The sequence below is a fragment of the Lepidochelys kempii genome, chromosome 6 (assembly GCF_965140265.1).
Source record: "Lepidochelys kempii isolate rLepKem1 chromosome 6, rLepKem1.hap2, whole genome shotgun sequence".
NCBI lineage: Eukaryota > Metazoa > Chordata > Testudines > Cheloniidae > Lepidochelys > Lepidochelys kempii.
The window spans coordinates 13,442,130-13,552,737 of record NC_133261.1 but is presented as its reverse complement, the minus strand read 5'-3'; the positions used below and the strand labels follow the sequence as shown (position 1 = coordinate 13,552,737).

Genomic DNA, 110,608 nt, shown 5'->3' with positions numbered 1-110,608 from the left:
TCAGTCCCTGGAAAAATCATGGAGCAGGTCCTCAAAGAATCAATCCTGAAGCACTTGCATGAGAGGAAAGTGATCAGGAACAGCCAGCATGGATTCACCAAGGGAAGGTCATGCCTGACTAATCTAGTCACCTTTTATGATGAGATTACTGGTTCTGTGGATGAAGGGAAAGCAGTGGATGTATTGTTTCTTGACTTTAGCAAAGCTTTTGACACGGTCTCCCACAGTATTCTTGTCAGCAAGTTAAAGAAGTATGGGCTGGATGAATGCACTATAAGGTGGGTAGAAAGCTGGCTAGATTGTCGGGCTCAACGGGTAGTGATCAATGGCTCCATGTCTAGTTGGCAGCCGGTGTCAAGTGGAGTGCCCCAGGGGTCGGTCCTGGGGCCGGTTTTGTTCAATATCTTCATAAATGATCTGGAGGATGGTGTAGATTGCACTCTCAGCAAATTTGCGGATGATACTAAACTGGGAGGAGTGGTAGATACGCTGGAGGGGAAGGATAGGATACAGAAGGACCTAGACAAATTGGAGGATTGGGCCAAAAGAAATCTTATGAGGTTCAATAAGGATAAGTGCAGGGTCCTGCACTTAGGACAGAAGAATCCAATGCACCGCTACAGACTAGGGGCCGAATGGCTAGGCAGCAGTTCTGCGGAAAAGGACCTAGGGGTGACAGTGGACGAGAAGCTGGATATGAGTCAGCAGTGTGCCCTTGTTGCCAAGAAGGCCAATGGCATTTTGGGATGTATAAGTAGGGGCATAGTGAGCAGATTGAGGGACGTGATCGTTCCCCTCTATTCGACATTGGTGAGGCCTCCACCAATCTGGAGTACTGTGTCCAGTTTTGGGCCCCACACTACAAGAAGGATGTGGATAAATTGGAGAGAGTCCAGCGAAGGGCAACAAAAATGATTAGGGGTCTAGAACACATGACTTATGAGGAGAGGCTGAGGGAGCTGGGATTGTTTAGCCTGTAGAAGAGAAGAATGAGGGGGGATTTGATAGCTGCTTTCAACTACCTGAAAGGGGTTCTAAAGAGGATGGCTCTAGACTGTTCTCAATGGTAGCAGATGACAGAACGAGGAGTAATGATCTCAAGTTGCAGTGGGGGAGGTTTAGATTGGATATTAGGAAAAACTTTTTCACTACAAGGGTGGTGAAACACTGGAATGTGTTACCTGGGGTGGTGGTAGAATCTCCTTCCTTAGAGGTTTTTAAGGTCAGGCTTGACAAAGCCCTGGCTGGGATGATTTAACTGGGAATTGGTCCTGCTTCGAGCAGGGGGTTGGACTAGATGACCTTCTGGGGTCCCTTCCAACCCTGATATTCTATGATTCTATGATTCTATGTAATGCTGGAGGCTGCATAGCAGGAGAGAGGGGTCCTACTGGAAAGGATTGTGGGAGGAAAAGATTGTGAATTTTGGGTTGAGGAATTTGGGTTGTCCTGACATCTCTAGCCCGGAGGTGGCATTGTTGATTAAACCCATATAGTGACTTCCTGTCAAGCAATAATGCTCCACTGATTATATGATTCAGTTATCAAAGAGGGTGAATTAGTGGGGAAGGGACAGACCTAAATTTCCCAGTTTAATTAGCACGCTGTGGTCTGAGTTAATGGCACACACACACTCAAGCTTTCACTTGTTCTATGGATCAAAAGTTCCTTCACAAGTCCCAGGTCAGGACCAGTTGCTTAGACAGATGCACATCCCAGTTGCCAGAGATGTGAAAACCTCCTATGTCCTGGGATTTCATCAGAACTACTGCCTCAGAGGTTCAAATTCTGCATCTCCCCTCCTCTGATCACCAGCCTCTTTAGCTTTCTGAAAGTGCTTTGGGCCTGGGGGTCAGCAGGGGGAGAAATAAAACAGGACATGCTATGCAAGTGTTACAAGAGGACCTCGTGGCAGGGATATGCATGATGCTGTGAAGACAAACCAAAGCTAAGAAGTGCATTTTGTGTCCCATAAGCCTGTGGGGTGGAACGTCAGTCAATCAGGTGTTTTCCTTGTTCCTGCCCCTTGCATGATGATTGGAGCTCACCCAGCTCAGGTGGTAGAACACCAGCATTAGAAAGGGAGGCTGGCCTTACCTGTGCTATGACTCGGGACATAGAATCATAGAATCATAGAATATCAGGGTTGGAAGGGACCCCAGAAGGTCATCTAGTCCAACCCCTGCTCAAAGCAGGACCAATTCCCAGTTAAATCATCCCAGCCAGGGCTTTGTCAAGCCTGACCTTAAAAACCTCTAAGGAAGGAGATTCTACCACCTCCCTAGGTAACGCATTCCAGTGTTTCACCACCCTCTTAGTGAAAAAGTTTTTCCTAATATCCAATCTAAACCTCCCCCACTGCAACTTGAGACCATTACTCCTCGTTCTGTCATCTGCTACCATTGAGAACAGTCTAGAGCCATCCTCTTTGGAACCCCCTTTCAGGTAGTTGAAAGCAGCTATCAAATCCCCCCTCATTCTTCTCTTCTGCAGGCTAAATCCCAGCTCCCTCAGCCTCTCCTCATAACTCATGTGTTCCAGTCCCCTAATCATTTTTGTTGCCCTTCGCTGGACTCTCTCCAATTTATCCACATCCTTCTTGAAGTGTGGGGCCCAAAACTGGACACAGTACTCCAGATGAGGCCTCACCAATGTCGAATAGAGGGGAACGATCACGTCCCTCGGTCTGCTCGCTATGCCCCTACTTATACATCCCAAAATGCCATTGGCCTTCTTGGCAACAAGGGCACACTGCTGACTCATATCCAGCTTCTCGTCCACTGTCACCCCTAGGTCCTTTTCCGCAGAACTGCTGCCTAGCCATTCGGTCCCTAGTCTGTAGCTGTGCATTGGGTTCTTCCGTCCTAAGTGCAGGACCCTGCACTTATCCTTATTGAACCTCATCAGATTCCTTTTGGCCCAATCTTCCAATTGGTCTAGGTCCTTCTGTATCCTATCCCTCCCCTCCAGCGTATCTACCACTCCTCCCAGTTTAGTATCATCCGCAAATTTGCTGAGAGTGCAATCCACACCATCCTCCAGATCATTTATGAAGATATTGAATAAAACCGGCCCCAGGACCGACCCTTGGGGCACTCCACTTGATACCGGCTGCCAACTAGACATGGAGCCATTGATCACTAACATGTTCAATTCCTGGCTCTCCTGCAGACTACCTTTGTGACCTCAGACAAATCACTTATCATCTCTGGGCCTCAGTTACCCTCTGTAAAAAAGGGGATAATGATCCTCCCTTTGTCTCCTGTCCATTTAAACTGTGACTGCTTTAGTGCAGGGAGTGTCTCTGCTATATGCATGGCTGTCTTACCTAACCGTTTCCCATCCCCTGATCATTACCTCATCTAACTTCAAATGCCCCAACAGGGGCCCTGCAGATTAGTCTACATAAGAACGGCTATGCTGGAGCACACCAAAGGTACATCTAGCCCAATATCCTGTCTTCTGACAGAGGCCAATGCCAGGTGCCCCAGGGGGAATGAACAGAACAGGTAAGCACCAATGATCCATCCCCTGTCACTCATTCCCAGCTTCTGGCAAACAGAGTCTGATTGCCTGGAACAACTTCCCCTCTTGAGAGAGAGCTCCTTTTTAAACTGCTGTAGTCCTTTTGATCTCTGGGGTATGCTATACTTGTCTTGTCATGCCATTGTCTCTTAACAACACTCAAGTGTTTGCGGAGAATAGTGAACTATTCCTTCCTCCTCGTTTTTCTTTACAGCCCAGCCAAGCTGTTTGGCATCCTGCTGGGAGTATAAGGTGGGAGCAAGGTGATAGCCCAGCCCAGCATCTAGGTTATGGGGGTTCACGCCCACTAGAGACTGGGCTGGTGGTGGGCTCTTATCATGGTGTCACTGGGATGGGGGTTCACACTCACTGACAGTGGGATGGGGGTGGGGCTGTACCATGGAATCATTGGGATGGGAGGTGTTAGGCTGGGGTGGCTTATACTATGGGGTCACAGAAAGGACAGGTCTCAGGCTGGGGGTGAACTGTACCATGGAGTCACTGGGATGGGCTATCCCATGGTTTCACTGGGATGGGGGGATTAATCCCCTCTGCTGTTTTTTTTAATTGCTTTAAATAAAGCCCCACCCCAATAATCAATTTAACCAGAGGGGTGAGTTCTTTAAGGCGATCTTCCGGCTCAGCCACTGGGAGTACGCATTTTATCATACTAGGCGGGGATAAGCACTGATTGAACAGGGAGTTTGTCAATCAGCATGGCCAGGTACGAATGTGGCCTCTGCAACCGAGCGAGTCCTGAGCACGCGCCGAACATCCCATCGCTCAATGGTCTACTCTTCGGCCCCCTACCCTTCCTCCCTGATTGCGCGATGCTGTGGCGCACGCGCAGAGCGATGACGTGGGTGTCCACCTCCTGGGCATGTGCAACGGCTCTTCTTTCTCTCGCTCCCGCCCTCGCTCACGCTTCCGCCAATCAGCTACTGGCAGTATTCGGACGGGCGCGCGACCCGGCGACGGCCGCTCTGGGGGGAGAGGGCGGAGCGCGCGCATTGGGACCAACCGGCGAGCGGAGCGCGCGCCCGAATGGGCTCGGGAGCGCGCGCTTCCTCCCTGCTGCCTGGACGCGCCTCTCACACGGGGAGCCGGGCCGGGCGCAGGCGGAGGGAGCGACTGTGCGGTGCGGGTGAGTGTAGGCCGGGCCGGGGCCCTCTCTATGGGCAGGGCGGGGAGCCGGGGCCCTCACCCACGGCGGGGAGCCGGGGAAAAGCGCCTGAGGGAGGCCGGGCCTCGCTCCGGGCCTATCCGCCCCCCGGCATCGGACACTCTGGCCCAGAGAGAGAGAGAGAGACCCCCCCACAGCTCTCCCCCCTCTCAGCGCCCCCCACTGCCCCCTCACCGGCCCTCCCCCGTATCCGCCACACACAACCCCCGACCCCTTCCTTCTTCAGTACCCCCGGACCGCCGCCCCTCCTCCTCCGTCAGCGCCCCCACCCCCAGACCCCTTCCTCCTTCAGTGCCCGTGTCCCCACGCTACCCCTCCCCCACGCTGCTTCTCCCGCCCCTCCCAATACAGCCACCCTCTCGGCACTGCCCAGCACCCCTGCCCCCAGCCTGTTCCTCACCCCACCTCACCGTTTCTCCTTCCCCAGGGACCCCTATCTTCACACTGCTTCTCCCCCATAGACCTTCCCAACACAGAGACCCCTTCCCCCACCAACCTGGCCCCACACTGCCCCTCCCGAGAGACCTCCCTCAGCACCCACAGTCCCTTCCTGCATACTGACCCTCCCCCTGCAGAGACACTCCACAGCACCCACAGACCCCTCTCCTTTCAGCACCCCATCCCCCACAGTGCTCCTCCCCCTACAGACAACCCCAGTATCCACAGATGCCTCTTCCCTACCACCCCCACCCTGCCCTCCCCACACAGAGAGAAACCTCTTCAGCACCTACAGACCCCGAAAGAGACCCCACAGACCCTTGCTTCTACGACCCCTCCCCTTTCAGCATCGCTGCCTCCATAGATTCCTCCACCACAGAGACTCCTCTCAGCACCCCCTAACCCTGCCCCCCACCACCGCCACCCCAAAATCTGGTCTCCCGCATAACTCTTTTCTTTGTGTGTGATCTAGTGACCCCTGGTTCCCTCCCCTTATGCATGACTCCCTTCCTCCACAGAGACACTCTTCCCCATATGTGACCGCTCCCCACTTATCACATCTTGTATGTGACTGTCCCCTAGCATGACCCCCTATTCAATATGACTCTCCTGCTGATTCCCTGTTTGATCTCTTCCTCTGCTGCGACATCCAGACACCTCCACGTACTCATATACATTAAGCGGCCACCTTTCTCTTCATCCCGCAGCCCTCCTCCCTTGTAGTTAATTCCATCACCCATGTGCAACCCTTCCTTTCCCCCTTAATTCTGGTGTGGACCCTTACAATCTTTTAAGTCTGCTTTTGCCACTATAACCCCACTTGTGATCCCTTATTAATTTAACTGGCTTTACATCCCTATTCTCTAGCCAGCGCACCAAGTTATGTTCCCACCCTATCTATATTTCCACTCCTGTTGCCTCCATCCCTGGATTGTATGCCATGTTCCCTTGGTGTACGACCCCTCTTCACCACCCCTTCTCCCCTCTTGGATTACATGTTCACTTGTGCAAGTCCTGTTTTCTGGTCTTGGAATCCCCATTTCCCTGAAATAAATTCTTCCCTCCACTGGATTACAATACCTCCCCTGCATGAAACCTGTTTTCTCCCTCTTGGAGTCCCCCTACCCTTTGCATGAAAAGAAAGGGTGTTATTTTAGGATTTGGAGACCCAAGTTCAGTTCCCAGCTCCATCACAGACTCCCTGGGTGACCATGGGTGAGTCACTTAGCCTCTCTGTGCTTCAATTCTCATCTGTAAAATGGGGGTAATAGCACTTCCCTAGCTCCCGGTATTGTGAGGTGTTCAGATACTATGGTGATGGGGGCCAGATAAGTACCTAAAATAGACTTCTCAGATAGTTGCCCTGTATTATATGCCCCTAGATCAGAAAAGTTACCATTCATCCACCTGAATAAATGTCAGTTGCATCCAATTTCAAATTTCTTTACCCCAATATAGATTACAATTACAGCCCCAAGAGGAGCCTACAATTCACCGCATTCTAATAAACTCAGGCTAATGACCCCTTCCTGTGTAAACCTGGGCTAGTGGGAGGGGGGGATTTTTTTAGTGTTACTTGTCCAAGGACAGCTTGTGTCTCAGATGACTGAGGCAGTTTTTGCTATTGCCTGTGGGATATTTGTGTATAATAAAGTGTATATTTTGTCACAGATTAATATCTGAGCTGAGATGTAGTGACTGTTATGTTCCACTGTGACTGAAAATCTAGTATCCCAACTTTGTTTCCCGGCCACCTCTGTCTTACGCTGCACTTTGGGGAGAGTGCAGCATGGATCAATCACACACACAAGCATTTTCCAGCAAGCACTATGGATGCCATCAAATGGGGCCATGAACTAACTGGCAGGCAGGTTAGTTTTGTGTTGCTGTTCGGTGGCATTTACAAAATAACTGAAAAATTACCCCCCAAGGGAACTATGTGTAAAATCCAAATTATTCCTCGCTCTGAATATTGCCCCCTATCTCTGTAAATATAAATTAAGCCCTGCTCTGTGTCACCACTTCCCTATGTAAATCCAAATTACACCCTGCGCTGTATATTACTGCCCTGTCTAAATCCAAATTGCCTTCCCTTATGAGATCTTGGAAGTCATTGTGGATAGTTCTCTGAAAACATCCATTCAATGTGCAGCGGCAGTCAAAAAAGTGAACAGAATGTTGGGAATCATTAAGAAAGGGATAGAGAATAAGACAGAAAATATCGTATTGCCTCTATATAAATCCATGGTGTGCCCATATCTTGAATACTGCATGCAGATGTGGTTGCTCCATCTCAAAAAAGATACCTTAGAATTGGAAAAGGTTCAGAAAAGGGCAACAAAAATTATTAGGGGTATTGAACGGCTGCCATATGAGGAGAAATTAATAAGACTGGGACTTTTCAGCTTGGAAAAGAGATGACTAAGGGGGGATATGATAGAGGTCTATAAAATTATGACTGGTGTGGAGAAAGTAAATAAGGAAGGGTTATTTACTCCTCATAACACAAGAACTAGGAGTCACCAAATGAAATTAATAGGCAGCAAGTTTAAAACAAAAGTAAGTATTTCTTCACACAACGCACAGTCAACCTGTGGAACTCTTTGGCAGAGGATGTTGTGAAGGCGAAAACTATTACAGGGTTCAAAAAAGAACTAGATAAGTTCATGGAGGGTAGTTCCATCAATGGCTATTAGCCGGGATGGAGTCCCTAGGCTCTGTTTGCCAGAAGCTGGGAATGGGTGACAGGGGATGGATCACTTGACGGTTACCTGTTCTGTTCATTCCCTCTGGGGCACCTAGCATTGGCCACTGTCAGAAGACAGGATACTGGGCTAGTTGGATCTTTGGCCTGACCTAGTATGGCTATTCTTATGCTGGAATGGGAGATTTACATGGTGGTTTTTAAATAGGCCAATCCAGTGGCCAGTAAAAGACAGCCAATCCAGACCAGGGCTCTCTCACTTCACCAAAAGAAGTACATCACTTCTGTCTACAAAAACCTTTGGTTTCCAGCTGGGAGATATGCTAATGGGTCTGAAAGGAGTTCCAGACAGCACCTCTGCAGGGAAGGTCATCCATGAAACATAAGGCCCTTTGTTTTCAGTTTTTACCAAAAATTCACAGATTTTACAAAAGCTATTTGTTGTTTTTTTACCAATATTCACCTGAAATTTGTACCACTTAAGCACATGAAATTCCTGATTATTTTAAGGAAATCCAGTGCATTAGATGTAGGTGTATTTATGTTAATAATAAATTAGTCTAAGTATAAATGTAAAGCAAAGTAGTGGAAGAGCCACAAAAACCCGCATGTGTGCATATGTGTACTTACTGTTAATGGGCAGTTCCTAAAATACACCACAGCATTAAACTGCTTTTACTTTCAATACCTTTACTTTTCTCTATTTGTTGCTTTTTCTGTCCTCCCATTCCGTAATATTCATCTCAGTATTACCCCAAAAAGTGAAGTTAATTTCTTTGCACTGATTTTCAGACACTTTAAAATTTTTATAATAAACATTGAGAAATTCCTGAGAAATCTTGAACAAAATAAAAACTGAAAGTGAAGGGCCTTGACATTACAGTACCTGGGTAAGTGAAAGGCATCTTTTCATTAATGACAAATATATAGATAGATTCAGATGTAACCTACAGATTAAAATGAACAAAGTTAAATGCAAAATTAATCCTGTATTAATGCAACTGTAGGGCCGTACAGCTCAAAATCAGTCAGGAAATATATTAAGATTCCTGTAGCAACATTAACTTGGGCACACTGTTCATATGAAATATCTTGTTTGTACTGAGTTAGCCTCCAGTTAGCCCAATGAGGACTCAGCGCCCTGTTGGGCTAGTCACTGTAATTAAATAACAAACCAAAAAAAAGTCCCTGTATCAAAGAGCTTATCATTTAATCAGTTCTCTTCTCCTGTTTTTCTTCTTAAAGAGAATATGTTAAAAAAGCACTGAATAGAAAATATTACACACAAGCTGTTAATGTTGCTTTGGGTTGGGAGGAACAACTTTTATTTTTGCATTTCTTTATGTGCAGTGCCTACTATAAGACCTAAACTTTGCACGGGAGGTAGTGTTATGCATTTCATTTTCTATATTTTTTTTAAAAGAAGAGAAAAAGGAAAAGGAGGGGCAAAAGTCTTACTCCAGAGGTAACAAGCACCAAATTGGTGCCTGCTTAATGCCAACATGCTGGCCTAGCTGCTGCTGCTACTACTAGTAAACCCATATAGCCCTGCTTTCCATCCACAGATCTCAAAGTGCTTTACAAAGGAGAGCAAGTATTATCCCCACTTTATAGATAAGGCATAGAGGTGAAATGTCTTGCCCAAGATGTCACAGTGACTCCAGTTGCAGAGTCAGGAATAAAACCCACATCTCCTGCCTCAGTCGTATCCACACAGTCAGACTGCCTATCAGAAGCACCAATCAGTGGCTGCAACAATGAACATATGGACTATGCTTCCCTAGAGGTGTGAACTCCCAAAAAACAGACCTTGTCCAGCCGAGGATTTAAAGGTGTGAGGTTACACCTTCTAAAACTTTAATTAGATCCAGCTACCTAACTCAATCTAACATCACACCGCTTTAAATCCTAGTCTAGACCTAGTTACATTTTTTACTCTAGAAAAAATAATTTTAGACCAAGATCAAGCATATAAAATTTCAGTCTAAAATAATACTGTTCAGTGACATTCACATGTGAGTGAAAACAGGAAGTTCTAGATGAAACCATTTATTACAAACAATCACCTGTAAGCAAACCTTGTAAATATGAAAAAGGCCTTTTTCCCTGAATCCACAAGTGATAGGGTGGGCTGGGTGAAGTTTAATGTATTAAAGTTTTATTTTGGGGTGTTTCTTCAAAGCAGGTATCAGAATACACAAAATATCAGACACACACACATATGAAGAGCTTCACAACTCATTGGTAACACTCATCTTAAACTCATGCCAATAAAACCTTTTCCTTACAAAAGAACAGCCAAACTTGGTCAGACCAATGGTCCATCTAGCCCACTCTACTGTCCTCTGACTGTGGCCAATGCCAGGCACTTCAGAGGGAATAAAAAGAACAGGGCATTCCTGTGAAGTGAAGAAAGTGAGCCATTCCCTGACACCCAGTCCCAGCATCTGGCAGTCAGAGGCTTAACCACCTTGGTTAATAGAGATTGATGGACCTATCCTCTATTAACTTATCTAATTGTTTTTTGAACACGGTTATAGTTTTGGCCTTCATGACATTCCTTGGCAATCAGTTCCACAGGTTGACAGTGTGTTCCTTTTGTTTGTTTTAAACATGCTGCCTATTAATTTCATCAGGTGACCCCTGATTCTTGTGTCATATGAAGGGGTAAATAACACTTCCCTATTCACTTTCTCCACACCATTCGTGATTTTATAGATCTCTTTCCTATTCCTCCCTTAGTCATCTCTTTTCCAAGCTGAACAGTGTCCCAGTCTTTTTAATCTCTCTCATATGGAAGCTGCTCCATACCCCTAATAATTTTTGTTGCCCTTCTCTGTACCTTTTACAATTCATATATATATAGATAGATAGGCAACCAGAACTGCATGCAGTATTCAAGGTATGGGCATACCATGACTTTATATAGTGGCATTATGATATTTTATGTCTTATTAACTATCCCTTTCCTAATGGTTCCTCACATTGTTAGCTTTTTTTGACTACCGCTGCACATTGAGCGGATGTTTTCAGAGAACTATCCATGACTCCAAGATCTCTTTCTTGTGGGGTAACAACTGATTTAGACCCCATCATTTTATATGTATAGTTGGGATTATATTTTCTAATGTGCATTATTTTGCATTTATCAACATTGAATTTCATCTGCCATTTTGTTGCCCAGTCACTCAGTTTTGAGAGATCCTTTTGTAGCTCTTCACAGTTCGCCTGGTAATTTTGTATCATCTGCAAATTTTGCCACTTCACTGTTTACCCCTTTTTCCAGATCATTTATGAATATATTGAATAGGACTGGGCCCAGTACACACCCCTGGGGAACACCACTATTTACCTCTCTCCATTCTGAAAAATGACCATTTATTCCTACCCTTTGTTTCCTATCTTTTAACCAGTTTTACCAAACCATGAGAGGACCTTCCCTCTTATCCCATGACAGCTTACTTTGCTTAAGAGCCTTTGCTGAGGGACTTGGTCAAAGGCTTTCTGAAAATCTAAGTACAGTATATCCACTGGATCCCCCTTGTTGACCCCCTCAGAGAATTCTAGTAGATTGGTGAGGCATGATTTCCCTTTACAAAAACCATGTTGACTCTTCCCCAACAAATTATGTTCATCTATGTGTCTCACAATATTGTTTTTTATTATAGTTTCAACCAGTTTGCCCGGTACTGAAGTCAGGCTTACTGGCCTGTAATTGCTGGGATCACATCTGGAGCCCTTTTTAAAAATTGGCATCACATAAACTATCCTCCAATCATTTGGTGCAGAAGCAGATTTAAATGACAGGTTATAGACTACAGTTAGTAGTTCTGCAATTTTACATTTGAGTTCCTTCAGAACTCTTGAGTGAATGCCATCTGGTCCTGGTGACTTATTACTAAGGCTGCAAGTTTGTCACAAAGGTTACAGAAGTCACGGATTCCGTGACTTTCCGTGGCTTCTGCAGTGACCAGTGCGCCTGGCATCCCCCTTGCTCAGCTCCTAGGCGGAGGCGTGGCCAGGCAGCTCTGGGCGCTGCCTCTGCTTGCAGGCACCGCCCCCGCAGCTCCCACTGGGCATGGTTCCCGGTCAGTGGGAGCTGCAAAGCTGGCACTCTGGGCTGGGGCAGTGCGCAGAACTGCCTGGCAATGCCTCCACCTCGGAGGTGGGCGAGGGAGATATCGCCGCTTCCAGGGAAGCACGGAGCCAGGTAGGGAATCTGCTGGCCCCGCCAATCCCTCCCCGCAGCACCAGCATGGATAGGGTGACCAGATAGCAAGTGTGAAAAAATGGGACGGGGTGGGGGGTAATAGGAGGCATATTAAAAAAAAGCCCCAAATATTGGGACTGTCCCTAAAAAATCGGGACATCTGGTCACTCTAAGCACGGATCTCGGCCAGGCTGTGTGCTGCTGCTTGCCTGCCCTCCCCCACCCAGCACCAGCAGGGGTCCAGGGCTGCGCCCCCCCCCCCCCCCCCCGCCATCATCCGTAGCACCCTCCCCCAGCATCTGTGGGCCCACTCAGGCTGCTCTCCCCCCAGATTTAGTCAGGAAGTCATGGACAGGTCGCGGGCTGTGAATTTTTGTTTACTTCCCCTGACCTGTCCATGACTTTTACTAAAAATACCCATGACTAAAATGTAGCCTTACTTATTACTGTTTAGTTTATCATTTTATTCCAAAACCACCTCTAACGACACCTCAATCTGGGACAATTCCTCAGATTTGTCACCTAAAAAGATTGGCTCAGGTTTGGGAATCTCCCTCACATCCTCAGCTGTGAAGACGGATGCAAATAATTCATTTAGTTTCTCTGTAATGGCCTTATTGTCCTTGAGTGCTCTTTTAGCATCTTGATCATCCAGTGGCCCCACTGCTTGTTTAGCAGGCTTCCTGCTTCTGATATACTTAAAAATTTGTTTGCTATTACTTTTTGAGTCTTTGGCTAGCTGTTCTTCTTTTTTGGCCTTCCTGATTATATTGTTACATTTAACTTGCCTTACTATTTTCCTCACCAGAATTTAACTTCCACTTTTTAAAGGATGCCTTTTTACCTCTCACTGCTTTTTTTTACTTTGTTGTTTAGCCACTGGTGACACTTTTTGGTTATCTTATTATGTTTTTTAATTTGGGGTATACATTTAAGTTGAGCCTCTATTATGGTGTCTTTAAAAAGTTTCCATGCGGCTTGCAGGGATTTCACTTTTAGCGCTGTACCTTTTAATTTCTGTTTAACTAACCTCATTTTGTGTAATTTCTGAAATTAAATGCTACAGTGTTGGGTTGTTGTGATTTTTTTCCCCACCACCTGGATGTTAAATTTAATTATATTATGGTCACTATTACCAAGCGGTCCAGCTATATTCACCTCTTGGACCAGATCCTGTTGATTTAGGACTAAATCAAGAATTAGAATCATAGAATATCAGGGTTGGAAGGGACCCCAGAAGGTCATCTAGTCCAACCCCCTGCTCAAAGCAGGACCAATTCCCAGTTAAATCATCCCAGCCAGGGCTTTGTCAAGCCTGACCTTAAAAACCTCTAAGGAAGGAGATTCTACCACCTTCCTAGGTAACGCATTCCAGTGTTTCACCACCCTCTTAGTGAAAAAGTTTTTCCTAATATCCAATGTAAACCTCCCCCACTGCAACTTGAGACCATTACTCCTCGTTCTGTCATCTGCTACCATTGAGAACAGTCTAGAGCCATCCTCTTTGGAACCCCCTTTCAGGTAGTTGAAAGCAGCTATCAAATCCCCCCTCATTCTTCTCTTCTGCAGACTAAACAATCCCAGCTCCCTCAGCCTCTCCTCATAAGTCATGTGTTCCAGACCCCTAATCATTTTTGTTGCCCTAATTACCACTCCTCTTGTGGGTTCCAGGACTAGCTACTCCAAGAAGCAGTCATTTAAGGTGACAAGAAACTTTATCTGTGTATCCCGTCCTGAGGTGACATGTACCCAATCAATATGGGGATAGTTGAAATTCTTAAGTTTGTATGATGAATTTAAAAATGGAATGGGGTCAATATGTGACTATCTTCTTTATTTTAATAAAATTATCAATTCAGATTCCAGTGGAAGGGAGAGGCTGATCTCCTGGGCTGGCCAGTGCATCTCTAGTCAGAAATGAAATAACTTTAACAGGCATTTCGTGGGGTACAAAGGTAGAGGACAATGAAAAAAGTGCATTTTAGGGGTTTAACTTCTCCAAATGAGTTGTAGGTTTACACTGAACAAGGGTAGACTGGATGGCTGAGGGGGTCGGGAATTGTGTACAGGGCCTTTCCTCTGTAAGTTGCTGTTTTGGATGTGCTCTTGGGATAGTAGTTACAAAAAGCTCTAGCCCTATTATTTATTATTTGTTTTAATGTAGCACCTAGGAGCCCTTATCATGGACCAGAACCCCATTGTTCAAAGTGCTGTACAAACACGGAACAAAAAGGTGGTCCCTATCCCAGAGAACTTATAGTCTAAGTGTGCTGGTTATTTGGTGGCCTATTGCAAGTATACTGAGTTGAGATTTTTGTTTTAATTTGCACTGGGATAGATAACCACATCACGCAAACCACCACTGTATTTGGCAAAACAATGCAGTCTATGGAATTGGTCATGGAGACACAACTCCCCTCTCCTCCCCAGTAAGCTAATCTCCCCAGGGCAAAGATGAAGCATGGGGAAACTTGTAATGTTTGTACCATTGTGTTACAGGGACTTAAACAGAAACTGCAGTGATTAGCAGTGGCAATGTAAATAAGTAGTGAAATGTTGTGAAATCATTACAGATTGTTTCTCTAGCATGGTGAATGTGCACTGTTCTTTACAAAGAATAGAGTAAGTTGCATTCCTTGCCCTGTTGGTCTGCTAGTCTAGGAGTGATGAGATACAGGGCAGCAGTTCAGACAAGGGGTAGAGACACTTGTGGGGAGGAAAGCACAATGGGAAAGATTTCTCAGAGAAATGGATTATAAGGAGAGACGGGGCTCCTGACAAACAGCAAGAGTGAAACTGTTCGGGCATCTAAGAGGAAGTATAGTGGAAGTCCCAAAGCTGAGGAGGAAGAGGGGATAAAAAGGAGGAGTAATGAGAGAACATTGGGAGGAGCTATAAGGAATAAGTGGGTGTGAGAAGAGGACGAAATTAGAATAGGTGAGTAGGGATCTTGCAGATGAGAAGAGAGAGCTTGAATTTGATGAGGTGGAGAGAAGAATGAGAAATAATGGAGGCATAATGGTGGCCTAAAGGGGGAAAGGTGAGAGGTGTGAGAGAAGAAGGTCCCAGAAATGGAGGTGAGAGATGAACAAGATGTGGCAAAAGGTGCGGGTAGTGGGGTTAGCGAGGAAAGGGCAGATCCTGGTGATATCAGAGAGGAAGAAACAGGATGTGGAGGGAAGAGCTGAAGATGCTGCTGTGGTAGTGAGCTGGGGAAACTGACAGTGGAGTTGCCAGTTAGGATAGAAGAGAGAGGCAGTGGAGAAGGATTGGAAGGGAAGATGAAATGCTCAGTGCTGAGTGATTGGGTTGGATGAGAAAATAGGAGCAGCTGGAGATGAGAGATTGGACAAAGCAGAACAGTGATTACTCTGTGCAGGGGAAAGGGGGACATAGGCCTATGTGGAAGACCTTAAAAACAAAATCAACTCCCAAAGTCTGATAGAACACTTATTTGTATGCAGCTTTAAAATTTGCAACCTTATTTCAGTGGAACGTCCTTTCAAATGTAGAATCATAGACTATCAGGGTTGGAAGGGACCTCAGGAGGTCATCTAGTCCAACCCCCTGCTCAAAGCAGGACCAATCCCAATTTTTGCCCCAGATCCCTAAATGGCCTCCTCAAGGATTGAACTCTCAACCCTGGGTTTAGCAGGCCAATGCTCAAACCACTGAAGTATCGCTCCCCAGATGTGTTGGCTGTCCTGTTACAGTAGATAAGCATGTTAGCTCATTGATTGTTAGTTAAGGCACTCAGTTAGTGACATAGTTTGCAGTGTTGTCATTGTTGTCCTAAATAAACTTCAGAGTTAACACACCACTAAGATGATTGTGAGTTAATTCATACTAGATCTATTGTCTCTCTACATGCTCTGTGATAACAACATCACAGTGATCACCTTTGTAAAGCTTTCTCTGTTCCTCTGTGTTTTAGGTTCTCCTCGCTTGTGGCGAAACTGAGTGCCTGCCTCTGTTACAGTTCAGTATTTCTCTCAGAAACATCAGAATGAAATTGATAAGATGCTTCTGCCAAGAAGTTCTGCATAGTAGCTGTGAAAATGACCAATCTTGTCAGTTTCACTCTGCTGCTGGTTGGGACAGGCAAGAGCAACAGTAGAGTGAAATTGGAGTTGTCTGCAGACTCAGAAACCACAGTTTTGCAGAGTCACATTTGGAAAGGTTTTCTTTCAATCGTGCAGGCTGGAAACTTTGATTTTAAAAATTTAAGATTAGATTCTGCAGAAACCAAAAGCCTAAAGCCCTCATCACTTGGAAAGATTTCTTACTCTGCTCTGGCAATTGAATGAGTGGATACTTCAACCCTTGTGTTAACTCTTAACTGGTTTAGTCTGTGTTCTAATTAACTTTAGTAATTAGAATACATCTTTTTTGTTGTACTGTAGTTCTTTCAAGCTCCAGGAATATCAATCTGTCATATTTAGTCACCACTAAAATTCACCTAAAAAAGAGAGATTGAGAGAAATGAAAGACATGGCTTATTTAAAGTAGAAAAATGAGAACAGTTATTACAGCTCTGTATTTTGCTACCTAATGTAATAATAAAGGCATCATGATAAAACAGTGAACTAGTGGAGTAGAGAATGCATTACAAATAAAGTTGGAACTGAGCAGAGTTGCTATAACCACAATAATCAATTAAATATAACCTGTGCTCAGGTTGTTCCTGAGCTGTGATGGGTTCACTGGCTCTTGACTTCTTGTGCAGGTTGCTACCTCTTGATTTTATTTCCAGAGAGAAGCTTGTTCCCCGCCCCCCCCTCCATTTTGTATTTTGGAGAAGGAATTTGACTCCCTCACTCAAGTTAGATCATAGGTCAGACCTCCTTTTCCGTGGCCTAATAGACTAACTAGGGCTTTCTTGTGAGAACTGCACTCTTCTTCATGCAAAGCAGTCAAGTGTAAATGTGTTCAACACTCAACAGGGCTGGGTTTTTCTGTGGGCATCTCTTGCCCTGCTTTGAGGGATGGTGATAAGATCCTGTGGGGTTGTTTCCCATTTCCTTCCTGCCTTCCCAGCAAAGAATTAAAACTTCTGATTATCTATCCCCTTCACTCCATCTGAGCACAACTCTAGCTGGGGCTAGGGGTCCTTTAATTGTAATAGTCTAGAAAAAACTTGAGCATAGGACAAGAAGCCAGAATGTCCTGAGTTCTCATTTCTGCTCTGTCATTGACTCCTGTGGTCTGGGACAAGTTGCTCAACTTTTGAGCCTCAGTTTTCTTAACAATAAAATGAGGATAATACTTACCTGAAACTGCTTAGTTAGTGAATGATTGTGAAGCTTCTTGAGCATGGAAAGTGATGTTGAAGACCAAAAGTGTGAGTATTTATTAACTAAAAATAACAGTTTATCTCTCAATGAGAGTTATGTATCCTTATCCCAATTATGCAGATGTAGAAACTGAGTCTCAGAGATATTAAGTGACATGCCTAAGCCCATAGAATGAGTCTGTGTCAGAGTTGGCTGAGAACTCAACATCTCTTGATCCCCAACCTGGTTCTAAGACCTCTAGTCCATGTCTTCCTCTTCACACTAATGCTTATACAATACCTTGAAGGTGCAGAGTGCATTATTAATATTAAATATATGTTAAATGATTATTTTTCCTGAATTCCCATGTTAATTTGATTTTTTTTTTCTTCTAGATAAAGTGTGGAGTTCCAGATGTCAAGTTTTAATTATTTTATATGTTTTTTTTAAACAAATATGGATTGAGGAATGGTTTTCTATGCGGGAGGGAGGTGAAAATGGAGCAGCTTGGAACAGACTTAGATACCCAGGCCATGGGTGAGAAGGACCCAGTCATCATTGTTTTAATTATCAGTTGCATTCTGCAGTTTTAACAGAATTGTCTGAAAACCTTCAAGTCTTACCTCATCTGCCCAGGATTTTGTGGACACCATCACTACAGAAAGGATTTGAAATTCAATTTTGTTCATAAAAACCAAGTGGAAGCTAGAGTTTTGAGTGTCATACAAAAGGAAACAAATAGGAAGAAGACGAAAACACACAAGCCAACTGACTTCACCCTCCAACCCCCCCTTTCAAAGAAAAGGATTTACAGCTCAACCTCGCACCAGCTGTTACCCGGCTTTAGCCGTCAAGAGAGAAATAAATAAAATTAAACAACCACCGCTAGCCAGCCTCAGATCCTGGTGAAATCAGAGTGTGTGTTTCTGTAACTGCCTCGGGTGAGGGGGAGGAGAGGGCCAAGCAGTGTGAGGAAGACAAGCACATTGTTTCAGGATAACCCCATCCACCTGAGCAGTGACTGAAGGGGACTGCTGGACACCAGGAAGAGATTAAAAAGGAAAAGGAGAGGAGGCTTCTTTGGGATTTTGGTGTGGGTTTTTTCAAAGAAATCTAATGGCGGCCTGTTTCTGAGTTGGCCACCTTTCCTGGAGCACTCACCAGAGTGGAAAAGACTTCCTCGGTTTGGCTTCCCTCCATTTGCTGCAGAGTCTGCAACTTCCATTTGCCACTTTCCCCACCCTAACTTATAAAATCTCTTTGAAGCCAGCCTTTGCCACAAGCTGCTTGGGGAGGTGCTTCTTGCACCTGGAGTTTGGCTGCTCCCAGCTGTCGTGTTCCAGCAGTAGTTTAAATTGGAATTCAGTTTCCCATTTTATTTTTTAAATCTCCTTCCATACATCCCCAAACTCTCAGGGGGCAGTGTGGAATCCCTTGGCTGTGTTCTTGGGCCTCTCCCTTCAAGGATCTGTGTGGATCCTTCCTCTGGATTGTTTCCTTCTGCTCCATTTGGAACACACTCTAAGTATATTTCAGGAAGTTGGGTAACTGCTTACCCCCACGACTTCTCCCTCCCATCTTCTCCCTCTGCCCCCCTCCTTCTCCCTTCTAAAGGTCCCCTCCCCCTTTTCGTGTCCATTCTGACTCCAGTTGGGCCTGGGCTATGCTGCAGGGCAGATCACCCACCAGAGCTCCAACATGCCAGCAGCATCTGGAAAGAGATTCAAACCCAGCAAATACGTCCCAGTCTCAGCTGCTGCCATCTTCCTAGTGGGAGCCACCACCCTCTTCTTTGCCTTCACGTGAGTTACAAATAGTTTGCCAGGTATGGGGAGCTGGGCCTGCTGACAAAGTGACTCGGGGCTACCTAAGACATCAAATTGGCGCCATACTCTACTGTGACTGAGTGTGGAGGTCAAATCTGGGCAGGGGGAGAGGTGAGGTGACTTGATACAGGAGTTAATCTCTTGTCAGGAGCCTGCTGAAGAGATGAGAGGGGATGCTGCCTTTTCGAATCTAAAGTCTGGGCTCTGCAATTGTGCTTTTAAGTGTCAGAGTGGCCCCCAAGCAGCCCCACCACCTAAACTGGGTTCAGATATATTTTATTTGGCTTTTCCAGTCAAGATGAGGAAATGGCATACACTGAATCCTATCCAGTTGCCAGAGCAAGGTGCCTTGTAGCTGTTGAGCCACAATTCTCAGCTTCTTGCTGTCTTTGTACATTTGGAATAACACACAAGCCTTAGCCCAGGAGCCTTAGCCCTGTGTGTGAATAGTGGCCCCATGTGACCTCTGTATCTGTGATGAATCTGGAAGAGTTTTCAGTATTGGGGATAACCAAAGCCACAAGCAGTTTGTTGGATCCGGGAAAGATGGTAGGAGTGTATGTATAATAATTATTTAGAGAGTTAACAGAATTGACTTGGAAGATACAAGGGAAAGTCCAAGGAGTAATGCCCTTTGACTCCCACACAGCCCCTCCCCATCTGGTTCACTCACTGCAGTTAATCTCAGATTTTACCCAAGAGTGGTCTGAGGGGTTCAGTATCTCTGGAATGGGACTTGATTTACCTGTGGGATTGGGGAATAATCATGCCGGGGTTGATGAGTAAGGGTGGTGGTAAATAATCATGCTGGATACTGTTAGGCATGGGAGAGCATTGAGATATAATAGTGTGGTTGGTGTGACAGGGCTAGGGGGATGACTGTGCCAGTCAGTGATGTTACAGGAGACTCATGCCCCATATTCACCCCTCAGCTGTGAGGGGCTTTATATTGTGGTGGGCATTGACCTCTTTTTCTGGTGGGGTAAGTTTTTCTGGGGTAGGATTCTTTTTCATCCTCATTTGGGGGCAGAGCTGACTAAGTTCTGGATTCAGTGGCAAGCAGACAGAATAAGACCTCAAGGCCTGGGAAGGACCCAACTTATGTGAGTTGTTGCTGTTCCCATCTCATCCTCCCATTCTTGGAAAAGTATCTTGATTCCAAGCTGTGAGAGTTAGAACCGGCTCTGCACTGAATAGCTCAGGTGCCCTTGACCTTTAAGACTCTGCATATTATACACTGCATATAGGGTGTGGCTGTGGCTCTTCTAAATTCTAGGGTATGCAGGAACTCCAGACCTCAGTGAATGAGAGAGTCTCTCTAATTCCATTCAGTAAAATAGCAGTACACATGTGACTTCTGAGGAATTAAAGCTAGCACAGTGAGTGGGGAAGAGGGAATGATTTATGTGCTGGAGAGGCTCATTGTCAAAGCAATGAGATGTTGCCTCTTTGCTGAAACCCCTATACTATTCAAGCTTGGAGTTTTCTCTCCAGCGCCTGCTGGTAACATGTGAGGGGTTCTGGGAGTGTTAGAATTATCCCAGTACTGTATTAGAAATATCCTGATTTTTTATGTGAAGTGAAATTTTGCCAGCATTAGGGTTTGGTCTTATTGTAGAGGGGAGGAGGAAAGTGCATTGCGTGCTCAGATGCCCACTTATTTTAGGGTGGACTTCTTAGTTCAGCTCCCTCTGGTTGGCCAGCTGGCTCCATCTCTGGCTTTAATCTTGCTGAGACTTGAGAATGGCTCCTTCTCTCTTTCAACCTCTGTGGAGTGGGGGAAGTGGTTTTGAAGCTTCAGCCACTGAGCAAAGATTAATCAGGTACTCAGGGCTCGAACGTACCAAATATAGACTAGTCAAGACTGATGCAAAAGAGACGTGACCCTTTAGAACCTACCCAACTCCAGTGGAGTCAACTGTCAATCAAGCTCTTCTTCCCCTCCCTGCCTGGGTGGATGCTGCCCTTCCTCTTTAGGGATCTCTCCTCTTCCTAGTGCCTCTCAAACACTAGCTGCTCTGATGTCTGGTCTTTGTGGAGCACATCTACCAGATGGAATGAGTGAGGAGCAGCAGGATGCTCTTGCCTCTGAGAACGGAGGGGCAGCTGAGAAATTCAGTTCGCTCAGTTCATGAGTTGACTTGCCATTGCTGAAGGTCTTTTATTAAGCCTTGGGCAAGAATTTTCCCTGCTGGGTGTTATTGCCTGAACCCTAGCTTTGAACTGGAGGAGCCACTAATATTGGCTGGCAAAGGGATTGATTAGTATTGGGCGGTGGGTGGAGCTCCACTTTGGGGAGACTAGCCCCCGGCTCCACCCCTTCCACCTCCCAGAGCCCTGGGCCCCCCAGCAGCTGGAGTCCTGAGACTCTGCCCCCCCATGGCCCCAAGACCCCCTGCAGCTTGAGTCCTGAGGCCCCCTCTGCAGTCAGAGCCCCCCGCACACACACACACACTGCCAGAGGAGGCCCAGACCAGCCAGAGCCCTGAACCCCCCAACCTGCTCAGAGGAGCCCCAGGCTGGCCAGAGCCCCCATAGCTGTGCCTCCCCTCTGGAGACCCCAAGCCGCCCTGCAAAAATTGAAAACCTCTTCTCTCTTCTGGAAGAAGAACCTGAGGTTTTGCTATGCACCATGGAGGTTCTGGGGCGGTTGAGGAGGCAGTATGTTACTCAGCATCCTGGGTTCATCAGTAATCTCCCTGGAGATTACTGATGAACCCAGGAAGCTGAATAGCGCACAGTGTCTCTACAGCCGTCCTGGAACCTGCACAGGGCATAATAAAAAGCAAAAATTTCTCTCACCAAACCCGCAACCTGGGTCCCACAGCGGCGGCTGCACTAGGGGAGGCAGAGCCTGCCCTGGCCTATTATACCCGCCGCCCATGGGGGGGGGACGACACTTTATCTAAAGTGTTGATTGTTCAATAGGAGAGTGAAAAGAGAAGGGCAGGGCATGTTTTTTTCCTCGCTTGCTATTTCATCATAAAGCTGTTGAGTTGAAAGGGCGTTTGGAGAGTATCGAAGGATGATGTATCTAGATAGGAAGGGTAGTGCTGGTTTGATTGCTCCCAAGTGTGATTTGGGGTGACTGACATTTTGTCCGGTAGCCCTCAGAATTCCCAGCACAGGAACTCAAGGCATTTATTTAATCAGACATGCTTTAGTATATCCACTTTGACTCCAGTGCTGAGGAGTGAAAGGAGGACAACACTCTTGCCATTTTGGGATGTAAAATATCATTCCCCTGACAAGTAAATTGATTGATGATGCCAGCCTGGTCATGTAGCAGTGTGTACAAAATGGGGAAAGAATTCGGGGTTTGCACCCCAGATTTGTACACTTTCCGTGAGCTGTCATTCATGGCATTTCCATACTGGAGTAAGATGCACAGTCCGTTTTCCTCATCATTGTGATGTGCAGCATCTCACAGTGGTGAAGAAGAGTGAAATGTATGAGAAAAGGGGGCAGTTCCCACCAATCTGTGAGCCAGCAGCTGGACGGTTGTGAAAAATCACTGAGTATGAGAGTGAGCTCCCCTCTCCCACTAGATCTTCTTATCACAGGGCTGCAAGCTGCAAAGCCTTGTTGCAATTACTTAAAAACCTGCACTGTTGAGCAGGTTTGTTCAGGATGGAAATACCTGGGCAGAGTCATTTAATTGTAGGTCAGCTGAAGTTGTTTAAATTACTTTACAGCATCAGATTAAAACTCAAAGCACTGCCAGGCAGGAGCACAGCCCAGAGAGGCCAAAACATTGCCAGTCAGATTATTGAGGGCTATGTTGTATTGTTTCCTTCAGCTTGGAAACTGAGTCCCTTCTTGAGCCTTTTTTCTACAGACAGGTCCCCTCCCCTTGCAGCTGCGCTGTGGAGCTCGCAGCCCCGTTGCCCAGAGTGGGAGTGGGTTAGAAAGGAACATAAGGCTGCAAATCTGATTTTACTTTCACTTGATAACAATTCTTGAGATTGAATCATTGTCCTTGTATTTTCCCTCCTCTGTCACTTGTGAGCCACCTGTTTGTGGCTACAGACAGGTCCCCTCCCCTTCTTGGTTTCCCTGGAAAGTGACAGCAGCAATCAGGAGACACTGGTGCAAGCCTGGTATGTTTCAGTCTGCTCTCTCCACAGCCTGTGGTCGGGTATGGGAGCAGCTCAGTCCCAAACTGCCTCCAGTAGGATTGCTCACTAGAGCTGTCTTGTTTTTTTGTAGGGTTGCTTATAAGGGCTGTGCTGCTGGCACTGGTCCTAAAGCATTTGATTTGGAAAACAAAACACACATAGTTACATGGAGTTAAACTGAAGAGAGATGAGGAGAAAGAAGTAGGTTCCATGTAAAGACTTGCAGGCCCCTCGTTGGCCTGTGATAACATTCCTCAGCAATGGGGTGTGAGAATCGGACTGGTGCTTGGGTTTCTATTTACTCTGCCTGGATGGCTATCTTTGGAGACTTCATAATTTTGTGGCCCATGTGGATCCTTCCCTGCATCTTTCCAACATGTAATCTGTGCTGCCCATTAGTTCATCTGAGACCTGACATAGGATTTATGTGCCTAAGTCAAGAAGTCCATTTTAATGTATGGACTTAGTTAGCAGAGGTATCAAGTCACATAATATGGTTTAAACTAATTAGGGCCGTTGGCCACTGTTGGGACAAAGCTGAGAAAACAGCATTGGCTTGAATGAGAATAAAGAACGAAGTAGGCTATGTCCCCCATTCAAGGAGGAAGAAGCTGTGAATTTGTATTGCGGTTTTCTCCTGAACATTTTATATCATTTAGGACAGAGAAAGCCCTTTGGGTCCATTTCTCTCCCCACTGCCTTCACACCCTTCCAGGCCTGCTCCCCTGAGTTTCAGTAAATCTAGTTTTCGCTGTCTTTCCCCTTTGAAGACAATTTGGCCATCTATATAATCTCACCTTTCACAGAGGTTTCTTAATGTACAGCTGCTATTTGTCCCTTTGCTCAGATTCCTCCCCAAATTCCTAGCTGCCCTCTCTCCAGCTCCCTGATTAAGCCAGTTAAGTTGCAGCACAATTTCCCACTTCCCCAAACAAGCTGCCATCTCTTATGTTTTAGAATCATAGAATATCAGGGTTGGAAGGGACCCCAGAAGGTCATCTAGTCCAACCCCCTGCTCAAAGCAGGACCAATTCCCAGTTAAATCATCCCAGCCAGGGCTTTGTCAAGCCTGACCTTAAAAACCTCTAAGGAAGGAGATTCTACCACCTCCCTAGGTAACGCATTCCAGTGTTTCACCATCCTCTTAGTGAAAAAGTTTTTCCTAATATCCAATCTAAACCTCCCCCACTGCAACTTTAGTCCAGGGGTGAGCAAACTTTTTGGCCTGAGGGCCACATCGGGGTTCTGAAACTGTGTGGAGGGCCGGGTAGGGAAGGCTGTGCCTCCCAAAACAGCATAACCCCCCCATCTGCCCCCTCCCACTTCCTGCCCCCTGACTGCCCCCCTCAGAACCTCCGACCCATCCAACCCCACCTGCTCCTTGTCCCCTGACCATCCCTTCCCGGGACCCCCCGCCCCTAACCAACCCCCCCCATCCAACCCCCCCTGTCCCCTGACTGCCCCCACCCCTGTCCACACCTCTGTCCCCTGACAGGCCCCCCAGGACTCCCACGCCTATCCAACCCCGTCTTTTCCCCTCTCCAGCCCCCCCCCATCCTCTGCCCTATCCCTGTCCCCTGACTGCCCCCCCCCACCTGGAACCTCCTGCCCCTTATCCAACCTCCCCACCCCTTACCAGGCTGCTCAGAGCAGCAGGACTTGCAGCAGCGCTGCCCAGACAGAGCCTGCCACGCTGCCCGGCAGGAGCTCACAGCCCCATTGCTCAGAGCTGAGGCTGCAGAGGAGGGGGGACAGGAGGGGACGGGAGGGGCTGGGGGCTAACCTCCCTGGCTGGGAGCTCAAGGGCCAGGCAGGATGGTCCTGCGGGCCGAATGTGGCCCACGGGCTGTAGTGTGGCCACCTCTGTTTTAGTCTGTACCAAAAAAAGCAGCCAGTGGCTGCTAACCCCTCATTCCCCGTCCTCCTTCAGTCACCCCAGTCCTTTTCCTTATGGGCATTCTGCAGACAGAAAGGCACCATCCAAATGCAAGGATGGGTTTGAATTTTCAGCTTGCTGTATAGTACTTGTAGTTTGAAAGCATTGGAAAGTCAGGTACCTTGAAAAGCACTATCTCAGGAGATATGAAATGGAATATAGTCTTTTGCACTGATGGCTGCAGCTCCATTTCAGTCAGGGGGATGGTGACTAGGGTATGGATTCTCTCTCCTGCCTTTGGGGCCCCAGCCAAACCTGTACCAGGTCAGTAGTGATGGAAATTCATCTGCTCACAGCTATTTGGTTCCTATTTGAAATGAGTTGAAGAGTGTGTGGGTTGCAGGGGTGGCTATCAGCCCGTGTTCTTGTTGTCTCTTTCTTTACAATGAACCTATTCCTATGATACTTGAGTTCCTTACATGTTTGTTAAAGTGAACATGCACATTTCTTCTTTTCACTTGGTTTATTGGAGGCATTTTGGTGGCATTATTCTGGGTTGTTTTATAGTGGATCTTTTATTTTGTTTTGAAGGTGCTGAGATTTATGGTCACACTGATCTCTCTTGATTTCTTTGATCTTTCCTGATTACTGAGAAGGCTCAGTCTCTGACAGTCACATGAGTCCATATCACAAAAACTGCTGACATTGATTTTTCCATTTGTCAGTCTCAGCTGAGAATCCAAGGAATGAATGGGCCATGGAAACCTAACTTCCCTTTTCAGAGGAGGAAATGGGAGCTTACTCCTGCCCCATGGGGGTGGGTGGGCAATAGTGAAAGTAAAGCAGGAAGCGTGGAGTAGGGACACAGTGATCAGATTTCCCTGGACTTGGGTTGGAATTGGGGTGGGCTGTGGTATCAGGCCTTCCAGTGGGCCTGTCACAGGGAATCTGAGCAGAGAGTCCTAGCTGGATTGCACCCCTTGCAGTCATGACAAAATGCAACCAATCACATGGAGCTGGAGGGTTATTTGCAATGAGAGTATAGAGAGAAACTGGAAAGGCCAGGATATCACAGTTCAGCGCCATCACAGTTCAGCCTGGTGAATGTGATAATGCCAGCAGCATCTGCTCTTAACCATACAGAGGGAAAGGTCAGAATGCAGCACCGGAGTCAAACGTGGGGGGTTGTTTCCTGTGGAGTAATTGTTTCCCAGGAGGAAGTGAAATAGCCACTAGAAGAGGAGGGGGTTTTGGGGGTGGGATTGAGCCTGTGCTGTAACTGCTGTCTCTGGGGAGAGAGGAAGATCAGGCTGCATTAAAAAGCACGGTCTATTGAGTAACTGGCTTCTCCCAGTGTGACTAGCAGAGAAACCATCTATGCCTTAGCTCCCAAGGTATGACTCAGTTTGCCTGGTGGGCTGGAACTATTGAGTTTCCAAGCGCTCTGTTGTTATCTACAGTAGAAAGACAAGCCTCAACAGCTCCTCTGGAAATCAGTTGATTTCTCTCTAAACATAAGAGCAAACCTCAGTTCCCTGGGATTCCGATGGTCACTGAGGCCGCTATGTGGAGACCCACCTCCCGTGGTTTGGTGTAGGCTAAAGGAGCATGGAAACATTCACTGTCCTTGCTGCCTCTCCCTTGGCATGTTGTGATTCAGTGTGGGAAGTCCAGTCTACCTAGGAGCATGAAAGGCAGGAATGCATTGCCCTGTCTGTCTTCAAATAATGAGGCTTCCTTCCAGCATCAGCCTGGGTCTCTGCTCTGCGAGGAGCAAATGGTACCTGCCTAGAACTTCCTTATCTCTGGCGCTTGGAGGGTGGATCCTGGCACTGTTGCCCTTGAGGAAATCTCACTGTGCTGGGAAACTGAGTGTGGGAATCCTGGCACTAGTACCTGGTATGCGAATCTTTCTTTGCTTGGAGAGTGAAGGCTGAAACAATTAGCTGGTAGGAACTACACATCAAAGTACACTAGTGTCAGGCTTCACATTTCCTGGAATAGTGGATTCCACACACCCAGAGCACTTAGAGGCTGGTAATGTGAATCCTGGTACTGGTGTGTAGGTTCCACAACATAAAGGCTGAGCATGTGAATGCTGCCATTAGTGCCCTGAGCATGGCTTCCACTGCCCGTGGGTGACCTGGAGGTGTGACTTGTGTCACTAGTGTGCTGTGCTGTGGCTGCTGTTGAGCTTGGGAGCTGGAATTACAGGTCTTGCTGTGGCTGGAGTCAGGAACACTAGTCCCCTGGAGTGTGGATACTACAGATCTGGAAGAGGATTTTTTTTTTCCTTGTGGAATCTGGGTATCTCTGAGCTTTGGCTCAGATCCTAAACTCCTGCTCTGAAATCCCAGACTGCAATGGCTTTGAATCCCTGGCCTGCCGTTCTGGGTATAAAGTTCACTGTGTACCAAATGGTCTTGGTTTGGCAGCTTGCCTTCCTGGTGGGCTATAACTAGACCTGATATGGGTGCGTATAGACTTTCCCCAGGACAGATAGGGGAGACTGGGGAGCTGGTGCTATGCAATCACTTTAGTTTTCTATGAACTACATGGAGAAGAATGTGTTATGGAGGCTCTGAACACCTAAAACTATTTTGGAATGGAATAAAAAGATTCCCCACTAAAGTGCTTGTTATGGGCACTCCAGACCCCAATCAGAGTAACTGCTGGAGTTAATCCCTCTGCTCTCTTTGCAGTTGGAGACTTGTTCCGTCAGAACTGTCATTGATTCTGATGCACTGGGATCGCTACTGGGGCTGAAGTCAGGCTGCTTTTGTTTTCTCACCCAGCTCGTTCTTGAGTGTTCATCACTGTCTCTTAGAAACTTGACTCTTTCCTCCTGAAATGTCCAGGGGAGGGAGTCCACTTTCCTCCTTGCTTGGGTTCGAATTTTCCCTCTGTACTGGAATGCTCAGTGTGGGGTTCTGCCATTCATTCCACTCAGGAACAGTACATCTGCCTGCTGGAAGACTGGTTACTTGCTTTGTTGGCATTGCAAGGGAGAGAGGAGACGGTTGTAGGTATAGCATCAGGAGAGGAGGAAGAATGGCCAGATGCCCAGGGTGCCAATGAGATGAAGGTCGCTTTTGAGAGTGGATTGACACTGAAAGATGCAAGGTTTAAGGAGGAATTTGTCCAAACAAAAGGAGTGGTGATTAGGTGCCCAGGAAATAGCTCCAAGCATAAGGGGCAGCTTGGAAGCAGTGAGGAAGGAAGGTGGCTTGGGCAGGGGCTGAGCAGTGCAGAGCTTTGAAGGGAAAGAGGGGGGGGAGTTAGGGAGGATTTGAGGGTTGATGTGATCTGAGCTGTGGCAGAAGAGGATTTTTAGCCACCCCAGGAAGGGTGTCCTTCAAAAGCGTGGTTGTGTTCTCCTTGTCTACCTGCTCCTTGCAAGGCTTTTCCCATGCAGGGTGCCGCCTGGCTGGCTTCTGGAGTGCAGCTTCGTGTGCCATTCTGAATCACTGTGTAGGGAATCCCCCTGCCAGGAATGGAAAGGATTGAAAGCCACCCCTTCTACCCCACACACTTTTGGTTCCATTCTGGTACTAGTATAATATTACTAAAACCTGGGTAGAGTCAGTGATGGTGTAAGGCTGCTTGGGCGCTCGCGGCACAGTCACACGCAAACCAAGCCTGATGCTGCTAGTCAGGCATGGAATGAACCTGCTAGGGGCGGGGTCGTGACACTCCAGGCTGCCTCAGTTTCACTTCACACAGCCTGTGTAGTACATCGTTCCCAGTCTCTGACTTGTGCATGATGGGCAGTACTTAGCTTTCTGTGGCTAACGGTTGTTCAGGTAGAAAGGAACCTAGGTTATGGCTTATTGCAAGAGGGGCTTGTTGGAGCAGAAAATGCCATCTGTAGCACCTCTGCCACCAAGAACTTTGAGAGTATTAGTGGATTTAGCCTTCTCCCTGCCCCGACTTCCCTGTGTGTGAGACTGACTGGGAAACCCAGAAGGAAAGTGATTTGCCGAAGATCACTTAGCAGGTCTGTGGCAGAGTGTGGGACAGCACCCAGGAGCAGGGCTCAAGCCATGCCAGAATGCTCCAGTACACTGTTTCAGCACCTTTTTTAGGAGCTGGAATGGCGTTCCAGTACTTCTGCTAATCCTGGTCCAGGCGGCTCCTTTCTCTCCTGGGTTGCAGAGCATCCTTTGAGCCAGCAGGTGCTGTGCCTGGATGGGGGTTGCTTGGCGGTGGGTCAGCAGTGAGGGAGCCAGGGATGCTGGAGCTAGGACCAGGCAAGGGAGCGCAAGGGACTGGAGCTGCTGGGAGCTCAGCAATGTTGGGAGCCAGGTAGCAGGGCCACCCAGATAGCGCATACCCTTGTGAGGAGAAGGAGCTGAGCACAGGTTATGGGGTAGGATGGGACATGCTCTTGGGGGAGTCTCCCCATGCTTCCCCCAAGTCCTCCTCTGCCCCATCTTACTTCTGGCTCCCCACCCCACCCCGCACCTCCCATTGCTGTGTGTTCTGTTCCAGCACTTCCTTTTGTTTACAACTCCAGCTGCCCAGGAGTCCTGACCAGTGTTCCCTCTAATTTTTTTTGTCCATGTGCAGAATTAATTTTGTTATGTGCACCAATATGGAGCTGATGTGTGACCCATCACCTTCATATTGGTGCACATAACAAAATTCATGTGGTGGGGCCGGGGATGTGGAGTTCACGGTGTGGGAGGGGGCTCAGACCTGGGGCAGCATGTTGGGGTGGGGGGGATGAGGGCTCTGGTGGGGAAGGGGGTTCGGGGGGGGGGGCCTCAGGCCTGGGGCAGAGGGTTGGGGTAGAGGAGGCATGGGCTCTGGGATGGGGCCGGGGATGAGGGGTTTGGGGCGTGGGCTCTGGGGTTGGGCTGGGGATGAGCAGTTTGGGGGTGCAGGCTGCCCTGGGGCTGTGGTGGGGAGAGAGAGGACTCCCCCCAGCCCTCTCTTGCTGCAGCAGCTCAGGGCAGGGGGAGAGGCACCTCTCCTTAGCTGCAGCAGCTTCGGCAGGCCTGGGCCAAGAGAGGGGCTCCTCTCCCCCAGCTGCGGGAAGTCTGGGGCATGTCCGTGTTGGGGCTGGGGGAGGGGCGCCTCTTGCAGCCCCGGCAGGTCTGTGCTGCTTTGAGGGAACGTAGGTCCTGACCCACAGTCCTGTGCACTCAACCCCTAGTCCCTCCCCATGCATTGCAGTTGCACTAGCCAAAGTTGCTGTCTGGTTCTCCTTCTCAGTGGGTGTCCCACTTCAGCTATAGCAGCTTTGGAGCCTCTCACTTTTTCAGAGGCAAAGGGCTGGAAGGCTTCTGCCTGTTCAGTCAGTGGTAGTCGCCATTTTGCCCACCCAGGCCAACGTGGGGGTGTGTGAAAGTGAGAGCCTGTTTGGTGGCAGAGTATATGGGGAGGGACACTGACCTGGATGCAGGCTCCCTTCCCATGGCCTGCCAGGAGAGAGTGAGGGGAATTAATTGGGTTAATTATCAGATGGGAAATGAGCAAGCCTGTCCCAACGCCTCCTCCAGCTGGGTGGGGCCACAAGTGCCTGCCTGCTCTCTAGCCATCTCTCCTTTCTCCCCACACCCTTATCTTCCTCTGCCTCCCTGCCCTTCTTTCATCTCTCTCCCACTGCTTAAAGCTGCATGCCAGGGCAGGTGTGTGCAGCAGCTCCTCCCTTGGCTTCCAGGACAGGGACATACTGTTTACCTCTCCCTTACCTCTCTGCACATGGCTCTTCTTCCTTCCAGTCCATCCAGGCCACACTCTACCTGCTGGCAGCTCCCTGCCCTGCCAGGTACTCCCAGAACAGGCACCACTAACAGAGTGGGTGTGCAGGGACAGCATAGGCAGCAGCAGGGCCTGCTTCCCCCAGCAGTGTCTAACTCTAGCCCTGAGGTGATGAGAGACTCTTCAGTCTGTGGCCAGTCCAGCCATAGTCTCTCTGCTGAGACTACTAATGGGGAGGATTAAGTAAATGCTGGTGACTTTGGGATGGGAACATATGTCCATTGAGAAATGTACCAAGGCCCTCCCCAGTTCCCTTTGCACAAGCAGTACAAATGGCCGTGATGGTTCTGACTGCATCACTGCTTCAGCAGCATGATGGGAAACAAAAGTGGGATATGAACCTGAGGTGGGATTGAAACTGCTGCTCTGGAGGAGACAAGCTCCACAGCCCAATATCCCCTTCACTCCCCCTGTTGGTCTGGGGCTGGATTGGAATCGCTCCTCCACAACCCCATCTGTGACGATTTTGTGCCAGAGAGTCCCCTGAAGCTTAGACTGGATTGGAACTGATGCCCTAGAGCAGACAGACTGTGTCCAGTTCCCTGAGTCCCCCCCCTCTTTCCCCCAGCCTGCCACCTAGTCTTTTCCCCCCGGCATCACTGGACTGCTTGCCTCTTGCTAGGCCTAGTCTGTAGATGTTGGCATTTGAACATACTCTTCCCCCTGTGCCATTTCATACTTTGGTTTTGGTTAACAGGCCCAGAGCCAGGGTTTGTATAGCATGTGCGGCGGCTGCTGCTGCTGCCGCCCCACTCCTGCCCTCCACTGGAGATTGTCTGTGCTCCCACCAACCTGCATGTGAGAGGATGGTTTAAAGTGGGCTTTTCTGTCCTAGCTGTCCCTTAAAGGGAATGTTAAATGACAGTGTTTGGCAGCGGAGGAGGGGCTGGAAGTGGAACAATGAGCAGTGGGGCAGGCCATCACTGCCCAATCTAGTGTGTGCCCCACAACTGCTGCCCCAGACTCTGAGGCTGCCATGGATTACCCCAGTCATGCCATATGTCATCCTGTGCAGCCGGCCATGCGCTCTCATCTGTCTCTGTGCTCCTGCTGCCTAAATCACTCTGTGTGTATTGCAGACTGCTCTGAGTTGGGGGGAGAGGGACAGATGCTGCCCTAGATCTGTGGGATTAAACTCCCAGCCGCAAAGCAGATTAGGGTATTACACCGGCACCTTCAAGGGGGAAGCCCACTGTCTCCTGAGCCCAAGCTCCTCCAAGGGAGGAGGAATGGTGATTCCCCTACCAGTGTGTACCATTTCTGACACACACTCAGCATCCCTCCAAACCCTCCTGTGATTCTGGAGGAGCTGTTAGCCAGCCAGCCAAACACCCAGCAGTGTGTGGGGGTGAATCATAGAATCATAAAATATCAGGCTTGGAAGGGACCTCAGGAGGTCATCTAGTCCAACCCCCTGCTCAAAGCAGGACCAATCCCCAATTTTTGCCCCAGATCCCTAAATGGCCCCCTCAAGGATTGAACTCTCAACCCTGGGTTTAGCAGGCCAATGCTCAAACCACTGAGCTATCCCTGGGGGAGCTCTATATAGAATGAGGGGCACCTGAGCCCTGTCTCCCCCGTGGCACATCTCGCCCTCCCACACCATATGAGTTTTCCGGAGCTGGAGGGTGGGTGGTGGCATGTTTCTAAGGGATGTCACACCGGTAACATCACTTGCTCCGCAGTACGCAATCCTACTCTGTAGTGACTCCTGCTTTTCCAGTCATGCCTTCTGCTTTGCCAGTGCACCTCAGTCTGGCTCCTGCTCTTTCAGTCCTGCCCCACCCTCATCAGCTCTGCCAGTCCACCTACATCCTGGCCTGCAGCACTGAGATGCACCTCAAGGTTTGTAGGAGCCCTTTGCTGTATGGGGTTTGGTTTATTCCAGTGGGTCTGGGTATCGTGGTGGGGATTCTGTAAATAAGGTTGGAACTCCCTTATCACTGTCTGCCCTATTTTGACCTCCAACCAACCAGACTTAGCAATAGCAGAGTATTAGTCATTGTGGATCTCAGACCCACCATCCGTGACCGAGCTAGATTTTATTATTTGTATTACAGTAGCACATAAGGGCCCTGGACAGGGACAAGAGCACGAATGAACTAAGCACTGTACATTATTTATTAGGAGTATTTTGGTAGCACCTAGTAGCCCCAGCCATGGACCAGAGCACCATTGTGCTGGGTGCTGTATAATCACAGAAGAAAAAGGTGGGCCCTTCCCAGATGTCCCCTCTGATTCCATCCTCCTTGCTACAGCTAGAGACCTTTTTCCTCCTGTACAGCCTAGATGTTCGTGACTTTCCTTTGTCCCCCTGAGGACACTGGGGAGCAGACAATTAACTTCTTTGATCCCCCACATCCCAGTACAATAGGCACAAGGCAGAGTTAGGGCTGTTTGGGAGCTTTAACTGACTGTCCCAGTATTCAGACATACGGCTGTCTTTTTCACTTGGACATTCTCCTTGGGTTCTTTCTGCTAAGTAGCTGCTTTCCCCCCTGTAACCTGGTCTCCCTGCACATGTGGTGGCGGGGACATGTTTTTTTCTTGCAAGCTCTCTGTGTGTGGAGCTGTTGGTCACACTGTCTTGTCCTGTTTCTTTCCCTCGCTGTCTAGTTTGCCTTAATAAGTTGAGTCAGTCCTGCTTTTGGTTTGTCCAGGGCTCCATCTGTCTTAGGTACTTTTGTGGGCCCTATTCCTGTAGTGTCTCAGGCAGGGCAGTGCTATTATCCCCATTGTACAGATGGGGAACTAAGGTACAGAGAGGCCATATAACTTTCACAAGGTTACACAGGGAGTCTGTAGCAGAGCAGGGAATTGAACCCACCTCTCCTAAGTCTTAGGCTGGAGCCCAAACCGCTGGGCCATCCTTCCCTGAGTACAGACTCAGGGCATGGTGAGGTCCCACACAGCAAGATGGAACCATCATTTGCATGCTGGGGGATGACCATCTCATCCTCCAACATGGCTGAATTTGGAGGGGACATTTGTGATGGGGTGGAAGGGGAGGACTGTTTTTCACTCTCCCCTTCCAGTGGATTTTCCAAGCTGGTCAGAGGGGCCCAGCAGAATGTTTCCCTTATGTGCCCACTGCTAATCACTTCCCTTCCTGGACTCTCTGGGTTCCCCATGCCCAGCAACTGCTGTTCAGAGTGTGGAGAGTATGTGCTGCATTTCAAAGCCAGCTAGTCTCAGGAGAGTAGGGAGAGGTTATGGGCAGGAGTTTCTATACCAGCCAACTCAAGCAAGAGCTGGTGCCCAGTGGAACAAGGTTAGGATCTAGCCAGGGGACCTGTGGCCCAGAAGACTGGCCAGTCCTGTTGGGCATTGTTTCTGCTGGAGGGCCCAAGTGCCCCTTCTGTCCCAGAAGAGGGACCCAATCAGTTCTGTGTACACTAGTCTCCTAGTGCTGCTTATCTATTTGGCATACCCCAGCCCTGCTGAGAAGGCTGCAGGCAAGTTTCCAAGTGCACTGTTGTCCTCGCTGGCTCTTCTGGAGAGAACCAAGGGGAGTGGCCTGTTGTGGGAGAGAAGGGTTAATGGCTGTGTGTTGGGAATTCTTTGACTCCTGTGCAATATGGTTCCTAAGCTCCCCTGGGGAATGTGAATCCCCTGCTCCAGTGTTTGCCCAGTGGGAAATATGACCCACCTATCGGGGGTAGAATGTGGACTTCCATTTTGGGACACTGCAAAGCACAGCAGGGACGGTTTGTCCAGTGCCCAGCACGTCCATCCCCTCACTCTGTCCTCTGCCCAACTGCTGCCGTACTGAGCTCTGCAGCAAGGAGCAGCAGTTGGGGAAAGGATATTAAACACTATTCTTGCTGCCTTCAGACACAGGGTTGAGGGCAGGACTCTATCCTCACCCCTTTCCAGTTCTCAGCTCCAAACAGCATTGCCCGGAGTCCCTCCTTGGATAGATGAGTCTGAAGGGCTTCTCTTGGGGTTGCAGAATGCAGTTATTAGACTAAATTGGGGAGGTGCTGGTGGGAAGGGCTGGGGACGTCCTATCTAGAGTCCAATTAAGTCATGAGTTGAGGTGGTTTTGCATTGTCTCATCTCTTGTGTCTGTGTGCAGGTGCCCGGGGCTCAGCCTGTACATCTCCCCGATCATCCCCATCTACAATGCTGTTGTCTTCCTCTTTGTGCTGGCCAACTTCAGCATGGCCACCTTCATGGACCCGGGTATATTCCCACGAGGTGAGAGCTGTTCCCGCCTCAGTGCAGCCCAGGAAGTGTCTTGTCAGGAGCCAACTCTTTCCATGCTCTCCTGATGACGGGACCGGGCTGATACCCCAGATCTCCAGCTTCAGGGCATAAGGCTGACCACAGGGCTGAGGAAAGAACCTCTTTGCCCTGGTCATGTGGTATTGTGCTGGGACATGCATTGTGAGAGTTTTCCTTTTTCTGTCATCTCTGGTATTGGTCGCTGTAGGAGCCAGCATTCTGGATCAGATGGACCAATGGCCAAAACAGATAGAAATCCTGTATTCCTGGATCAGGTCCCTGAACCTCCCATGGGCAGCAGACATCTGAGAGACCCAGGCCTAGGAGAACCTCCCGATAGATGGTTCAATATTTGGGGCCCTCTAGACGGCTCCCATGCCTGCTCAGAATGCAGATTTGGGGATTTTCCTGTTAGGGGGTGGCTTAGGTGTCCAGCGCAACAGCATCGGGACAGCAAAGACTGGGGTTCTCAGAAGCTCTCCCAACTTTTGGGGGCAGGTAGCAGCCGGGTTTGCTCTGTGACTTCCCAGTGCTCTGACTTATTGCTCTGCTGGGTATTTCCTCTCCCTTAGCCGAGGAAGATGAGGACAAGGAGGATGACTTCAGAGCCCCTCTCTACAAGACAGTGGAGATCAAGGGCATCCAGGTGCGCATGAAATGGTGTGCGACATGCCGCTTCTACCGGCCCCCGCGCTGCTCCCACTGCAGCGTCTGTGACAACTGTGTGGAGGTAAGGAACCGCCGGCAGGGCAGGGTACAGGCTGGACTGCAGTGATCTGAGCTACTGCACCCGCAGCACCCTGTGTATTGCACAGCTCTTCATGCCAGTGGTCGTCCTGTGCTGTGCTTGGCTGCAGGACATGGAGGGTGCATCTGTCTGTGTTGTACTCTATTTGCCCTATGGCTTATGGGGTGAAGACCCCTAGAGGACAAGGGCATATTGTGCTCTGCTTCCCTGTGGCAGGTGGGTGGGAGAGTCTTGTGCTCTGATCACCACGAGGATGAGAAGCTCAGACAGTGAGGGTCCTACGCTCTGATCCCAGGTAGATGGTGCTGCTCTGTGCTCTTCCTGGAGGGTGAGGAGCCATGGAAAGGGGTGGGGTGGAATAGCAATCCTGTGCTCCGCTCTCCCTGTGGGGGGAGGAGCTGTGCGGTGGGGTGGCAGGGCAGTCCTGTGCTCCGCTCTCCCTGTGGGGGGAGGAGCTGTGCGGTGGGGTGGCAGGGCAGTCCTGTGCTCCGCTCTCCCTGTGGGGGGAGGAGCTGTGCGGTGGGGTGGCAGGGCAGTCCTGTGCTCCGCTCTCCCTGTGGGGGGAGGAGCTGTGCGGTGGGGTGGCAGGGCAGTCCTGTGCTCCGCTCTCCCTGTGGGGGGAGGAGCTGTGAGGTGGGGTGGCAGGGCAGTCCTGTGCTCCGCTCTCCCTGTGGGGGGAGGAGCTGTGAGGTGGGGTGGCAGGGCAGTCCTGTGCTCCGCTCTCCCTGTGGGGGGAGGAGCTGTGAGGTGGGGTGGCAGGGCAGTCCTGTGCTCCGCTCTCCCTGTGGGGGGAGGAGCTGTGAGGTGGGGTGGCAGGGCAGTCCTGTGCTCCGCTCTCCCTGTGGGGGGAGGAGCTGTGAGGTGGGGTGGCAGGGCAGTCCTGTGCTCCGCTCTCCCTGTGGGGGGAGGAGCTGTGAGGTGGGGTGGCAGGGCAGTCCTGTGCTCCGCTCTCCCTGTGGGGGGAGGAGCTGTGAGGTGGGGTGGCAGGGCAGTCCTGTGCTCCACTCTCCCTGTGGGGGGAGGAGCTGTGCGGTGGGGTGGCAGGGCAGTCCTGTGCTCCACTCTCCCTGTGGGGGGAGGAGCTGTGCGGTGGGGTGGCAGGGCAGTCCTGTGCTCCGTTCTCCCTGCAGGGCAGGGAAGCCTGTGTTCTGCTTGCCCCATGGTACAGCTTGGCTAGTGCCTGTAGCCCTGTGCTGTTGAACGGAAGCCTCTGACTGTTTTCTCACCTTCCCTTGTAACTGGCAGGAGTTTGACCATCACTGCCCCTGGGTGAACAACTGCATTGGGCGGCGCAACTACCGTTACTTCTTCCTCTTCCTGCTCTCGCTTACCGTGCACATCATGGGCGTCTTCGGCTTTGGCCTGCTCTATGTCCTCTACCAGGTGGAAGAGCTCTCTGGGATCCGCATGGCCGTCACGTATCCTCCTCCCATCCCCACGGTGCAGTGAAATCCTGCCTAAAACAGCAGCCCAGACCAGGCGAGGGGGTGTCTCCCATGGGCATGGGGGTGCCGGGAGATGAGCATTGCAGGCTGGGGAAGGGATGTCTCCCAGTTGCATGGGGGTGCCAGGAGAAAAGCATTCCCAGTCGGGGCAGGAGGAGCAGTGGGGCTTGGAGCAGGGAGTGTATATGAGAACAGCACTGTGGTTGGTCCCTTGACTCTGCTGGCAGCATGGCTGTGATGTGCGTGGCTGGTTTGTTCTTCATTCCTGTAGCTGGCCTTACGGGATTCCATGTGGTGCTGGTAGCCAGGGGACGCACTACCAATGAACAGGTATGCACTCTGCAGGCTACAGGTGTTTGGAGGGTGGTGGGAGAGCAGTGGCTGGCCTCCCCTCCCTGCATCTCTATACTGGCTCCCCTGAATGGTTCTCTGTGTCTCACAGGTTACGGGTAAATTCCGGGGTGGCGTGAACCCCTTCACCAATGGCTGCTGTAAGAACGTCAGCCGTGTTCTCTGCAGTTCCCCAGCCCCCAGGTAAGTCTGTCCCATCTGCACAGGGAGATCTGAGCCAGCTCCTTGGTCCCGGGCCTGCTTAGCTGTTCTGGGAAGTAGATGTCCTCATGTGAGTGTCTGCTTCGCTACGGCAGGTCCCTGATCCTCTGCTTTAAATCCAGACCTGCCCTCGGTGTTCAGTGTGGCCACCAGCATCCTGCTTATTGAGGCACTCACCTGGGGGAGCTGCATTCAGGGGAGCCTGCTGGCTTTGTGAGAGACTTAGATGTCCGCTGTAGAATTGCTTAGTGATTGGGGAACTGCATAGCTAAAAGCACCATCGTTCAGGGCTTAGCATCATAGAGCGCATGGCTCTTCTCAACCCCCCCACCCCCCGTAGAGTTCCCTCTGGGGCATGCAGCTCCTTCCTGTAGGGTGCCAGGCAGGCAGGAGCAGTCTGCATGCATAGAATCATAGAGTATCAGGGTTGGAAGGGACCTCAGGAGGTCATCTAGTCCAACCCCCTGCTCAAAGCAGGACCGATCCCCAACTAAATCATCCCAGCCAGGGCTTTGTCAAGCCTGACCTTAAAAACTTCTAAGGAAGGAGATCCCACCACCTCCCGAGGTAACACATTCCAGTGTTTCACCACCCTTGTAGTGAAAAAGTTTTTCCTAATATCCAACCTAAACCTTCCCCACTGCAACTTGAGACCATTACTCCTTGTTCTGTCATCTGCTACCACTGAAAACAGTCTAGATCCATCTTCTTTGGAACCCCCTTTCAGGTAGTTGAAAGCAGCTATCAAATCCCCCCTCATTCTTCTCTTCCACAGACTAAACAATCCCAGTTCCCTCAGCCTCTCCTCATAAGTCATGTGTTCCAGTCCTCTAATGATTTTTGTTGCCCTCCGCTGGACTCTTTCCAATTTTTCTTGTAGCGTGGGGCCCAAAACTGGACACAGTACTCCAGATGAGGCCTCACCAATGTCGAATAGAGGGGAACAATCACGTCCCTTGATCTGTTGGCAATGCCCCTACTTATACATCCTAAAATGCCATTGGCCTTCTTGTCAACAAGGGCACACAGTTGACTCATATCCAGCTTCTCGTCCACTGTAACCCCTAGGTCCTTTTCTGCAGAACTGCTGCCTAGCCATTCGGTCCCTAGTCTGTAGCGGTGCATGGGATTCTTCCATCCTAGGAGCAGGACTCTGCACTTGTCCTTGTTGAACCTCATCAGATTTCTTTTGGCCCAATCCTCTAATTTGTCTAAGTCCCTCTGTATCCTATCCCTACCGTCCAGCATATCTACCTCTCCTCCCAGTTTAGTGTCATCTGCAAACTTGCTGAGAGTGCAATCCACGCCATCCTCCAGATCATTTATGAAGATATTGAACAAAACCGGCCCGAGGACTGACCCTTGGGGCACTCCACTTGATACCGGCTGCCAACTAGACATGGAGCCATTGATCACTACCCGTTGAGCCCGACAATCTAGCCAACTTTCTATCCACCTTATAGTCCATTCATCCAATCCATACTTCTTTAACTTGCTGGCAAGAATACTGTGGGAGACCATGTCAAAAGCTTTGCTCAAGTCAAGGAACAACACGTCCTTCGCTTTCCCCTCATCCCCAGAGCCAGTTATCTCGTCATAGAAGGCAATTAGATTAGTCAGGCATGACTTGTCCTTGGTGAATCCATGCTGACTGTTCCTGATCACTTTCCTCTCCTCTCAGTGCTTCAGAATTGATTCCTTAAGGACCTGCTCCATGATTTTTCCAGGGACTGAGGTGAGGCTAACTGGCCTATAGTTCCCAGGATCCTCCTCCTTCCCCTTTTTTAAAGATGGGTACTACATTAGCCTTTTTCCAGTCGTCCGGGACTTCCCCCGATCTCCATGAGTTTTCAAAGATAATTGCCAATGGCTCTGCAATCACAGCCGCTAACTCCTTTAGCACTCTTGGATGCAGCACATCCGGCCCCATGGACTTGTGCTCGTCCAGCTTTTCTAAATAGTCCCGAACCGTTTCTTTCTCCACAGAGGGCTGGTCAACTTCTCCCCATGCTGTGCTGCCCAGTGCAGTAATCTGGGAGCTGACCTTGTTCGTGAAGACAGAGGCAAAAAAGCATTGAGTACATTAGCTTTTTCCACATCCTCTGCCACTAGGTTGCCTCCCTCATTCAGTAAGGGGCCCACACTTTCCTTGACTTTCTTCTTGTTGCTAACATACCTGAAGAAATCCTTCTTGTTACTCTTAACATCTCTTGCTAGCTGCAACTCCAGGTGTGATTTGGCCTTCCTGATTTCACTCCTGCATGCCCGAGCAATATCTTTATACTCTTCCCTGGTCATTTGTCCAATCTTCCACTTCTTGTAAGCTTCTTTTTTGTGTTTAAGATCAGCAAGGATTTCACTGTTAAGCCAAGCTGGTCACCTGCCATATTTACTATTCTTTCTACACATTGGGATGTCCCTGTAACCTCAATAAGGATTCTTTAAAATACAGCTAGCTCTCCTGGACTCATTTCCCCCTCATGTTATTCTCCCAGGGGATCCTGCCCATCAGTTCCCTGAGGGAGTCAAAGTCTGCTTTTCTGAAGTCCAGGGTCTGTATTCTGCTGCTCTCCTTTCTTCCCTGGGCACTGGCCCAGCTCAACCACTCTTGTGTTGAGTCCAGTGCTTACCTCTCCCCTATGCTTCACTAGATACCTTGGACGACCAAAGGCAGAGCAGACTGTGTTGGTGAAGCCACCCTTCCTGCGGCCTGAGGTGTCGGATGGACAGGTCACTGTCAAGATAATGGACAATGGTATCCAGGCTGAACTGAAGAGAACAAAGGTGAGGAAGGAAGCATCTTAAGCAGAGAGAGCCCAGGGCGTGCAGTGTGCAGCCATGAGTAGGAACTGAGTGAGCCTTTTATGTGCTCCCTTTTTTTCCCTCTGTGTGGTTTCACTGTGTGCATCCAGCCTGCCCCGCAACTGAAGTCTTGTTCCTTCCTTGTGGCGGCAACTGCTGCATGAGGCTCACACCCTCCATCTCTCTCTCCTCCCGGGTAGCTCTGAGGCACCTCTTCCCTTCCCACCCAGCATCTGAGCCACACGTGGCCATGTTTCTGGGATGCCTTGTCAGTGCCAGGAGGCAGCAAGGCCCCTTTAACACCACCTCACTCTGCTGAGCCCAGCGAGGAGGACCTTGCGTCCTGCCCCACCCTTCTGATTGCTCCTCTGTCCTTTGTCTCTGCAGTCCAAAGGAAGCCTGGAGGTGATGGAGAGCCAGTCTGCCGACGCTGAGCCACCACCCCCACCCAAGCCAGACCTCAGCCGCTACACAGGTCTGAGGACGCACTTAACCCTGGCCACCAATGAGGGTAAGGAAGGCATGCCAGGCTGACGAGCAGTTGTGCCCCACCCATCGCAGGGAAGGGAGCCCATGGGTGCAGACCAGGATCGAGGTGCATCGGCAGATCCCAGAGCTGGGATAGCAGCAGGGGCTGCTGAGCAGAAGCAAAGTGCATCAGCAGAGCTGTGCATAGGAGCAGCTGGGCAGTTTTAGGAATGTCTCTTGGACCATTTGCAGGGCTTAGTTTGTGTGGCAGACAGCCTAGTGAAGGGCAAAGCGGAGCTAGTGACTGCGTTGCCTAGATTGCACTGATCCCTGGTTGGGAAGGTTGCTGCAGTGGCTCTCTGGACCAGTGAGTTAGAATGGTTTGTGCTGCTACCCTCGTGTGTGGGAAGCAGGGATCTAGAGGGGGCCTGAATCTTGTCTGTAGCCTGATGTCACAATGGTGTTGCCTGTCCTGTTGTGTAGGTGGGAGTGCAGATGTAAGTGCTCATTTCCCTCGTGTAGGTTTTATTGCTGGCTCCTGACCTGCCAGCTCTGTCCCTACTGGGAGAGGGAATCCAAGGGAATGTGTATGGAGAGGAGGCATGGTCTGGTGACTAGACTACCTTCCTGGGAGTCCAGAGCCCTGGGCTCTGACTGACTCACTTAATGACACCTTGAGTGAATGGCTTCCCCTCTCTGTGCTGCAGTTTGTCCAAGTGTTTGCCTGCCTCTGAGAGATGGTGTTGAGCTCTTATCTGTGGGGAGAGGAAGCGTGAGCTACCGGTTAGAACACACAATGGATCATTGCAGATAAAGACACTGTCCTCATCCCAAGCTGTTTCCCAGCTGCCTGTACTCAACTGTTCATACTCCCCCCACAGGATGGGTCCATACTGCAATGTAGCGAGGCTCCATAGGCAGAACTACAGGGCGTGGTGGAAGAGGCAGCATTTGGACAGAATGGGGCTAGAGTGGAGGCAGTTCCAGGGTTAGTGGGGGAGGAGCTGGATGGGCAGGAACTGAGGCTTTGGGAGAGGTGGATAAGATCTGGGCGGGGCAGAGCCTGGAAGGTGACGGCAAGATGCTTGGCCTTGAGGCAGGAGGTGAGGGCAAGCTGTGACATCTGTAATGCCAGTTGGACAGAGCTCCCAAAATACCCAGCATGCCTCCCCATCCTCCCTCATCAGGAAGAGGAGAGCTGCAGGCTTCTGCCTGCACTCAGAACAGGAAAGGCTCTTGTGTTGGAGCAGTGTTGAGATGATCCACAAAGCCCGTCCCCTGGGCACCAGGGCAGGACTGTCTCCCCGCAGCATATCTCCAGCATGGTTAGAAATCCCCCAAGCAGTGGAGCCCCTTGAGTATTGCAAAGCCCAGTGTGGGGTTTCTCCACCAGTCACAGGACCCCTTGCTCAGCAGAATGGAGCCGAGAACCCATAACCCAGTGCTGGCCAGGCTGCACTCAGGGCTGGAAGCTGCCTGCCTGATCTCAGTGTTGGGAAATGGCCCTCTTGTTCCATTTCATCCCATTCCCAGTGCTGCCCTTTAGCCCATCTAACCCAGCTCCTCCCCCTCCTTGGCATCCCAACCCCCTCTCCCAGGCTCGGAGACGGTTCTCACAGATCAGCATGATGACTGTGGTGTCTCTCAACTGCGGGGCGAGGACACTGCGGCGAGGCAGCGAATGCTGTATGTGAGTGTGTGTCTCTCTCTCTCCCCCCACAGACAGCAGCTTGCTAGGCAGGGACAGTCCTCCAACTCCGACCATGTACAAGTACCGCCCTGGCTACAGCAGCAGCAGCACCTCAGCCGCCATGCCGCACTCCACCAGTGCCAAGGTAATACTGCTCATAGAAGACCCTGGGGGCTGGCCCAGACTGCAGGTGGGGAGTGACCCTTCTTAGGAGCTGCCTGTGGGCAGCTGGAGGCAGTGGAAGGGGGATATGCAAGGACTGAGTGTCTCAAAACGTGTCAGTTGGGTCCTGCCCCAGGCCACCCACCCAATCATTGCCATTGGGATGTAGTGTTATAAGGGGACAGGTTCCTGGCTCCCACAGGACTCAGGGTTGTCCTCAGAGAGCAGTGTTGGGACAGGGGCCAGGGCCCTTCTGAAGGGGATGTTACCCCAGCTCCTGAAGCTGATGTCGCAGGGCAGTGCAGGGTGGGGTGCTGAGTTCTCCCGCCTTATCTCTTGGGGTGAGTCCCCTGCCCTGCCTCAGGGATGCCCTATGCAAACCCTACAGGGCAGAGCTGGGGGGAACATGGGGGCTGGGCTGTAAGGGAGCTCCGGACCCTTTTAGAGGAGACCATACTTAGAGTTCCTCTGCCCTGTCTCTGGGGATGCCAGAGTGGAGTCTGCAGGGTGGAACCCTAGGAAATGGGGTAGGGGTTGGGCTGTCTCTAGAGGTGCCTTGTTCCAGCCCCCAGGACAGTATGGGGGTCAGGACGGGCTGGAGTGGGTCTCTAGTTTTGTGGGCATTAGGTATGGGGGTCTCTGACTATACCGTGCATCCCCTGTGCCCTGCAGCTGAGCCGAGGGGACAGCCTGAAGGAGCCCACCTCCATCGTCGAGAGCAGCCGGAACCCCAGCTACCGGTCGGAGCCGAGCCTGGAGCCTGAGATCTTCCGCTCTCCCACCTTCGGCAAGAGCTTCCACTTTGACCCGCTGTCGAGCGGCTCGCGCTCCTCTAGCCTCAAGTCGGCCCAGGGCACAGGCTTTGAGCTGGGCCAGCTTCAGTCGATCCGCTCAGAGGGCACCACCTCCACCTCCTACAAGAGTCTGGTGAATCAGACGCGCAATGGCAGCTTATCCTATGACAGCCTGCTCACCCCTTCTGAAAGCCCTGATTTCGAGTCAGTGCAGGCTGGGCCAGAGCCGGAGGCCCCCATGGGCTACACCTCGCCCTTCCTTTCGGCCCGCATCACCCAGCAGCGTGAGGCCGACCTGCACAGCCGCTTCCCTGGTGCTGGCTCGCCCAAGCACCCACCCCCCTGCGAGGCCTCACCCATGCGCTATGACAATCTCTCTCGCCACATTGTGGCCTCCATGCAGGAGCGGGAGAAGCTGCTGCAGCAGTCACCTACCCCACCACCCCTGGCTAGGGAGGAGGACACGGGGCTGGTAGACTCAGGCATCCAGTCAACACCAGGCTCCAGCAATGCCCCACGCACCAGCTCCTCCTCGGACGATTCGAAGCGCTCACCGCTGGGCAAGAACCCGCTGACCCGCCCGGTGCCACCCCGCTTCGGCAAACCGGAGCCACTCCGGGTACGCTCACCTGACCCACCCACTGCCCCACAGCTGGGCAAAGTCGTGTCTTACAGCAGCCAAAAACAGTCGCCTCAGGCCAGCATCCCGGAGACAGAGGAGGTGGCTTTGCAGCCATTGCTGGCGCCAAAGTAAGTACCAACTCTGCCTGCTGCGTGCTTCAAATGTTCTTTGACTCGGCGGGGGACAAGCTGCTTGAACGAGCACCCCACCGCCATGCCCACGGAGGCGCTCGGAGCCAACAGCATGCAGGAGGGAGAGGCTGGGGGTGATCCACAAGGAGTCCTGCCTGCCCTCCTCTGGCCCTTCCCCCTCTTCCCTTCAACACATGCACCAGAGAGCATGGTGTGAGACAAACCCTCTCCCCACCCCAGAGCCATTCCCCTTCCATGCCCTGCTCTGCCTCTCCCCCTCTCTAGGAAGTGCCCTGTGCCTGTGAGTTACCTCTCCCACCTCAGTGCAGTGTAGGGGTGTGAGACCTTCTGAGGAGTGTGGGGCGAGTTCTCCCTCTCCTTCCTGTGCCCAAAGAGAAAGCGAGGGTGTAGGTGTGTCTGCCCAACCCCTCCCTGGGGAGTGCACGGGCTGTGTGTGTGTGTGCCTACGTGTGCGACCCTGCCCTGGGGAGTGCACGGGCTGTGTGTGTGCGTGCCTACGTGTGCGACCCTGCCCTGGGGAGTGCACAGGCTGTGTGGGTATCTCCCATCCTTTGATCGGGGGGACAATGTGGATTCTAGCCCTCTTTCCTGGGGGAATTCAGGGCTTCCTCCCAGTATGCGATACTTCCTCCCAGTATCTTTCATCTTAGTGCAGTGGGGAATCTCTTTCCCAGAAGGGTGGGCTGGGCTCTGTCCACCTTCCTGGTTTGGTGTACTCCTGGCTCCTTGCCCCTTCCCTAGTACATACCCACTCTCCCCTTCCCACAGTCTGTCCTTGGGTGTTGGACACACCTCAAATCCTCCTTTTGTTCCCGATCTGTATGTGTGGATCCCCTCTCCATTCCCCTGCCATTGAGCGTGGCGTGCTGTGTGGTTGAAAGTTCCACCAATCCCAGCCCTGTGGTGTGTGGTCACTTCCTGACGCCCTTGTGTCCTTCCTTCCCCAGAGACGAGGTGCAGATGAGAACCGCCTACAGCAAGTCCAATGGGCAGCCCAAGAGTCTGGGCCCGGCCTCCCCCTCTCCTGGCCAGCCACCTCTCAGCAGCCCAACTCGAGGAGGAGTCAAGAAGGTCTCTGGAGTGGGCGGGACCACTTATGAGATCTCTGTATGAGGGGCGAAGCTCTCTCCCCACTGTCGCCTACTCCCTGGCTGATACCAGAACGCCTGGGCCCTGGTGGGCAGGGGGCATACTCAGGAGCAAGGCACCCCTGCTCTGTCACATGCATGGACATTTTCTAGAATCCTCCAGCTGCAGGGGGAAATAGCTGAGAGGACAGTGACCTTTTAAAATATGACCCCTGGGATTTGGGATGAAGCCTTGGGCACCCCCTAAATCATCACAGCTGCAATGCAGCCTGGGTCCCCCTCCTCCTCCCAACCAGCTGAGAGACTGCAAATGTAGCACACGCTGCTGAAAGAAAGGGGGGAGGACTATCCCGGCAGCACCCCCAGCTGGTGGGGGGAGGCGCAGCCTGCAGTTGCGCCACCACCGATGGGCCAGACACTCGTGGACCTTGTGCAATCACTCGCCTCGTGCGGTAGGAACGGATCGTTTTTAAAACAAGGATAATTTTTTTTATGATTGTTACGGATTCTATTTTTTCCCCTCTTCTGAGTTACCAGGTGTGTGTATATATAAATATCTATATATAAATATAAATATAAAAGAAATTATATATCTACCAGAGAGGGAAGAATCACCCCACAAGGGCCCAGGCCCCACGTGCCCTCTTAGGACACCCAGCCCCAGGAAGGACGACATGGGGATGTGTGCGTGTGTGTATAGAGTATATATGGCCAGGGGGTGGGGGACGGGGGGTTTCTACCACTGGTGCCTGGTTAATTCGAAAGGAGGCACCTGTGGAATTGCCAGTGTGGGAGGGATGGGAAAGTATTTTATAGTTAGGGACAAACACCAGGTCCTTGCTCATGTGATCCCAGGCTTGACCATTGCTCAGTGCTTCTGGGGCCTGTCCTTCCTCTAGCAACCATGCTAGGGTCCTGGGCCCGGGCTGCCTTTTGTGTCTCATCTCCCCCTCTCTGGCTTCTCTGGTTCCTGGGCAGATTTCCTATCCTGGGGAAGCAAAGCAAGGGGGGAGAGCTGGAAGGCAGCACTCCCACCCCCATCGTGCAGTGGTTAGGCGTGACCTCCCCTTTAGCTGGGTGGGGTGAGCAAATCCATGTCTCCCTTGTATGGGTGGGTTTAATTAAGGACTCAGTTTCCCATTTTTACAGCCTCCAGTATTCAGATGGGATGGGATGTGTCATGAAACTGACTCCCAGGAAAGTGGGGAGAATGGACTGTTGGGTTTCTTCTGTTTCCTGACTCTACTCCTTCCACAACAAACAGATGAGCTTGCACAGTGCTAGAGACATATCATTGGGGCTCAGAAGAGCACTGGGGGGGCTTGAGGGCTGTGTTCCCCTGTATAGAGATTTGACCTGTACCTAATCCCTCGCCCACAGACAATTTTAGCCATTCTTCTCTCTGATGTTTTTACATTTCTTATTTTTGATGGTTCCGTTACGGTTTCTCACTGTCACATGATTGTTTTTTATTTCCAAACTGGGGCAGAATAAAAAAAGAGGAAACCAAACCAAACCCCAAAAAGCAATATTTTCATGTCATATGCCAAAAAATTTTTAGACATCCACACCAAAACCCCATGAAAATCTAAAGCAAACCAAGCAGAAATCCAACCTAATCTCCAGGCACTACTTGACTCTTTCTCTATGGCAATATCTCTCTTGTGGCCTCCACAGAGCCGCACTTTTATTTTTTATTATGATTAGCCATTTTAAAATGAGGAATTAAAAAAAATCTAATAAGCCACCCCTCCAGGCTTGTGTGGTTTTTGTTTCATTTTCCTAGGGGGAGGTGTTGTCTCCTTTGGTATCTTCCTTTCCCATTATTCCATCCAAAAGAAAGATTTGCAGCAGAATCGCCTACGTCTTGAAGAGCCAGAAAATCAAAGAATTAACCTGAGGGCTGAGTTGCCAAGAGAGGTCTCCAGAAGGTACATGAGTGGGTCCTCGTTCTGTTCTAAGCTGTGGTAGCAAAGGGGAAGGCCTGCTTGCTAATGAGGCATAACTGCTAGCAGTGGTCAGTTCCTTGTTACCTGGTGGTGTGTGAGGAGCGACAAGACAAATTGACTTTGGAAACTATCCGTGAAGGGCAACTATTGATGAGTCTGTGAGAGCTTGCAAGTAGGGCATCTACATAACCTCAAGGGGGCAAGGGCCTGGCTGTGAAACAGGCAGAGCTTGCACTTTGGGGAAGATGGAGGCTGATGGTAATGAAAGAGATGGAAAATAAGGGCGCCACCCAGCCCTCCCCACTTGATCTATTCCATCAAATGGTAAAGGAAAGTTTTCTGGGTATGAAACCTGCCTAAGCAGCAACTAGAGCTTCAAGCATGCCCAGCACACCCAGCAGGCCCACTGTGTAACCAGGCATAGGAGCATGCTAGGCTCTATCTAATCAGCAAAACACTTCAAGATAGCAAAAGGTTCCTGCATGAATAGCCAGGTTCTTTGATAGTATCTGGAAACCTCTGCCTATCTGATGAAGATTAAAGGCCTTCTCCCTCCCTAATCTCAAATCTGTGGGTCCCTGATCATTTCCACAGAGTCCCCAAATGGCATTCCTCAATTGAGCTGTTGGGCTTAACTGTATCAGGAAGAACTACTGCTGGAAATCCACTCCTGACAAATAAAGCCATTGAGCCTGAGCTACCATCGTAGGGAGCGTGTCCAAATAACTCCTGAAACTGTAAAGTTTCAGGGCCTTAGCTCATCCTGGATTTCTGAGATCTCAAATGCTAGGTAAGTTCAAACCAGTGCCTGGTACTGATCTGTTAGAGGAAGGTTGCTAGTTGTGGACCTTGTGGTAAAATGGGTTCTAGTGATGGATCTCCGATTCCTGGTGGGGACCAGCACTGTCAATATAAGATGTGGTCGCTGTGGGCCAGTGTCGGCACCACATGCATTCAGGTCCACACACATGGTTTCAAAAGCCACTGTCAAGTTGTTACAGCAAGTGATGCAAATATACAAATACGTCCTAATTAGTCATGGTTTTCAAGGAGACCAACTAGAGGCACCTTTAAAAGGGCCTACATTTCAGAAAATGATGAGCACCCACCCTCCAAAAATCAGGCCCCATTAAGATGTCTCCATTGGGGCTCCCCAAAATCTCTAGACACTTCTGAAAATGTTGGTCAAGTGTGTATATATAAAAAATGGATATTTCATCCCAAACCAGTAACAGCCTGAACTCGAATGAGCCCTGGCTTGCTTTTTGGGTAATGTACATGCCTTACCTTGATTTTGGTATCAAAACATTTTCTTTTAAGAGATATTATGGGAAATATCAATATATACTGGCAGGTTTCAGAGTAACAGCCGTGATAGTCCGTATTCGCAAAAAGAAAAGGAGTACTTGCGGCACCTTAGAGACTATGGTTAGTCTCTAAGGTGCCACAAGTACTCCTTTTCTTTTTGCTAATATATACTGGATTCTTCTTCTAGTGATTACACATGTCCATTCCAATAGAGGGGAGTGCATGCCCCGAGCACGGTCACTGGAAATTTTTCCTTCGGTGGTATCTGTCAAGGTGGCTCTGGTGCCCTGTGGTGCCATGCACTCATAGCGCTGGTATGAAGGGCACAACCGACCCCATGTCCTCTCAGTTTCTTCTTACCGTCCATGACTGTTGCTGGGACTGTTCCCCTTGCTGTGGCGAGCGTCTCTCCGAGGGAAGGGCACATTCATCCCATCAGGCTGTACCCAATCCAGCCTCTGGTACCGAGGCCAGTGCTGAGCTTCAGAAGCCAGTTCTGTGGGATCTCGTTGGTGCAGAAGGAGAGGAATACCCTCAGCTGCTGCAAGCTTTCTCTCTGGACGAGGCTGTGTCGGGCCAGGAATGTCACCTCCCCAAGACAACTATAAGGCCCACCAGGAGCTACTGAAGAGGGTGACCTCGAACTTGGGCTTGCAGGTGGAGGTAGTGAAAGAATCCTCCCATAGCCTGATTGACACTCTGGCCACAGCACGGTTGTCAAAAGTAGCCCTGCCCCTCAATGAGACCATTATGGACCCAGTGAAAGCCCTGTGGCAAATCCCAACTTCCTTTAACTCTCACCTCAAGAAGAGCTGAGAGGAAGTACTTGATTGGGGTCTGGAACAGCTGCATTATGAGGAGAGATTAATAAAACTGGGACTTTTCTGTTTGGAAAAGAGACTACTGGGGGGATATGATTGAGGTCTATAAAGTTATGACTGGTGTGGAGAAAGTAAATAAGGAAGTATTATTTACTCATAACACAAGAACTAGGGGTCACCAAATGAAATTAATAGGCAGCAGGTTTAAAACAAATGTATTTTTTCACATAACGCACAGTCAACCTATGGAACTCCTTGCCAGAGGATGTTGTGAAGGCCAAGACTATAACAGGATTCAAAAAAGAACTAGATAAATTCATGGAGGATAGATCCATCAATGGCTATTAGCCAGGATGGGCAGAGATGGTGTCCCTAGCCTCTGTTTGCCAGAAGCCCATCGTCCATTCCCAGCTTCTGGCAAACAGAAGCTAGGGACACCATCTCTGCCCATCCTGGCTAATAGCCATTGATGGACCTATCCTCCATGAATTTATCTACTTCTTCTTTGAAGCCTGTTATAGTCCTGGTCTTCACAACGTCCTCTGGCAAGGAGTTCCATAGGTTGACTGTGGTGGATCACTTGATGATTTTACCTGTTCTGTTCATTCGCTCTGGGGTACCTTTGGCTGCTGTCGGCAGACAGGATACTGGGCTGGATGGACCTTTGGTCTGACCCAATGTGGCTGTTCTTATGTTCTCATGTGCCTGCCCAGGTTTATGAATTCCTCTATACTCATCCCCTCCTTCTTCCCGGATACTTAGTGGTGTCTGCAGCCAACGAAAGGGAGAGCAAGGTCTGCAGGGGGTGGTGACTCAGGCAAAGGACTCCCAAGAAGCTGGAGCTTTTCAGTAAAAAAGTTTACCGGCGGGCTGCACTCCATGTTGAAGCTCAAGGAGTCGCTTCCCCAAGAGTCCAGGCAGGAGTTGTCAGTGATGGAAGAAGGGAAGTCGATAGCCAGGGCTTCATTGCACGCTGCCGTGGATGCGGCGGATTCAATGGCCAGGTCCATAGCCACCACAGTAGTAGTCTCCAGCATGAGGTCCAGCAAATCCTTCAAGGCTCCCCTGCGAGGGAGCTTTGCTCTTTTCAGAGCAGACTGATGCTAAGCTCCATGGGCTCAAAGAATCCAGAGCGACCCTCAAGTCCCTGAGTTTGTATACCCTTTTTGCTCATATCAGAATGTGGTCAATATATTATTGGATGTTATGAGTTTATACATCCCGTTGAGAGAGTCTTCATGTGTTTGTCATCATGCCTCAGGACATTCTGGATTCACTGAGGTGGTGGACAAACAAATGTTCTTCCAGGTGTGCTATTCATCCCCCTTCCCCATCAGTGATAACATGGGATGCATCCAACATGGAATGGAGAGCCCATGTGTCTCAATTTACAATCAGGGGCTTTCCAAGAAAAGACCATACACATTAGTGTGTTAGAATTAAGAGCCATCCGTCTGGTACTCAGATCATTCCTCATATATAATGGAGCATGGTGCAGGTATTGACAGACAATACAACTGCTGTGTATTATCTGAACAAACCAGGGGGAGTTTGCTTGTTCCAGTTATGTGCTGATTGGTGTATTCTGCATGAGATCTATCTGGTGGTCCTGTATTTAGCATGGGAAAGCAACCTGCTAGCAGATCATCTCAGCAGGGACAGTTCTCAAATTTCAAGAGCTCCAGTTCCAAGTAACCTTAGAGTGGTCCCTGAAGGACTGAGTAATTCAAGATATCTTTTCCTACTGGGGTCAATTCAAGGCACACCTGTTTTGTGATTGAAAAATGCCCCATCTTCTGTTCAATAGCTGGGAGGAACCGTCAGTCCCTTTCAGATGCCTTCCTTCTACACTGGCGAAAGGGGGCTTTGTCCCCGGCATTCAGAAAAAGGGGAAGGAGATTTGGCAGGACAGGGCAAGCATGATTTGGATTGCTCCAGCTTGGCCAAGACAGCAGTAGTACATCTGCGTCAGCTGTCAGACGGATGGTATGTGTGTCTTCCACTGTCTTTGGATATTTTGTCACAGCAACGAGGCAGGATGCTCCATCCAGACCCACAGTCTCTTCATCTAACTGCGTGGGCCATCGGACTTTGCCTAAGTTGTGAGCAGTCATGTTCTTCCTTGGTACAGAATGTACTGCTCATTTTTATTGACAAGACTATGTTACCAATGTAACTGACTAGATTTGTTGCTTGGATGGAGAGAAAATCTGATTCTCCAGCTTCTGTACCCCGTGTTCTGGAGTATTTAATGTGTGTCAAGTCTGAAGGATTGTCTAATCCTTCTTTTAAGAGTTCACTTGGCTGCTATTTCAGCTTACGGTGATTTGATTGAGGGTAGATTGTTGTTTGTACATGATTCCGTCAAAAGGTTTATGAAGGGGATGTCCAACATATGTCCTGCTTCAAGGGAATCTTGTCCCATCTTGGGTCCTTAATTTGGTATTATCTATATAAGGTCACCCCTTTGAACCCAAATTAGAGTGTTCATTATTTTATTTAATGGTTAAAGGAGGGCTTAATCACTATTACATCAGCCAGAAGATTGAATGAACTACATGCTCTGGTGGCTGACCTGCCATTTACTAGTTAGTCTTCACAGAGACAAAGTGGTTCTTAGACCTGATCCTAGTTTTTTTATTAAAAGTAGTGTTTGAATTTCACATCAGTCAGATAACTAATTTGCCAGTTTTCTTTCCCAACCTTCATGCTAGTAAAGTGGAGCCTGCGTTGTAAGACAACCTGTTAGGTTGTAAGACCACTCTTGTTTACTACTTAGGTAGAACTAAGAGTTTAAGGATGTCATCCAGACTGTTTCTTATGCTAAGATTCATATGGGTCATAGCTTGTCTGCTCAGTCTGTTTCCAGATGGGGTGAGCAATGAATTGTGCGATGTTATGAGTTAGCACAAGTTCCTGAGCTGCCTGTCATATCCGTGCACCTTCCCCTCTTTCTCAGAGACCTATCCTGGTCTTCTGGGTTGGCGGTGAAAGGAACTGAGGCGCCCTTGGAATGTTCAGAGACATTGAGGAGAGGAGTAGGAGGTGGTGCACGTGGCTTGGAGAAGGTTCTACCATAAAGCACCACCAGGCAGGTCAGTATCCGTAACTGTGGATATGCAGAGTCATCGAAAAGAGCTCCAGTTCCAAGTAACCTTCATTTTTTCATTAGTAGATCAAAGGATTAGCATTCCCAGTACTTTGGGGCCCTGATCTTGGTTGGAGCCTCCTGCAATATAAAGAAGACAAGATTGTGGATGCGGTGCTGTCTTTTATTAGCCCAACTTCTGTGGGTGAGACAAGCGTTTGAGGTCCACAGAGCTCTTCTTCAGCTGTGTGTAAGCTTGAAAGCTCTTTCTCACCAGCAGAAGCTGGTCCAATCCAAGAGGTTACTACATCCAACATGTCTCTGATATCCTGGGTCCAACACAGCTACGACAACACTGCATAAGATAATATTGTGAGAGTTTCTAGGGTTGAGTGGATAAGTCTTGGGTCTAACAGCAAAGATCAGGGCTCTACCACAAACCTCCTCAGTGATCTTTTAAGTCATTTATATTTTGTTTACCCCATCTAGAAAGTGGACTCGTGCACATTCCCCTTCGGCCAACAGGGAATGTAGGAGGCCAGTATCTCAGCCTGGGTTGGAGGCTGCTAAGAATATTCTCTCACCTGGTTTTCTCCCTGCTTTCATTGACAGAATTGTGTCTGAGTTTTCAAATAGGTGGCAGTTTCTTAAACTCTTGACTATTCTGCCCTTGAAAACTTGCCTCTTTCATAAGCCAGCATCAGTCCACCTCTGTTTCAAATTGTGTGGTGTAATGTGACAGTTGGTCTGAAAGAGGGATGTGAACATGCAGTACTGCTAAAATCTCAAATGAAGAGGGAGCCATTTTGGAGTTGTCTTCTCTGAAAACCAATTAACTGATCAAGTATGCAGGGCATTTGCTAGTTGTCAGACTTGGTACTAAAACTTTGAAAGCATGAGGCTATTTGTGTTTGGAATTACAAGATCAGCTTTATAAATGGACTGGCATCCATGGCACCTTACCAGTCATCTTTCCATAAGAAACCACCTCCCTCTGTAGAGAACTCTGCCTAGAACTCTGGTGCTGCAGCATCGCAAATGCTGTCCTGTCCTGTTGAGCGAGAGGAAGATCTGCTAGCCGTTGGCTATAGTGGGACCCTTACTTTCTTTCTAAACTTCAGTCAGCTGATGATCTCTCATACAATGAATGATTCTACTTCCACTGAAATTAGTGACCAAAAAATGACATTGAAATTAGTGGGAGTAAAATTGGGTCCAAGAGTCTCCCCAACAAAAATGAATAGCGTTAATTTATTTCCTTCAAATACAGCTGGGTCACAAGTTTCAAAGTATAGTGACAAGATGGTCAGTTTGAAGAGTGGTGAAGTCACTTTTGAGCTACAGCGGGACACAGAAATGTTACAGCAAAAGTCTGAAATCAGGGTAATTTTTGTAACAACCTGTTTGAATAAACCTCAGACTTTGCAGAAACCGTCTCCTGTGCATTCCAAGCAAATCTGGACTTTTTTAGGACAAACACATTTTCCGAACTAGTGTTTCAAACAGTGTTAGTGTACAGATTTGTGTAAGGAGGACGTGGGCTGGAATGAGCCTTAGGAGAGCTGGGTTCAATTCCAACGCTCATAGACTTCCTATGCCGTTGGACAAGTTGCTTGGACCTTACTGTCTCTGGGCTTCAGGTCCCTATTGGTAAAAGAGGAATAACACTCCCCTGCCTCCACAGGGGTCATTGTTTGTGAGGCCCTCAGATACGGCAATAATAAAAGCCACCTAAACACCTAGAGAGAGCTAGGTAGTAGCTGTCTGCATGGAAAGGTGGTTTCTCCATCAGACTAACAGCACTTTGGAAGGATTTAAAAATTCTGTTCTACCAGTGGGCTGCTGAGTCATGAGAATTCCCCTTCTATTACCCAAAGCCTCATCCCTGTGGGACAGCTGGAATACATAGCTGCTCGCCAAGGGTCAGTTTCAAAAGCCTCTAACACTCTGGGGTGTTGTAGGCATAGCAGAATCAGCAGCAGAGACTACCCCAGGAAGGTTGCAGCCCATGGTTGTAACTTTTTATGGGAGCTATGGCATATCTGTACAAGAGGCCATCCTCAAGGGCTCCAGACCACACAGCTTCCCATACCTCTAACAGTCCCTTGGACATGCACTGACTTGGGAGCACTTGAGATACAGAATTACTGCCTAAATTCCACCAGTCCAAACTGTAGTGACCACAGATGCACCTGCCCTGGGAATTAGGAGCCTACTCTTGGGGTGCAGGATCTCTGCAGGAATCCAAACATCCTGGAGCAGAGGTGGCTCCTGTCTGTGCTTTGGGCATAGGTGTTCTAGAAGATAACTCTGATTCAGTCGGGTCACAGTTTCACGTAGACAACCAGTGAGGGATAGGTTCTCTTCTGTGTTGAGTAGCTATGGAGGTGGGGCAGTGGAACCTGGCTCACCCAATAGGTCCTAAGTGTCAACCTGAGGGAGAAGGAAGAACATGATCCCAGCCAAGCCCAGCCCAGTGGTGATACCCCCCCCCCAGGTGTGGCATCTAGGTCAAGCAAATCACTTTTTGTGGATCACCCCAAGAGGACTCTGGCTGCCATGCCTCTGAACATAGCTGCTCTTTCTGCAACCGTCTGCTGATGGAGGTATTTCTTATCCTCTGGGAAAGGACTATCATGTATATCTCCTATGGTAGGGCCTTGACAAACCTTTGGAGAGAGACGGATTCCAGGGTCTTCATGTCTCCACATGGATCAGGACAATGCTGAATGCACTCACGTTAGAGACGGCCAGGGCCCATTCCAGCAGGTGGACTCTTCTGTGCATTCTGACCCTGGCTCACTATCTGTGGGGGACTGGTCCTCACATAAGTTACGTGGTATGAGGCCATCAGTCCTGGCTGTACTGTGACTGGACTCATGTTGCTAGCGCAGTCCTAGCAGAGATTCCTGGAGGAGCACAGAGTTTTCTTCTTAGTCTATGAACCAATTTCCAATGCTCTGCTTGTGCACTATTCCTATCTAGGATGTTTAGCAACAGCCAGTCTTGTTCTCAGGCTTGGAGCTGGGGCTTGGTTTAGAGTCAATGTGCATCAAAACCTCTTGGCTGCTCAGAAATGGTCAAAGGTGGGGAATAAAGCTTGTGACCTGGCGTGAAGCAGCTGTAATGCATCCCTCCCATGTGATTGAGTTGCCCTTTGGCTGTGAGGGCTAACAGGGCTGCCCTTAGTGAAGTCAACTGTAAAACCCCCACTGTGATGTCTGGCTACTATTTCAACTTTCCATACTGTAGCCAGCCAGCCCTGATTGTCCAGCTACTTGTCATTGGAGTTGTAAGGTGCTTATTGAAGAGCCCAGTGTGATGGGGATATGGATGCAGCCCATGCAAAGTGGCCAAAAGCTCAGCCTGTGCTTCTTGATACTTCACAACTCAAATGTCTAATGGGGTAAGTTTTCTTCAGTGTCAATCTCCTTGGCTCATAGGGACCTTCCTCCCCTACACTGGACTCCATGGAGATACCGCTATGCTGGCCTCCTGCAACATTCCTCCCTGCAGTAGTGACCACTTCGCCTCTGTGGATTGTCCTGCAGTGTTGTTCCCATCTCTGTGAGGTCCTTCTCCACAAATTAATAGCAAAGGGCCCCTCACTTGTGATGTGGTGCTGTCTATGCTAAACCTTTTAGCAGGGCCAGTGCTTGTAGAGGCCCATAGGGGAGGATCTTTCCATACTATGAGTGGACTCACCTGTGTGCGGGTGGCATCTGAAATCAAGGCACAGGCTCAAACTGGCTGGGAGAAACCACTGCACTTTGCTGGCCACTGTTCAGAAAGGAGCAGCAGCTCTGAGAATGAGGTTGAAGCAAGATCCCAAAAGGGAGTAAGGGATTGAGATGCAAGTGGAAGATAAGACAAGCAGAAAACACTTCACACACCCTTTGTTCACCCTCTCCAGAACAGTGACTTTATTCCCTATGAATTGCTGCTCTGCGGTAGGAGTGCCTGTTTGCAGTAAACATATAAGTGTTCTAGGCTCAGATCTGTGCCTCCCTTTTGATCCCTATGGCTCACACCCTCATTTCTGCTGTGAAAAGCTGGCAGGCTTGATGCCAGAGAACAACGTCCTCATTCATTCACTGTTTGCAGTAGGAACTGACTAGAACCACCCTTGTGCTTTCCGACCTGCTCCTTAGTGTGTGGAGAGGGAGGGTGTTAGGATTTTTGGCTGTCACGTTACAAGGGTGTTAGAACTTCCAGGCAGTCTGGAAACCTGTGTGTCAGGGTCAAATCTGCCCCCAAATGTGTGCGCGGAACCCAGTAAAGGAAACCTCTCTGTGATTCACTAAAGCAAACAAGCCTTTCCCAGCAATTGTTGCAACCTAACTATGCCCACCATGTGCTGTCGGGAATCTGAGAGTGAAACTGGCAACGAGTGAGGGACAGCAAAGCAGCCATGGCCAAGCTAAGCACAAGAGAAACACAACACAATAATTACTGGGGTGGGCATTACTGCCAGAGCAAAGGAAACCTGGTTACTGCACCTAAGGTCACCCCTTCAATTAACCCTCCCAATACCCCTTGGCAGAAGGGGAGACAACCCTAGTCCAGGTCTACAGGCAGAGTGGGATGTGGCCGAACTGGGCTCCACCTGCATCTCCCCCCCCCAATCTGTGTGCATGCCGGGTGGCTGAAGCTGGGTCAGAAATGGGTCGGGGGGATGGTTGCTATGAAACTGCACCCCTCCCCCTTGGCAGAACTGGAATGACAGGTGGGTAAGCCAGCCCTAAGAAGCAGAGACAGGTTAAGTGCTAGAGGGGCCTCCCAGGGAAGGGAAAGGCAGTCAACTCTATCTGGGGGGACTGCAGGGGAATGGTGCAAGCTGGCTCCAGAGCCAGTTCTCCCCAAAGCTGCTGCCATGCCGGAGGGGTGAGGGGGGTAGCCAGGATCCAGTGAGGGTCAGGCAGAGCATCTATAGCAAGAGGGCCCCAATCCAGTGCGTGAGACAGAAGGATGTCATGGCTGCTACAGGGAGAGCTTCAAGATTGGCCAGTGCTCCAACCAGCTCATTAACCCTGCCCTGACTGTCCTGGTGGGTGGGGGCCAGCTAGGTCTGTTTATTGGTCTGTCTGTAACCACAGCATAGCTCGCCTGTGCCTGTGGATATTTCAGCCATGGAGATGCAGTAACAGGTGGGAACAGCTTCCTGGAACTAGGGCTGTAGGGGGAGAGAAAAGAAGGGGGCTGCAACGTAGGGAAGGAAATGGGGTACTTCAGTGGGTGCTGGGGAAGGGAGCAGGAATAGGCAGAGACCATGTCTAGCCTCAGCAGGATAGAAGGGATGCCCCACTGGAGGGGATTGGGCAGGGGCAGACACAGCAGGGGGCAGCAACTGGCCCCTTTGCACCTGGGCCCCAGGCTGTACCCCCTCTTCCCCTGTAAAAGCAGGAGAGGAACCCAGCTGTGCCCCACCCCCAATCTACTTCCACCTTGTGGTAGGAGGCTGGAATCACCTGAGCAGCTCTGCTCCCTGCTGGAATGGGGCTGGGGCAAGGCAAGGGTGCCCCTATGGGATGGTAGCTACAGCCAGGGAGTAGGAGTCAGGGCTCCTGGATTCTATGCTGGCCTATTCCACAGCTGGCCTGTGTGACTTGGGAAACTGAGACACAATGATAACATGGCCAAAGCAAGCACACTTTAATACTTGGGGGCAGAAGGCCAGGGCTGCATTGGCCTTACAGGTCTCATGGGGGAAGGGTTGTTACAGTGCTCCAGGGCACTGCCCATCCCTCTGCTTCCTGCACAGTAACCGGAGCTTGTGGCCTCTTTGGGCCTCTCACATCTATGCAGTTACCTAGGCCCTGCTGCTGGGGCAAAATTCCCCAGCTACCCTCTCCTGCCAGGGGAAGTCATTTGCCATCTCCTAGATCCTGCAGTAGGGCAGGATGGCAAAGGCCTGAGTCTCCTCCAAGACAGCAGCAGTCAGTTCAGCCAGGCCCTGGAGCAGGGAGGCTTGGGTCTGCGTGAAGGAATTGGATCCAGGCTGCATAGTGGTATTTTGCAGGGGGCCTGGTGAACACAGACAGCATCTGATTCAAGGGAGTGGATGAAGGGGGAAGAGGGAAAGGCCCCCCCACAGCTGTTGGGGAGGGGCTGAGCTGGGGTAGATTTCTGGCCACTGCTGCCTTCTGAGGTTGCAGCACCTGACCCCTGTTGCCTCCTGGTGGGAGTGGCTCACAGCTGGCCCCAGTCTGTCATCACCACCCCAGCAGGCATCCAGCTTAACCCTGCAGGCTGTGCAGGGACAGGGTGGGTGGAGCCACCACTGCAGGAGAGGACCACTAGGAAGGTGTGAAGCTCCTCCTGCTTGAATGCCCATGCAGGGCAAGGCACCTGGTTCCTGCAGGAAGGCAGCAGCTGCTGCTGCTCCATGGAGATGGACTGTGCTTGGCTCACACCTACAGGGCAGAAGGCACATTCTCCCTCCTGGGGGAAAAACCCACGAGCAGCAGTTGTGACACCTCCCCCTGCCCTGCAGCTGGCACGGAAGAGGGGCACAGGCAGCTTTGAGGAGCAGCCACGAAGCCCGGTCCAGAGAGAAGGGGCCAAAACCTGCTGGGACAGGGGATCCCCACCCTAGGAGAGCTCCTCCTGACCCCTGGTCCATGCAAGATGCTCCATGCAGAGGGTGCTGTGAGCTTGTTCTGCTTCGGGCTTGTGCAGGGGATTCCACCTCCCAGTGATGTAAAACACATGGCCCGCTGAGAACTGCTGGGAGTCAAGCCCTGGGGAGCAGCCTAGAGCTGCCAGGCCTCCATTATGAAGCAGGTCCCCCCAGGAGGAGGAAGGGAAGTAGAACCACTGGTTAAGGCACCAGCCACATTACCCCCTTAACAGGAAGGGAGGCAGCTCAGAGCCTGGCTTGGGCGGGAGGGTTCCTACGGGAAGCACATGGACTCAAACCGACTTGGGCAGCTGGGCATTCACTACCTTTAGCAGCAGAGCAGGAACAGCATCCTTCTGCCCTGGGCACTGCAGCACCGTGTGATTTATTTAGTGAGGGTAGTGGCGCCTGTTAGGCCAGCGATCCCAGCTGGCCTGGGCAGCAGAAAAACAACAGGCTGTCCCTCACCCCCATGAGGCTTGAGCAGTTAGCTCCTGGCAGCCATGATCGAGACAGAGCCCTGCAGCAGAGCTGCCTGGCTGAACCCAGGAGTCTGCTCCCCATTCCCCTGTCAGGATTGGGCCTAATTAATGCCCTGGAGAATTGTGAGCCAGACACCTGCCCCCTTAGGAAATAGACTCAGCCCCTTCCTCCCGCTCTGCTCCACACAGCCAGGAGGCTGAGCTCTGCCCATCCAGCCTGTTGTCTGCTTCCCGCAGCCCAGTCCCTGCTGGAATCTGTGTCCTCAAGGCTCACTCTGCTGGTGGCTGGACCAGCACCCACTCTGCCCTGCTGCCCTGGCCCAGGGGCGGGGAGCAAAGGCCTACCCAGGCACAGGCAGTGAGCAGGGCACTTTCAAACAGAACCACCGGCGTCTCCTCCAAGCAGAGATTTAATTAAAACGTGAATAAAAAAAGAGCCTCTGCTATTGAGAGGATTATTTGGTATAAAAGGGATGAGCAAGCCTTAAAGGCAGCAGCCAGTGCCCCCTCTCCAGCTGAGTCTGTGCTCCCACCAGGCTGATGCCCTGGGATATCTGTACACACGGGGGCCCCTGGTGGGGCAACCCAGTTCCCCCCTGCGAGCTGCTCTGGGGTAGTTCCTAATGTTGCCTCCAGCGCCGCTCTCCCCAGCACGTCGATGATGGGCGTCTCCCTGGAATGATCCCAGTGCCATGGTCAGAGTCGGTGCCTCACCGGAGGCTGCTGCTGCTGCTGGCTTGGGAGCTGCCCACGCCTGGGTGCTCTGGGCTGTGCCGATTCTAAGTTAGACAGACAGACCAACCCCTATGAGGATTCACAGTGGGGCTATGGGGGTTATGAGTCAGGACAGGAGTCCTCAGGCCAGGGACCAATCAGAGCCAAGGGGGAATGAAGACTCAGAATTTTTGGCCTCAGTGTTTTCCAGACCCCAAAATGGGATTTCTAGGTGTACCCACTTGCCCCCCAACAGCATGCGATTTCCACAGGAAATTTCAGTTTCCTATTGAAAACCAAAACACCCTCAATATTCCCATCTGCAAATGCAGCTTGGGTGCCTCATGGGAGCTGTAGTGCAGGTGCTCCATGTCTCCATTCCTTTCTTGGGGCCAGGCTCCCGCGCCAGACTAAATCTCCCATGGTGCCCCATGGCCAGGGACGCTCACGGGTGGGGAAAGTGGTGCCTCATGGGAGCTGCAGACTAACCAAGGAGCCTGCCCGATAGAAGAGGCAGCATGAGGCACCTGAACTACAGTTCCCAGGAGACACCACAGCAGCATTTCTTAATCAAAAATCTTAGAGTCTTGAGTTTCCAAAAACCCACCCCCCGCCCCTCCACCGAGGGGTCACACCCACACAGTCCCCACCCCAACATCCAACCCCCTGCCCCACTCTCCCCAGGGCGGGGTCACACCCACACACAGTGCCCACCCACCTCTGAGGTGGTCTCTCTCTCTTTCACACTTTTTCAGAGGGCAAAAGCCTATTTTTCTGCCCGCTTGAGGTGGGACCACATGGATCACCAGCGGCATCCGAACTTCATCTCTCCAGGGCCGTTACGTTAGAACAGAGGCTCCAGAGCAGGGGGTAACAAAGAGGCATTCAAAGTCCCATCCCTACCCAGTAAGGTGAGCATAGCCAGGCTGATGGGAAAGTGAACCAGGAGTTCTTCCCCCTTGTTGCCACATACCTTCTTTTTCTTCTTCTCTTTCTTCTTCCTCTTCCTCTCTGGATCCTCCTCCTTTTTCTTTTTCTTCTTCTTGTGGTCGGAGTCTGAGGGGGTTTCTGCAAAGAGAGCCACAGATCTGCATTCAAGTGAGTCCTGAGATGGGAGATGGTTGCCCTAGCTATGATGTTACTGGGGCCTGGTGAAGATTTGGGGGGTGCTGCTCTATGTCTGGGAGAGGGGATTGCTGGATTTGTGGAGTGCAGCCTTTACCTGGGGGAACAGGATCCTGGGTGCGGCTCTGCTTGTGCTTGTGTTTATTTTTCTTCTTGGGTGGCTGGATATGCATCAAGCGACATTGTTCTGGCAACTGGAAGAGACAAAGGTTAGGGTAGGTGGGGGTGGTGGAGTTTCTCCAATCACCACCTCCCTTCCCACTACATATCACCTATTAACCAGCAAGGGTGTTTTGTTTTCTCAGCAGACCTCTCTGCCTCATCTCCCCCAACTCAAACCTCAGAGCCCCCCTTCCCTGACCCCCACCCCAAAGCTGCCCTCTCACTCCCAGCAGCTCAGGGAGAAGCTCACCGGCCCAGCATGCAGGCGGAAGCCAGTCAACATGGTGCCAGTGATGGGGTTGAAGGAGCTGCTGCAGATGGGTGGCTTCTCAATAAGGGAGCGCAGGCTGCTGTTGTCATGCGAGCCCGGCAAGTCGATCATCCCTGGCAGGTCGGGCAGGAAGTTGCTCAGCTTCTCCTTCACCTTCTTGCCGCAGAATTTGTTATAAGAGTGTTCCAGGTTGTAGTGTGTGATCAGGTTGGTGCTGCCCGTCAGTTCCATGTTGCCTGGGAAGGAATCAGGAGAGCAGCGCTTTACACTGACACCCAGCCTTGCTGAAGGCAGCGTGATGGAGCAGTCTGCACACAGGACTGGGAGCCAGGACTCCTGGCTTCCCTTTCCAGCTCTGCCACTGACTTCCCCTCTGGCCTTGAGCAAATTCACTCCAGCTCTCTTCAGCTGCAAGCTGGGGCTGGCACTTGCCTAGCCCAGCAAGGCTGTGAGGCTTCGTTAAGGTCTGTGGAGCACTGGCTATAGCAGAGCACAGCTGAGCCCGGACTGCTCAACACCGAGTGGAGATCCCCTCCGCTACGGCCAGCCCGGGGCCTGGGCGACGGAGACTCGCGTGTCCGGCCGGCATCGGCGGAGCGGAGACGGGATTTAACCCCACAAAACGGCACCTGGGCTGCATGCCACAGACCATGGACCAGCCCCGGGGGAGCCTGAATGAGCAGCCAGGGCCTTGGGTCTGTGCCGGTGAGACTGCAGCACGCCCCGCTCGGCCCCCGGCCCGCCACCAACACTGGCCCGGGGGGCAGAGGCTTCTGGGATATGGCTAATGCTGGAGGAGCCTGCTCCCAACTGGGTCCGCACTACCCGTCCTCCCCCCCCCCCCCCCAAACTTTATCCTCCCTATTGGCTACAAGTCTCCATCTCCCAACCCTTCACAAACCTCTTATTCCATCCTCATTGGCTCTCAGAGCTGCCAATCCACGCCTTCCGACCCACTTGTGTCCCGCCCCGCAGGCTTCTGCATTCCCCACTGGCAGAAGGGGCTGACAATCCACACAGGCCCCCCAAATCCCGCCTCCACTGGCCCGTCTGCTCTGCCTATTGGGCTGGAGAAAGCAGCCCCAGCCATCGATAGGTGGCGAGAGAGGCCAATCAGACGCGTCTAAGCAATGCGATTGGCCAGCCCCTTCGCGGCCGCCCCCAGGAGCTCCATTGGCCAGGTACCTGGTAGCTCCCGCATCAGGTAGAAGGGGCCGCTGGCAGCCGCGGCCTTCCGGGCGGCATCCTCCGCGGTCTGGGGCGGGGCGACTGCGGGGGGTGGCCCGGCGCCGGCACCCCCCGGCTTCCCCGGCCCGAAGCCCAGCGCGGTAGCCGCGGCGGGAGGCGGCGGCTCAGCCCCTCCGAAGAGAGCCGAGAAATTCTCCATCATCCCAGCACGCCCCGCGCGTTCTTCTCCCATTGGCCTGGGGCCTCGGGGACGGGGCCGTCCGCCTCGTTCTCATTGGAGGGTGGGCCATCGTCTACGTGTCTTTGATTGGTTAATTTCCTTTTTTACTCCGCCCAATAGGATAACGTCCCTGTGTGTCTCTGATTGGATAAGAAGGCACTTTGACTCGGCCCTGACGTGACTGGTTTTCTCCCTTGCGCTCTATGATGATCACCAGGTCTGGAAATCACGTGTTTCCAACGCTCGGCATCTGATTGCTCCCTCGCTCGAGCGAGCCAGTCCTCGTTGCGAGCCTTACCTCCGGTCAGACGTCATTCATAATGAGTGGCAGTGGCAGCGACCATTGAAGAAGGAGGTCTCCCAGCAGTCCCCGCCCTCTTCATGATTGCCCAATAGGAAGCGGGGGTGCGTGCGTGCTCGTCCCCGCCGCGCCGGGCCGGTCAGCGTAGGTGAAGATGGCGGTCCTGGCCCCGCTGCTGGCGCTGTTCTACGCGGTGCCCGGGCTCTGCCGCTGGCTGGCGCGGCCCTATTACCCGCTCTCGGCGCTGCTCTCGGCTGCCTTCCTGCTGGTGCGCAAGCTACCGCCGCTCTGCCAGGGGCTGCCCACGCAGCGCGAGGACGGGAACCCCTGCGACTTCGACTGGGTGAGTCCCGAGCCCCGGTACCGGCACCCCCCCCCATGCTGTTGGTATGCCCCGGCTCAGCTTCTGGCTGACTCACCCCACCTTAGCCAACTCCTATGGGTGGGCTCAGGTCCTTCATGCAAGGTTTTCAGCACACCCACTCCCAGTGTTCCAGTCTGGACCTGGCAATTCCCCTTTCGGGTGGGGTGGGGTTGGGGGCAAGGGAGGAGAGTGCAGGCAATGGGGACTGGGGGGGTGGGGGAGGGAGGCAGTGTAGACAATGGGTTAGCATCATGCTCACTCCATCCTTTCTTTCAGCGGGAGGTGGAGATCCTCATGTTCCTCAGCGCCATTGTGATGATGAAGAACCGCAGATCCAGTGAGTAACCCCCTACTCCTCGCTGGAGCTATTCTGTGAGCAAGAGATGAGAAGGAGGCATTCTAAGGACTGTTTTTAGGCTGCCATGGAGGGCTGGGCAGGCTTGGTCTCCATGTCAGACCCCAGGAAGGACTCTGGCTTGGGAAGCATGTGGGGAAGGTCTGGATGGGGTCTGGCTGAGGAGATCACGTGGCAGGATTGTGGAGATTCTAGGGCAGCTCTGCCCCAAAGCCAGTGTGATGAGGTTATGGGGCCAATGTATGTTGGTGTCAATCCAGGGGGCAGGAGTGGGACAGTCTGTGTTGGACATTCCACATGCACCTCAGCATCTCCCTAGGCTGGGGCATTTGTCTGGGGCTGACCTTCACTCCCATCTCTCCTCCAGTCACTGTGGATCAGCACCTGGGGAACATCTTCATGTTCAGTAAAGTGGCCAACGCGATCCTCTTCTTCCGGCTGGATGTGCGGATGGGGCTGCTCTACCTGACGCTGTGCATAGGTGAGATGCCACCTCGGGGACACACACTGGCTCTGAACAGAATCAAGTCTGTACAGTACCCTCTCCGTGCACCGAGCCAAGTCGGTGCTCCAGGGTGCCCATGCAGAGTGACAAGCAGCTCCTCAGGGCAGGGACTATCTAACTAGACTAGCCAGACATGATGGGAGAGAGAATTGTTACTGAAACACCATTGTGTCTACCCAGCTTCTGCATCCACATCTTTGATCCCACACGCCCTATGGTGCTGAGCAGTCCGAGCCAAACAGCCTCCTCTCCGATAAGGGGTACGGGCTCTGAGCCCCCTTATGTATTTCAGGGGTGGGGGTTAAGTGTAGCCTTGACTCTGAATGTACTGGCTCTCCGCTATCAGTTGGCTTTTTAAATGCAGCACCCTTTTAGGCTGGTAAGGGAAAGGTCTCGGGCTCCCTCTTGCTGCACTGTTTGGGTGGAAGCTGTTCATGCTCCCCTGTCCCAGAGGGGAGTAACTGCCAAGGCTGGGGTCCCACCTCTGCAATAGGGGCTGTGCAGATCGCTGCTGTTGCTAAGACCATATTCCTGGCTTGTCACTCTGGCTGCTTCACCCCTCTCCTTGCATGTTGTCTTGGCTCCCCTTTCCCCAGACACACGCACCTGGTCTTCCCTTTCAGGGTCCTTTACCACCTGTCCCCACCCAGCTATCTTCTCACAGGCGATCATGGTGTCCCCCACCCCACCCCCAGTCGGCCGAGGTCCCAACCTTCATCACTTAGCTGTTCCATTTTCAAACAGTCTCCTTCGTGCTTTCTCCTCTGCTGCCCCTCCCACTTGGGAGGAGCCCGCCATCGACATTCACAAAGCTCCCTCCTCTTCTTCCGGATCCCTCTCAGGCCTCTCCTTTGCTCTGAAACTCACACAAAACTTGCTGTGGACTAAGTGGCTGGTGGGCAGAGACCACTGCCGACCATGCTGGCGGGTTCTGTCTCCTTGCTCCTTGCCTCTACCCAGGTCTTTTCTTAGATCGCAAGCCCTGTGGAACAGGTATTGTCTGGTTCTGTGATTGTACAGCACCTAGCACAATGTCCTGGGCACGTTAATGTACTCGCGCACATTATACAGTTGGTGTCCCTGTGCGCCTTAGAGTGAAACAAAGCTGTCATCCCTTGGCTGAGTCCTCTGTTCTGAAATGCACCATCCCTTTCTGTGAGTGCATTCAGCCTCTTTCCGTCTGGCCTCCTGACTCCGGAACAGCTCGGAGAAATCCCTGGTAATACCCCCAGGGGAGATGGAATGTCCAGGTCCTCTGTGGGGGATGGGGGTGAACAATACCCACTTTCTAATGGAGATTTGCTTCAACCTTCACTACGATTAGCTCCCTTTCCCTCCAGCATTCTTCTGGGTGAGAACCAGCCCCCTAGTCCCTTTCTCTGCTGTGACATGGGACCTTTTAGAGATGGATGGTGATTGGGAGACAGGCTGGCTCAGTGGGTTCAGAGCTAGGCTGGGAGCTCTGCCCCTGCCCACTGTGACCCTGGACAAGTCACTGCCCTTTTCAGTATTTTGAGCTCTCTGTGTGTTCTCGGTAGGCCCAGCTCTTTCCCATGCTGTGTGTGACGTGCACTCAGACAGCCGTGCATCCACGCAAACACATTGCTTCCTACCTCAACGTACCACACGTTCCACCATTACCCAGTAGAATAGCCACCTCCCCCTTGCATCTCAGCCACCCTCCCTGCTTAGCTTGTGTCTGCCACTGTGTGAGCCTGGAAAAAGGCTAATGTAGTGCCCATCTTTAAAAAAACGGAAGGAGGAGGATCCTGGGAACTACAGGCCAGTCAGCCTCACCTCAGTCCCTAGAAAAATCATGGAGCAGGTCCTCAAGGAATCCATTCTGAAGCACTTAGAGGAGAGGAAAGTGATCAGGAACAGTCAGCATGGATTCACCAAGGGCAAGTCATGCCTGACTAATCTAATTGCCTTCTATGACGAGATAACTGGCTCTGTGGATGAAGGGAAAGCAGTGGATGTGTTGTTCCTTGACTTGAGCAAAGCTTTTGACACGGTCTCCCACAGTATTCCTGCCAGCAAGTTAAAGACGTATGGATTGGATGAATGGACTATAAGGTGGATAGAAAGTTGGCTAGATTGTCGGGCTCAACGGGTAGTGATCAATGGCTCCATGTCTAGTTGGCAGCCGGTATCAAGTGGAATGCCCCAGGGGTCGGTCCTGGGGCCGGTTTTGTTCAATATCTTCATAAATGATCTGGAGGATGGTGTGGATTGCACCCTCAGCAAGTTTGCAGATGACACTAAACTGGGAGGAGAGGTAGATAAGCTGGAGGGTAGGGATAGGATACGGAGGGCCCTAGACAAATTAGAGGATTGGGCCAAAAGAAATCTGATGAGGTTCAACAAGGACGAGTGCAGAGTCCTGCACTTAGGACGGAAGAATCCCATGCACAGCTACTAGGGACCGAATGGCTCGGCAGCAGTTCTGCAGAAAAGGACCTAGGGGTTACAGTGGACGAGAAGCTGGATATGAATCAACAGTTTGCCCTTGTTGCCAAGAAGGCCAATGGGATTTTGGGCTGTATAAGTAGGGGCATTGCCAGCAGATTGAGGGACGTGATCGTTCCCCTCTGTTCGACATTGGTGAGGCCTCATCTGGAGTACTTTGTCCAGTTTTGGGCCCCACACTACAAGAAAAATTGGAGAGAGTCCAGTGGAGGGCAACAAAAATGATGAGGGAACTGGAACACATGACTTATGAGGAGAGGCTGAGGGAACTGGGATTGTTTAGTCTGCGGAAGAGAAGAATGAGGAGGGATTTGATAGCTGCTTTCAACTACCTGAAAGGGGGTTCCACAGAGGATGGATCTAGACTGTTTTCAGTGGTAGCAGATGACAGAACAAGGAGTTGCAGTGGGGGAGGTTTAGGTTGGATATTAGGAAAAACTTTTTTCACTAGGAGGGTCGTGAAACACTGGAATGCGTTACCTAGGGAGGTGGTGAAATCTCCTTCCTTAAAAGTTTTTAAGGTCTGGCTTGACAAAGCCCTGGCTGGGATGATTTAGTTGGGGATTGGTCCTGCTTTGAGCAGGGGGTTGGACTAGATGACCTCCTGAGGTCCCTTCCAACCCTGATATTCTATGTTAAGCTTTGCCTCAATCATGAGTATTGGAGCCACTGGCAGCCTTGTGCATTTCCACTGCTCCCTAGCTTCTAGTCCTTCAGTGCCATCCCCTTTTTCCCTGCCTGCTAACACATGCATCCCCTGGCTGGCTTAACCACCCCACATTTGGAGAGCTCACACTGTAAGGAGGCAGTGTTGCCTAGTGGATAGAGCACTGGAGCAGACCTCAGTTCTGTTCCCAGCTCCCCTACTTGGTGGCTTGCCTGATGCAAGGCCTTGAACAAGTCACTTCCTTGGTTTCCCCATCTGCAGAATGGAGAGACTGCTACTGAACTCCATTTTAAAGTGCTTTGAGATCCACTGATGCAAAGCACTATAGGAAAACTAGGTTGTATTATAGAAATGTAGGCCTGTAAAGGACCTTGAGAAGTCGTCAAATCCAGTCCCAGTGCTGAGGCAGGACCATGTAAACCTAGACCATCCTTGACAAGTGTTTGCCCAATCTGTTCTTAAACACCAGTGATGGCAATTCCACAACCTCCCCTGGAAGCCTATTGCAGAGCTTACCTACCCTTAGAGTTAGTTTTTTTGTGCCAGCTAATCTAAATCTCCCTTGCCGCAGATTAAGACCATTGCGTCTTGTCCTACCTTCAGTGGACGTGAAGAACAACTGATCCCCATATAACAGTCCTTAATGTATTTGAAGACTGCTGTTAGGTCCCCCATCTCCTCTAGTCCTCTTTTCTCAACACTAAACATGCCCAGTTTTTGAAACCTGCCACAGGTCAGGTTTTCTAAAGCTTTTATCCGTTTTGTTGCTCTCCTCTGGACTCTCTCCAGTTTGTCCTTATTCTGAAAATGTGGCATCCAGAACTGGACACAGGACTCCAACTGAGGCCTCACCAGTGCCAAGCAGAGCAGGACAATTGCCTGCAGTGTCTTGTATCGAATACCCTATTAATACATCTCAGAATGAGATTAGCCTTTTTTGCACTGCATCACTAATTGTTGGCTCATGTTCCATTTGCGATGCACTCTAACCCCTAGATCCTTTTCAGCAGTACTACCTCCTAGCCAGTTATTCCCCACTGTGTAGTTTTGCATCTTATTTTTTCCTTCCTGTGTGTAGTACTTTATTGAATTTCACCTTGTTGAATTCAGACCAATTCTCCAATTTGCCAAGGTCATTCTGAATTCTAATCCTGTCCTCTGACATGCTTGCAGCCCCTCCCAGCTTGGCGTTGACTGCAGATTTTATAAACATACTCTCCACTCCATTTCCAAGGCATTAGTGAAAGTATTGTGTACTACTGTACCCGGGACTGACCCCTGCGGGACCCCACTAGGTACACTCTCTCGGTTTGACAGCAAACCACTGATGACTGTTCTTTAAGTATACACTTTCCACCAGCTGGCCGCCCACCTTATAATAATTTAATCTCAACCACATTTCCCTAGTTTGCTTAGGAGAACATCACATGACTGTCGAAAGCCTGATTAAAATTCAGGTATATCACATCTACAGCTTCCCCCCGTCCACTAGGGCAGAAACCCAGCATGAGATGCTTTATCTGACCTTCCTGTAAGGCCACAGAACAAGCAACCTAGTCCTGGAAACCAAAGGTTTGATTTCTGTGCCTGCCTGGGCTCCCTGCCTCCTCTCCTGAAATCTGTGTCCAAGCCCACAAAGTGCAGCCAGTCACAGCAGTCCCAACTCCTCACCTGTGTGTGTGTGCTGGGGGGTGAGTCTGTTTTAAGCCCGATTATACGGTTGATGAGTAAATGAGTAAAGTTGATGAGTGATGAGGTTGATGAGCTGTTGGTGTGGGGGTTCGTACAGGGTGAAGTGACTCATGCTGTGATGTGTGTGTGTACTTTCAGTGTTCCTGATGACCTGTAAGCCGCCTCTGTACCTGGGCCCGGAGTATATCAAATACTTCAGCGATAAAACCATCCACGTGAGTATCGGCGGCCCCATAGCCCCCAGGCCACCATTCGCACGTGGGCTGCTGTGGCTTGGGGACCAGCTTGAGCCTGCAGTTGCTGATCTCTGCAGCCCACGCTGTGACCCCAGAGAGGGGGCACTGGGCTGGTGGTGTGGGGCTGTGGCCCTCGTGGTACCAGTTGTAGCAGGTGGGGGCAGTGTCCAGGTGGGGTGTGGTTGCTCCAGCTGACCCTCCTGCCTGTGCCGCAGGAGGAGCTGGAGCAGGACAAGCGGGTGACCTGGATTGTGGAGTTCTTTGCCAACTGGTCCAACGAGTGCCAGTCGTTCGCGCCCATCTACGCCGACCTCTCTCTCAAGTGAGTGGCGCCCGGTTGGTAATTCGGTGAGTGGGGGAGGGGGAACCCCTGCCACCCTCTTGACTGAGACTGCCCCGGGGGCAGGGAATGGAGCTGACCCCGCTGGGGTTTGTGGTAGAGGATTCAGCCCAGCCATGTGCTCTTGCCCCCACGCTCCCCTCCCATGCATTGGGATCTCCCTGCACTAACTGCTTCTCCCCTCCCAACCCAGGTACAACTGCATGGGGCTCAACTTCGGCAAGGTGGACGTGGGCCGCTACCCCGATGTCAGCACCAGGTGAGCGGGTCCAGGCTGCCATGAGTAACTAGATCAGTTTCATGCCTCCACAATGTGGGCAAAAGTGGGCTAGTTCCACTCCCCCACACCAACCGACTCAGCAACAGCCCAGCCATGAGGATGCTGAGGGTCACTCCTTCACACCAGGGGTCTCTTCTCTGTTGGGATTTTCCCTGGAGGGATATGGCTGTGTTGGGAACCAGACATCCTTCCCTGGATGGAGTAGCCCTGGGTAGTCTACTCCCTGCTCAGCCCTGCTTCAGAGAGGTCATGAAATTAATGAGCTCTGGGAGTCTGCATCCCTCCTTGCTGATCCCAAGCCCTTTGGATGTTGCTGACTTCTACGTGCAACCGCAGAGACTGTCCTTTTAGCTTGGATTGAGGTGGAGGTTGTTGCCTGGGATGTGGATGTGTTCAGGGGCAAGGAAAGAGCAATGCAGAGCCTGAGGAGTGGGTGGGGAGGGGGTTGAGATTGCGTGGTGCTCCAAGGGGTCACTCTATCCGTCCATCCATCCCCACAGGTACAAAGTGAGTACCTCACCCCTCACCAAGCAGCTGCCCACCCTGATCCTCTTCCAGGGCGGGAAGGAGGTGATGCGCCGGCCGCAGATTGACAAGAAGGGCCGGGCCGTCTCCTGGACCTTCTCCGAGGTGGGATGCATGCTGTAGGGCAAGGGGCATGTCTAATCCGCGACCCTTCCTGGGCTGCTGCAGGAGCTGTCTAGCTTCAGCTCTGCCTGTTCAATCGGTGGGCTCTTTCCTGAGCATTGGGGCATTGGCTCTGTTGTGCCAGCCATGGGCTGGATAGGGCCATCCTCTCTGTTCGGCCCTTCCCCTGCTGAACTCCTGCCCTGGGCCAGCGTTACTGGCTTCAGGGCAGAATTTTCCTCTTAACTCATTTCTTGTGAGCAGGGGAGCTTCCCACACACCATCAGGACATACCCCCCTCCCCATCCCCCCCAGAGCTCCCTGCTCCCCACTGCGACATGACTCTGGGCAATCTGCACCCAGCCTGCAGGGCATTGAGGGATCCCCTTACCCCAAGCTGCCAGCGGCTGGCCAGACCTATGGTGCTGCCCCCTTCCTCCTCTGTTGTTCCTGAAAAGAGGCTGTTGTCTGCAGCAGGTTGAGGCGGTGGCAGGGCAGGCACTGAGGTCTGTTTCTATGCCGCAGGAGAACGTGATCCGGGAGTTCAGCCTGAACGAGCTGTACCAGAAGGCCAAGAAGCTGTCGAAGCAGCGAGATGAGGGGCAGAAGGAGCCACTGGAGCAGCAGGATCCCCTGGCGGCCAGCACGGAGCTCCCCAACGGCGAGAGCAAGAAGGACAAATAGATCTGCCTCGCTCCCTGTAGTTGCCCCCCCTCATCCTCTCCTGGCTGCTGTGCCATGGTGCCCAGCACAACCCGTCTTGAAGATGGCACCATGATGACGACGGGAGCTGCATGAGGAAGTCACCACCCTCCCTCTGGGGCTCAGCTGTGCCCTGGCTCCTCAGTGGGCCATGCTGGACTGCTCATGTCTCTGCAGCATCTTATTTATTCCTGATCCTCTTTGCCATCACCTCAAGAACTGGCTGCAGGCTGCTGATTGGCTGCAAGGAGTGGGCCGTGATTGGTCCAGCAGGGGCTGGGGATAGAATTCCCCTAGGGCTCTAGAGCATCTGGGTTTGAGGGTGCAGCCTCTCCAGATTGAATGGAACCAAGGGGGGCTGGGTGGGGAGTGTTGACTTGGGCTGAACCAGCTTGGGATGGGGGGGTGTATTGTGGATGGGCCCAACCACTTCTTGCTGGAAGATATTCTCTCCTCCCCCCTTTTCTGTTTGGGGGTAAGGAGGTGCATGGGACTCCTCCCAGCTGTATAGTGCATGTGTTGGGTGTAGGTCAGGTCCCCACTGGACCTGTTCTCCCCCACGCCTCGCTTGGGAGGGCTGTAGGCTTCCCCTGTTGGCTAACCCAGTGGCTGGGGGAATCTGGCCTGTGCCTAACAGTGTGGGGAGAGGAGCTGGAGCATATGTGCTGCTCTGGGGGTGGGGAGCAGAGCAGCCTGAGCATGTGACTCTCTCATCCCAGCCAGAAGCTGGTGGGAACTGAACTCTGCTGCTCTGGAGGACTCTTAGCCAGTGCCTGACTTCTGCCCCTTGCCCACTGAAGGGCCAGGCCACTACTAGTTCCCTTTCCCTTTCCCTTTCCACTGGACTTGGTTTAACCCTTCAAGTGCCAAAAGTCAGCTCATGGGGCAAGGAGGGCAGGTGGTGCCAGGCTGAGTGCAGCACCTGAACTCTGTGCGAGCTGGAGGGGGGAACTGACTGGATGGCCCTAGAGGGCCTCCCCTGTTCTGTGCCTGCAGCTGCCTGGGGCACTGCCCCTCCTGAATCATAGCAAGGGCCTCTTCATCCCTGCCATGAAGGGGAGAGGAAGTTGTGGTGGCTCAGCAGCTGTGGCTCCTGAAAGCATGGAGTATTTTGTCCTATTAATCATCTCTTCCCTTGCCAGTGTCGGTAATAAACCAGTCTAAAAATGAACCTTCCCCTCCCAGCTTGCTGTCTCCTGGGGTGGGGTGGATGTTCACTGAGCCATTGCTTATCTCAGCAGGCCAGTCCTAGGTCCAGGGAGCTGCCTCCAGCTGCAGGTGAGCTCTGTGTCGTGGCTCTGTAGCGGTGGCTGCAGTCCAGTTTAAGAAGAGCTGTTGAAGGGTTCCTACCCTGTGGGACTGGCCTTGCTCTGATCTCACTACCTGTGGGTGGGAGGAAGAGGCTCCAGAGGGGGTGTTGGGCTAGGCTGCAAACCGTAGTCTGAAAAGCCTGCATCAGGATTCCCTGGCACAATGGGAGGGCTGTACTGGCAATGGCTCAGTGCTGAGAACCACCAGCAGGGGCAACAGGCCAATGCTGCCTGTTTGTACAGTGCCCTTTTGTACCAAATCGGGTCCAATACACCTGAAAGGCCCAAGTGCCCCCTGCTGCTCACAGGTGCTTTTCTGGGAGTAAGCTCACATGGTCACAGCATTCGGGTGCATGTTACTGTGAAGAAACTTGTACTCCTGGAGATGGCACTGCTTGGAAGCTTGCAGCACTGATGTCTCTGCTGGACACTGCTGTAGGGAAACTCATGTTCCATGGGTCTGGGCTGGGCACTGCTGTGGAGAAGCTCACAGTGCTGAGGTCCCTGATGGGCACTGCTGTAAGGAAGCTCTCGGGAGTTGGGACAGGACCCTGCTGGCACTGCTGTAGGAAAGCTCACGGCACCGAGGTCCCCGCGGGACACTTGCAGCACTGCACGCTCATGTTGCTGGAGTCTCAGAGGAGACTTTGGGAACTGCGCGGGGAGGGGAGGGGCAGCTGAGCTAGGCCCAGGCCTGCTGCAGACACCGAGTCTCAACAGCCCAGGTTGAGCTCTGATTGGCTGCAAAGAAGCCTCATTAATATTTAGAACGTTGTGTAACAAATTCGGGCAGGAACCATCCTGCAGAAAGTTGTGGGGGGGAGGCTGTGCAGTACAAACCGCTCCATGTGTCTTCATTACAAAACTGTCCTGGCTGGATCCTGAAGCGGCTCCGATCACGCTCAGCTGTACCGGGGACATAGGCAAGGCTGGTTCAGCTGCTGCTCCTTTATTTTCCCCACCTTTATTTTCCTCTGTTCCCCCTCTCTGTGGCTTCAAATGGTTGGGAGCAGGGCCATTTCTTCTGGCTGGCGGGCCCGCGTGGCTGCGCTGTGGTTCACTGCTGTGCCCTTGCTGGGGAGGAGGTAGGTTGTGTGGCTGTCTCTAGGGAGGTCTCATTTGCCCATGTCTGTGCTGTCCTTCGCGGGGGGGCTGGTGCATTGGTGTCTGGGCTCCACTGCTTGGGGCGGGGGAGCTGCTCCGCCTAGACCCCCAACGCTGGGGTGCTCAGGAAAGACGCTACTGGTACCAATTGCAGGAAGTAGGTGCTGGGGGGTGCTTTACCAACGCCCTGCTGATAACGCGCCTCGAGTCCGCCCTGTCTCCTGGTCCATCTAGTCATAGCCATCGCCTCTTTCGCTTTGTTGGTGTCCCTCAGTCCTGCCCTGCAAACACATGCTGGTGCCCCTTGACCCTGCCCTATCTCCCCCACCCCTTGCTGTTCTAGTCCTCTCGCCGCCCGCCTCTTGGTTTTCATTGTCCCTTGAAAGTCTCTACACTTTGTGCCACTCCCCCATCCCCCCGGTTATTTCTGTGGCTGCGTGGATGGGGCCTGCGGTCCTGCCTCTAAGGGTAGAAGGCACCGCTGTGATCATGTATCCTGATCCCCCTCTGAATAACACAGGCCAGAGAACTTCCCTGGATTAACTCCTGTTTGAGCCAGAGCAGATCTGTTCCAAAAACATTCCATCTGGATTGAAAAATACCAGAGATGCATGGTAAGGGACTCTTGTTTATTCTCCCAGAGCACGATGGCCCCCAAAGGGAGGAAGAGGAAGGCAAAGGAGCCTGAGGCAAAGGCTGTGAACTCTGAGGATGTGAAGCCAAATGGTGGTGCCAATACACTGCCAAAGAGGTTAAGGGGCGAAGGAAGTCAGGGGCCTGGACCCCGGGTGGTTATTGAGCATTGGTGAGTCCTGGTCGGTGCAAGAGGGTGGGTGTTTTTAAGCCGCAGCAGGCTTATGTTCTTGTGGAAGGCACCAGGGATGCTCAGGTGGTGGATGGGTGCCAATAGCTGGCAGGAGGGGACCTGTCTGTGGGGAGGATTATCTGCAGGGGAATCAGTCAGACACAATTCCAGAGGGGGAGCAGGTTTGGGGGGCAGGGGCACAGGTACTGAGTTGGGGGATGTGGCCATGGATGAGGCTGGGCTGTGCTGAGAGTGTGGCATTGCTGGTTTGCTCAGCTAACTCCTCTGCAAGAGGCCCGCTAGCAGAATCGCCAGCCCTGCTGACCCCCATCACTCCCTCCTCCCCCGCAGTAAAAGCTGACAAGTCTACAGGCGCAATGCCGACGCCGTGAGCCAGGCGCTGCGCCGCACCATTGCCAACGTGGTGGTGGAGATCAACCCCGAGACACCACGCAGGAACAGCTTTGAGGTGTCCCTGGTGAAAGAGGATGGAAGAAGTAAGTGCTGGAGTTTCTGTACAGCAGTGCTCAGTCAGGGTGCAATGATTGAGGCGGCACGGGAGAGCCAGGACAGGGCAGTGCCAAGGAAAAGTGCCTGGGTGACTGTACCCTGGGGTAGGGATGCCCACACGTTGCTTTGTGAGATTGCCCAATTTGGCACAGGCTGATGTGGTGAGCTCCTCATGCGGTGAGCTACTTCATGATTAGGTTCCTAAAGGCATGTTATCCCTTTCTCACACTCTTTGACTGTTCAGAGCTCTGTGGGGCAGAGATAGTGCCTCACTAGGGGCCTGTGCAGTGCAGGCCCCTGATTTTAATTGCCGTGGGGGCTGTCTGTGCAGTGCCTGGTACATTGGCGGGACCCTGAACTCGGTCAGTGGGAGTCTGTACCAGGCGCTGCACATTGAGGCCCCTGAATTCGCTTGGGGGCAGGTCTGTGCAGCGCGTGGTACAATACAGGCCCCATATCTCGCTCAGTGGGGGTCTCCAGGGTCTACTACAATAGAAACCAATAGGTAGCATCCCACACGTAACCACCCCTACCTTGTTGTTGGGGTTTCAGTGGTGGAGCTATGGAGCGGCATTAAGAAAGGGCCACCTCGCAAGCTCAAGTTCCCTGAGCCAGAGAAGGTGGCTGACATGCTTAAGAGCAGCTTGGTCTAAAGCAGAGCTACACCAAGGTGAGTTATCCCAGACTGGACTAGCAGAAGGGATGGCTACTGTAAATCAGAGGGAGGAGGGGAGAAGTGACTAACAATTAGTACGGTTGAGATCCGTGTCTGACTCCAGCACAAACCCCCTCAGCTTGCGCTTTTTTTAATTGCCGGCACCACCTGGGGTCCCCAAGTCAAGCTGGGCTCTTTCCTTCTCCTGTATCATGGCCAGTCATAAAGGTCTTGCAGAGCAAACTACACTGTGAACGACCCCTGAGCCACCTCCTTGCCCTCCATAGCCAAGCCCTAGCATCAGGGCCAGCAGATAATGCACAAGGAAGAATAGAGTCCAGCTTGCACTCTCTAAGCGGTGGTGTCTCTGCAGGGCTAATGGGAGCCGAAACACATGGTTTTCACTAAAAGATCCGACTCCATGCAGCTGTGGTCATTTCTGTACCTGTGTCTAATCAAATATCTGCTATAGGGCACATTGCTGACAAGTTCAGCGTGTCCAGTTAAGGCAGGCTAGTGCTAGGGATGCGAGAATGCCACTGTCGTTGGAGCCTCGGTCTGTTCCAAGCCCAGAACGCCTAGAGAGTAAAACCTAGTCCAGGCTGTGTTGGCTATTCCTGTGAGGGTGGAGTGTCTTCTTTCCTGGAGTTGGAAGCGGGGCTGGATCCATCAAAAATGGCTTGTGATGGGGAGGAGGTAGCAGGCACGGCATGGCAGGTACTTCAGTGTCATGCTCTGTATTCCAACTGCTGAGCAGAAACCCCATCCACATGCTGTGTGGTCTCTCCCCCGTGGTGGGAGCGCTTAGCTCCCCAGATAAAGGTAATATGAGGGAATCACAACATACCTGAAAATCCAAGTGCTGGGCTAGTACACTGACCTGTGGACCATCCTTCTTCTCAAGGAGCTGTCACCCCTTAAGTTTGCAGGCTTGTCACTGGCTTAAGGGTGACCTCAATGTGGCTGCCTCTAGCAAACAAGGCTAATGTAGGTCAGTGTTTTGGGTCCAAATGACTGGATGCTTAGTGCAGGAGTGAGGTGGCTATATTTTTCTGTGTGAACAGCCAGGGCTGACACCTTTCTCTCTCTCATCCGGCAGCTGGTCTAGGACCCATCCATTCCTTGCATGGACCGGAGCATCCATGATGAGGCATGGTGCAGTGGGGGGGAGCCGATGGCCAAACCTCAATCATGTCTCTGATGCTGCAGCTCTTCCTGCTGGGAGTGGTGGGCCAGATGCCGCCACTCTGTCCTTCGCTTCTGTTTTGCTCTTCACTTTGCTCCCACAAGCAACCTCTGGCCTTCCTTAGCAGATCATCTTTCACTGTTTTGTGGTTAGACTTTTTTGTAATAAAGCTTCTAAAAAAACCTCTTTGTAAGTGGCAGCAAGGTGGGGTGATAGCTCAGAGGTCACCATGCAGGCTGGTCAGCTGGACTGCACCTTCTCCTCCTCCCCCTATGTTGAACATCTTGCAGGCAGCAGTGGAGAGCCCCACTCAAGGACATGCTCATGCGTTCTGTTAGGAGTCTTGCCAGGTGTTCTGCTCCTGCAGGAGGGAGGAAATGGCTCCTGGCAGCTTGCACTGCCTGGCTAGGAAAGCAGGTGCAGTCCACGTAACAGAGGGCCAATCCAGCAGAACAAACAAGAGGCAAATCCAACAAACTCTTTATTTCAAAGAAGCCCCACCCTCTCACACTCCAGGCTGTCCTTGCTTTCACCTGTATTTTTCCATTGCCAAAGGGGCTGCTGGAGCAGGGGCCAATCCCTGCAGCGAGAGAAGTGGAGGGAGCATGGCACAAAGTTCACATGGTTCCCAAGAGAGGGAGGGGGGTGAAAATACATGTGGATGTTAAGGGTAACAGATGTTCTCATTAGGACAGTGATACATGAAGATGAGGACTAAGTAACTATGGAGCTGGTGTTCTTTGTCAGTGGAGGGATACATGTGCTGTGGAGGGCAGCTGGATCATAACAGGAGACCATCAACTCTGGATGAGATGCACAACAGGTTAATGGGGCAGCAGTGCGATAATGGGAAATGAGGGACGGTGGCTTGTGCTATTGCATTGCCAGGCAGGAGTGGAGTTTGCTCCTGAGATAGCCATGACTCCACAGCTGAGGCAGGTAGGCTGGTACCACTGCTGGCCAGATATTTTGCAAAACTAGAGTCCTGGCTGCAGCTTTAGGAGCTCCTAATGGTGCTCCACCAGCATCTGTGGCCTGTGTCCCCAGGGCCAGGTTTAGGAAGGTTAAGATGTTTATGTACATAAATGTAGAGGAAAAAGCTTAAGCTAAATGCACAACAGGGGCAGGAAAGAAACTTAAGACAATTAGGCAAGGCCTATCCTGGGTCCCAGCACTGGGAGGTGGGAGTGTGATCTGACAGCACCTGTGAGAGAATACAGTTAGCATCACCTTTAAAGAGACTCTACAACATACAGGGGTGCTGGCTACCACCCCCAGTTGATATTTCCACCATTTCATCCATGCTGGGCCCATTCATTCCCTTCTTTCTCTGCACCCACACATCTCTACCTTGTACATCAGCAAAATATCAGTGGGTCTGACAGGGGCTGTGACAGCAGGAAAGGCTTCTTCAACATGTGCACCCCTCTGTCCTAGCACAGGCAGAGGGGAAGCTCCAGATGACTGGGAAGGGCTGTTCTCTTTCCAGCCTCCTGTCCTCTAAACACAGGCTGCTCAGCAGAACTGAAGCAGCGTTAAGATTATTCAACCACAGAGGTCAGCAGAGCTCCAACAACAAAGTAGGTAACACTGGGGCCACCCCGTTCTCAGTCCTACTGCGTCATCAAGTGACCAGCACATTGGTTTAAATCTCAGTGACCTCCCTGTGTATGACTCAGCCCCATCCGAGAATTAATGGGAGGGTAGGGGAAAGGATGCTGCACCTCCATCCTGGCTTCACCCCAGCTGTGCCCTCCAACTGATCCCTGTCCCCCACTTGCAGAGCCCTTTAGCGGTGGGACAGCTCTTCCCACTGTCAGGGTCTGCAGAGCTCCCCACTCCAACAACCTGATTCATTTTGTTACTAGCAGCTTCCCACAGTCAGTCTCAGCTATGGCAACTACACCTCAGTGGCCAGCTGGCTGTGATGGCTCCCATAGGCTAGACGCCCTTCCCCTCCGCTATAGACCAGGCCTGGTGGCCACTAGTTCAGAATGTCCACTTCTTCATCAGACTCCGAGGAGGGGTCAGGCCTGACGCAGGTGATGCCAGCAGGTACCAGTGCCTCCTCAGCGCCGGCCATGATGTCAATCTCGTCGCCCTCCGGACTGTCAGGGGGCTGATGGTCCAAAGGGCCATGCTTTGGGCTGCTTCGGGGCAGCCCCCAGGGTGCCTGAAGCTGAAGTTTTGTCTCCATCCCAGCAGCCTGGGTGGTGCAGGGTCCCTGCCCTTTCCCCATGCCATCTTCCGCAGGGACACTGGGGAGTGGGCCCAACTGAGCCTCCCTGCTGCCAGCTGTCAGTGAAGGGTGCTGAGGAGTCTGGGGGCTGGCAGGAGCCAGAGGCACTGGGCTGAATGAGGTGGGGTGGTGACCGCTGGAGAGTACCCTCCTGGATACAAGATGGCCACTCACAGACTGCCCCAGGGGATCCCCATCTGCAGTGCTAAGGGCAGAATGACCACCCCCCACCTCCCACCCTGGCAGGGGCCCCTTCCCTGCGTCGTCCCACTCTGGCCACAGCTGCATCTCTGGGGGATGCCACTCCTCGCCTGCTGCAGCAGCACCCATGGGTGTCATGTTTGGCCCATGTGATGGGCCCGTGGAAGGGGCACAGCCTGCCGTTCCTCCTGGCCCAGCAGTGCCCAAGCCCTCAACACCACTGCCTGATAGCAGCAGGTCCAGCATCTGCTCCAGCGGCGCTGAGTCCCCAAACTCCTCATTCTCACTCAAGGGCTCCAATGCCGCCATGTCCAGCTCATAAGGGTCCCTGCAGCCATCTCTCCCATCTGAAGGTCCCTGTTCTACTGTCACCTGCTCAGGAAGCAGCACAGCCTCCAACCTTCCAGCCAGCAGCTCAGTGGAGCTGGCTGCCCACGTCCCTGGCAGCTCTGGCCAGTGCGTAAACTTGTGCGGTCTGGAGCTGGGTGGGGAAGCCACAAGGGAGGTGCCTGTCTCTCCCATTGTCACTGGGGCTCCCTTGGGCTCCCTGGCTGATGTCTCTTGTACCACCTCCCAGCAACTCCCATTGACGACCTTCCTGAGCTTCACACTACCCACATGCCCCTCCTCTGGGGCAGTGTCTGAGCCAGAAGCCGATGCACTGGAGCTGTGCTTCCTGTTGCTGGTCTTTGGAGGCACAGGGAGGCTCCCGCCATGGCAAGAGGGGCTGGCCTGCTCTGGCCCACCTGCTTCATCCCAGCCTGGGGTCTTCTGCCGCCAGAGGCGCCGGATGGATGTGGGGGTCTTGCCAGGTGCTACAGTGGGGGGTGCCTTCGTGGCACAGGCACTGGGGGGAGGCGGCAGTTTCAGGCGGCTGAGCTTGATCTTTCTTGGCAGTGGTGAGCAGTCTGTGGTGCAGCCCTCGCTGGGAAAGGCCTGCTCAGCGCTCCTCTCACCCTGTGACCCTTCAGCCTTGCCCAGTGTGCTCCCCACACCGAGGCTCCTGTCTAAGCCCAAGGAGTGGCTCTTGGTTCTCACGTTCCCAGTCTCCACTGGTTGCACAGGAGCCACCGCACCCTGCATCCCCGACTGGGCTCCCCCGTTCTGAGGTACTACAGCCGCCCAATACTTGGCGCTCTCCGTTTGACTAGTGGTGCTGCTGGCATGTACCCCGCCATCAGCTGGGGGCTTTGCTGTACATTGCTTGCCTGCCACCAGGGGGTGGAATGTCCGTGGGATAGCGGGAGCAGGAGGGCAGGCTTGCGGCACAACCCTAGCAGAGATAGGAACCAGGCAGGGCGGCTGCAGGCACTTCCGGTTCAAGCGCCGACCCAGCACCTGTTTCACCAGCTTCCCACCCTCCAGCTGCAGCGACTCCAGTTCTGCTACTTGGAACTGCCGGGCAGCAGCCAGGACATCCCGGGCCTCCTCCCGGGACACTTCCATCTCCGAGGTGTATAGGAAATCCACCAGCTTCCGCAGTGTCCCGATCTTCAGACCCCGCAGCTCCAGCACCACTTTGCACTCCTTGGAGGGCATTTGCCTCTCCAGGCACTCCATGAAGAAGGGGCTGCAGGCAGAGAGAATGCAGCAGTGAGCTGGTACAGCCTCTCCTGCAAACAAAGGAGTGGACCATCAGCGTCATAGGTTAGCTGGGCTCTGCTACTGCATTAACTATTACTACCCTGTTCCAATCCCTTTAACAATGGGTGCTTTCCTAGGTTTGGGTTGGCCTGCTCTGTGCTGCTCCTGTCTCCAAATATGCATCCTTTCAAGAACCCTACTCTGTGTTGGGCTCGGCTTCTCTCTATTCAGTAGTAATAAACCTCACTTATGCAGAAGGGCAGTTCACATTTTAACTACCCCAAAGCCGTGGTATTACCAACCCCCAAAAATTCAAAAATCAGGAGTTGGACCCCACCCCAAAAGTCCTGAGATTGGCTTAAAATCGTTATTTTTATTTGCCTTCTGATTTCAGAAACTTTCAGGAGTCCTTGCTTCACTTTTTCAAGCTTTCCTCCACAAGCACAAGGAAGGCTAGAAACACACTTTAAAAAAAAAAAAATTAAAGCAAAGATTCTCTTACTGTCTTCCAATTCCTGCAGCCAGGGTGATAAGAAAAGCACCAAATATTGCAAGACATGATAAAAATCACACGAGTTGGCAACACTGCGTTATGGTTCCTGAGGCAGCTCTAACTCGGCGTCCTTATGCTGGGATGTGGTTTCATTTTTGTCTGTGGAGAGATCAGATCTCCATGGCCCCCTCTCCAGCCTTCCCTCCCCTCCCCTAGCAAAGGATGCCACTCCCCAAGACACTTCTTAGTAGCAAAGACAGTGCTTCCATTTAATACTAGGGGGAGGGTAATTCAAGGGGATGCTTTTATTTCTGAGGTTCCTTCCACTGCTCCAGTTAATTGCATCGACAGCCAAATAAAACTAACAAACCCCACTCTAAATAAAATTAAGCTGTTTGCTTCCTTTAAAAATAACAAGCCACCCACGCTTTTCTCCATATTCCTTTTCTATCCCATGGCACATGGTCCCTGAAGAGAAACTATGCAAGGAAGCCACTGTGAGGGTGGGGCTCTGGGGAGAGCATGCATAAGCTTCTAGGGAGGCCTGGGTGGTTCAACACTGGTCCTGGGGGCTGGGCTGCAGGGTCCCACATCCCAGGGAGGGATACCGGATGAGATCTGTGCCCCAGGATTATGCTTAAGAGGCCAGACCTAGAGTGTCTGGACTCTGCCCAGACCCAGTGGGCTGGAAAGCATGTGGGGTCCAAAGATTTGGGTCCAATCCAGCAGTCTAGTGACTATCCACAAAGGGGAGACTCAGACAGACCTGTGGCCCTCCATTGCCCTGGAGGAGCGGGGATTTTATTGAGAATGTATTCACTTTTCTGGGGGCCTCTCCTGCTGCCTTGAACCCAGCCAGCACCTACAACCTGGCCTCTCCCTAGCACTGCTACTCAGAGCAGCTTGGAATACTCTAAGGGTGGCCACTTTGGCTGCACCCTCTTTGATTCTTTAAGAGACAGCTAGCAGCAGTGATGTGCAGCCAGGAAGTTGCTCCAAACCCTCCCCTCCAGAAGGGGGGGAGAACTATAGGGGAAGGTACAATGCTGCCAGAGTTTTCAGTATTTCAGATTTCAACCAGAATGTTATCTTAAAGGAAGGATTTTATTTTTCATTTAATTTCCTCTTTCAAAAAACACCCAAGAAAGAGGACACTGAGCACTGGCACATTGAGGCAAATGTTATTTCAGTGAGAGACTGACAGACATGTCTCTAGCTACAGAACAGCTGGTTTGTGTCTCTCTGGAGTTCCACCCTGACACAGCCAAAGCTACCAGCCAGCAAGGAATAAAAGCTTCCTTACATACAGAAACAAACAAGATATAGTATGAGCAAGACAGTGAGATGCATGGCCATGTTCCCCAAACACACACACACTCTCATGTCCTGGGTCTTGGTTCACACTCTATGTGCACCATCTGCAAAAGTCAGAAGCCTCACTAATTCGAAGGATGCCACTCTCAAGACACTTCTTCTTAGCAGCAAAGACAGTACTTCCAGTTAATATTAAAAGAATTAAACTTTGTAGAGCAGTGGGGACCTTGCTTATAGATGCAATGAGATAGGAGGCTGTTGCTTGAAACTTCCCGTCACCCAATAAAAGTTTCAACAGAATAACAAGACACTTAAAAAATATTAGTGAGACAATCGCCCCCACACTTAACAAATCAGGAAGCTTCAAGATTAGTTTGATTAATGAGTCAGAGACTTTCACAGACCAAAATATGCTCAAGTTGTCAGCTGAACATGAAGCAGCTGAGGGCGAAGTTCATATAAAATGGTCTCACAATGTTCCAAGCAAGGATGTACACTTAGTATGTCTGCTGACAGATATCTGGCACCATGTAGGAAGGCTGTTATTTGCAAAACCTCTTTGGAAGTACTTCCACTTTTGTGCAGACCTTTTTCTACTTATGATTCCCAAACAAATCAAGCCCATCACTGCTGCCTATCACACAAGGCCGCATCAGTATCACAGTCCCCACTGATACAACAGCCACTGCAAACAGCAAGGTAAGGGCTGAGCGTACATACAGTGCCCTATATGTTAAAATGTAACTACATACTTATGTGTAATTAATATTCTGTGGAAATGTACACAAGCACAGGAGAGGTGACAATTCAGTCCCAGGTACAAGAAAGGTGGGTACCAATCCACTGCCCTCTTTCAGGTTACCTTCTGCCTGCAGGATGACATCACAGAATACATCTGCCCTCTGCTGGCGATGGAGCTGCAGGAACGCCATGCGCAGGAGGCGGGAGTTCCGATAGAGAATCTTAGAACCGGCCACAGGGGAGCACATATCAGCAGAGCCTCCCTCTTGTTACCAAAGACACCAGATTCCCTGCAAACGGAACACAGTCCTGGGAACGCAGTAGGCTCTATCTAGCAGAGCACCCTTGGTGGATTTAGTACTCCTAAAAGTGAAAGACTGAAGGCAGGAAGTGAGCTTCTGCAAGCTTCTGCCAAGCCATCTCCCCCTGGAAGGACCGTGACTGTTATAAACTATTTTATTCCTGGCTCAGTGATAAATTGGGAAGGAGTCAGTGAAGAGCCACAAGGATGATTAAGTTTCAGAGTAACAGCCGTGTTAGTCTGTATTCGCAAAAAGAAAAGGAGGACTTGTGGCACCTTAAAGACTAACCAATTTATTTGAGCATGAGCTTTCGTGAGCTACAGTGAAGTGAGCTGTAGCTCACAAAAGCTTATGCTCAAATAAAGGTGCCACAAGTACTCCTTTTCTTTTTAAGGATGATTAAGGGATTGGAAAAACACACCATAGAGTGAGTGACTCAAGGAGCAAAATCTATTTATCTTAACAAAGAGAAGCTTAAAGGGTGACTTGATCACAGGTTAGGAGAATTACCTGGGGACCAAAAATCTGATAATTGAGGGCTCTTGAATCTAGCAGACAAAGATCTAGTAAGTTCCAATGGCTGGGAGTTGACGCTAGACAAATTCAGACTGGAAATAAGGTGGACAATTTTAACAGTGAGGGTAATTAACCATTGGTACCACTTATTATGCCTTGTGACGGATTCTCTATCCCTGGCAATTTTTCATTCAAGATGGGATGTTTTTCTAAAAGATCTTGTTTGGTTCAAACAGGAATTAATTCAGGGAAATTCTCTGGCCTGTGTTATACAGGAGTTTAGACCAGATTATCACAATGGTCCCTGCTGGCCTTGGAATCTATGTATTATCCATGTGCTACTTTTCCTGAGGCAGTGTTACTGATATATTTAACTAGCAGGGGGCACGGAGCACAGACTCTCACAGAAAAGTGTATTGAATGGTAGTGAAATATGGTATTTTTTCCATAATTCAGTACACAGCCTGTCACCTTAGGGTCACTAGCACCCACCCAGCCAGCTCAGTGGATTGGGGAAATGGATCGGGAGTCAGTCACCAATGAGCACTGATTCCAATCCAGCTCAGGGTTGGGGGGACTGGATAGCTCACAGACTGCCACATGGAGTCTCTCACCCCACCTCAGGTCAGGAAGCGGATGACTTGGCTTGGGAAATTAGCGAATGGCATAGAGAACTTCCTCTCTAGAGCAGATTCCAAACCAGCCCCAGGTTGGGGCAGGGAACAACTGGCTTCAGGGCATCAGGGACTGGGAGAATGGCTCCATCATTGCAATGCTCAATTGTCTCAGTGAGACTGGCAAGTAGGATATGGACCTTTCCCTATATGGCCTCATCTACACACTGAACTGAAGGCAATTCTCCCACCATTTGTCTACCACCACAGCTCAGCCAGCCCTAGCAATGGTGGGAGCACTAAGGTCAGCCACCATCATGACTCTGTTCTGAAGTAAGTCTGATGACTCAGGGGTAAAAATGCAAGCAGGTCTACAATAATACTCCTGCTGCTGCCACCACGCCTTGACCAACAGTGCAGAATCAGCCTAGGTCACGAGTTCCAGGACAGGCGCTGTGGGAAGCCTGCACTGGGGCTGACCCTGGACTTCAGTTTTCAGGGCTACTGAAATTTCCACCAGTACTGCAGTCACAGTAAGGCTTTGGTTACCATGTGCCCTATTAACAGCCATGGATGTAGCTGCACCAGTTCAAAAACTTTTCTCTAGCATGAGGGTGGTCCAGCAGTTTAGGTTTTCATCATCTGGGACAGAGGAGACCCAGTTCAATTCCCTGCTTTACCACAGACACCTGGCGTGAGCTTGGGTAAATCACTTAGTCTTTCTGTGCATCAGTTCCCCACCAATACAATAGGGACAGTTGCACTGCCCTGCTTCACATAGGTGTTGTGAGAACAAATACATTAAAGGTGCTCAGATCCTAGAGTGATGGAGGCTGTGTAATTAACTAAGGCCTTGACTACAAGGAAAAGTTTTCTTCTGTATCCTAAGGTGTGGATTTAAACCAGCATAGTTATACCAATTATATAATTATAACTGGTGCACACATGGACACTTTAAGGGCTCCTCTACAGTTTTTGTACAGGGCAAGGTGTGATTTTTTTTTTTGACGGGCATAGTTATACCAAGACAATACCTAGCATGGATGCAGTTCTCCCTGTATAGTTTATTCCCTTTCCCATATAGGAATAGCTATAAGCACTTTTATCCTGGTATACTAATAGGCAGTCTTATACAGTGCTTTTCATCAGTAGATCTCAAAGGAGGTCAGTATCATTAGCCACATTTTACAGATTGGAAAACTGAGACACAGAGGAGTGCCACGGTCACCCAGCAGGCTAGTGGCAGAACCAGGAATAGAACCCAGATTTCTCAAAGTTTCAGGCCAGTGCCCTATCCATTATGCATAAATGAATCCACACAATCCACCAGTATTGTTAAACTGATACTTTTGTGTGTAGACAATGGCTTATTCTGGTGCAAGGGTGGCCTTTGTTCAGTTTAGCTTGTGTTGTTTAGGAAGGTGTTTATGCTTAAACAAAAAAACACCCAAAAAAGCCACTTTTATACAGGAATAAGAGTCTACACAGGACATATCAATAGAACTCTATCAGTATAACTGGCAAGACTTTCCCATGTACACAAGCCCTGGATAGATAGATAGTGTAGATATTGTAGGCAGGGTGAACCACTATAAGCATCCATTTTTGCTGGTTCAGCTTTCCCTGGTCTCAAAACAGGGAGAAGCTCTACCCACACAAACTATCTATCCCTGGTACTCACATGGTTGCCATCACAGCAATATTTTATTGCTTCACAGTCTTTATTGTGTTTAGCCTCCCAATATACCTGTGAGGTTATCCCATTGCACAGATGGGAAACTGAGGCAAAATGAGGCTGAGGCTACACCTAAAACTTAGGTCAACCTAGCTATGTCGCTCAGAGGTATAAAAAATTTACACCCCCAAGATATAGTTAAGCCAATCTAAGAATTTTTCCATCAATCTACCTACCACCTCTTGAGGAGGTGGATTTACTACAGCAATGGAAAAAACCCATCTGTTGCTGTAGTAAGCATCTACACTACAGCAGTGCAGCTCTGCTGCATTAGCGCTTGTAGTGCAGACAAAGCCTAAGTCACTTACCCAAGGTCATACGGGGGCGGGTTGTGGCTGAGCAGGGAATTCAACCTGGGTCTCCCGAGCATCCTAACTACTAGCGCATCCTTCCTCTCATGGCTTTACCAGTGCAGCTACCCCCATGTCTGTAATTGGAGCAAATCTTTAACACAGACAAGTCCAAAGCTTCCCTCGCATTTTACTGTCAGACACCTTCAGTGCTCAGATGTAATTAGACACTGGTTTGTTACCACCAATCCCTGCTTGTTTCCTTTTGGGAATAAATTGCCCCACCCAGATCTCCACTCCCTTTCCCCTAGCGAGGAAGGGAGCAACAAGTAATGGGGTACCTGTTATTTAGGTTAATGGAGTGTGCACAGGGATGTTGGAAAGCTTGGGGCTGCCAAACACTACGAACCTTAAGAGCCACCCAGGTGAGGTGGCAGCATTGAGGATGGGAGCCAGCCAGAGACAGGACAGGTGCTGCCAAGACACAGATAAGAAACATGGATGTTTCAGCATAAGAGGCAAAAGGATCCCAACCTTCTTTTGGTCACAGACCCCTCCCCCCACTCTCCAAATACAACACATTGTTTAGAGAGTTGCAACCCATGCAAGGGGCTTCCCCTCACAACCATTCCCTGCTATTCCAAAAAGATCCATATCCTTCTCCATTCCAGTACACCACTCAGATCCTGCATTGAAGGGGGTCCATTCCCTCCTCATTATTGACCCCCATACACTAAAGGAGCTCAATTCCCCCAACAACTGCCTCTCATACACAAGGGGGGACTCCATTCCCCCATAATCACCCCTTCACACACATACTAAGGAGAGCTCCATTTCCCCTCACAGCTTCCCACACTCAAAGGGGGTCCTCCATTCCCTCCCACACACACTAACGGGGAACCCATTTCCCTCCCACGACTGAGGTATGCTCTATTCCCTGCACCCCAATCGTCCACCCCCTGAACCACGCCCGGGGTGCGCACCGTCCCTTCTCTGCAGCACCTCTCTACTGCTGCTGCTGCAAACTCCAGCTCCTGCAACACTCAGCACGAGCCCCACCCTAGCGCCCGCACGCGCGCCACGCCTCCAATAGAACCTTCCTCGAGAAGGGACGTGGCTCCTCCTCCCCGCCGAGCCCAGTAACAGCCCTTTGATTGGCCAGACCCTCCGGCCAATCACAGCGGAGGAGGTGTTTTGGCGGGAGGAGTTCGAAGAGAGCCGTTGCTCCTGAGGAGAATGGCGGGTGGGAGAGCGGGAGTTTGCTGGATCTCAACCCCGTGAGCCAAGGAGCCCCAGGTCCCACCCAGATCCCAACCCCCAGCCAGTCAGTGCCCACCCTGGCCACCAGAACCACATGAAGCCTGAAGCCAAATGGGGGCTCCCTGCTCCAGGCCACCGCCAACCAGCCAGAGCTTGAGGTGTTTCAATTAATAGACCCAGCTCCTGGAGTCCCGTGATTTTTTTCAAGACTCTCCCTTTGCCTTACCATTATGCACAAATGCTCCAAAATGTGACACCCCCTTGCAAGGGCTCAGACACCTGAAAGCAGAGAAAATGAATCCAAACTGGGTGGATTTAAAATCAACAGCTCAGGATTTTTTGGCCAGTCTTATGATTTTGGAGACCCTGACTCATGGCATCTGAACGCTTGGGGCTTATGATGCTGCAGACCCAGAGCCCAGACACGGGTCCTGGTCAGTCAGTACCCACCCTGGCCATCACCGCCATGTCAATAGCACCAGGGGGATCCCTGACCCATCCCAGTCACTTGGCCTGTCTGGCAGCACCCACCCTGGCCATCACCACCATGTCAATAGCACAGTTAAGCACATGGGGAATTCCTTGCCCCTGTCCCAAAACTTAATCTCTGGACCTGGCCCATCATAGAATCATAGAATATCAGGGTTGGAAGGGACCCCAGAAGGTCATCTAGTCCAACCCCCTGCTCGAAGCAGGACCAATTCCCAGTTAAATCATCCCAGCCAGGGCTTTGTCAAGCCTGACCTTAAAAACTTCTAAGGAAGGAGATTCTACCACCACCCTAGGTAACGCATTCCAGTGTTTCACCACCCTCATAGTGAAAAAGTTTTTCCTAATATCCAATCTAAACCTCCCCCACTGCAACTTGAGACCATTACTCCTCGTTCTGTCATCTGCTACCATTGAGAACAGTCTAGAGCCATCCTCTTTGGAACCCCCTTTCAGGTAGTTGAAAGCAGCTATCAAATCCCCCCTCATTCTTCTCTTCTGCAGACTAAACAATCCCAGCTCCCTCAGCCTCTCCTCATAAGTCATGTGTTCTAGACCCCTAATCATTTTTGTTGCCCTTCGCTGGACTCTCTCCAATTTATCCACATCCTTCTTGTAGTGTGGGGCCCAAAACTGGACACAGTACTCCAAATGAGGCCTCACCAATGTCGAATAGAGGGGAACGATCACGTCCCTCGATCTGTTCGCTATGCCCCTACTTATACATCCCAAAATGCCATTGGCCTTCTTGGCAACAAGGGCACACTGCTGACTCATATCCAGCTTCTCATCCACTGTCACCCCTAGGTCCTTTTCCGCAGAACTGCTGCCTAGCCATTCGGCCCCTAGTCTGTAGCGGTGCATGGGATTCTTCCATCCTAGGAGCAGGACCCTGCACTTATCCTTACTGAACCTCATCAGATTTCTTTTGGCCCAATCCTCCAATTTGTCTAGGTCCTTCTGTATCCTATCCCTCCCCTCCAGCGTATCTACCACTCCTCCCAGTTTAGTATCATCCGCAAATTTGCTGAGAGTGCAATCCACACCATCCTCCAGATCATTTATGAAGATATTGAACAAAACCGGCCGCAGGACCGACCCCTGGGGCACTCCACTTGACACCGGTTGCCAACTAGACATGGAGCCATTGATCACTACCCTTGAGCCCGACAATCTAGCCAGCTTTCTACCCACCTTATAGTGCATTCATCCAGCCCATACTTCCTTAACTTGCTGACAAGAATACTGTGGGAGACCGTGTCAAAAGCTTTGCTAAAGTCAAGAAACAATACATCCATTGCTTTCCCTTCATCCACAGAACCAGTAATCTCATCATAAAAGGCGATTAGATTAGTCAGGCATGACCTTCCCTTGGTGAATCCATGCTGGCTGTTCCTGATCACTTTCCTCTCATGCAAGTGCTTCAGGATTGATTTTTTGAGGACCTGCTCCATGATTTTTCCAGGGACTGAGGTGAGGCTGACTGGCCTGTAGTTCCCAGGATCCTCCTTCTTCCCTTTTTTAAAGATTGGCACTACATTAGCCTTTTTCCAGTCATCCGGGACTCCCCCCGTTCGCCACGAGTTTTCAAAGATAAAACATCAGTGCCCATACACAAGGAGCACAACATTCCCCCTTACAGACCCGCAGCCGCCACCACTAGCTGAGCATGGCTCTATTTGTGACTCTGACAGGATGGGTCACTGAGTTGCCAGGCATCTGATTTTTGACTGGAACACCCAGTTGAAAAGGGACCCTGGCAGCTCTGGTCAGCACTGCTGACTGGGCTGTTAAAAGTCCGGTCAGTAGTGTAGCAGGGCTAAGGCAGGATCCCTGCCTACCCTGACTCCAGCGCAGCTCCTAGAAGCAGCCAGCATGTCTGGCCCCTCGGCACAGGGGTGGCCAGGGAAGCTCCGTGCACTGCTCCCATCTGGAGCATCAGCTCCACAGCTCCCATTGGCCAGGAACTACAGCCAATGGGAGCTGTGAGGGTGGCACCTGTAGACACATGAAGTGTGCACCACGCTGAGCCCTCTGACCCCTCCGCTAGCCGCTTCCGGGAGCAGTGCAGAGCCAGGGCAGGTAGGAAGCCTGCCTTGGCCCAATTGCACCACTGACTGGGAGTTGCCTGAGGTAAGCGCCACCCAGCTGGAGCCTGTACCCTGAGCCTCCTCCTGCACCCAAACTCCCTTCCAGAGCCTGCACCTCTTCCTGCACCCCAACCCTCTGCCCCAGCCCAGAGCCCCCTCCTGCACCCTGAACCCCTCATTTCTGGCCTCATCCCAGAGCCCATACCCCCAGCTGGAGCCCTCACCGCCTCCCACTCTCCAAACCTCTGCCCCAGCCCAGTGAAAGTGAGTGAGGGTGGGGAGAGCAAGCACCAGGAGGAGGGGGGGCTGGAGTGAGTGGGGGCAGGGCCTCAGAGAAGGGGCAGGTCGGGGCGTTCGGGCAGGGCAGGGCAAGGGTGTTTGGTTTTGTGCAATTAGAAAGTTGGCAACCCTGTGGGTCAGGAATCTCGACTTGGGTCCTCCCACTCCCTGACTCTGGGCCCATTTCTCACTCCAGGTGGGGGGGAGAGGAGAGGAAACTTGGCTTTAAGATTTAAACCACATTTGCACCTTCCAGTATTCTGGGCCTCTCCAGCACCCCAATATAAATTAGAGTTGCCTCAGGGCTGCTGTGATTCACAGTCAACCTGCCCATGGTCTCCTAGGGACTGTGAACAGCTGAGAATAATGAGACATGAACCAGTACATAGCCTGTATTTTCTGGAATAAAGCCATTCCACAAGCTATATACCAATCCCTTACACTGGTGTTATTTTCACCTATAAGGTAACAATTATAATGTAGCGCCAAATTAAGTCAGATTGGTTAGTTCTGAGGGAGGGGAGGTCAGAGTAGTGTTAAAGGTGACCTAGTGGTTATAGCACCAGACTAAGACTCTGAAGACCTTGGCCCTATTTCTGGCTCTGGCATTGCCCTGCTGGGTAACTATGGGCAAATCACTTCCCCTCTATGTGCCTCAGTTTCCCCATCTGCAAAATGGGAATAAAAATATTGCCCTTCTTTGTAAACCACTTTGAGATCTACTCATGACAAGCACTACAGAAGAGCTAGGTATTAATTGTTATTATTTCACTTCTAGTTCCAGTCTATCCAAGATTGACTTTCATCCGGATTTAGCCTCCTGTGTGACTTCAAGAGCTTTTGATAGTAGGAAGTAGGAATTAGGCTCCTAAGTCACTTAGGCACCTTAGAAGATGTTACCCTAAGGCCTTGTCTAAACTCCCAAAGTCCTGTCCCCAGATGCTCTGATGTCAGTGTAAAGGCTGGGGTGGAGACTCTTGGGTAGGAGACCAGGGCCTTTTCTGGCTGTTCCAAAGTAAGAATCTGGAGGTAAAGTGCCTGGGATATTACACCTACACAAATCCTTCATTTGCTTTGTAAAAAATTGGCAAGAATAACAGAGGAGATTAAGAGTGAAGGAAACAAATTAACAAGAAAAGAAGACAGAAAACCCACAAGGAGGGGGAGGAGGACAGAGCCTAGAGAACAGGAGAGAAGCAAGAAAAAAGTAAGGACTTGGAGTACGGAGATAAGGAACCACAAAAGAGTAAAAAGAAAAGGAGTACTTGTGGCACCTTAGAGACTAACCAATTTATTTGAGCATGAGCTTTCGTGAGCTACAGCTCACTTCATCGGATGCATACCGTGGAAACTGGAGCAGATATTATATACACTTCATCGGATGCATACCGTGGAAACTGCAGCAGATATTATATACACTCTGTGTGTATATAATATCTGCTGCAGTTTCCATGGTATGCATCCGATGAAGTGAGCTGTAGCTCACGAAAGCTCATGCTCAAATAAATTGGTTAGTCTCTAAGGTGCCACAAGTACTCCTTTTCTTTTTGCGAATACAAACTAACACGGCTGTTACTCTGAAACCTGTCACAAAAGAGTAGTGACTGCATGGGACAGGGTAAAAATATGGTAACACGCTGGGACTGTGAAAGGGGTTACAAAGGAGTCAGTATGGAACAGAGAGGAAAAGGGCACAGGGGTAACCTGGTTTGTTATTCTAAACACATGGTCCCCCTTTTTTCAGATAATGGGATCCAGAGTGTTTCTAGCCAAGGCCCCTGTCTAGACCTGGAACGGACTTTGGAAAAAGGTGCTTTTTAAAACTGAGTTAGCTAAGGACCTGTTTACACAATGAACTTTCACAGGTTTAGTTATGTCTATTTATTAGGGCTGTCAAGCTATTAAAAAATTAATCACAATCGTGCAATTAAAAAATTAAATCGTGATTAATCACACGATTAATCGCACTGTTCAACACTAATAGAATACCATTTATTTAAATATTTTATTTCTACATTTTTCAAATATATTGATTTCAATTACAACACAGAATACAAAGTGTACAATGCTCACTTTATATTTATTTTTTGTTAAAAGTATTTGCATTGTAAAAACCCCCAAAAGAAATAGTATTTTTCAATTCACCTAATACAAGTACTCTAGTGTGATCTGTTTATCATGAAAGTTGAATTTACAAATGTAGAATTACATACAAAAAAACTGCATTCAAAAATAAAACAATATAACATTTTAGAGCCTGCAAGTCCACTCAGTCCTACTTCTTGTTCAGCCAATCGCTCAGAGAAAAAAGTTTGTTTACATTTGCATGAGATAATACTGACCACTTCTTGTTTACAATATCACCTGAAAGTGAGAATAGGCGTTCTCATGGCACTGTTGTAGCCGGCGTTGCAAAATAGTTATGTGCCAGATGCGCTAAAGATTCATATGTCCCTTCATACTTCAACTACAATTCCAGGGGCTATGCGTTCATGCTGATGACAAGTTCTGCTTGATAACAATCCAAAGCAGTGCAGACCGATGCATGTTCATTTTCTTTATCTGAGTCAGATGCCACCAGCAGAAAGTTGATTTTATTTTTTGGTCGTTCGCTTTCTGTAGTTTCTGCATTGGAATGTTGCTCTTTTAAGGCTTCTGAAAGCATGCTCCACACTTCATCCCTCTCAGATTCTTAAACCTTGGGGGTCAAGTGCTGCAGCTATCTTTAGAAATCTCACACTGGTACCTTCTTTGGGTTTTGTGAAATCTGCAGTGAAAGCGTTCTTAAAATGAACAACATGTGCTGGGTTATCATCCAAGACTTCTATAACATGCAATATATGGCAGTATGTGAGTAAAACTAAGCAGGAGACATACAATTCTCCCCCAAGGAGTTCAGTCACAAATTTAATTAACACATTTTTTTTTAACGAGCGTCATCAGCATGGAAGCATGTCCTCTGGAATGGTGGCTAAAGCATGAAGGGGCATACAAATGTTTAGCATATCTGGCACATAAATACCTTGCAATGTCAGCTACAAAAGAGCGATGTAAATGCCTGTTCTCACTTTCTGGTGACATTGTAAATAAGAAGAGGGCAGCATTATCTCCTGTAAATGTAAACAAACTTGTTTGTCTTAGCGATTGGCTGAACAAGAAGTAGGACTGAGTGGACTTGTGGACTTGTGTTTTTGAGTGCAGTTATGTAACAAAAAAAGTCTACATTTGTAAATTGCACTTTCATGGCAAAGAGATTGCACTACAGTACTTGTATGAGGTGAATTGAAAAATAGTATTTATTTTATTTATCATTTTTATAGTGCAAATATTTGTAATAAAAATATACACTTTGATTTCAATTACAGCACAGAATACAATATATATGAAAATGTAGAAAAAATCCAAAATATTTAATAAATTTCAATTGGTATTCTATTGTTTAACAGCGTGATTAATTTTTTTAATCACAATTAATTTTTTTGAGTTAATCGTGTGAGTTAACTGTGATTAATCGACAGCCGTACTATTTATCTTAAATCAATAACTTACCGATGTAAGCTAAATTGATACAAATAATTTCTAAACAAAACTACTACAAACCTATGCAATTCTGTGTCTGGACAAGCCCTAATTCACATTAGTTATCCTGATTTGAAATACCATTCATGCTGTAAACTGGGGGAAGCCTAAGGCCTGGTCTAAATTAAAACTTAGGTTGACAAAACTACTGCACTCGGGTGTGAAAAATCCATACCTCTGAGCATCATGGCTATACTGATCTAACCCCTGGTGTAGATGAATCTAGATCGAGGGAAGAATGCTTCTGTTGACCTAGCTACCATCACTCAGGAAGTTGGTGTTGCTACAGCAATGGAAAAACACCACCCATCATTGTAGGCTGCATTTACATACACTACAGTAGCTACTCGCTGTAGTCCCAGTAGTATAGACATGGCATAGATTACAAATGAACCAGATGACACAATTTTAAAGGTGTTAACTTGTTTCTACACCTTTCTGATTGTTTTAAGCTAACTTGATTGACCTAGTTTGACTGAAAAAAGCACTTTTTGTAGACTTAACCCTACATGCCAAGAGGTGTTTCCAATCATGTTAGCTAATTCAAACTCAATTTATAAGCACCTTTTTTCCTAGACTATTCCCTGTCTAGATAGACCCTAGGTAGGGGCCATGCAGCAAATGAATTGTGGGGTCTCAGTCCCTCCTCGAAAGAACGTGCTTGCTTCTGACACACACCTAAGAGATCTGTCTCTTTTACACATTGGTAAACCTTGTATCAGGCCAAAAAACTATGATTTAATTTGTATTTGTCTAATTCTTAGCAGAGATGTGATCATGTCACAAACACCACAATCATATAATTAATTGTACCCCTGGCTGACACTCTAAAGAGGACAAAGATTGAATGGGCCATGGAAACTCAGAGAAGGGTTGAAGCACATTGCCTGAGAAGTAATAATGTGTGCTCTTGTGTATAAATATATGTATAGGTGAAACTTGAACTGCTATTTCCTTTACAATATCTATTCTGGGAACAAATAAACAACTTTAGATTTCAGGGCTGCTGGTCTAGGAACAATCACCCGCACTAAAGGATTTTTTTTATTATTAAATGCATAGAGTAAAAAGAAAAATAATTGGGAAAAGGCCAGACTTTTCAGGGATAGATGTAAATTTGTATATTCCAAAAGTCATTGGTGTTCTTAAGCATGACAACAGCATGATGCAATGTTGTGTTCTTCACCACACAGTCTTGCTTGGTGTTTGTTGCTAGACCTTAAATCCATTTGGGTCTTGGGAGTGAAAACTGGGAGTTTCATGGTTAACTGATGCCACTATGAAAAAAATAGAGGAAGGAGGAAGAAGAAGAAAACCAATAGTCAGAGGCAAGTGAAGGTGGTGTTTTTCATTACAGCCTTGGTGCAGCCTGCAGCCTACTCATGCACTTTAACATTTATTTCACCATTTTATAAAACTTCCATTGTAAAAATATCTGCATCAGTCACTCTGTGCATGCGATCAACAATTATAATAATTCCAGCCCAATTGTCTGAAGATAGTAGCTGTTTTTACAAACAACCAAAGTGTGGAAGTTCAAGTGACACTGTAAATTTGAAATCTATTAAGTTTCCAAAAAATAGTTGAAAGTAATTTCATGCCCTTCAGCTTCCCTCCCATTTTTTGTGGCATTTTCATGTTTTTACACATTTTACACTTTTTGCTGTGTGAGAAACACCTATAATCAAAAGGGGAAACTGACTGACTTCTTTGTCTTAGCATATGCGCAATGTGCCTCAGGTGGCATGTGACCAGGATTCATCACCAAATTTGGTTCACTGGTTGGATCATTAGCTTCCCTAGCCTGGGCCAAGTACTGATGGGGAGTGGATGTGAATGTTAATCCATGCCCCTCACTGACTGACTGTGGGGTTGAAGCAAAGGCCAGAGAGAGACTTTCTGTTGTCCTCAACGGGTTTTGGATCAGGCCCTAACTAAGTACATAGGGGAAGCTGTGAAACTCAGGGCTTGTTTACACTTAAAATGCTGCAATTGCGACACTGCAGTGTAGACAATAACTACACTGATGCTAACTGGAGGGATTTTCCCTGTGGCCTACATGTACCACTGGTCTGTTGGCAGGCGGGATTGAACCTGGGACATCTGAAACTTAGTGCATGAGCCTCTACTGCATGAGCTAAAAACTGGCTGGCTGTTAAGCAGACTCATTAACTCTCTCTCTAAGTGGTCTCGGTGCCCCTAGATGGGACACAACACCACACCCATGAGGTGTGTGGGTTACATAGGTAACCCACCTCCCTGGGGGGCAGTAGCTAGGTCAACAGAAGAATTCTTAATTAGCTCTGTCTAAACAGGGAAGTATGTGAGCTTAACTGTGCCCTTCAGGGGTGTAGACTTTTCACACTTCTGACAGATGTCGTTAAACCAACCTAATGTTCTAGTGCAGACCAGACCTCACTATACACAAAGTGCTGCCATATGCACAAAATAAGCAGTCTGGGAAAAAAAGAGAGAAAACAATATTTTCACCCCGTAATCTCTTTCAGTTATAGTAATCCTAGGCATTACTTCTAACACTGGACTTCACTGGGAGCTGTTGGGTACTCAGCACTTCTGAAAAACAGGCTACTTATTTAGGTGACTAAATGTGGATTTAGGAAACTATCTGCAGGTTACTATTTTTAAAAATCCCAGCCCAAGTCTCCTTACTCACAGTCCCCTGCTCTAACCACAGAATACACTCCTTATGAAACCACCCACTTCCTTTCTATAAAACTCTCCATATAAAATTCTGGATTGTGTCACTGGATGCAGTCTGGGAAGATTTCCCAGGGCTCTGGTAACTTAGAACAATTCCACTAAACAACTCCTCACTATCCTTTTGAGGAGGTCAAATAAAGGTTGTTGGCCTCTTCATGACTCTCGACAGATAATATGATTGAGCTTGCGGTGACTGATCCTTCATTGGCGCTCCAGTCTTCTTCCTAGCTATTCATAGTCCATTAGGCTTATCCACAAACTAAGGTGAGTCTCCAGACCAATTGGCAGGCAGAGGGGGTACTTATATAATGGGGGACAGAAGAGACGCTGAAAGGAAATCCCAGTCCTGCCTTGCCAATTAATGTTTAGTAAGGAACTTGGAATCATGGGGGCAGTGACCGTGGAAATAATTGTTGAAATGGTACAGCTGAGCTGGAAGGAAAAGTCAAAAGAGAAATTGAACAAGTTAGTTGTATGTTAAGGTAAATGGTTGCAAAGCCCTGATATCACATGGCAGCCCCCTGAGACCAGGTGACTGATTGGCAGGTGCGGTGATATCACTCACTGGAAAAGTATGAACCCTAGTTATGTTTCCCTTGCTGGGAGGACAATTGATTTGCCTTCCTTGCTTTAAGACTGAACCACATGTAATAGAATTGTCCCTATGAGTAAACACCTGTGCAGAACATATTCATGTATTTCCAGCAGGGGCTGCTGTAGGGAAATATTATTAACTCAACTTTCCACACCTCCATTTGTCTGGTTTGTCCATCTATTGCAGTGATTCTCAAACTTTTGTACTGGTGACCCCTTTCATATAGCAAGCCTCTGAGTGCGACCCCCCCCAATAAATTAAAAACACTTTTTTATATATTTAACACCATTATAAATGATAGAGGCAAAGCAGGGTTTGGGGTGGAGGTTGACAGCTCACAACCCCCCAGGTAATAACCTCGCGACCCCCTGAGGGGTCCCAACCACCAGTTTGAGAACCCCAGATCTATTGCATTCTGTCTGACAGGTAAAATGAGAACTCTTTGGAAGAGGGGTTCTTTTCTTTGTTATTTGTCTGTGCAGGGTCTAGCACAATGAGGCATTACTGCAATAATAATAATTTATTATTATTGTTTTTATTATTATTATACAATGGCTGTAATTAAGATTCCCCTGAATCTTTTCTCACCACTCTATGAAATCTTTTCTCACCACTCCTTTTTCATGTGTCTAGCTTTAAGAAGTTCTGTTCCAGTGTAACTGCTGAGGGCTGCTAGATACTCTATGCCACCTAGCCCAGTGCCACGCTAAGAAACTATTTTGTCAATGGTGATAGACAGCAAACCAGTTATATCGCTGCATTCACCCATCTTGGGAGTGGTCCCAGGGTGAGGCATGGCTCATTTTTCTGCTTTGTTTTATATAGCACAGAGCTGCACACTGTTGCCACTCAAGCAGTAGTACTAGAAGTCGTAATAATAGTAATGAATAATATGGTTAGTCAGGAAAGGGATGGCTAAAAGCCCAATGGAATTGATCTGACACCATCTATTTGCTAGGGCACACCCTTACAATTTGTCCTCCACCTCCAAGCAGCTGGAGTTCTCTGATTTTTGTCTGCATAATGTAGTGATCAGATCATAATCAGACAGATCATCACAATCATCGGGAGGGTTTAATTCTCAATCAAAATAGAGATTAAAAGCATACATGCATCTTTCTGTGTGCTCCCTGTAGCCACTTGGCACAAATGTTTTGGAGGCCAGAGGCTCTGTAGACTCATGTGATGACAAAGATGTGCTGTTGTCCACATATGGAGGTTGAAGTCTCTCAGAGCCAAAAATGTAGAGGACATAATTACCAAAGCAGATACCATGCTCTGCATTTCCTCTCATTCATGCTATTGCTCATCTTCATGGTCCTGTAGGCCAGTGAACCCGAAGGCCAGGGTTAAAGAGTGGAACCTAGAGTTAGCAGACTGTTCTCATTGCATTAGCTCCTCATAGCCTACAGGGCCACATCTTGGGAAATGCACCTCCTATGTGGCACAGTTCATAAACATTCCTTTTCCTCTGCTTAGATATTCTGTGGCCGTGTAAAGATGAAAGGCAATGAGTGTATTCTTAGCAGAGGTTTTGAGTTATATTGTCCAGATATTGTGTTGGACATGGCATCATGAAGATAACTGTATCGCATGAAATGTTCTACATATCTTATGATGGTTACTAAAACAGGAAGTCCATCAGCTGCTGTGGAGAAACAGGCTCAAAGAGAGAGTAGGAGTACATCTCATGTGACTCTGTTTGTGAAGTGGTCAGGGCTCTAAAGTAGGGTGACCACTCATCCCTAATTGGGCAGGACAGTCCCAAAATGTACATTTCAAGTCCTGGTCCTGGGCTGAATGACTCTGGGATGGCATTTGTCCTGGATTCTCTGTGGCGCCACTCCACATCTGCCCAAGGCTCAGGGGCGGTGCCAGCCTCTTCCCAGTAGGGGGTGAGGAGCTCTGAGGTGGGCCTTAGCTCCCCTCACCACCAGGCCTCACCCCCTGCTCCTCTTCTTTCTCCCAAGGCCTTGCCCTTGGCCAGGCCAGAAGCCGGAGTCGGGCACTTAGGGAGCCCGGGACACATGGGGAGCCCCAGACCCTCCACCTGCCATGGATGGCATGCCATGGGGGGCAGGGCCAGGGGCTGCTCTTGGGCACCCCGCCCAGGGCAGGTGAAGGGTCCAGGGCTCTCCACAGTGGACTGGTCTCCCTGGGTTGCTCTTACCACTGCCCAGCTCTCACTTCCGGCCTGGTGAGGGTGTGGGGCCACAGAGTGGGGCGAGGCTCCTGTATGTGTCCCGTTTTTGAATTTTGAAAAGGTGGTCACTCTATTCCCAAGTCAAAAATCCTCCCTGGAATCCCTTCTGGGAAGGCTGGCAGAGTGGGCCTCTTTGGAATCAGTTTCATTATGATCTTTGTCCCCTGCTGGAAAATGACTTAGAGCAGCCTCTTAACATGTCAGTTTCACATGTCCCCTTCTAGGTGACAACAACCTCCACTGAAAATCCTGGGTGCAAAACAAATGGTGGACCCTTTGGTTGAAGGGGTCTTTGATATTTCCAACAATATGCAGTTCTAATTCTCCTTACCCCAAAGCCCTGGGGATAATGCCTGCTGAACAACAGAAGCAATAGTCAAGGTGTGAACTACAGCTCCCCTCTGCCTCTTCTATTGTGCTAGCTTGCAGGCCTAGAGGGGTTATTAACATTATTATGCAGCCTGAAAGACAATGGCTTGTCTGGAGACAAGACACTTCCTGTTCTTTTGTTATTGTTTAAACCGTTGTCTTTGCTCTCTCTTAGAACCTTGATTTTTCCAGCAACGGTCTCTTTGTTCTTTCTCACTAGACTCCCCCATCCTGCTGCTGGAGAAGGAAGGAGATCGCAGAAGGAGGGGGTTCCTCAGCCTCTCCATTCTTGGAATATTTCAGTTTTTTATTTTGCAGCCTCCCTTCCTCTGTTGCAAAGGGAAGATTGAGGGTTGGGGAGAAGGAGGGGGATGGGAATCAGACCCATGGGTAGGAGGACCTGAAAAGGGGGAGAAGAGTTGAATGAAAAAGGGGATGCATTATAGTAGAGTGGAACAGAAAGGGGAAGAGATTTCTGTCAGTCCTGCAGTCAGTTAGGCATTTGAGCTAAAGGTGTGTGAAAGTTTAATAGAAACTTGAGGCCCCATATAAATGGCTACTGCAAGCTGATTGTCAGATTTCAGAGGGTTAGTACAGACAAGTCTGTGTACGAACTAAACCGAGGTACAGCAGGAGGTGGCACTGGTAGTTCTGTAGGTGGCACTCTTCCCTCTGAGACTGAGTTGGTATTGGCCCCTATGCCTCAGTAAAGGGATTGGGGCTGCTGAGCTGCAGGAAGTGTGGTCTTTCAGGTAAGACATCAAGGTAGTGGTTTTTGTTTTTGTGGATACAGAACACGGCTACCCCTCTGGTACTTGACAAGGTAGTGGTGTTGACTTTGGTGTCCTAGCAAAATTCCAGCTCAGAGTGGCAATGTTGGTCTAGAGTTTAGCACAGAGGACTGGAAGTCAGGTAACCTGGATTCTATTCCTTAGTCTAGCACTGACTTTTGTGATGCTGCTGGACAGGTCTTTTAACCTCTCTGTGCAACAGTTTCTCTATCTGCAAAATGAAAATAATATTACATACCGTACATCACCTTGAAAGGTGCTACAGAAGTGCAAAGTTATTATTATTATTTATTTATTATTTATTAGTACTTTCATCTTCCTAAATCCCCCCTGCCCTCTTGAGGGGATACAGTATTCTTCTTCACTTCCTATCCTAAACTGTTATACAGTATTGCTCTGTTCTATAAACAGTTGCCTTGCTCCCTTCCAGAGGTGGCTGCATTTCAGTGGTGATGAATAATGCTATGTAAATGTAAATTTTTATAAATTGTTATTAAATAGTATTACTACAAAAAGTTGTAAAATCTCCCCATGATACTAACTACATTTCTTCCAACATTTCCAGACTGCAGTGGGATGGTATTTGTCTGCCATGCTGATAGTTCTCTGAAAACATATGCTCAATGTGTTGTGACAGCCAAAAAAGCTAACAGAATATTAGGAACCACTAGATAATAAGACAGAAAATATCATAATGCCACTATATAAATTCATGGTACACCCACACCTTGAATACTGCATGCAGTTTTGGTCACCTCATCCCAAAAATAAAGACATATTAGAATTGAAAATGGTATAGAGAAAGGCAATGAAAATGGTTAGGGATATGGAACAGCTTCCCCGTGAAAACAGATTAAAAGACTGGGACTGTTCAGCCTAGAAAAGAGAAAACTAAGGGGGGATATGTTAGAGGGCTGTATAGTTATGAAAGGTATGGAAAAAGTGGATAGGGAAGTGTTAGTTTCCCCTTCACGTAACATAAGAACTAGGGGCTATCCCAGGGCTGGGCAAACTATAGCCCACGGGCCGGATCTGGCCCATCAGGACTTTGGATCCGGCCTGCGGGATTGCCACCCCCCGTGGCGCCATGGGCCCCGCGCCGTTCCTGGAAGCAGCCAGCACCATGTCCCTGCGGCCCCCGCACGCTGCCCTTGCCTGGAGGCACCACCCCCCGCAGCTCCCATTGGCTGGGCACAGGGAACCATGGCCAGTGGGAGCTTCGAGGGAGGTACCCACAGGAGAGGGCAGCAGGCGGAGCCCTCTGCCCCCTCTCCCTCAGGGGCTGCAGGGATGTGGTGCCGGCCGCTTCCGGGAGCGGCGCGGGGCCAGGGCAGGCAGGGAGCCTGTTTTAGCCCCACTGTGCGCCGCTGCCACCCAGGAGCTGCTCCAGGAGCCACCTGCACCCCGAACCCCTCCTGCACCCCGCACCCCAACCCCCTGCCCTGAGCCCCCTACCTGCACCCCAAACCCCTGCCACACCCCGCACCCCTCCTGCATCCCCTCCCACACTCCACACCCCCTCCTGCACCCCAACCCCTTTCCCTGAGCACCCTCGTACACCCTGCACCCCTCCTCTGTCCCAACCCCTTGCCCTGAGCCCCTTCTCGCTCACCACACCCGCTCCCACACCCGCACTCCTTCCCACACCCCAACCCCCTCCCCCAGCTCTACATTCATGGCCTTGCATGCAATTTCCCCACCCAGATATGGCCCTCGAGCCAAAAAGTTTGCCCACCCCTTGGTTACCCAATAGCAGGCAGCAAGTTTAAAACAGTCATAAGGAAGTACTTCACACAACACACAGTCAACCTGTGGAACTCGTTACCAGGGGATGTTGTGAAGGCCAAAAGTATAACTGGATTCAAAAAAGAATTAGATAAGTTAATGGAGGACAGATCCCCACCAACAGCTATTAACAAAGATGATTAGGAATGCGAGCCCATGCTCTGGGTGTCCCTAAATCTTTGACTACTGGAAACTGAGACCAGATGGGGATAGATCAATTGAAATTGTCCCGTTCTGTTCATTCTCTCTGAAGCATCTGGTATGGGCCACTGTCGGAAGACAGGATAGTAGGCTAGATAGACCCTTTGTCTGACCCAGTGTGGCCATTCTTATGCTCTTAATATGCTTTAAATGGAGGCATGATCTACGGCTGTAAGAACCGGGGACAGAAAGGGTTACAGTGCTATGATCTATCTGACTCTTGAAAGTAAGCTTGAACTGCTCAGAATCCCATTTGGGCAGTGACAGAACACTATGAAATTATAGAAGGTAGAAATGGAAAAACCTAGTAGGTCCTGTCCAATCCATGGGCCTGATTAAAGGCCATCATTGAATTTATTCCTACTGAAGTAAATTACTTTTAGATCAGGCTCCATCTCACAGCCAGTATAGGATTGTTCTCTATAGTACATTTTGTAGGGTTTCATTCTGTCCACTGTTGCTTTAAAGGATAAATAAATTAAGATTGTGCCATCTTTTGCTAATGTTCTATAAAGAAGGCATTTAAAAAAAAAAAAGAGGGATCTGCTTTTTCTTTACCTTAGAAATTCTTAAAACACCAAGACTTCTCTTCCCTATTTTTGCTGGAGGACTCCTTGGAAGAGAATTGGAGTGCAAGCTTCCTCAGCTTGGTAGAAATGGATGGGGTAGAGGTATGCCAAAACTGTCAGAAGGAAATATGTTCTCCCAACTGTTTGTTTGGTGTTTGAATTACATGTGTCAACAACAACAAACAAACACCAAAGGGCCAGAATCGCAGCTGGTGCAAACCAATGTGGATCTAACTTAAATTAAGTTGATTTAGACACACTGAGGAGCTGGCCCAAAGACTTTTAAAATAGTAGGATTGCAAATTATTCTAATTAGTTATATATTCCTGTATTTATTTATACAGCACCTCCAAAGTGTGTTAAGTGCTCAAAGGGTAGGTCTCAACACTGATGTCACTTTTCTTAAAAATGACCATCAGGGTGAGTAAATGGCCTGGTTTTTTTAAACTTCAGTGATGTAGATGTCAGGGTCCTGAAGGTTGGCTTCCTGTGAAGGAGAAATCAGTAATGCAGAGTCTGGATATGTATCTTAGTGTAGCTTGTTTATTTACGCTATATAACAAGTCGTGAATCAGATGTAGCCACAAATGGCATGTAGGCAAACTCCTCTTTCAGAGATCTTAGCAGAAACACCAATGCCCATATCTTAGGCAGCCACTCTGCTCCCAGGATTGACTCTAGTTATAAGGCAGAGAGGAAACACTGTGTTTGCAACAGTTCACCTGAAAAGAAAAGAGCATCACAAAATGAACAAAATTACAGCATTTCTTCAGACTGTACACTGCTCCCACACAAAGAAAATGAACTTGTAAGGTTCTGGGTAACAGTGCCATCTGGTGATGCCCGCCATAACAGGAGCTTACTTTTATGTTAATTTTGCATGTTACGGACCCCTGACTGACCCTCTCGTTTCTCTACCTCAGAGATTCTCAACCAGGGGCCCAAAGCCCCCTGGGGGGCCACAAGCAGGATTTAGGGGGTCCTCCAAAATAAACCAGAGAGCAATGCTGGCGTTAGACTTGCTGGAACTCAGGGCAGAAAGCCAAAGCCCAAGCCCTGCCATGCAGGGCTGAAGCCCAAGCAACTTAGCTTTGCAGGCACCTTGTGGGTTGGGGCCTTGGGCAATTGCTCTGCTTTGCTACCCCCAATGTTGCCCCTGGCTTTTAATCTACTGGATATGCAGAAAAACAGTTGTGGCACAGGTGGGCCATGGCGTTTGTGTAGAATGTTGGGGTGGCCTCAGAAGGAAAAGGGTTGAGAACCCCTGCTCTATCTTGTTCAGGCAGAAACTCCACCCAGATAGAATCTTACATCATCACAGGTTGCTGGGGCCAATTAGAGGAGGAACCGCTCCTGTGCAGCGGTCCTAATACACTGGAGGTGGGGAGAAATGAGGGCACACCTCCCTCTTCTAAGGAAAGACATGGGGGCAGAGGTGTGAGTGGCCAGGAGCACCTATCCTCCCCCACCACCAAGGGATGTAGAGTAAACTGGGGGAGCACGGGGAGAAATATCCCTCCCTTCTGAATGGGACCCACAAATTGAGGTGCGGGGACGGAGGAGCATTTGTTATCCCCCACATAAGAAATTGGAAGTGAGGTGAAGAAGCCTCCTGCCAAGAAAAATGGACCGGGTGGACAGCACTGCATGGGAGGGCTGCACTAAACCAATCCCTGATGTGTTGTTCCCTGCACTCTCCCTCTTGGCTTTTTTTCTGTGAGAGGAGTAATGATGAAACAAAAGCCAGCCAGTGTTTACAGACCACAACCCCAGCGAACACCCTTTCTGCGAGTACTGTCAGAGGGGATGGGGGTGGCATCCGCAATGCACCCAATCTTCATTCCAGAATGAGCGAGAGCTCTGAGGGCTGAGTCGGCACCAGGTCCAGGAGTCTTGGTTCTATTTCCACCTGTAGCTTGCAGCTTGATGTGAAGGGCAGTGATGCTGCTGAAGGAGCTGGTCCTTGCTGCTGCAGAGCTAACAATGGCCTGCTGCACTCCCCTCTTGGTAGCCCTTTGATTTGGTGCTGGAAGAAAAGGAGGAGGAGAAGGGTGTTCTTAGTTCTCCTCCATAGTGGGATGGGGAGGAATTCACAGGCTCAAAGGCCCAGATCCTCATGGAAGTTTGTGAATCTGCAGCAGATTGGAGTGTTGATTTCAAAATCTCACTGTAGGGAAGTTTTTCCAGATAATTATCCTAAATGCTTCCCTTTTTAATGTCATCCCATTCCCCATTGCTATCCCCCTGTGTACCACTCTCTTTCTTACCCTCATTGGGAATTACTCTCTTCAAATGACAGGTTTCAGAGTAGCAGCCGTGTTAGTCTGTATTCGCAAAAAGAAAAGGAGGACTTGTGGCACCTTAGAGACTAACCAATTTATTAGAGCATCTGAGGAAGTGAGCTGTAGCTCACGAAAGCTTATGCTCTAATAAATTGGTTAGTCTCTAAGGTGCCACAAGTCCTCCTTTTCTCTTCAAATGTTTGCAAGCTGTTATTGTTATCACTTGCTCCTTGCTTAACCAAGCTATACATATTCATCTCTTTTAATCTTTCCCCATAAATCAGTCTCCTCTTCATTCCTCAGCTCCTCCAGCTTGTCAATATCTTTCTAGTAACATGGTGCCCAGAACAGAATACATTCACCCCTGATTCTTGGAATCTGGCAGACTTGGAACCAGAGGGTGGGGGTCAAAGTAGCTTTATGTCACCTTTATGTCTAGATTCTGAGGCCAGTCAGGCAGGGTGTAACATTGACCTATGTAGGCTTGGGATTCCCCCCTAGGCTTGGGGAATTCCTAGGCAGTTTTTTAATCTGGTATTACAACCCCTTTGTGCTGTGGACCCAAGAATCAACTCCAATATTCCAGATGTGGTTACACCCACATCCACAGATAAGGCTGTCACCTTCCTGTCTTGTGAGGTAATGTACTCAGCCCCAAATCACTACAGCTTCTTTTGCTTCCAGCTCATGTCTACCTTCAGTGATAGCTATTGCTCCTAAGTCTCTGGAAGCCGTAATGCTTCCTCAGTTTCTCCCCTTCATGGAGTATTAGACTTCTTCAAGTGCTTGTTCATGTCTATTCCAATCAGGTGTGTGCGCGCCACGTGCAAGGTCATTGGAAACTTTTTCCTTTAGCAGCCATGTTGGGTTAGCTAGGGAGCCCCCTGGAGCGGAGCCCTCATGGCGCTCAATATATGACCCTGCCGACCCAACCCCTCTTTAGTTCCTTTTTACCGTCCGTGGCGGTGTTGGAACTGCGTTTTGCTTGCTTGCAAGTGTTCCCTTAGCCTATTACCTAGTCCTACCCAGTTTTTGTTTTAGTAGTCAGTTTATTGTTATCTGTAGTTAGTATAGACTTGGTGGGTGGGATTGTTTCTCCCCTCACCCTGCCTTGGGCTTCGGAGCACGCCTGCATTCTACAGTGAGCGCAAGAAGCCTTTCAGGAAGTTGAACCAACTGTTTGTAGCTGTGGCAGACCTGATGAAGGGGCTTCCGGTCTCCTCACAACGCATTTCTTCCTGGATCACAGACAGCATCCATACCTGCTATGACCTGGCCAAGGTCCCAGCCCCCGCTATTACAGCCCACTCGACACGAGCTCAAGCCTCGTCCTCCGCTTTCCTGGCCTAGGTGCCCATCCAGGAGATCTGCAGAGTGGCAACCTGGTCCTCAGTGCACACGTTTACCACGGACTATGCCATCACCCAACATGCTAGAGAGGACACAGCTTTCGGCAGAGCGGTTCTCCAATCAGTGATTCCTTAACTCCGACCCCACCCCTGTGGGAGAGCCTGGGAGTCACCTGATTGGAATTGATGTGAACATGCACTCGAAGAAGAAAAGACGGTTACTCACCTTCTTGTAACTGTTGTTCTTCTAGATGTGTTGTTCATGTCCATTGCATTACCCACCCTCCTTCCCCTCTGTTGGAGTAGCCAGCAAGAAGGAACTGAAGGGGGGTCGGGTTGGCAGGGTCATGTATTGAACACCACGAGGGTGCCACTCCAGAGGGCTCCCTAGCCGAACCAACGGGGGCTGCTGAGGGAAAAAGTTTCCGACGACCGTGCACGCGGCGCTCGCACACCAGATTGGAATGGAGGTGAACACCACATCTCGAAGAACAACAGTTACAAGAAGGTGAGTAATTGTCTTTTTGGAAATAGGTGTCTTCAGATGGATTAGCTGTAGTTTTCCAAACCAACCTGTTGTTTTTTCCTGCCAATGTCTCTTGTCTCTCTAGATCCCTTTGTAGTATTTCTCTACACTCAGTGCTGTTTTAAACATTCTCCAGTTAGTGCCTAGTCCTACTTCCCTTGAAGCCAATGGGAGCAGGATTAGACCCCTTTGTGTCATCTGTTGATTTAATTGGCATACTATTTACATCTGACCCCTTCCAGATCTTCATGAAAGATATAATTCGCACAGGGCATAACAGAGATCCCTGCAGCATCCCATTAGATGCCTCCCCAGAAATTGATATTCAATTGTTTATCATTTTCTTTGCTTACAGTTCTTCAGTGTACATGGTCTTGTCATAGTGGGGATTTTCTGAAATCCTTCCACCATTGTGCCTAGTACTGGGGACCTCTACTAGGCAGGGTGGGCGTGCCTGTGTAGGTCAACCACCAGTGATTTTACCACTGTGTCTTCTAGACCTGCTCTGAGCAACGTTAGACAGAACAGTGATGAAAATGTAGCAGATGGCCAGTCTACACTGGTGCTTTGATATTACATAAGCAATATAAGTCAGGTTCTCAACCTTTTTCTCTCTGAGGCCCCCCCAACATATTATAAAAACTCCATGGCCCACCTCTGCCACAACACCTGTTTTTCTGCATATAAAACCCAAGGCTGGCATTAGGGGGTAGCAAGCAGGGCAACTGCCCGGGCCCCATGCCACTGAGGAACCCACAAAGCTAAGTTGCTCAGGCTTCAGGTTCAGCTCTGAGTGGCGGGGCTCAGGGCCCTTGGCTTCAGCCTCATGTAGTGGGGTTTCATCTTTCTGCCCTGGGCCCCAGCAAATCTAATGCTGGCCCCACTTGGCACCCCCCTGAAACCTGCTTACGGCCCCCCAGGGGCCCCCGGACTCCTGGTTGAGAACCACTGATATATGTTGCAGCAGGCAGCCAGAGCTTGTAGGAAAGAGATCTTTATTGAGCATGCACAGTGGCCAGGGTTAGGTGCTAAAAGGCCTATGTTTGTCTGGTAGCAGATTGGCCCAGCTTGCATGCCTGAGCCCCTGGTGTCATACCAAATAAATTTTTAGTCTCTAAGGTGCTACAAGTACTTCGCGTTGTGTTTACACCAAACTAAAAGTTACTCCTGAAACCTGACCCTCTTTTTTCACTTCCATTCATTGTTCTGCACCCACTGTTGCTAGCCTTGGTGGGAGAATTTCAGGAAATCCTCAGTGTAAAGGCAGTCCATGAGATTGGTGTTCCTTAGCCCGGCTAACAGGAAAAAGATCACATGGTAGGAGTGGTAGCTGGTACGGACAGGTCACTGCTATGAGGAAGCTCACATTGCTGGGACCTGAGTCTCCTCTCACTAATACCAATTGTATACAACTACTGCAGTGAAGATGAGGTAAAATGAGAGGAGTATCAGGTCCCTGGGTGTTGATATGGTACTGCTACAAGGAAGTCCTTGCTTCTGGAATCCCAGTTGGCACTGATGGGGGATTTCTGGCAGAAAGCAGTGCTCAGAAGGGAATGTGGAGAACTCCCTTGGTTTAAAAAACAGAATAAAAGAATTTGCTTTAAAATGACAAATGTGTACGATCTGCCCATTGATTCAGATATATGGCCTGATCTTTCTCAAAAGTATTTAGGCACCTAACTTTCCTGGTGCATTAGATAGCATTAGATATCTTCCAGGTTAACACTCTTTTGCAAATGTAATCAGAGTAAACAACCTTTAGGG

The 110,608-nt window shown here is 50.1% G+C and overlaps 5 protein-coding genes across 8 annotated transcripts; 3 read left to right on the top strand and 2 right to left on the bottom strand.

The window, feature by feature from the left end:
• Positions 1-4,471: 4,471 nt before the first annotated feature.
• ZDHHC5 (zDHHC palmitoyltransferase 5) lies at positions 4,472-48,076 on the top strand. 3 transcript variants are annotated; one of them, XR_012159282.1, is made up of 13 exons: positions 4,472-4,669; positions 17,729-19,135; positions 34,998-35,119; positions 35,719-35,876; positions 37,140-37,312; positions 37,567-37,669; positions 37,782-37,873; positions 40,543-40,675; positions 41,081-41,204; positions 42,884-42,996; positions 43,686-44,557; positions 45,529-46,206; positions 47,456-48,076. XR_012159282.1 is itself a non-coding variant. In XM_073346759.1 (13 exons), exons 3-13 carry the CDS (start codon positions 19,032-19,034, stop codon positions 45,692-45,694), a joined length of 2,160 nt encoding a protein of 719 aa, XP_073202860.1. In that variant the 5' UTR covers positions 4,472-4,669; positions 6,818-7,017; positions 17,729-19,031; the 3' UTR covers positions 45,695-47,422. The 3 variants fall into 3 exon arrangements, 2 of the variants coding, with proteins under 2 accessions (XP_073202860.1, XP_073202859.1); XM_073346759.1 differs by lacking the exon at positions 47,456-48,076 and adding an exon at positions 6,818-7,017 and having other exon boundaries at positions 45,529-47,422; XM_073346758.1 differs by lacking the exon at positions 47,456-48,076 and having other exon boundaries at positions 45,529-47,422.
• Positions 48,077-50,505: 2,429 nt separating this feature from the next.
• MED19 (mediator complex subunit 19) lies at positions 50,506-63,646 on the bottom strand. Of its 2 annotated transcripts, none has more exons than XM_073346755.1 (5): positions 63,394-63,646; positions 62,188-62,444; positions 61,873-61,969; positions 61,624-61,718; positions 50,506-52,976 (listed from the first exon to the last, which is right to left on the bottom strand). In XM_073346755.1, exons 1-5 carry the CDS (start codon positions 63,626-63,628, stop codon positions 52,932-52,934), a joined length of 729 nt encoding a protein of 242 aa, XP_073202856.1. In that variant the 5' UTR covers positions 63,629-63,646; the 3' UTR covers positions 50,506-52,931. The 2 variants fall into 2 exon arrangements, with proteins under 2 accessions (XP_073202856.1, XP_073202855.1); XM_073346754.1 differs by lacking the exon at positions 50,506-52,976 and adding an exon at positions 60,329-60,715.
• TMX2 (thioredoxin related transmembrane protein 2) lies at positions 63,466-73,325 on the top strand. The gene is made up of 8 exons (XM_073346753.1): positions 63,466-64,260; positions 64,558-64,618; positions 65,004-65,117; positions 70,108-70,184; positions 70,421-70,527; positions 70,739-70,804; positions 71,326-71,455; positions 71,978-73,325. The coding sequence occupies exons 1-8, from the start codon at positions 64,072-64,074 to the stop codon at positions 72,134-72,136; spliced, it is 903 nt and encodes a 300-aa protein (XP_073202854.1). The 5' UTR covers positions 63,466-64,071; the 3' UTR covers positions 72,137-73,325.
• A 1,116-nt stretch (positions 73,326-74,441) lies between these two features.
• On the top strand, positions 74,442-78,031 carry SELENOH (selenoprotein H). Its single transcript, XM_073346756.1, has 5 exons — positions 74,442-74,549; positions 75,210-75,373; positions 75,725-75,870; positions 76,436-76,553; positions 77,638-78,031. Exons 2-4 carry the CDS (start codon positions 75,216-75,218, stop codon positions 76,534-76,536), a joined length of 405 nt encoding a protein of 134 aa, XP_073202857.1. The 5' UTR covers positions 74,442-74,549; positions 75,210-75,215; the 3' UTR covers positions 76,537-76,553; positions 77,638-78,031.
• Positions 78,032-79,708: 1,677 nt separating this feature from the next.
• BTBD18 (BTB domain containing 18) lies at positions 79,709-84,544 on the bottom strand. The gene is made up of 2 exons (XM_073346752.1): positions 84,418-84,544; positions 79,709-81,777 (listed from the first exon to the last, which is right to left on the bottom strand). The coding sequence occupies exons 1-2, from the start codon at positions 84,542-84,544 to the stop codon at positions 79,709-79,711; spliced, it is 2,196 nt and encodes a 731-aa protein (XP_073202853.1).
• Positions 84,545-110,608: the final 26,064 nt, after the last annotated feature.

Excerpts from the sequence above, each read along its gene's own strand:
- BTBD18 (XM_073346752.1), bottom strand. The coding sequence starts at position 84,544 with ATGTGCTCCCCTGTGGCCGGTTCTAAGATTCTCTATCGGAACTCCCGC. Across the intron at positions 81,778-84,417 it reads TGTCATCCTGCAGGCAGAAG|GAGAGGCTGTACCAGCTCAC; the intron begins GTAACCTGAAAG and ends CTTTGTTTGCAG.
- MED19 (XM_073346754.1), bottom strand. The coding sequence starts at position 63,628 with ATGGGAGAAGAACGCGCGGGGCGTGCTGGGATGATGGAGAATTTCTCG. Across the intron at positions 62,445-63,393 it reads CCTGATGCGGGAGCTACCAG|GCAACATGGAACTGACGGGC; the intron begins GTACCTGGCCAA and ends ATTCCTTCCCAG. Across the intron at positions 60,716-61,623 it reads AAGAGAAGAAGAAAAAGAAG|AATCGGCACAGCCCAGAGCA; the intron begins GTATGTGGCAAC and ends TGTCTAACTTAG.
- ZDHHC5 (XM_073346758.1), top strand. The coding sequence starts at position 19,032 with ATGCCAGCAGCATCTGGAAAGAGATTCAAACCCAGCAAATACGTCCCA. Across the intron at positions 19,136-34,997 it reads ACCCTCTTCTTTGCCTTCAC|GTGCCCGGGGCTCAGCCTGT; the intron begins GTGAGTTACAAA and ends GTCTGTGTGCAG. Across the intron at positions 42,997-43,685 it reads CGCACTCCACCAGTGCCAAG|CTGAGCCGAGGGGACAGCCT; the intron begins GTAATACTGCTC and ends TGTGCCCTGCAG.
- TMX2 (XM_073346753.1), top strand. The coding sequence starts at position 64,072 with ATGGCGGTCCTGGCCCCGCTGCTGGCGCTGTTCTACGCGGTGCCCGGG. Across the intron at positions 64,619-65,003 it reads GATGAAGAACCGCAGATCCA|TCACTGTGGATCAGCACCTG; the intron begins GTGAGTAACCCC and ends TCTCTCCTCCAG. Across the intron at positions 70,185-70,420 it reads TCAGCGATAAAACCATCCAC|GAGGAGCTGGAGCAGGACAA; the intron begins GTGAGTATCGGC and ends CCTGTGCCGCAG.